The sequence below is a fragment of the Manis javanica genome, chromosome 5, assembly GCF_040802235.1.
Source record: "Manis javanica isolate MJ-LG chromosome 5, MJ_LKY, whole genome shotgun sequence".
In the NCBI taxonomy this organism is placed as follows: Eukaryota; Metazoa; Chordata; class Mammalia; order Pholidota; family Manidae; genus Manis; species Manis javanica.
Window position 1 is genome coordinate 26,281,357 of NC_133160.1, and position 121,896 is coordinate 26,403,252.

A 121,896-nucleotide genomic window follows, 5' to 3' on the forward strand; every position below is an offset into this window, starting at 1 on the left:
CTGCTACATGCATTTTGTCCAGGTTTTATTGCTGCATTCAGTGTGCCTACACAGAATTGGAAACAAAATTGCTTTTGAAACTAAACAAATTTAAGTATTTCCCAATTAATGCAAAATGAAAATACTAATTTCTTTAGAATTCTTTTGTTTTATGCTTTTGAAATTCTCATTTGCTGTAATCCACATTATAACTAAACATTGGCTGTCTTCTCAATAACATTCATAATGCTGAGAAGCGAATTCTTTACTAGCTAATATCATTCCAGTTGGAACTAATGTGTGGGTGGAGGGACTCTTTTGTTTTGGGGAAGTTCTTGTGGAGATTTCTGGGAAATGTAGTCCTCTAAGTGCCAAACAGAAAAACATGGAGGAAGGCCAAAAAAAAATTTTTTTAAATGAGAATCTCAGAAATTATCTCTTAATAAACAAATAATAATTACATGGTTTTCTTTGGTTTTGCTTTAAGTAAAGAAATCATTTATAAAATTTAAGTGGACCTTGGGCAGATAAAACATTTCATCCTTAAGTTGCTAATACAGTAGGGTTTTTTTAGACAGCAGGCTTTGTTTCACACAGCTTTTTCAACTATAATTTCCTATTCCTGCTACAATTGTTGGGCCATGTTTTTCCATAGAGCATAATATAATGATGACCATCTGACAGAAGAATTCAATTTAATTAATAGCAGGAAAATAAAACCAATGCCAAAGAAAATAGTAGGCGTGTGTTAAAAAATTATAGGCATTGTTATGGAGTGATGGATTTATCAGAATTAGAGCTAGAGAAAAAGATTTAACTTTGAAGAGTAACACTAAATGTAAGATAATTATCTTTTTATGTACATTATAAATATTAACAATTTCTCAATATTAACTATTTCACTGTACAAATTCTCCTTCAGCTTGACTGGAGAGTAGAGAGTACCATGTGCAGCCTTGCCAAGAGTAGACAGAAACTTAAGAGTCTTAAGGGACAAGGAATGATGTGACATCTGGCCTGGTGTTCTTATGGAAGACTAGGACCAGCACAATGCATGCTTGCTCTCTTAGTATTTATTGAGAACCTAATATGTGTTTGGCACTATTCTAGGCACTGGGAATACAGCAGGGGCCAAAGAAACTTCCTTCCCTTGCAGAGTGTACATTCTAGTGGGAGTGATAATGACAAATATTTAATATACAATATATTAGCTGGTGAAATAAACAAAACTAGGACAAAAGGAGTAGGGGAGGAGTGAATTCTGCTTTATGTAGGGTGGGGTCAAGGAAGTCTCCCTGAGACATTTGAGCAGAGAGAGAGAGATGGAGGAAGTGAGGGATGGTTTTGAGCAGAGGAATGAGTGAGCAGATAGTTAAGGCTGCTTCAGGAGGGAGCCCCTTCCACGCTCCCCACTTCTCACACACGGACTAGATTAGAAACCAGGCCCAAAGAGTGAGTTAACTTATCTAAAGTTGCATGGCTAGTAACAGAAGAGCTAGGCAGAGAATCCAGTTTTCTGGACCACAGTCCCCTTGTTTCAACTGTGATGGCAGATGGAACACAGAGGGAAATGGTGTATAATGAACACTTACTCTAGGTTGTGATTATTTATCTTTCCAAAGATTCACCTCCTTAATACTTCAAAGACAAACATTTTCGTTTTCAGATATTTAAGATTCTTCCCGTCATTTTTCTTAGTAGTCTAAGTACCATTTGCATTAAATAACTCGTCCTTAGCGGTACTTGGTTTAGGGAATGAAAAATATTCCTAAAGGAATTCAGATAAAATTACTATTTAACATAAGCTGACTATGTGGCAGGAAGTGAGATTGGTATCATCATTCCACTTTACAGATGAGAAAGTTGAGGCCCAGAGAGGTGAAGGAACTTGCCCAGGATCACACAGCCTGTTAGTGAACCAATGTGCTTTCTGCCATGCCTCATCACCCAGCTTAGAGTACAGGCTGGTGTGGGTGCTCAGGTCTCTGCTCCCGCTCCCGCAGGAGCAAGATGCCAACTATCTCTTTAAGAAGGAAAAAGAAGACGGGCCGCTTACGCAGCTGCCGGCGAGCCGCCGACTGGCTGGTATCCTCCATCTACCTCGCCCTCCTTCCCCGCCCTCCCGGCAGCCTGCTAGCCGCCTCCAGCAGAGGCTCCGGAGAGCAGTTCGGCGGCCTGGGCAGGGCAGCCGAAGCCATGGAAGCCTCGGCAGGTGATGACAGGCACCCTGGAGACCTCCGGGTCCCCCCACGAGCTGCGTCCACCGCAGCCCAGAGTGCCCAGTGCGGGCTCGGGGGAGGAAAGGCGCGGGCTGGGAGGAGGATCTGACCCGGTGCCCGGCAGGCGGCCCGCCCTCCAGGCTTTTTGGCTGCGGCGGCCCAGCTGTCAGTGACTGGGGGCTCGGCTGCCCGGCTGTCTCCACCCGTGTTCACCGCCCCTGTCTGTTTTCCCCGCCGCCGCAGGTTGCTGATCAGGGCCAGCTGCAGCGGCGACTGCAGAGGCGCTGCGCCAAGCGGGGCCGGAGTGGTGTGACCGGCAGGGCTGCGGAGCAAGTGGACTCAGGTGAGGAGGCCGCGGGGAGCCGGGCGAGAGCCCTGCGCTACAGGGCGGCGGGCGGGGGTAGCTGGAGACGGTCTCTGCGGCAGAATCCCTCAGAGGGCACAGGCCGAGGGTTGGCTGTGACTCATTCTTATCCCCCCCCTTCATTCCCCAACATCCTTCTAAGCACCCCCCCAACACACACGCGCGCGCGCGCGCACACACACACACTGTGAAATTCACTAATTACAGGATGCTGATTGAAGCGGGGAGGATGCCCAAGGTAGGCGATTAAGAGGGTTTTAGGGACCACCCTATTCCTATTTGTCTTCGTCTTCTGGCATTTAGCAAACATTTAAGCCTCTTTACTTCTTGGGGGAGGAGTGGGGTATACCTGGGGTTGGGAGAAAGATGGAACCCCACACCCAACCCAAGGTCAAGTGCCAACTACTGCTTCCTTCCCATATTCCCCTGAGAAGCAGCAAAGCCCTGCAGTAGATCTGGAAAATATGCCCATGACCCTGAGAGTGGGAGATCTGAGCCTCAGTCTCTCTGTAGCTTCCATGGATATAATGTTTTCTCCTTCTGCTCCTCAGCAGGGAGCTGGGCTGTCTGGAACCCCTGCTAGCCTGGGAGGCCCCAATTCCCCTTTCTCATTCCTGTGGACTGAGGAAAGCCCTGGTCAAACGCTGCCTGTTTCCTCTGCCTTCTCTGCCCATCTGGTGGTATGGGATGAGCTAGAGAAGCTTACCAGAAAAAGGTGATCTCTGCAGGCAGGGTAGTATAGGGGAGGTGCCAGAGACTGGGGTTCTAGTCCCTGAGCTTGCTAGTGGGCCACAAGTAGCCATCTTAAAATTCTCCAGGCGTGGGTGTCTGTCTGTTCATCTGTTAAATGCAGGAGTTGGATTAGATGGTCTGTACAATTTTAGTATGCCACTCAAGTAGCTCTTACATGTCAGAGTCACCCCTCTACTAAAATAAAACAACCTGGAATTTAAACCTGATTCTGTGAAATAACCAGGGTTTCCTCAGTTGATCTCTCTCAACTCTGGACTTCTCAAGTGAAACATTGACCTTGTGAATCTCACAGCACTGGCACATTAGACAGTCCTATACTGGCATTCCTGTGCCATCACGGGGGTGACCTCTGTCAAGCTAATTCCCATCCCAAGCTCCAGTTTCCTCATCTGTAAATCTGGGAAGAGGGGTTCATGACTCGGAGAGTTGATATGAGGATTAAATGAGATGTATATGGAAGCTCTGAAAATAGTGCCAGTGTCTGGTACATAGTAGGTTTTCAGGGATGCAGGACTTGGGAGATAGACTCCCGGGAGAAGGGAGGGCTGGCTGCCTGCCAGCCCCTTTCACATCCCTGCGGATGGTGTCCCTGCCAGGGAATAATGAATGCTGGAGTGTGTTGGGCTTCTGGGCTGAGGGCCTAAGAAGCAACAAGGAGGTACAAACACTTCCACTGAGAGGCTGTGACATCATTCTAGCAAATGATGGTCCCAAGGAGGCATATATAGCCCAACACTGGGTTTGGAAAATCTTATAGCCGAAGGCAGAGTCCCTAAGGGAACAGCAGAAGCACCAGAATCCTGCGTGCAGGCGGGGTGCTTTCCTGGTCCCACTGCTGCTCCCTTGCCCTCCCTGGAGCCTCTCACTAGAATCGTCCTGAGATAATGCAGTCATGTTTTGGGTGTCTGCATTTTCTATTATTTACCTCCCCTCCTGCTGTCATTTTCAGCCTTGCATTCAGCCCTTCTTGCTCCAATTTGTTGCACAGATACATTCCGACTCTTGACAGCAAAGAAGCCTCCTGATCGGGTGGGCCAGGGCACTTGGCTGATGCACCATCTGGGCCAAAAGAAGTTATGTTCCCACCTACCCTAAATCCCCATGAGATTGTGGGCTTCTCCCAACAGAGGCCCTGTCTCTTCTTTCTGTGTCTCCAACTGCTAGCCTGTGATTTGGCACAAAATAGCTACTCAGTAAGTGTTAAATTGAGTAAATTTGAGGATATTATGCCCCTAACTAGGTTAGAAACTAGAGACCGTGTTGACAGTACGTAAAAGCACTAAATACAGGGCACTGTGCAGGCTGCTGGTTGCCATTATTATTATTATTGCTATTACTAATACTGTTATTACTGCTATTGTCAGTGACCAAAAGTTGTTTTGCCTTCCCCTCGAGTCAGGCTTGAAGGGGTTAGATGTACCTGGGAGAGTGGTGATGTTGGCAGACAGATGGTGCTGACTAGTGGAAGATGATCTTGAAGGGAAGAGATTGGGGAGATAGCGACTCTGACCACTTGCTGTGTTTGCGGGCTGGGACAGATAAGGAGAATCTAGTGGGTGCAAAGTAGAAAATCTTGTTCCACCACCACCTCATTGTGTGACCTTTGGCCAATCACACCTTCTCGGAAGACCTCTGGGTCCCCCACTATAAAACAAGAGGACTGGGCTACATGATCCCTAAGGCTCCTTCTGGTTCTGACATTCTGTCAAGTGGATTTTGTTAAAAATGGGGCCATTATTATTACTCTCAGTATCATTTATGGAGTACCAGATCATTACTCTCTCAGGTAATCCTCAAACAAATTACACCTATTTGAAAGATGAGAAGACTGAGGCTTAGAGAGATTGACTGGCCTAAGACTGCACAACTAGAAGTAGCAGAACTTCTATCTGACACCTGTCTGTCTGACTCAAAAGCTGATCTAAAAGCTTTGCTGCCTCCCCATACATGCCTTGCTGTCATCACAGTGAGTTGTGTGTGTACTTGAACACATGCATTGGGGTTTGGAGAAGGGAAAGCTGCCATGGATTCATGGCAAGAGACCAGATGTTCCCCCAAGTGATTGCTGCAGGGACTTGCTGGGTCCAGGAGTGTGTCAGTTAGGGTTGGAGAGTCTTCCTTTCTCTGTGAGTGCTGCTTTGCTGATGGGAGATGGGTGCCCCTTTGCCAAGTAGAATGGCTGGGCCTGAATGACAATCACAATAAACACACTTTTTGAGTGCTCCCTATGTTCTTGCTCTGTCTTACCCAGGTTGACTTATTTACTCCTCAGACAATCCCATTATGTAGGCTCCTATAATTTTAACCATTTTACAAGTGAGAAAGTCAGGGCAGAGAGACAAAGGGTCTTGCCCAGAGTTGCATAGCTAATGTGTTGTAGAACCTGAGAAAGGTTAGCTGGAAGTAAACTGTACTGGGAGTCAAAAGGGTTGCTTTTAGTCTCAGCCCTTTCATTGACTGAGTAACCTGGGTAAGCCAGTTTCCCTGCAAAGGGAGTGGATGCGTCCATTGGCTCTAAAAGGCCTGCGTGCTTCCACCTTGTCCCAGAAGTGGTAGAAGGGATTCCTTGTCTAGCTGAACATTGATAATTGATCGGCATTTCTTTGTTAACCAGACCCTTCATTAGCCATCCCTAAGCGCACAAGATATAGCGAAGAGTAAGAAGTGATCCCTAGTTTCAAGAGGCTCCGATCTAAGAGGGAGACAAATATCTAAACATGTAGTCATGATAAGCCATCTAGGAGCTGTGACACGTACTGATGTGACTAATTTGGGGTACAATGGGAGACAGAGGGAGGTGGATGGTCTTCCTACTTAGTGGGTCAGGAAGGCTTTAGAGATGCAGTGCCATTGTCACCTTCTGACTTTCTGCATTGAGTCTGTGACTGGTCATCTTCATTATCATCATCACATCAGTATCATCTACCCAGTTGAGGAAGTTTCTTAACAGTTCTCAAGACTTGTTGGCTCTTTCCCCCAGCAACCCAGAAAGCGGCCGCAGAGTCTGAGGGACCATTCAAGCTCAGGCTGTGGCACAGTTCCAGTTGGACTATTCATTTGTCCTGGAACGTTTCCTGTCCTTGGAGGCTTCTAGAGGCAGGACTCTGAAACTCCTCTTGGAAATACAGCCTATGGAGCACTAAATAACCATCCAGTAGGCCTGGGAATTCTTCCTCATATCTATTCTCTCAGCATTCTACCTGTTTGGAGCATCTAACACTTAGGGAGGTGAAGGCATTTGCCCAAGATTACTCAGCAAGTCTGGACTCATAACTCTAGTCTAATTGGGATTGCATTTCTGAGCCATATGGGGTCTTTTCATATCCAGGTCATCAGAGGCCTTAGGGGTCATTGCTTCATTTGATGGGAAGCTCACACTGCTTAAAGTTTTGATATGGTGACAAGAAGCTAGGCTGAGGGCCCTTAGACAAGGGGAGGCCTATGTTCCGGGACTGCTTTGCACCTCTTAATGGACAGATATTTATGAAGTGTTGGTCACATGCTTGGCACTGTCCTCTGAATTGAGATGCTGAGCCAACCGACAGGGAGTGTCTGGGAAGCAGCCTGGCACAGTGGAAAGAGCCAGCACAGAGGGGGTCAGGAGACTTGGGTCCTCATTAGGCTCTGCCATCAACTCATTGGGTGGCCTGAGGCAAAGCCCCTCACTTTTCCATACCTGCAAAATGAGAGCCAGAGGTGGTAATGTCCAAGGGCTCTTCAAGCTCCGACTGCCTAATAATTCAGCAACTCTTTCTTCTGTTCTGTAACCACTTTAGGGGGTACATGAATGGATCAGATACAGATAACTGTAACTTGAGGAAGAATGAGATAAATATAACAAGAGGCATGAACAAATGCTCTGTGGGTTTGCTGGAGGGAGAGGGCTTGGGAAAGGCTCAGTTCAAAAGCCACCTCTTCAAAGATAGGATGAGGTACAGATAAAGGGGTTTTTTGGAACCAGGATGAGTAGCAGAAGCATGCCATCATTCTGTCACGCTGGGACAAGAAGGCTGTGTCTCAGAGCAGTGGTTCTCAGACTTTGATTTCAAAGATCTGTGCATTTGGGATTCTATCCTAGGTTGGCCAACTTTTTATTTTGCCAGGTAAGGACATTCAAATGATGCTTAAATGTATTTCTGTTTACTATCACTCTCATATAAGTGAGAGAAGGAACATTTTAGCACTTCTATCCCCAAAGCAAGAAGACTATATATCAGGACAAAAAAAAAATAGGTGCTCCTTCAAATTGAATATATTTTGCTTTATTAAAACTAACTTGTCCATATTTTCCTCATTTGACCACAGGCCAGTGTCCTTGTGTTTGGCTCTGGAGCTGAGCTGCTTGCGTTCGCGTCCTAGCCAAGTTACTTCTCTCAGAATCTGTTTTCTCATCTGTCAAATGGGGACATGATTCTGTCTACCTCAGAAAGTCATTGGGAGGTTCATATGCCAGAATAAAACATAAAGCAAGAGACCTCAAACTCAGTTGTGTACAGAGGCAAACCAGGTTGGTTGGGCTGTTTAGGGATTATAGTAAACTGAAAAGTGTTTGCTTGAAAGAGGCAGCCGCTAGCCCCCTCCCATCATTCTTGCCCTGCGGGAATGTGGGCCCAATATTGTCAGTGTTGTCAGATCTTCTGATTTATGAGACAGAAACATGGATGTTTGTCTGTGACATTTCTTGATTTTTTTAATGTGGTCAACTAGGCAGCATTTTTAAATGCACATATTAAAGTATTTCTGCAGCAGGCCAGTATCAGTCTGTGTTCTCTGAAGTAAAGTGCCAGATGCCAGGCCCGCAGTGGTCAGTAGTTGCTGCCTGAGGTTGAGGACACAGAAGGGAGACAAGGCTGGAAGGGTGGGCCTGGGCCAGGGTAGGCCTTGCCTGTGAGGCCAGGTAACACACTGCTCTGGCAGCTTTGGCCCTCTGCTGCTGGGCCCCCCCTTCAAAGGCTCTAACTGTGCCCTGAGCCTTTCAGCTACATCGTCAGGACTGAGTCACTAGGGCCTGATGCCTCCAGATACCTCTGTGTTCCCTTAGAGCTGGTGCTAACCAGCCTCCTACCAGAGGGGTCTCTGGAAGCTTGGGGGGCAGCTCAGAAGAGGGAACTTGGCAGATGGCCTGTGATGCCTGGCACAGAATCCACCCTTCCAAGACAGGCATGAGCAGCTCCTCTGTGGGAGGGGCAGTTCCTGTTCTTTGGAAGCCATGCTGGCCACGCAGCCTTCTGTTTGGGTTGTGCTGCCCAAGCCAGGCACACAGGGAGAACCCTGGAAAGATAAGGAGCAGATCACAAGTAGTATCCTTGTAGTATCCCTTTCAGATGGAAACCTGGGTTTAGAGACTCTTAGAGCTTCCCTAGAGGCCAAGTGGCAATTTCACCCAACACGTGTATATGTGTCTGTCTTTCTGAGTGTCTGTCTACATGCATGTGCCTGACTTCCTAACAAAGGCCCCTCCTGCTTTCTGCTGCTGCCCCTCCTTCCAACTCCCTGAAGTATAGTCAACACCAGAGATTTGAATACACTTGGAATGTACAGTTTGCTCCATTTTGACATAGGGTAACCCATGAAGCCAACCCGTCATCGGTGTGCCAGCATTCCAGTTCCCCCACATCCTTACCAGCACTGGGTATTGCAGCCTTCTTAATTTTAACCATTCCAGTAGGTGTGGGGTGGTATCTCTATGGCTTTAGTTTGCATTTTCATAATGACAAATGTTGAACATCTTTTTGTGTGCTTATTTGCCGTCTGTACATCTTCTTTAGTGAATATCTGTTCAAATATTTTGCCTACTGTAAAATATTTCATCACTTGGTTGTTGGTCTTCTTATTGAGTTGTAGGAGTTCATCATACATTCTGAATAGAAGTTGTCAAATATATAGTTTGCAAATATTTTTTCCCGATCTGTGTCTTGCCCTCAAGGGCCCTGTGGGAGTTGCAGGCTCAGTGTGGTTGTGTATGTGTGTGAGTATGAGAGAGAGAGTCCAAGAGCGGGAGACTCGGAAAGACTGGCTTCCTGAGAGACTCCTGAATTCTTTCCTCCTCTGCTACCATCTAGATCACAGGAAGCACCTAGAGACACTTGAAGTCCACACATCTCCACAGCTCCATTTTGTAAATAGGGAGCTTGAGTCCCTGAGATCCCATAGGGTATATCATCAGAGCCCACACTGACCTCTGGAGGAAAAGGGCTCATGTCTGGCTACCTTGACATCCTTTATTTCTGTGACCCCAGACGAGTCAGATAATCTTTCTGAGGCTCCCTCCCCAGTCTGTAAGAGGCGCATAGCAAGGCCTATGTATGGGTGAGAGGATGGTACAGAGCACTCCAGCCGACCGGCCTAGCTCCAGGGGCGAGGATTGTGTGCTGGCGCTATCTGTTGCCATCAGAAGGCCTTTAGGGGGCAGAGGAGGAGGAGCCATACAGTCATTAAGGAGGGTTTGTTGAGCTGTACACTGGGCCAGGTTTGGGGATGTGCCAGGTGAAGCAATGCTCTGCTGGGAAGCCTGCTGAGGACACCATCACCTCTTCTGCCAGAGCCCTTTCACAGCCCACCAGCAGGCTGCTTCAGCCAGATACCTGTGTGTGTGTGAGCGTGTGTGTGCATAGAAACCCCCAGAAGATGGAAGACTGGGGTCCACAGGTGGAGGTGTGTATAAAAACCTGTGTCCTATTGGTTTAAGAAATGCTCCAAAAGGAACATGTACAATGGGGTCACCACCAAGGGAGCCATGACCTCTGTCTCCTGGGAGGCTGCACACAGGCATCTGTGCTGGAACTGAGCCTGGAAGAAAAGTAGGTAAAAGCTTGGAAGGGCTTTCTAGGCAGAGGGCAAAGCAAGGTGAATGTGCAGGTGAGCTCAGTGAAGGTGTTTGACAAGAGGGGATGGGAGATGAGGCTGATAAGGAAGACAGGGGCTGGGTTGTCAAGACAGCTCCATAGGAGGTGTGGTTATCTTGATCTTAGAGACTGGGAAACAGAGGTGCAAAGAGGTCAAGAGAGGTGTGCCCTTAGGCCTGTGACCCAGTAGCAGAGCTGGGTGTCCTGGCCCCTAGCACTGCACTCTCTGCTGTGCCAGACCATGCCCCGGGAGAGAGGGCCAGTGGGGGTCTTTCAGGGCCACTTTTCCTGGAACCTGCTGTCTGCCTGGGGTTCTCAGGACTCCTAGCTCATCTGTTTGGCTGCCTGACCTCCTCAGCAAGTGTTTGCTAGGCTTTGGCTCTGAATGCAGCCCTGTCCCTGGCACCTGGAAAGACTTCAAGCCACTAACGGCATGATGCCCATTTCTCTTTTCGCCTTTGCAGCCTAGACAACAGCCAGCCATGTTCTCAAGTCCAGGCAGGGTGTTGCTGCTCACAGCACACAGGCCAGATCTGCCACTGCCACTCTGGACATTTGTATGTTTTAAGCTGGGTATATTGCCACACCTCAGCAAAAATAAGCTTCTGTTGTTAAGGGGAAAGGGACAACTGAACATCAAGCAGGCAGCGATGAATATCCACTCCCCCCCAACCCAGCCTACCAGGGGCCTGGGCATCACCGCCATTCTTCCCTCTCCCTCATTTCCAGCTCCTGAAGAGTCTGCCTCCTAGACTTCTCTTGAAGCCATCTTTGCTTCTCTCACTTCCTTTCCTTACCTCTTTCCATTCCATTTTCAGCAAAGCCAGTGCAGGGGTATCTTCTGTAGCAGAAGCCTGACCTTGCCATTCCTCTGCTCAGAAGTTTTTCTCTGCAGGCTTAAAAGGTGATCCCCCAATGCCCAGTCCTCCTCTCTACATCCCAGCAACCCCTATCCCGTATACCTAGTGGTACCCAGCCCCCTGTAGCTCTCCTACTCCTCCTTCTCTCCATGACTACCTGCCCCTTGAGTTGGATCTGAAATCTCCTTCACAGACAGCACTGCATCCATCCCTCAGAACCCTGCTCAAGGGTGCTTCCTCCCGAGTTCTGCAGATCAACCCCTCCCTCCTCTACCCAACCTCTCCCAACGCGCGCTTTGACGACTGGGACATCAGAGAAGCCAGCATGCAATAGACATTTGGTAAATAGTGGCTGAAAGGGCCCTGCCAGAGCCGCCCCACAGATAGGAAATGCTGTGGTTAGGAGAGGGGAGAAGCTTTGGGAGATGTGCTTTCAGTCTTGGAGCTAGGCCACTTTTGAGCAAGGTCTCACCAGGAGCCCTCAGTTTCCTCCCTTGCCACATGGGAGTGAAGATGACTTGCCACAAGGCTGAAGAGACAATGAAAAGTCATTTGGGATGATTCTTGTGTTTGAACTTGGACTCTGCCTTTTGGGAAGCAAAGGTAAGTGCCAGTTGTTTTGTCTAGTGGAAAACAGTTGGTGTGCATGTTATGGAGGGAGAATTAACTGGCTACTCAACTCTTTAGGAAAGCAGGTTGGCAGCATATTCATTGACCTTATAAATCCACCACTGGGGATCTATCCTGAGGAAATAATTCTAAATACAGAAATGTAATTAGGGGCAAAGGTATTGATGGTAGCATTCTTTTTGATAGTGAAAAAGTCTTAAATGATCAGCAGAGGGGGAAGTTAACCATGATGGATCCATGAAATGGAGTATTTTGTAGCTCCCCAAAATAATTTTTATAAAGAATATGCCATATTATGGGCAATTCTTAAGCCATGTTAAATTTTTTGAAGAAATATAAAGATGCACATATACCATAGTTATAACTATATAAAAATAACACCCTTCCCCCAAAAAACAGGATTTTTCTGTGCTAAAAAAAAAAAACTAAAAGGAGCAGCATATTAATCAATGGTTTGTCTTTGAGTAGCAAAACTGGAAGGTTTTCTTTTAAAAAAGGCATGTGCTACTTTCATAACTATAATAACTACTTTCACAAATATATTTAACATTTAAAAATTCCCTAGTTGAAGCTAAGGGGTGCCCTTTTTAATCCTATGACCAATTTGGGATGAATTATTCACTTGCCTCAGGCTTTGGTTTATAAAATAAGGGGCAGAAACTAGTGTTCCCAGGCAGTGTGTGCCAGGCCAAGCACATGCATTATCTAATTACATCTTCACTGTTGAAACCCCATTTTACAGATGAGAAAGCTAAACCCCCCTGGTCAACCCTCTGCTAAGAACTAGGTTTCCAGCTGGATTCTGCCCTAGGAAAAATCCCCTGCCCTGCACACTGCCCCAAGAGGCCCTATGATTATGAAGATCTCTGCCTGCTCCAGGGAAAAGGCAGGCAAGAGGGACACCCGAGAGCCTGTGTCAACATGGCCGGTGCCGGGGTTTATCTTACACCGTGGGGGAGGCCAGTGTTTGCCAGCAGACGGAAAGAAGAGAGATTTTGGCTAACTACAGCCAGAGCCAGTGTTCTCTGTTTTACCTGTCAGGCTCCAGTATGTTTTTCCTGAACAGGATTTCCCCCTTGGCCCAAGTCCCCTGTTCTGTGTTCCCAATCTCCTTGTGCATCCCAGTGCCCCAGATTCAGAGCTGGACTGGTCTAGGGTTCGAATCCCAGCACCACCACTGATTTACCTGGGGCCTTGGACAAGTGCCAAATACCTACTGACCTTAAATCCTCTACCCTCTACCTATAAAATGAGATTGAACCAGTCCAGAGGTTCCAAACTCCAGTGCTAGGCAGCCGACAAACAATACAGCCCAGGTGTAAGAGCAAGAACACTAGTAAGAACACTGGCAAAAAGGGGCCATTTCTCAGCCTCAGCCCATCATTGCCACACAGGAATGCAGACACAGAGCTGCAAGATCTTTGGGTTTAAGAAAAGCCAGAAATCTGGATTTTTAAAATGTGGAATCTCTCAATTTATAAATGTTGACTTAAAAAAATATATATATATATGCAGGTTAAAGGAAAGTAGTCCTCAGGCATGATATGGCCTATTGATCACTAGTTTGGGACCTGTGGAGTCCCAAAGGACCTGCCTCTGAGCACCTTCTGGATTTGACCCACTGGGTCCCTAACTCCTGGTCTACAAATACTGCCGGGGATGGCACTGAGCCGGAGGCCCAGGCCTACAGAGCAGGAAGCAGGAAGGTCAGTCTGCTAAGGAGGAGGCAGCCCTAAATTTGGCTGTCCCATACATGCCCTACACAAACACATAGGCCTTAAAAGGCTGTCCTACTGTCTGCCAGGAACTATCCCAGCTGTGGCTTGTCATGTGCTAGGTACTGCACTTGGCAGCTTGACCTGCACAGCCTCACTTTCTTGTTATAACAGCAATAAACCTCACATATGTAAAGGAAATTGGTCCTGAGTGTGACTAGCCTGAGGACACACAACTCCCAGCTGAACTGGGATTTGAATCCAGGGGTGTCTGACTCTACCCCTGGTGCTCTTGCATATTGTCATCTCGCCTCCAGGAGGGGCCCTGCTGGTGCTGGTGGCAGTGTTTACTATGTGGAGCCAAGCACACATAGATGAATGCAATTACGTGTGCACGCTTGTGTGTAAACACAGCTACACCTATTGTGTGCAAGTCTGTGTACTGGATAGCTGTGCTTAGTACCATTGATACTTATTATTTGCAATAGTTGCATTTGATAAAGCCTCTGCAAAGCCTGAATTAGCAGATACTGCACTTGTTCCAAGGGGAAATACAGGGTGAGGCTCCTGAGAACTTTGGGTCACAACATTTTCATCAACTGATCGATAGATAACCTTGTTTTATGTGTGTTTCTGTTTACAGTTCCCTTCTTTGATGTGTATTGTTGATTCATTCATACTGAACTCATGTCAATAGCACTGTAACTCACACCTCATCCGACATACATGTTTTTGTCCATAAGGCACATCACAGCCTCCCCATGCACAGAAACACTAGACAGTGCTTTAGCACTGTGCTTGGGGCCATTTTAAGTAGTAAAATAGCCAGAAAACACAAACTTATTAAAATTTTGAATAGGCTGAAGAAAGGACACTTGCTCACACTATGAGAAGTGAAATCAGGCCTCTGTGTTCAACGTCAGCTGGGAACGTGCATATCAGAGAATTCAAATTCATCACTGTTCCATGCATGTCCATGGAAGAACTGAGAATATTGATTTGTAGATTACAAATAAATTTTAGTGAGTAAGTGAATTTACAAATACAGAATCTGCAAATAATGAGAAACAACTGTAGCTGTGTATCTTCATCTTTCTCTGGAGGCAGCTGTCAGGATTTGGAGCTGTTGAGCCAACTAACTGGATTTTCTGAGCATGGAGATGTAATTCGGAGGCAGCTGGGGTCGGTTCTGAGTTCTACTCCCAGTGTTCCCATCTACTTGCCACCAGTTGGCCTCTGGAGCCTAAGCTTCCTTAGTGGCAAAGTGGAAGGAACACTCCCTAGCCTACGGGGGATGTAGGGTGAATTAAGAGAATAGATGTGGGGCACCCAGGACAGTGCCTGGCAAGATACCGATTGAACAGCAGCTTTAAAACTGCTGTTTTCATCCTTCCCCTTAAGACACAGTAGAGTTTTATTCCAGTCCCTGCTAGATACTGAGGATTCAGAAAGGACTAAAACCCTTCCAGCTCATAATCTATTAGGGTGACAAGCCCACCTAGACACCTTGTGTAAAAAGAACTATAAACTATAAACAGCTACAGAGCTTTTTTGGCCCCTTTTTTGATTTGTTAAGAGCACATGTTTACTTGGGTAGTAACATCAACCCAAGTGAGTGCAGACCCACTTATCCAGTCAGCAAATATTTAATGAGGGCCAGTGGTATACTTGGCACCAGTCTAGGCTCTAGAAATTAAATAAAGAACAAAATGAACAAATATCCTTAACCTTCTGGAGTTTATATTCTAGAAAAAATAAACAAAATAGATAAATACATAAATATATTAGCTGTTGCTAAGGACTGTGGAGAAAATAAAGCATGAAGAGTGAGGGAGGGAGTGCTGGGGGAGGGAAAGGTGCATTTTAGACAAAGTGGTCGAGGAGGGTTCACTGAAAAAGTGACGTTTGAGCAAAGACCAGAAGAGGGACAGAGAACACACAGGGCAGAGATCTGGGAGAATATTCCAGGCACAGGGAACAGCATATGCAAAGGCCCTGCATGGGACTGTGCAAGGAGGCAATGTGGCCAGATTAGCATGAATGTGGAGGAGTGGCAGGTGAGGTCAGAGAGAGAAGGGGTTGGGGACAGGATGCAGGGCTCTGCATCAGCTGAAGGGTGGGCTTTGGCTTCTATTCCAAGATGGGCCCATTGGAAAAGGTTTTGAGCAGAATCACTACATGGTCTGATTCATATTCTAAAGGGATCAGGAGTTCATATTTCAGACATGCTCATTTTAAAACATTAGACCAAAGTGACAATGTCCTGACATTTTGTTGTTGGTAGACAATGATTGGTTTGTAATTTTTTTTCTTTTTCTTTTTCTTTTTCTTTTTTTTTTTTTTTTGCCCACAGACCTCAGTAGTTATAAATGATTCTGAAGTCAGGGATTCCTGAGATATAAATTATTACAAGATTTTGGGCTGGGATAAGTGTAATATATATGAATAACTTTAAATGTAAGAATGCATTTAGGTAAATAAATAATTCCTACTGTTCATCAAGTGCTTTCCTCATGCCAGCGTCTTGCTAGGCATTTAATATGCATTATTGTTGATTATGACCATATTCGTGCACAGAAACTATCATTAGCCCCATTTTATAGAGCAGGAGACCAAGGCTTAGAGAAGTAAAGTGGTGTTCCTATTGTCATAAAAACAGTGGGTGATGGAATTTGGAATGAAAATCCAGGTATATTTGAGCCCAAAGCTATGGTTTCTTTCTGTTGAGTTGGTTGGCTTCTCGACAGAGGGGAAAAGCTCATTCTGAGGCAAAGGACTTTCGAAATAGGGCATAAATGTTTGCAGAGCCTCCCTTTTAAAGCCTTTTAAAATCACATTAATTAAGTTACAGGGTGGGGCAGCTTCTGCAGAGAGAAGATTCAAGAAGCCCCAGAGGAGAGGGGCTTATAATTACTTATCCTCCTCCAGGAAGTGTAAGCCATGTTGGGCCCTATCAAAGGCCCTGGGTCTTAGCGAAGGTGAAAGAATTCCACTTGACACAGGAAATGCCTTTGGAGATCAGCTGGACAGGGATCAGCTGCTGAGGATGGCAGGGAAGCTGGCAGTTGGAGAAAAATGGGGATCTGGGAGGACAGATGCAGGATGCTGATGTGCATGGCTCCTGGGCTGAAATGGGAACGGTTGGGTGAGCTGGGCTAGTACCTCCATGCGGAGCGCCCAGGAACTTCAAAGAGATAGATGACACTTGGCTTCCAACAGGAGCAGCATGCCCAGAAGGGTTAGGGGGTTGCAATCAGCCGGCTCACCTTCAGCCTCACGTCCCCTGCTCCTGTAGCTCATGTAGTGGCCTTCAGCATGTCCTCGGTTTTCTGCTTATAGAATGTGGCAGTTGGACTAGACTGGCATGAAATGCCAAGCAAGGGAAGAGAGAGAGGGAGAGGGAGTTTATTGGTTCCTTATTTGGATTCCCAGGAAGATGGAAGCGCTCTGATCTCAGATTGGGTAGAGAGCTCTCTCCATGGAAAGGGGCTGTTGTCCCAGGCAAATCAGACAACATAACATCTCCACATGCCTTTTGCCCTGTGGTCCTTGTGTTCCTCGGGTCCTTCACTCTCATGTCAGCGAAGCACAGCCCATACAGGGCGAAGGTGAGCCCTGCGGGCACTGCCTTTTCCCTCTTAGGTGCTCCTTCCAAGTTCCAGTGGACAGTCCTCTTCCCCTACAGCAAATCCCAAGTAAAAACGTTTCTTTTAACATTCACTTGAGGAGATCTTTATTTTTCCTAAAGAACTAGTCTGCTTCCTGCTCTCCCTTAACCATGAGAACAAGAAGACTAGGCATAAGTCATTTTACACTGGTGGCCAGAGGAAGCTTGGAGTTGGATCTGAACCTTGTTGCTGCTGCCATGTGTGTGTTTGTGGTCAGGCTGTGGCATTCCCTTCTTCTCTGGGCCTTGATTTCAATGTATATTTTATCACGTGTCATTTGAGAGCTGCCTTAAAGTTGGTGGGACTCCTCCTATCTTACCCCTAGACTTTCCTCCATGACTCCTTTACTCAAAAAGCTAACCTTTGTTCTTATTTCATTGGCCTTTTCTCTGGATTCAAACAGAGGCAGGAGGCAAGCACTGCAGCGCAGAAGCCTCATCACTAGAGTCAGGAGTTGAGCTCCCAGCCCAGGCTCTGTCCCCCACTTGATGAGCAACCTCAGATGAATCACAAACTCTCTGGGTTTGTTTCTCTCTATAAAATGACAGGTTATGACAAAGTCTACTGAAGATCCTCTCTATTCTAGAATTAAGAGAGTGTTACTCCTCTTGCTACTTGGGGGTAAATGCAGGGATGGTGGTGGGGCCCTGACTCAAGGGTCCTAAGAACCAAGGCAGGGATCTAGAAAAAAGAAAGAAGCCATAGAGACAGAGGCCTCCATCTGCCAGGAGCCACTTGCCAGGCAGCCCTGAGCTGGGGCTGGTACCACAGCCCCTTGGCTTCCCACACCCACCATGGGTGTCTGTAGAGGGGAAACCCTGGAGCAGCTGGGGTGGTGGAGGGATGGAAACCGTGTTCCTCCCGTGGCCCCCTCACCAGAGAGGAAGCCTACAGGCATTGCCCTGGAGAGACGCCCCAGGGCACTTGGCCTGGCAGAGGGTACGGGGAATTTTAGAGTCACCCTCTGGGAGTGCTCTGACTTGCCCTGAGGTAGTGATAAAGCAGGGACAATCTCTGATGAAAGGGAAAGAGAGATTCCCTTCAAGAGGTTCTGACAGTAATCCCCTTCTTATGGCAGTAATAGCAAGAAATGTTTAGTCCTCCAATTGTCTTAAGAACTTCCTCATGCTTCCATTCATCACTGTGGCAGGAGCCCGAAGAGACAGGCAGGTCAGGAGGGTGATTCCCACTGAAAGCACAAGGCAGATGAGACTCAAAGAGTTCAAGGGCCCAAGGCTCCAGGAGGCAGAGGGTCTCCCGTGGTGGGTGGATAGCAACAACTGTTGGAAGAGTTGTTGCCCTCAGGGTGAGGGCTTCTCCTCTGCCCACACGGCTGATTCTTGGAGGAACAGGGAGAGACTTCTGCTGGTTAGGGAGATGGCACATGAAGAATTTCTTTTTAAGCAACCTTTCTTACCCTACTTGCCTCCTGTTTCTGTGGTGTCCTGCTTCTATGGAAGCATGAGAAGCCCAGGATGCAGGGCTGTAACCCCTGGCTCTCCCCTGTGGTCTTAGAGTCTCCTGAGAAAGTGGATTTTTCCTCTCATGGGCAACCTAATGATCCCAGTCCTACTGTATCACAAGACCTTCAGGTGCAGTGGAAACACAGGCACCCATGACCTGGAAGTCCAAGGTGTGACCTTGGGCAATCTCACAACCTCTGCAAGCTTTCGGTTTCCCATAGTGTCAGATGCACTGGTCCCTACCTGGCCTCCCTCCACAGGGAACTTGTGAGGATCAGATGCGGTTGTGGATTTGCAAATGCTTGCAAAGGGGCAGCCTCAGTCTGCTGTCTCCTCCAGGCTGGCTCAGAGTCAGGAGCACCAGGATGTGCCCCGGGCCCAGCCCTGGGCCTGGCCACCTGAAGTCGGGTGGAGGGAGGAGGGCTGCTTTCAGTTCCCGTCCTGAGGCAGCTTGCTGAGCCATCCTGGACAATCCCCTGTGCCTTTCTGGACCATGCCTGTCCTTTTATGACTGTTCACTTAAAAGATACATTATATAGATTTTTTAAATTTGCTTTTCACCACAATATAATTCACATACCATAAAATTTACCCTTTTAAAATGTACAATCAGGATGGTGTGATACATTTACAAAGTTGTGTATCCATCACCACTATCTAATTCCAAGCATTTCCCTCATCCATGTCCCTTAACAGCCTTTCCCTAGTCCTCCTGCCCCAGCCCTTGGCAGCCACTGATCTGCTTTTTGTCTCCATGGATCTGCCTACTCTGGACATATCATATAAATGGAATCATACAATCTACGTTTTTTGTGTGTCTGGCTTCTTTCATTTAGCATAGTGTTTTCAAGGCTCATCCATGTTGTAGCATGTATCTGTACTATGTTCTTTCTTATGACTAAATGATATTCCATTGTGTGTGTGTATATTTTGTTTATCCATTCATTGGACATTGGTGAACATTTAGGTTGTTTCTCCTTTTGGCTACTGTGAATAGTGCTGCTATAGGCCTTCCTGTACAAGTTTTTGTTTGAACACCTATTTTCTATTCTTTGGAGTATATAACTACTGGTGAAATTATGGTAATTTTATGTTTAACATTTTTTAAATTGTAGTTGTTATACAATCTTATATTGGTTTCAAGTATACAACACATTGTTACCCACATTACATCCTTACCACCACTTGTGCAGTTACTATCTGTCAACATAGGAAGATGTTACAGAATGGCTGGCTATATTCTCCATGCTGTACTACCCTCCTTGTGACCAGTTTATATTGTGATTGAGAATTTTTGTGCCCCTTTATCTCCTCATCCACTCACCCCAACCCCTGTCCCATGGTAACCACCAGTCAGTTCTCAGTGTCTATGGTCTCTGCTGTTTTGGTCATTTTTTTTAGATTCCACAAGTGAAATCATGTGCTATTTTTCTTTCTCCACCTGGCTTATTTCATTGAACATAATACCCTTTAGGTCCATCCATGTTGTCGCAAATGGCAGGATTTCTTTTCTTTTTGTGGCTGTATAAGATTCCCTCATATATATGTACCACTTCTTTGTCATCCATTCATCTGTTGATGGGCACCTTGTTTGCTTTCATATCTTGGCTATTGTAAATAATGTGGCAGTAAACATAGGGGTACATACATTTTTTTGAATCAGGGATTTGTCTTCTTTGGGTAAATTCCTAACAGTGGAGTTACTGGATCATATGGCATTTCTGTTTTTAGTTTTTTGAGGAACCTCCATACTGCTGTCCACAGTGACTGCACCAGTTTACATTCCCACCAACAGTGTAGAGGGTTCCCATTTCTCCACATCCTCACCAACAATTGTTATTTCTTGTCTTTTGGATAGTGGCCATTCTGACTGAGATGATATCTCATTGTGGTTTTGATTTGCATTTCCCTGATAATTAGCTATGGGGATCATCTTCTCATATGCTTATTGGCTATCTGTATTTCTTCTTTGGAGAAATGTCTGTTCAGGTCCTCCACCCATTTTTTAATCAAGTTATTTGGGTTTTTTTATGCTGAGGTATATATGAGTTCTTCATATAATTTGGATGTTAAAACCCCTTATTGGGTAAATCTCTTAGGAATATATTATCCCATAATCTAGGATGCCTTTTGTTCTGTTGCTATGTTTAACTTTTTGAGGAACTGCCACACTGTTTCTACAGCGGCTATGCCATTTTATGTCCCTGCCAGCAACCATGACAGTTCCAAAGTCTCCACCCCTCACCTATACTCATTGTCTGTCCTTGTGACTGTAAACCATCCTAGTGAATGTGAGGGAGGGTCTCATTGTAGAATATATATAGTACATAGATTTTAAACTGCAAAACTCTCTTGAGAAAGCAGCCTTGTTCAGACCTTCAATATGTAGAATAGATACCAAGAAGCCTCTCCAGATGAAAGGGGGAAGTCCACCTGCTCAGCAGCCCCAGAGGCGGATTCTCAAGGAGGTCTGAAGACCACTGGGTTCAATGCGCTCCAAGCTCTGGTATTTTCTAGTCACTGAAGACGTCCTGTGTGGTGACTGCCTCAGCCTTCAATCCCTTCCCAATTGCCTCGGAAAGCCCTTGCAGCCTTTGGCCAGGTCATGGGTCTGCCCTGTCACTGTCCTGGGGTTGCCACAGTGTGGAGTCCTGTGGCTCCTGTCTGTGGTTCCAGCTCTGAGGGCAGCTTGTGCAGGACACGGAAATGGAGCTAGAGAATTCTTCCCCTCCCAAGTCCAAGAAGAAATGTCCCAGGTTTCACTGACAGTGAAGAGGATGGCAGTGGCTAACGAGATAGTGAAGCCAGTGGAACATTTACTGGACTCGTCAACCGTGAACAGCCCTGGTAACACTAATCCTTGGAAATCCAGAGTGTGGCTGCTGGAAGCTTCCCGGACCAGACTCCCATCTCCTGATTCTGTCTGCCTTGGCTTTCTAGGAGCACCAGGCACTCTGTGGTTTGCCTGGTGGAATGTTCTGTATTCTAGTGTTGCCTTGGCAGAGAAAGTGCTCCTCCCAAGTTCTGTCCTATTGGTTGCAGGACTCTCTTTCTACAGCTGTCAGAGGCTTGAGTCACCAGACACAGATTGTTCTGTTCCCTTGGGTTTTAAGATATCTTTCTTCTTTTGTTGATGGCCAAGTGTTTTCAAAAAAGGTAATTTATAGTGCATACAAGGATGTTCACTTAGCCAGAATACTAGATTGACCCAAGTACCTGGTTTCTCCCTCACAACTTGCTAATTGAATAAAATGCCATCATGTCTCTTTGAAGCATGCAGCTTCTTCATTTTACAGAGATGGAAACTGAAACTCGGGAGCCCAAGGTTTTAAAGGGGAAGAAAGCATCAATTGGAAACCCATCATCTTGTTCACAGCCCTAGAATCAGAGCACATTGTGCCCAGAAGTGTCTGAGAGTCCATCTAATCCAATCCCTTAGACTATCAAATGTGCCTGTTCAAACCATTGTGATACTAACAGTTGTATGTTGGTTGTGTTTGTTTTTATTAAATCCCCCAGAGGGTGGTGGTCCCTGCGTTTCAACCCAAGGCACGGCATGCTAAATGGTCAAGGCAGTAAGTGACAGGAGAAGTCCCAGGAGGAAAGACCTGCAGGGGCAGAAAGCACATGATGATGGGGCAGGGAGGTGCCGCAGGCTGGGCAGACAGCCCACGCGGAGACATGGGCATGACTGACAGGGCTCTCCTGGGGGTCAGCAGGCTGCTGAGGCAGGTTGGAAAGGGTATAGATGAGCAGGCCTGGAATGACAACATCAAGGTTTACCCAGTTTTCACTTATCTGGGGCCTCTGTAAATTTTGTGGAGGTTCCAGTCCCCCTCCTCCCTTGCTCCTGCTGTGACCCTGGAACATGCCCTTCTAATTTCATACCTGGAGTTTTTGATAACCTCCTAACTGGTCTCCCTACCTCTCTTCTTGTCCCTTGAAGGTTATAGGCCACAAAGGCCTCCTACCCAGGGGCTTTCTAAACTGCATGTTGGATTGTGTCCTTCCCCATTTTAAAGCCCTTCCCTGCAGGCTGAGATCCTGGCTCTGTGGCTCTATGCAGCCCAGCCCTGCCTCATTCTGCAGCCCACCCACACTGTCCTCTGCCCTCCCCAGCCCCCTGGTTTCCTGAGCAGCCATGCTGTTGAATTATTCACTGCTTTTGCCCAAGCTTCTTTTTCCTTCCCATTTGCTGTCTCTGCCTGGTAAACTCCTATTCATCCTTCAAAACCCAGTTTAAATTTCTTTTTGGAGTTTTCCCTGATCCTTCTGAGGCTACCATTATACCTTGAATATGTTCGTTTTGAAGCTCACATTGCATTACAATTACCTACTTCCAAAATACTGTCAATTCCTATTTTTGAGTGTGTGTTGTATGACGGGCACTGGATTGAGTTGTGTGTGTGTTACCCCATCATAGTCACCCCCTGAGTTCATTCTGTTATAGCCCCACTTACAGATGAGGAAGCTATGAGGAGTGGTATGACCTGCCTGGGGCACCAGAGGGTGGCAAAGCGGGGAGCTGAGCCCACATGTTTGACTCTCTGCATCCTTCCGTCCCCCATCGCCTGGATCCTGCTGTATCTCCTGGCCCCCCACTGTAGGCCCTGAGGAAATGGGCATATGAGGGACTGATCAAAGGGGCAGGTATGGCAGGGTGTCCACAGTGTGGGTGGCCTGGGGAAATGGAGGAAGGCTGGAGGCGGGGGTGCTGGGCTCACTCTGGGGTTGAGGTGATAAGACTCGCAGCCTAGCTCTCCATGGCGAAGGGTTTCCTTTCCACCTTCCATTCCAAGTGGTGGCCTCTGGCCACCTGGGGACCGGCTGTGAGACTCCAGGCCAAGCAGGTGGCATGGTGACAGATGCCATGGCAACCTGCCTCCTCTCTGGGGCCTGGAGGGGAAGGAGGACCTGAGAGGGCGTGTACACCAAGGCCTCCGAGTAACATCCTAGAGAGGTGGCTCCCTTTGGGTGGCTTCTGCCCTCCCATAGGGGACCCCGTCTGCAAGGCCCTGTCCCAGCAGGGGAAATGCCATTTCCACCTCTGGACCAGATGAATGGCTGGCTCTGGTCTCCCAGGAGACTGTCGGCTCCATCTGAGTACAAATGCAGTCTCCTTCCTACCCCCGGGGCCAGAGAGGAAGGAAGGGGGAGCCCAAGAGGAGGGGGGTGTGGGGTTGCCAAGCAAGGTAGGAGAAGAGACAGTGGGGACAAAGCCCTCATTCTGCCAAGGCCACATGCAGCTCCAAGGCAAACCGGGCATCTTGCCTGCCTCCCACCACCTAGGCCTCGACCTCGAACTGGACTTTCCTAGCTCCTTAGCAACACTCACCCAGCTGGCTTGCCCTGTCCTGGGGTCTGAGTCCTGCCTTTGCTCAGAAGTCCTCCCAAAGTCACAGCCTCCTCTTTGCATCCTCCCAAAAGCAAGAAAGGAGGGAGTGAGGCTGGGTGTAGTGGGGTGGGGAGGTGGCCAGTGAAGCCCCACTGACTGGGGCTAGAAGCCAGGATCTGGTCAGACCTGTAGCTGTGCAACCTTGGGCCTAAATGTGGTAACAAATCCTATCTTGAAGGATTGCTATTTGAAGTAAAGGGCCAAGGCACACAAAAGCATTCAGCTCGGTTGCCTGGCCACAGAAGGGTTCAATGACAGGATCCTGGAAGTTCCGCCCACCCATAGGGAGTACCGTCACCCCCACAGCTGCTCCTGGTCAAGGCCCTCCCATGCCTGGGAGGTGGTAAGCCACTGGGGGCCTCCCTGGCAAGTGTGAGGGAGCGCCACTGTCCGCCCAGCCCTGCATGTGGTTCCTCCCCCAGGGCCAGCGCTACAGTTCCAGGAGGCCCTGCCTGGGTGAGTGGGGCGTGATGGGCCAGACATGTCACCAAGCTGGGGTGAGCAGCTCAGGTGACAGGCATGGTGTTGGCAGCTCCTGCACCTGGCACCCGACACCTCCGGACAGAGACAATGCTGGCTGTGTCCAGGCCCTCCAGGGGGAACAGGCCGCATTCTGTGTTACAGCCAGGAAACAGGCCACCTGAGCAGTGCCTTTGTCCACTCAGGAGGCAGCCCCACACTGGTCAGGACGACCAGGCTCCCCCGGGACCCTGGTATAGGAAGGGTGGTACCCTCAGACAGGGACTCCAGGCTGTGTAACCCAGCCCCTCAGCATCTGGGGTTGTCCCTGGTTCAGAGGGTGGCCCTGCCACACATTGAGGGTGTGACTTGGGCAAGTCCCTTCCCTCTAGGAGGCTCAGTTTCCTCATCTGTAAGGAGACTAATCCCAGCACTTCCTCACAGGGTGGTTGGGAGGAGTCGATGGTGGAATGTATGTAACGTGCAGGGTCTGGCACAGAATGGGGCTTGGTCAAGTATCATGTACCCCAGGCTACTGTCCTTAGTCCCTGCTCTGAACATGGGAGGAGAGAACTGGGGTCCTGGTGTGGGCAGGTGACTAGCATGTTGGCTGCAAAGAGCCCTGGCCCCTCCACCCCAGACTCAGGGCGCTCTGGACTGATGCCAGTCCCCACAACAGCTAACACCCAGCCCCACTTGGAGTCTCTCCCTTCCTTAAACTCCTGAAGAGCTGCCCTTGGAGCCCAAGCTCCTACCCAGGAAAGGGGCCTAGGGACTTCCTGGCAGAAACCGGAGAGCCTGAGTCCCCCTACCCACTTGTCAAGAGGACCAAGGAGACATCTCTGCAGGCACAGTCCCTTCCTACCAGGGCCAGCCCACTGAGACATCCCCAGGGGAGGGGTTCTGCTCGCATTGTCCCCTTCCTTTCTGCTTTGGGTACCGTGAGCTCCTGGTGCATACCAAAATCAGCACTCACAATTGCATGTAGGGGTGTGGGCGTGCCTGCGTGCAGCATGTGTGTGGGAGGGCCCAGCTGCATGTCCTGTGTCATGGGCAGGCCCCCTGAGCATGTTCACTGAGACCTGTGTGGCATGTCTTGGAATAGCAGGGACATGGTACCTTTTGTGTTCATATGTATCCATATGTCTTTCTACACGTGTGCTGGTATGTTGGTCTGTCTTGTCTCCCCTATAGACAGAAGCCATGTGCCAACGGGCGCTCTGGGAAGGTGATGTCAAGACTAGCCCAGCCTAATTCGGGGTTCTTGGTCCTGCTCCAGGAGTCCTCCAGCCTGCATCCCCACCGAGGAGGGAGGATTGGCCAGCACGGGGGTGGGGACCTAGGGGTCAGGAGTCAGGAGACCTGGCTCATAGCATAGAGGACTCAGTGCTGCTCTGGGGTCAGGAGGCTCCACCCTGAAGCTTGCGTGGCCTTGGGCAAGGCCTTGGCTCTCTCCACACTCACGCATCTGGAGAACACAGGGGTGGGCCCCTGATACCCGGCCACCCCTGAGGCTCTGACGGTCGTGACTTTAAGTCAGGTGGCAAGAGCCTGCTAAATTCACTGGAGGCAGCTGCAGCCAGAGCCTACCCACCAGGCCCTTGCTCAGTCCAGGGGTGTCCTGTCGAAGGGTGAGAGGAGAAGCCATGCCAGGCGGCGGCCCCAACGAGAGGATGACGTGGCCCGGCCCAGCCCTCCCCACGGCCTCCCCAACGCGCCCTCTCTCCTCAGCCCCGGGGACACCAACCATCCCGCCCCTCACCCGGACCCGCAGCCTCATGGCCATGTCCCTGCCGGGCAGTAGACGGGCCTCTGCTGGATCCCGCAGGTGAGTCTCCCTTGCCCAGAACCTTGGCCCCTGGGGGCAGGAGTGGGGAGGGCCTCTGTCCTCACTCAGCCACCAACTTGCAGGATGTCTGAGCAAGTCATTTCCCCCATTTGCCCAACTTTAAAATGGGCTTGCTAACCCTGGCCTCCTCCTGGGACCATTCAAGGGCTCAAATGACACGAGGTATGAAAGTGTCCTGAAGAACTGACCACTGGGTTTGCACCCTCAGTGAGACTGTTGGTTGATCGTCACAGTTACTGGAGCGCGGTCTCCACGCAGGCCCACCTGGCCTCCCGGGACTTTCCCGTCCCTGCGCCCTCCACCTGCCCCATCCTTTCCCACTTCTGTCTCAGTCCGGGCACACAGGGACCTCCTCCCTGGACATAGGGGACCCTGGAAGTTGTGGACCCTTGATACGGGCAGATGAGACCCCAGCCTTAGACCCCAGCCCTGCCCAGCCTCTGTTCTTGTCCTGGGGAGCCGGGAGGACTGGCCTCCTGGTTTTCCATCTTGATTTGCACTGTCTGTTCTGTCACCCCTGTCTCTGTGTCCCCCTCTCCCCTCTGCTTCTTTCCCTGGTGGTGACCCCAAAGTGGGGGCCCTTTGGGCCGCAGCGGCCTGGCGGTGTTTGCCCAGTGTCCGCAGCTGCCCACCAGCCAGAACGAGCCCCTGCCCCTTCTCCCTGCCTCCAGGCGCACCTCTCCCCCTGTGAGCATGCGGGATGCCTACGGCACCTCTTCTCTCAGCAGCAGCAGCAACTCGGGCTCCTGCAAGGGCAGTGACAGCAGCCCCACCCCCAGGTAACGGGCCTCCTCTGCTGCCTGTTCTGCCCAGCTGGCTAGAGCCTGGGTGCCCTGGGGCTGGCGGGAGGGGGTGTTCCCACTATCCTGACCAGCACACTCACTGGCTGTGTGACCTAGAGCAGCTCACTCCTCTCTGAGCCTCAATTCCTGTCTGTAAGCAGCTATGGAAACACCCTACTGCGCAGAAGCAAAGAGAGCAGCTTACACAAGCTCGGGGTGATGCTTCAGAGCCAGGCCCAGAGGCAGGCATCTCCCCAGAGTACCAGGGGCCTGATTCCCATCTTCCTGCTCTAGCACCCATGAGGTGTAGCTTTTGTCCTCATCATTAGAGGATGGCTCCTACACCTCCAGCCTTCAGGCTGCTTCCGGTCCAGGAAGGAAGAGGCAGAAAGGCCAAAATCCCCTCCCCCAGCCAGAGGTTCATGTTTTCTGAGAAACTTCCCCAGGAAATTCTGTCCACCCTGTGCTGGCTGGAAATGGGTGATGTGACTGAGTCTGGCCACAAGGCCAGGTGGCACAGTGGAATTAGTGTTTCTCCCGGTACAGCACCACCCCAAACAAAGATGGAGTTCTGTTGGGAGAAAGGCAAGAATGAGCATTAGAAGGCTACTTGCAGTGTCTGTTACCTTGCTCCTCCAAGGGAATCCTTGGACAGTGGCAAAGGGGGAGCTGGCTTGGAAAGTGAAGGGTGTTAAAATGCAGTATATGCCAGTCTGTACTCTCAGGGAAGGCAGAAAGAAACTTGAAAAGTAGGATCAGTTAGGGAGGCAGGTTAAGGGAAGCTGTGGGTCCTCAAAGACCAGGAAGTAAGAGCTGTAATGGGCACATGTCCTGCCTCTCAGCATCGAAATACAGGTGCAGTCAGGGAAGCACAGGCTTGGGATTCTGTCATTTCCCACCTCTGAGTCTCCGTTCCCTTATCTATGGGATGGAGCTAACAACTGGACACTTCAGTGAGCTGGTATGTGCAGGTGGCCGGTAACTGGTAACTGCCATTGCTAGGACTTTGGTCCAACTTAAAAGTTCTGGGCAAGGGAGTGCCCAGAGACTTTGACCAGCAGCTCCCATGGCCAGAGCACCTCCCGGGAAGGCTACCCTTGTCCCTTCCTGCAGAGGTGTCACTTGTGTGAAGTAACGTCCAGATCACGCTAAGGCATCAGTTCTCAGAGTTCTCTACCATGATGTGCATGACAGGTGACACAGGTGTGCAGGACTCATGGCCCAGCATCCTGGCAGAAACCCCACCCTAGAATACAGAGGCATCCATGAGATTAATATATTCCTTACATTTTAAAAAGTATTCAATTGGCAACTTTCATACTTTTTCATTAGTAGCAGATTTTTGCAACATGTATCATAACTGCACCCACAGGGGTTGTCCCGACCCCGAGACTGGCAGCTGCTTCCCTGGAAGGGTCTTGTTGTCCACCGTGAGTGTTTGGCCTCAGCTCTGGCCTTCCGGCAAATAGCCAGGCATTCCAAGGCACAAATAGCTGAGAGACATGAAGTATAGTATATTTTTCTTCTCAGTTAAATATGTTTTTTCTGCAAAGATGGAGCTAGTGACTAAAAATATATGAGTGTTAAATGTTATATTGGGAAAAACACTCAGGAAAGCAAATGAAAAACGTGGAAATAGATACTTCCTCACCCCTCCTCAATTCTTACTAGTTTAATCCTCGTTCTTCCACCCCTGGGCATGGGGGAAAGACCACTTTTTACTCACCACATATCTGTGTCCATCTAGCCTTGTGGAGCACCAGGTTGTCTACAGGACTAATGTGGGGGCCTCAGGGCCATCTGAGGTCCATAGCCCTGGCTGGCTGGCTTCTCTTTTGGAGGGAGATTTCTCAGAGCCCACCAGTGGGGGAATCCACCAGCTCCCAGCCCATGCCACTCCTCTGCCCCTTGCCGTGCAGAAAACAGGCCAGGGTATGCTTTGAATTGAGTTAAACCTAGGGACCATGAGTTGAGTAGATAGAAGAGAATCATTTCTTCTTCTTTCCACTTCTGTTGACACCTGCTCTTCAACAGTGCACAATTTACAAATACTTTTCCCTCAGTAAACATTAGACAGCTTCCACAAAGCTTTTAAAACTGCTGCTAACTTGGCTGCTTCAGCAAATGGGCCTCACCAGGGTCTGTCTTTTCCAGGCCCTAAAATATCATTGTCCTCTCCTAAACCTGCAAGTCCCCATCCCCTAAAGGGCAGAGTTGGATGGCAGCATGGCCTCACCAAGTTGCACAAGAACATGCCCAGGTTAAGCCAAGATCCAAGCAGGTTTCCCTATGAATAGAACAACTAGCAGGCAGGAAGCTGTGAATGGATGTCTGTTGGTGGAACTGGGGTGCTGTCCTTCCCTGGGTGAAAACTGCTTCTACTGGTTGGGAATTTCTCCACCTTTGTGATGGCAGCACCAGGGTGTGCTTGCCACACACACACATCTCTGCCTCCTGGCGCTGGGAGCACTGCATGCCCAGCCTGGTACCACCTCTGGTGAGGCTGTTAACCGGTCAATGCCCAGAACCAAGGGTGCTCACACATGTGACTGGAAAGGGTCTGCATGCATTTGCATGAACACATGCATGGGCTAATGTGCTAGTACCTGTGGGTGCCCGTGAGGGCAGCAGCAAGATGGTGGGGATGCACAGGTGTAGGCTGGGTACACATACGCAGGCATGCAGGCACATGGACTGGGAATCGCTGTACTGAGATGTGCATTCCAGGAAGTAAGCATGTGGGTGGGTCCTACAAGCCCATGTATATGTTAGGATGGGCGAGGAGGGTGTCAGAGTGTCAGCCGTGCCTGCATACACATGTCTGCTCCCCCTGGTCCCCCTCCTGGTCCTATAGACCAGGCTCTGAGAGCTCTAGCTGTGTCTGAGTTCCTCCTGCACAGAGGTGAGTCCTTACCACCTCAGAGACCCACCATGCAGGCCCCGGGAGAATTACAAGGAGGGGGAGCGCCCACGTACCCTCCAGCCCCCAAACTCATTTCCTAGGTTGGGAAGTGGACACCAGAGTTCTGAGATACACCACTGGACTGGACTGATGGAGATGGTGTCAGTAGAGTGTCCCTCCTGGGGCCAGCCTTTTGCACATGCTCTGCAATATGCCTAACTAGAGAAGCCTTGAGTGCCCCACTGTGGTCATCACTCAGAAGAGCTTTAATAAAACCGCTTTCCAGAGTGTTCTCATGCCCACACAGGCCCTGTGAGGGTAGCTGGCAGGGAGCCACCAGTGGCCATGGGACTGGTATGGTTAAGCTGGTGTCCCTTGTGCCCTGGAAGCGTAGTGCTGTGCTTGCCCAGCCTCTTCCTCCCTCCCTCCCTCCTTGATGGCCAACGTCCCCTACAGGCGCTCCATGAAGTACACACTGTGCAGTGACAACCATGGCATCAAGCCCCCAACTCCTGAGCAGTACCTGACCCCACTGCAGCAGAAGGAGGTGTGCATCCGTCACTTGAAGGCCCGGCTGAAGGACACACAGGACCGGCTCCAGGACCGGTGAGCGGATGGCCAGGGACATACATCCCTGGGCAGCCCTGGGGACACCCCACCCACTTCATACTGACAAACTAGGACCCTGGGGCACTCTGGGAGGAAGAAATGACTGAGGGCTTCCCAGCACCCAGCCCACCCTCTCCTCTCCAGCAATCCCCATTAGAGCCCCTTTCCAGAACCCCCACCCTTCCCTTCTCCCCTCAGCTTGGGGCCAGGCAGGGAGCAGTTTCGCCTGAGGGCCTGTCAGGCCCCCACCCCCATGGCAGTGATCACCCCATCTTAGCCCGGCAGCCCCTTTTGGCCACTTCTTATACCCTGACACCTTTCTACCTGGGAAGTGGGAGCACACGGCAGTCTTCCTGGCTTACCTTCTCTGTGGGGAAGGTTGGCCTCCTTGGCTTCTGCCTAGGGAGTCACCAGAGAGCTCTGGGCCCACCAGCTCCTTCCTCAGCTATTCATAGATGACATAGGAGCATGAGAAACCTTTTGCAGAGCTCCTCCCCAGCCCAGGGTCTCCTAGGAGCCCCTACAGGCCTGTCTGAGATCATTCTGCAAACTTGAGAACCAGTCCTGACCCTCTGAGCCTCCACCTGTCCAGGCCGGTGATGTCACCTTCATGACCACAGCTTCAGGGCTGCCCTCTGACCTCTTCATCACCTTAACCATCTCCCCTAGACTGTGTCAATTCAAAGCCACCTGTGAGGTAGACAAGGTGCGGTGCGGGGCACTGCAGGGCAGGGCAGGCCACCAGACGTTGTCTTCCTTTATCTTTTCTTTTCTTAACTATAACAGCCTTATTGAGATGTAATACTCATACCATACAATTCACCTATCTGGAGCATATAATTCAACAATTTTTAGGCTATTCACAGAATTGTGCAACTATCGCCACTACCTAATCCCAGAATGTTGTCATCACCCCAAAAAGAAGCCCCATTCCTAGGGGCCATCGTGCTCCAAACTCCCCAGTCCCTGGCAACCACTAATCTTCCTGTCTCTGTAGATTTGTCTTTCTGGAAATTGCAAATAAATGGAAGCATAAATATGCTTCATACTCCTTGCTGAGAGCTCTGCCAAGTAGCCCATCCAGTTTGCATTTGTTGTGGTTTTGAATTGCGGGAAGTTACAGGTGGCATTCTGTGGGCCTCCGAGACTTGGAGCTAGGGTATCTATTTTCATTTCCCCGTATCTCCTGAGTGATGCCCTGGCTCTGCTCGGCCATGCGCAGCAGACAGCCCATCTCTCTTCCTCTCTCAGAGTTGCTGTCTGCCCTGTGTGGTTTGGACAGGATGCCCTGTGGTGGCCGTGCCTACCCCTCAATCCCCGGCGTCTCTGCCTGTTACTCTTGCAGGAAGCAGAGGCTGTTCCTCCCCTGCTACCTTGTCCCACGCTGCACTCCCCATGTGTTGACTGAGGCCTGCTTTCCCACGGTAGCCTACCTCCTGCTCCTCAGAGAAGCTTTTATCCCTGGTACTTTTGTCCACTGTGTCCCCACTTCCTGAGATGCCCCTCCCCGCCCCCCGCCATCTGCTTGCCTGGCAAACTCTTGCTTCAAGACTCATTCGGGTGTAATGTCCTGGCCAAGGTGAGAAGCCATAGCTCCTTGGGGTTCTGCCCACTCCAAGGAGAGAGGGGCAAGGACCAGCTAAATGGAGGGGTCCACCTCCTTCCTGCAGACTCACTCTCCCTCCCAGGGCTTGGCATTGGCGAGGGAGACCCCCTTGAGTGAGCCTCCCACCCGGAGGCAGGTAGAACAGGCGTCCCACACCTGTTGGTACGTGTGTTAGTGCCACTCTGAGCAGCTCCGGCTCCCCGCTGTCATCCCACTGCCTGTGCTGAGGGGTGTTCTGTTGGACGGTTGTCCCTTTCCAGATGATACTATTGCTGACCTTCATGGCCACGGCAGCCCCTCAGCCCAGTCCCTTCAGCATTTTGGGGAGATTCTTGGCCTCCCTACTTCCTGAACTGAATTTCCAATCTAACTGAAAAGTACATGGTGCTTGACCTGAGACAGGCCCTCTGCGGGACTCATAAACCGAACATGACGGGCAAGCTATTTGGATTTATCTCCACGAATGCTGGGCTGAGTGGCTGCATGCGGCCGCATCCCTGAGAAGCGTGCTGGCAGAGGAAGGCCCGAGGCACAGTCTGGTGAATGATTTTCCTCCTTTCTCACTGCTTTTACCCCATCCCATCCAGGCTCGCCCTGGTTTCACCTCCGGACTTGATAGAAGATTTTTCTAGCTTGTCTCCCTGCCCTAGAGCCCCCAGATTCAGGTATTTTTAAAAGCCTGAGAGTTTCTGGATGAGAGTCTTCCATTGGTTTACTCTCCTTTTGGGGGTGTCCTTTCCTCGGGGAACACCTTCTGTTTCCACCATTTTCCTTGGATCCCCCATTTGAGGGAAGGAATAACATTATCAGCACCCCTCCAACATTGAAGGTGGTAATTTCATAAAAATAAAACCATCCACCGCCCTCTCCCCAGGTATCTCTGGCCAAATATCCCTCCACTGAAATTTTTCACAACCAGGTTTAGTAAAGGAGGCCAAGTCCCTTTCTGTGGGGCAGAGGTTTTAGGCTTGGTTTCTATTGTTTATGTTAGGCTTCTCCAACGGACGTGTTAAGTTCTTATAGCAGTGGCATGTATCAATTGAGAATTTCTATTGTCTAATCTCTTCTCTAGGTAATGGATTTAAATATGGCTGGTCAACTGCATTTTGGCCTCTAGGGGTGAGGGTGCCGTGGTGTGGGGACATTTTCCACCCCAGGAGGAGGCCTCTCCTGCCATGGCCCCTCTGTCCCAAGTCACTCCCCCTGTGGAGTAAAGAGAAGAAGGAAAGGCACTGAGTCATGCCCTTTGTTTTATTCTGAGCCACAGCAGCACAGGCCCTCTGTCCTTGGTGACAGCCCCCGCCTTGCCTGTCCTTGGTGGCTGTGACAGGCCAGGCAGTGAGCATGTGTGTCTCCTCTGCTCACAGGGACACAGAGATCGATGACCTGAAGACGCAGCTGTCACGCATGCAGGAGGACTGGATTGAGGAGGAGTGCCACCGTGTGGAGGCCCAGCTGGCCTTGAAAGAGGCCCGCAAGGAGATCAAGCAGCTCAAGCAGGTCATCGACACCGTCAAGAACAACCTGATTGACAAGGACAAGGGGCTGCAGAAGTACTTTGTGGACATCAACATTCAGAACAAGAAGCTGGAGACGCTGCTGCACAGCATGGAGGTGGCCCAGAACGGCACAGCCAAGGAGGACGGCGCCGGGGAGTCGGCTGGCGGGTCCCCCGCCCGCTCCCTCACTCGCAGCTCCACCTACACCAAGCTGAGTGACCCAGCTGTCTGCGGTGACCACCCAACTGGCGATCACCCTGGTGCCTCTGCTGAGGACAGGGCTGACAGTGGCTTTGCGGCCACCGACGACACACTGAGCCGGACGGATGCCCTGGAGGCCAGCAGCCTGCTGTCTTCGGGGGTGGACTGTGGCCCCGAGGAGGCTTCACTGCATGGCTCCTTCAGCCTGGGCCCCCGCTTCCCTGCCAGCAACACCTATGAGAAGCTGCTGTGTGGCATGGAGGCTGGCGTGCAGGCCAGCTGCATGCGGGAGTGTGCCATCCAGACAGACTCTGTGCAGTACCAGCCTGACCTGGACACAATCCTGGAGAAAGTGACCAAGGGCCAGGTCTGCGGGACAGTCCTCGAGTCAGGGGACAGGCATCCAGAGCTGGATCCCCACCCCCCAGGGCCCAGAGACCCCAACTCAGCAGTGGTGGTGATGGTGGGTGATGAGCTTGAGGCACCGGAGCCCATCGTCCGAGGGCCGACCCCACTCCGGCCTGCGGCCACCCCCAACCCCAGCCTGTCGGTGAGTGTGGCATGCCCGGGGGAAGAGGAGGAGGAGGCAGCCGTGGCTGAGAAGGAGCCCAAGAGCTACTGGAGCCGCCACTACATCGTGGATCTGCTGGCCGTGGTGGTGCCGGCTGTGCCCACGGTGGCCTGGCTCTGCCGCTCGCAGCGGCGCCAGGGCCAACCCATTTACAACATCAGCTCCCTGCTGCGGGGCTGCTGCACTGTGGCCTTGCACTCCATCCGCAGGATCAGCTGCCGCTCGCTGAGCCAGCAGGGCCGGAGCGAGGCTGGCAGCAGCACCCAGCTCTGAGGGGCCCTGCCTAGCCCAGCCCGCGGCTCTGGCAGCCTGACCACTGATTGTAGGGGTGCCATTCTCTCTCTTGCACATTCCTGTGGGGCATCATCTTATTTATTTAGTTTTGGGTTTGGAAGTGGTTTTTTTCAGGATATTAACAGTGTCTGGGGGCTGGAAGTAGGGGCTGGGGGAAGGGATCCCAAAACATCTGCAGGAGAGAAGGGAAGAGAGACCAAGGGGTGGGGAGGCGTGCTGCCTGGACAGACCAGAGAGAGTGCAGTGAGGCCCCACAACCCAGCCCCGTCCACCTGCCCCTCATAAGGGGCAGCCCCTACTCAGGAAGTCCCTGTGTGCTGGTCTGGGAAGCCACCCCACCCACCCCCCACGGCCTACCCAGTCCCTTGCTCTCTGCCTGCTTTCTCTCCCAAGCTACCCCTTGCCCTCAGCCCCGGCTTCTGAGCCAGCATTAGCTCCTCAGACGGAGCTAATCCCTGCTGCTTAGACTTGTAGCCCAAAGTACAAACACCTGGCCCAGGGTCCTGTGCCGGGCTGGGACCACTGGCCTGGGCTGGAGCTCTTTGGGCTGCTGCCTGCTTTGGGAATCAGAAGCACAGTCAAGGCCACGGGCTGTGGGAGAGACAGTGATGGGCAAGAGGCGGCAGAGGGCAGTGTGGGTTCCGTGTCTGCTCATCCCAGATCTTCCCCGTGATCCATTTTTCTCCCGGCACTTCTGGGCCTGTCAGGTCCTTCTTCCTGGGAGACCTGAGCTAGGCAGGCTCGGTGCTGGGGGACGCAGTGCTCACCTGGGCCCTAGCACCTGTCTGGAGACTGCCAGCACAAGAAGAGGAGGCAGGGGCTGGCAGCTCAAGGGGGTCCTGCAGCCTTCTGAGATGAGGCCCTGTAGTCTGGGAGCCAGGGCTGGACTCAGCAATCCTCAGCTGGCTTGAAAAGTCAGAGGCCATGGCTGCCCCTAGAGCCTGACCCAAGCTTCTCTGGGGGCGAGTCTCAGGCCCAACTTCCACTTTGCACTATGTTCACTTTGGGGCTTGGTTCTTGTGCATCCCAGGATCTCTAGTGAGATAGATGGCTGCTTGATTTTAGAGTGAGAATTCCTAAATCTTAGACCTATCTGCCCCTGGCCAGAGAATTCCAGCAGGAAGAATGGCAAGATGAATGTGAAGCCATGAAGTTCAATCAGGCCAAAACAGGGTGCCCTGGGAGGTTTCCCAGGCAGGTGCGGGTGGGGCAGGATGGGTAGGAGCCCTGCAGCCTCCCTGCTCCAGCCTGAGCCCAGTCCACTTGGAAGATTTCCTGCCTCCCTCCTTGCCTGGGACCACATCCAGATCCCCCTGCAAAGCTGCTGACATTTCATTAGCATTATTAATTTACAAAGTAAACCTACTCCTACCTCCCCCTGCAGAACTTGCACCCATTTGGTCATTCCACCCTCTTCAGGGGTTAGGCCCCACATTTGGGGGGCACTGGTGGGACCCTGTGTCTTACCCTTCTGGCCTAGGGGGCCAGGGGGCACTCGATTCTCTGCCAAGGTTGCTTGCCCATCCCTGCTGCTCTGACAGCCATTGCCTGACTCGTGGGCTCTGCCCTTCCTCTCTGTGCCCTCCACTCAGGGGAGCACCTGCATGCACTTGAGTGGGTGGCCAGCCCCGCCACTGGGGCAAGAGCCCCCTCTGCCACACGCTTTGTGCCTCCAAAGCTCCCCCCACCTCGGTTGGGGCCTCAGACTAGCCAACTTTTGTGGACCAACCCCCGCCTCAGTCAAAGCAAACCTGATCTTCTGGGGCCTGGCTGGGGCTGCCCCACAGGACACTGGGGTCGTGACATTGAGGGGCAGTGGACAAGCCCAGTCCAAAGCCAAGACAGGAGTGGCCAGGACCCAGCCTTCTGTGCCATGTACTCACGGAGCCGCATAGTGTCTCTTTAGAAATAGTCGAAGCTTTGCCACGAAAATAAATGTACAACTATATTTGACAACATAAAATCTATATATTTTTCACCATTGGAATTTAGGCGAGCTGCATAGCCCCACTGCTCCTGTGTCCTGCTCTCTGTGGCCTTCCTAGTGTGTCTTGTGTTTTGGTGGATGTGGTCAGGGTTGGGGCTCTAGTCCACACTGTCCCTGGTACTGAAGAAGCCACTTATGAAGGGCTGGCCTGGGCTTCGACCTGGGGTCTGTGGATGAGGTGAGTGGGGCCAGCAGCTGCCCTCTATTGCTGCTGTGACCCGAGACCTGCCTGTCTGGGTCACAGAGGCCCTAGCCCACAGCGTTGAGGGTCCTCTCCTTGGGGGTCTGGTGGGGCCTTCAACCAGCTTTTCTTCTTCATGTTAGTGGTGGCAGTGGCTCACCACCCCAGCCCGGGACAAAACCTGGGAGCACGCTGGCCAGTGGCTGCAGCCAGGCTCTTGTACACGTGCATGTGCCCTCAGCATCCACATCTATGCAAAAGGTACAAGGTGGCCTATGCAGCACCAGGCAGTGGAGGTGCAGGGGTCTGCTGGCTCAGGCTCCAAACCAGGCCTCTGCGGGGCACAGGATGGGGGGCTAGAGGGTGAGGCCAGCGAGCAGGGCCCCCTGTTCAGTGTCAACTTCCAAAGCTCCCCTTTTCCCTCCTGTTTAATACTGCCTCCTGTCAGGCTGTGACCTTTCCCTCCTGTCCTCAGCTTCTGCAGCAGAAATCTTTGGGGCCGCACCTCTCCCCTGGAGATCAGTAGATTCCAAAGGACATGTTTCCAGGAATCATCTTCTGGAACTGCTGGTCCCCTGGAGCCCAGAAGCAGGAAGCAGCTTCTCCTTCGTTGGAGGGCCTGGGCCAGAGTGGCCCTCCGCTCCTCCTGTCCAGGCTCGGGCAGGAACCAGAGGCGAGGGCTGGGGCTCCGCAACGAGAGCTGGCCCCGAGTGGCGTTTATCCCACATTATCTCCCAAGGGGATAACTTAGCTTTTCACCGAACACCTTCCCAACTATCTGGCGGCACCCTCGGGAGGTGTGGGCAATGACAGGGTTCTGGGGCTAAGGCCTGTTGAGGAGCCTCAGCCCCATGAACTCATGGCCCCTCTCTGACCTCAGGGGACAGTGTACTCTTCTATTTGGCCATCCCCTTGATGAGAACTCAGGGGATACAGGAACGCAGGGGGAAGGGGTCTTCACTTCTGTCACTTGTCCTTTTGTTAAGACAGAGCTGTACTCGCAGCAGATAGCTCTGAATTAAAGCATGAAAACACAGCCAGCCCCTCGGCCTGTTCTCTGACAGTGTGTCTTTTTTCTGAGGGGGAGTGAAGAGTGCTCAGCGGGTCCCCCCCAGCTGGGAAGCCATCATGCGCACGCGGGAAGGAGCTGCGCACTCAGGGGTCACCGCTGAGGCCTGGCAGCCACGCGCCGGTCGAGCCCTCCCACGCACCTGTATGGCAGCTGGGGGTGACTCCCCTCCTGGACCTAGAAGTACCTCCCCGGGGCCCCCAGAGCGTGAGGCCCTGTGAGTACACCACATCGCACCTCTGCAGCCCTCCCGGGGTGGTTCTCACCCACCTTCTGCAGCTGCAGAAGCAGCCCACAGCCACGGAGCAAGGCTGCCCCAAAGCCAGGGCCCCTCATGCAGAGTCCACCCTGTCCCCAGCCCCAGTCACCCCTGCCTGGGCCTGGCTGGCGGCATGCGACAGTGGCAGAGCCAAGCCACTGCTCTCAGAAGCAATGGGTAGAAAAAAGGCCTCTGTCTCACCACTGCTTAGGAGAGAACAAGCTCTCCCTTGCTTGTCAGGGGGCTAAGAATTTTGGAATGTTCAACTACCTTTGAGGAAGGGATTTTATTTAAAATCAAATCGCTATTCAAAAGAAGGGTCATAGCTATATACAGTTGGTGACAAGGAGCAAGTGATGGGGAAAACAAGTCCTCACAAAGAATGTATTACTGCTCTCTCAAAATGTGAAACTTTGGTAGTGTCAAAAATCTTGAAAAGGACCCAATGGCAGCTTTGAGCAGTATTTAGCCAGCCTGCCTACATGCCAGCATGGAAACCAGCACAGAGAACGGCTCCCTGGGGGCCTTTGCCCTGTTAGGAGTCTGAGCCTCCAGGGAGGCCTGTGTTAGTAATGACAGACGCCCGGGATCCGGTGTCGCCCCACCTAGAACACTCCCCGACTCAAGACAGCCCTGCCCCAGGCAGCAGGCTTCTGCAACCTGCCTCGGGAGACCTCTGCCCTTTGCTGCAGGAGTGGGGAGGGGAGAGCTGCCTTCCTGTGGCTTCAGACATCTGGGATGGAGTGGTCCATGGTGTGGTGGAGCAGCGCTGGGGACAACCTAGATGCAGGAACAACGGTCATCAAAACTGGCAGCAGCTTCTCCCCACCCGCCCACCAGCTTGTGCACCACACGGGGGCCTGCACTTCCACTTCTAAGACTTTCACATGTCCAGAGCCGCCGGCCACCCTGAAGGGACAGGAGGGAAGGGCAGGCTGGGCTGTGCCCTGAGGCTGGCTGGCTGGGTAGGGCAAGGCGAGGCAGCAGGGGAGCAGCCTTACTTTTTAACCATGTGCTCGTAGATGACTGTGGAGATGACAGTCAGGGTGACGACATTCCCAGCTGTAGCCAGAATCCCTGTGACCTCTTTGTCCTGGAAAGGAGGTGAGTGATCAATCATCCTCGGGGGCGGAGGGCAACCTCTGTGGGGGTGGGGGTCAGCACAGCTTCTACTGGAGATGCTACGAGCCCCATGACTGTAGGGCAGGACTGCCTCTTAGGGGAGGGTCCCAGGCAGATGCACAGTGGAGGCCTTACTCCAGCAAGAACGAGGGCCGCCACCTGAGGACCTCCTCTATAAATGAGCCAACACTCGCCAACCTCGCCCTGCAGGCCAGTCGTGCTGGGCTGACCCAGAACAGGGCCTCCCAAGCGCTCCTCCCCTTCTCCTCCTCCCAAGACCTCCCAGAGGCTGCCCGAGCCCACGTTTTCTATCCCATCTTCCTGGCCCTGGTCACATGCAGGTTCTGCCCTTAAGCACACGGTGGGGGACATTAGGAGCCCACCCACTGGGCTCCTGTCAGCCACCCTGAGCCAAGCCCGCATGGGACCTCTTCCTCTTATATCTTGTGGAGAAGTAAAAAGACCTGCAGACACCATCCAGATCACAGCGAGAACAAGAAACTAAAAGTCTCTATGCCAAGTGCACCAAACAGTCCAAATGCTAAAAGCTGGGAAGAGCCTCTGGCCTCCGATCAGAGAAGGGTGGCCTTTATTCCACACATCTTTCTAACTTGATTATGTGCTTTCTTAGTTGTTGCAGGATAAGTGGGAGATGTGCCAGGCAGGGTGAGTGATGGCCACAGAGAGGAAATAGGTAAGCTTTGAAGAGATAAATGATCTCAAGAAGCATGGCTCTCCAGGGCCATTCAGTGAAGGGACAAACCCAGGCTCAGAGCCTCACAAGGCCATGGTTTGGCAGGACAACTGACAAGTTGATGCCTGGAGCCGTCAGGGAGCAGGAGAGACTCTGCAGCACGTTTTAGAACAACTGTTCTCCAGGAGGGTTAAGATCAACAACCTGCACTTCTTTGGCAGGAATGAACTCAGAGGGCCCATTCCTCAGGAGGGGTACTAATGTGGTCAGCTATTTGGTCCAATGGGTTCCCTCTGGGTTGTCATGCCTGACCCCCCAGGAGGGGCAAACCTTACAGAAGGGATCACTGACAGATATTAGGAAGAGCTTCCTGCTCACAATATTCATGAGCCACCAGAGCAAGCCTCCAGGGAGGGTGGGGAGACTGTCAGGCACAGGCACGCAGATTTGTGACACGAATGGCTTGGTGATGGCCCTTGGGAGGGGTGGGAAACTGGCTTAAAAGACTGCATCAGCTATGACATGAGATGCCACTGCTGCTGGGGGGACCCTGCCACATGCGCTCTGAAGCCCTGGCTGCAGGAGGAGACGGGATCCTGACCGTAAGTCCCAAGGGGACTGAGAACCACTCAGGCTCCAAGGGGGCATTGAGTCAGGACAAAGGCACTTTCACTTGTGCAGGGACCAGAAGCCACACGACTCAGCATGTTCTGTGGCCCGTTCCCTGAAGACAGCCACCTCTCGGCCGACGACCACAGCACTACCCCCCGACCACTTGCTCCTTTTTGTCTTTACAAGACAAAACTTTGCACACACCCCTTGAAAACTGAACAGAGGTCAGAAATGAGTTTCTGAAGAGCAATTTTCTAAAATTTTCCTATGGCTGAATGTGGTCCAGGATGCAAATAAGTCTTACAGAGCAGGGAGGTGTCCCTGTAGCCAGCAGCCACCTGGGTGCCACATCCTGGCACACTCCCTCTTTCTGCCACATCTCTGGCCTCTATGTGTTGGTGACATTAGCTAGTATTTATTGAGCATTACTGTGTGCTTGGAGCTCTACGCACCTTGTCTTTTTGAATCTGCGGAGCAGCCTGAGGATGAGGACGCTGAGGCCCAGATGGCAGCAGCAGCCCGCACACAGATGTGAACCTTCCCACCACCCAGTAGTCCCCCAGCCCCTGAAGTTTCCAGGGCACAGCAGGGTCACCGGCCTACCTTCAGCCCGATGACATTCTGCCCGTTCACGTCGCACACGGAGTGGTTGGAGAGCAGCCCATTGTGGGCGGCAGAACTCCCTTTGACCACAGAGGTGACCTTGCCCTTCTTGATGACGAAGCCCACGTGGCCCATGCTGTCCTTGTGCATGGTGACGGTCCGCTGGAACGGCCTGGCAGGGAGAGGCAGTGAGCTGGGCTGGGATGCTGCCGGGGGTACACGGAGAGGCTCCTGAGGCCCAGCCACTCACCTGTCCTTAACAACCATGACGATCTTCTCAGCTGAAGCCTTCTTCACCGCCCGGTGGGCCTTGGCTGTGCTCCACCCGGCACAGTCTCGCCCGTGAATCTGCAGGATCTGGTCCCCAAAGCGCAGCTCCACAAGGGATGCAGGGGTGTTGGCCTGGACCAACTGCACAAAGAGCCCCTGGAGGAGGCAGGACCCCACAGTGAGCCCCCGGCCCACCAAGCCCAGGTCCTCCTCGAAGCTGTCACTTTCCTGCTGATCCTCTGGGAGCCTACAGGGCACCAGGATACAGCTCCACATGGCAGGCACAATGGTTACCCCATTTTCCTGGGGAGGAAACACTCCAGGCCACACAACTGGACCGCCACTGAGGCAGGGTTTCAACCCTGGGCTGCATCAGAAGCTCTGGCCTGTACAGGCCTCTCACAGAGGCATCAGTGTCCCTGGTTTCTGGCTACAGACAGCCATCTGGAAGCCAGATCCCTGTCAGTTGTTGGGTAGGGAGGAAGGGAGGTTCTGAGCCACAGGAGCCCCCAGAGGGGCAACCCATCCCTGCTGCTGCAACCCAGGCCAGCCCCAGGCCTTGGGGGAGGCAACTGAGAGGAACAGCCAGCGCCTGGGAGTTAGGCGGCACGCGGCTCTGCACCTGCCCTACTGGGGACGGTGCCCCCTCACCCCACCTCCACCTCGCTGCCGGCCCTGAGGCTGATGCGGGTGCGCTGCTCAGGGCAAAGCCCAGGACGTAATGGGAGCACGGAGCGCCAGCAGCTGGGGCCTGCGGGGCGGAGGGGGCGCTGTCCAGACGCACTCTTGCCCTCGGCGGGGCGTCCCCTCCGGCCGGCCTCTGGCCCTACCTGGTCAATGGCCCGCAGCCGCAGCCCGGTCTTCCCACGCTCATCCTTGCACAGGTGGATCTCTGCGAACCCCAGGCTTGATCTCCGCACGCTGTTCCCAGGCTGTTCCCAGACACCGGCGCCACCACCATGCCCGGCAAGGGGCCTGAGACCACTGTCTGCAGACACCAGGGGAACTGGGAGTCACGTTGGGGGGGGAGGAGTTGGGGTGGGAAAAGGCGGATGGAGTGATCCCTGGACCCTATACCACCCCCGCACCACACACTTCTTCTCAGGGGCAGAGAGGGAACAGGGTTCCACGAAGCCAGGAGGGGGCGCCAAAGGCCCCCTAAAAAACAACGAGGAAAATGGGGAGAGGGTGGGTATGCACAGAAAGGGGACACTCATTTTCTAAGATAAACTGGTATTAGGAGAACACCCCATGAAAATCCACTTAAAGATGAAAAATATTTCACAGCAAGTAGCAATGAGGAAAAGAGGACTTGATTTGATTTTTGTCTTGAAAAACTTAAAGTAAAATTGTAAAAATAAATGAATGTTTTTCCCCTAAGACCCAGAACAAGGCAAGGATGTCCACTCTCACCAGTGCTGTCAAACATGGTACTCAAAGTACTAGCCAGAGCAACAAGGCAGGAAAAGGAAATAAAAGGCATACAGACCAGAAATAAAATGGTCTCTATTTGCAGATGACATGGTGGTGTAGTAGAAAATTCCAAGGAATCTATAAGTAAACGCCTAGAACTAATAACTGAGTTCAGGCACGTAACAGGATAAACGACTGTCATACAAAATCAACTTTTCCTCTATCTACTAACAAAGAACATGTGGAAACTGAAATTTAAAATACAATGCCCCTTACAATCACTCAAACAAAAAACTACTTCGGTATAAATTTCACAAACTGTGTAGGAATTGTATGCTGAAAACAACAACAGACGGATGAAAGATAAAAAGATGGTAACAGAGAGATAGTTTCTATTCAAGGATTGGAAGAACACAGTAAAGCTGTCAATTGTCCCCAAACTGATACACAGAGTGAATGCAATTTCTATTAAACCTCTACAAGATGTTTTGTCAATATAGGCAAGGTTAATGTAAACTTTATATGAAAAGACAAAGAAACTAGGCTAATGAAAACTATTCTGACATAAAGAGTAAAGTGGGAGGAATCATTTTACCAAATTTCAAGACTTACTTTATAGCTACAGTAATCAAGACAGTGTGGTGATGGTGAAAGACAGACACACAGTCAGCGAGACAGAACAGAGGATCCAGAAGCAGCCTCACACGTTAGGCCAACTGCTTTTTAACCGAGGTGCAAGAGCAGCTCAATGGAGAAAGAACAGTCTTTTCAGCAAGTGGTGGGGAGCAATTAAACATCCATTGGCAAAAATATGAACCTTGACCTAAACCTCACACACCTTGTACAAAAATTAAATGAAATTATAAACTTAATGTAAAACATTAAACAATAACTGTTTTAAAGAAAGGTTTTAGAGGAAAACAAAGGAGAAAATCTTCAGGTCCTAGGTCTTGTATAAATTTCTCAAACAGGACACTGAAGCATGACCCACAAAAGAAAAAGAACAAATTGAATCTCAGCAAAATTTAAACTTTTTGCTCTGCAAGAAACCCTTTTGATAGGTTGAAAAGAGAAGCTACAACCCCAGGAGAAAGTATTTACAAACTGCATTTCTGATAAAGGACTCTAGAAAAAAGAACTGCCACAACTTGACTTAAAAAAGCAAACATTCCATTTAGAAAATAAGCAAAAGATAGGAAGAAACATTTTTATGGTAAGAGTTTGCAGCTGGTAAGTTAAGCACATGAAAAGATGTTCGACACCACTAGCCATTAGGGAAATGCAAATTAAGATGGGGCAACTATAATGACAGGAATTATTATGGCAAACTAATTTGTAGTTTTGACAAAATTATAATGGCAAAAATTAAAAACAGTGACAACACCAAATGCTGGCGAGGAACAGGAACACTCATGCACTGCTGGCAGGAATATAAAATGGGACAGCCACTCTGGAAAGAGTTTGGCAGTTTCTTAAAAAAAAAATTAAGTATACATTTATGACATGACCCAGCAATTGCTAGCAAATGCACTCCTGGGTATATATCCCAGAGAAATGAAAACATATGCCCATATAAACAGCTGCACACAAACATCCCTCCCCGATAGCTTGGTCTGTAATAGCCAAAAACTGGGAACAACCAAGATGTCCCACAACACGTTGAAAATACAGCAGGGCCCACGGCAGAATCCTACACCACAGCGAAAAGGGAAAACCACGATGCCCACCGCGCCTGGGAGGCATCCCACGGGCATGGTGCTGTGAGTGAAAAGGCCAATCTGAAAAGGTCAAACATATATGACTTCATTTACATAACATTCTGAAACAACAAAATTATAGAGACAAAAAACAGCCCTGGTGGCCAGGGCTCAGGGAATGTGAGGGGGCCAGGGTGGCCTGATTATGAAGGGCCAGTGTGAGGAGACATCTGTGGAGATGAAATAGTTCTGTTCTTGATTATACCTGTGGTTACATGGGTCTGTTCAGGTGCTAAAGTAACCCACAGAGCTACAGACACAGGCTGTGCCAATGGAAAATGCCTGCTTTTAATATTGTGATATATTGAGCTACGTGAAATGCAGCCACTGGGAAAATTTGGTGAAGGTACTATCTTCTATACCCTTCTCTGTACTATCTTTGTGACTTCTTGTGAATCCATGATTATTTAAAAATTAAGCTAAATTTTTAATTAAAATGTTTTATAAATATATCTGTCATAGTTTCATCAAAATTTAGGTGAAATGCACTTATGTCCTAATGTAACTACAGACAACACAACGTTCTTTTCTCTGTATTTGCACTTCACAGAATAACTATTAAGGGGATCATTTTGGAGAAATATACCAGGGTGTCACCAGTTTTTCTCAGGGTCCCACAGGTCCCTGTCCCTGTCTGTTTCCTCCCGTGAGATCCTCCGTCAGCTTTGTTATGTGACTGTGGCAGTTCTCATCGTCACTTCCGTCAACTTCATGAAACCCTCCCACCTTAGCGAGATTTGCAGTTACACTTTGCCACCCATTTTCATGGGCTCAGGGAGAAGTGGCAGAACAGGACACTGACAAATGGCCCACAAGGACGCTGGGGTTGCAGGGGGCGCTGTTGAGTGGGGATGGAGTCCATAAGTAAGTGAGCACATTTTGCAGAGTGAATATTTCTGCATCACCCATTCTTTGGCTCCCTGAAGCCACAGAGAGCAAGAATCGAGCATCACTGTTTAATTTGGGGGACCAGAGCTGGGTGACAAGGTCCTTCTGCTTGGCTCTGCCATCCACACTGCTGCTCTCAAGGCATAAGCAGCCCTTCCTGATAAGCCACCGTGTTCAGGCTGGATTTAATGTCCTCCCTTCTTGTCCAGCAGGCTCAGGCCCACAGCCTGAAGCCAGAGGTCAGAGGGCAGCTAGTGGCCCCGCAACCCTAAGGCCCTCGGGAAACCACAAAGTCCCACAGTACTTGTGCTGAAGGTTCAGAATGAGAAATGCCACCAGAAACAGGGGCAGGCATGCTGGAGAAAGAGGAGATTGAGGTTTGTTTAAATGTCAAAACCAAGGAACACTCTGTGCCCACACTAGGCAGGAGATGAATACCTACCCGGCAGCCTTCTGGAGTCTGAAGCAGGCTCTGCTGGACTTCTTGGCTGGAGAGGGAAAGACCCATATAATTTTCCAGTTCTGCCAGGTTTGGGTATAAAACTGATGGGAAGGAAAAGAGGAAGGAGAAAGGTGATACAGGGTGTGAGCGGAGCCATGCCTGCCTGGCTCCCAGGTGGCCGCTCGTTTTCACTGAGAGCCTGGGCCCGGAATCTCCACAGCTGCGGTACATCCCCGAGAGTGCATGTACCCCAGGGACATGGGACCTGCGGGAGGGGGGCAGGGATGCTTGCTGGGGACGTGGGCCTGCCTTCCTCCAGGAGCATGTGAGACACCAAGTCCATCGTGTGCCACTTTGGTGGTCAGCTCCACTGACCTTACTTGGCACTGGCAAGACATCCGACACAGAGAGCGGGACTAGTGCTGAGACCATGAGGGCCCCGCTCTTAAAAAATCCACAGTCTGCGAGAGGCGGGCATCTGACCTGAGGGCTCACTGGCCTGAATCGAGACTGCCGCGAACATCTCTAAGGGCCAGACATCCTAGCTGCCTCATGTGACCCCAAATCAGGGACATTAGAGTCCCACTGAGCCGCAGCTTTCTCAGTGTCCCCCTCAAAGGGCTCTATTGAGGCTTACATGTGCATACAATGCTCAGCACAGTGGCACGCAAGGTACAAGTGCTGGGAAATGGCCAGAGAGGCCACTCTCGGTCAGGAGCACCCCCACCACAGCTCACTCACCTGAAGGCTGGGAGACAGCCGTGCCCTGGACCAGCAGGGCGAGCATCCTGGGTGTGGCTCTGGCCTGGGCCTGGGGAGGGGTGGGGAATGCTGGTCAGCTGTGACCAGGACCCCGGAACACTTGGAGCCAGGGGCTCCCTGAGGCTGGCGTTCAGGGCATCAGTATGCTGGGGAGGTAAGTCTGGGGAGGTGAGTCCATGCATCTTCAAGGTGGTGTGCAAATGTAACCTCTGTAGGTGTCTATGCTTCTGCAGGCAGGTTCTTCCTGGGCCCATGACCTACCCCATGGCATGACCCTTTTATGTCCCGAAGCAGCCAGAACACTGAGGCCCAGCTCACAACTAAATGCTCAGTTGAAGAGCCTCAAATTCTCAAAACCCATGGGTCCACAGGTGGGATGAAAGGAGAAGGGGTCTTCTAGGGGCTGAGCAAAAGTACCAGGCCATGGGCTGCCATGGGGTGTGCTCTGGAAGCCAGCCTTATGGTGTGGGGTCCACCCAAACCCACATGGAGGAAGCTCGGGGCAGAGCAGGCCCAAGAGACGCCTGTCTGCAGCTGCTGGGTCTGTTCTGTTCCTGCTGCAACTCCACTGCCTGGGCCCCTGAGCACCAGCTCCACCCAGTGGACTCTGCACTGGACCCAACTCCCAGCAACCTGCAAGACAAGCCTCCATGGGTTACCCTGAGGTAATCACGAAGGCTGCCGTGGCTGCTTACCTGAATGGCCTGGTCCACCTTCAGGTCCTCCAGAGATGGGTACAGGGTGGACATGGCTGCTCCTTAACACCCTGCAGGGCACACAGCGTGAGGAGGGATGAGGGCTGAGAAGGCACGTACATCCACCCACTCAACACTCTCAGGATGAGAAAGACATTCAGGAGGCATTGCTGCCCCTGATCTGGAGATGGGGGGCTGGATCTGAACCTAAGTGTGGTTCCAAGTCCATGGTGTCCACCCTCATTCCATCCCACCATGTTTAACTGACTTGGGGCTTTAGAACCTGGACCCAGCGTTCCACCCAGGCGGACATGCTGGCCAGGAGAGGCAGGACAAGGAGCCATGTCCTTCCCTGATGTGTTTGAAAGGTTGGAAGGGCTTACAAGATCTGATCACTGGAGATCTAACTTCAACCAGCAGGTGTATAGCAGCACTTGCTCTATACCCAGCCAATGTCTGAGGTTTGCACAGCATCATCCCACAATTACACAAAATTCAGTCCAGTGTCAAGAGGGTAGGGGCTTAATATTACAACAGAAAGGCAGTGAGGCACGTTGGAATTCCTCCCTGCCTCCCACCCCACTTCACCTCTGGGTACTTGCACTCGTACCATATACCACTTACATGCAGCCTTGATCTTCACCCCAGTGAAGTAAGACCAATGGAAATCCTTTAAACAGGCACACAGTCTGTAGCAGAATTTAAACACTCATCAGAGCATCGCTCCAGAGGGCAGAGGGGAGGGGTCTGGAGGAGCATCAGGAACATTTATTGAATACCTTCTGTCCCAGGGGAGAATCAGTGGGACCTCAGAGCAAGGTACCTGAAGAAATGCAAAGGAAGCACCTTGGCAGAAAGGCTGAATCTCCCTCGTAGGTGAAATGTGGAGGGGCAGTTTGTCTTTCTGGGTTCTTTTTGGGTCACCCACTAACTCACTGGCCCTGTCACATCTCAAGGCCTTTGCGGGGCCAGTCCACTCCAGCCAGATGCCCTGCCCTGCCCCACGCCTCATCACCTTTGGTTCCTGCTGGACAGGCCTCCCCGGCTCCCCAGGTGACAAGGTCCCTGCAGCTCCCCCCAGGGCCCTGCTCTCCGGGAGATGCTGGGCAGCTTCCCGCCCCGGACTCATCGGTTATCCTTAGTCTGTCTTCCTAGCTGGACTGCAGTTCCTTCAGGTCAAGGGGTGTCCTATTCACCCCATTGGGCCTACATGTGACAGGTGAACACAGTAAAGGGATGCCTGGGTGCCACAAAGAACCAAGTGGGCTGTGGCAGGTGTTGTGACTCCAGCCCCAGGTCCAGGTTACTCTGAGTGACCCAGAGGGGCCGAGGTCATCTTCATCCATCACTGCTCCTGCTCCTTGCTCTGTAGCTGCTGCTTTGACCCTTGCGTTAACCTTGACACCCCCCACCAACACACACACACCCCATTCCTTCTAATCTGCCATCAAATCCCATCTGTCCCACATCCCAGCCCTAATCCCCATGCTGTGTTCAGGCTTCCATCATCGCCCTGTCCCTCCCCAGGAGCCACAACATCCCCCCACGGGCCCTGCCTCCTCTCTTGCTGTTCTCCAGATGGCAGCCAACAGGCCCTTCTGCAAAAGCCTGGGATTCTGTGCCCTTGCTTAAAGCCCTCCATGGCTCCCCACTCTCAGAATCTCCCCACATTCCTTAAAGTGGCCCTCAAGTCCTACATGATTCCTCCAGAGACTGGAAGGAATGGTGACTCACAGGCCAGATGCAAACAGATTTTATCTGACCTAGCACAGTACGTTATACATTCAAATTAGCAGCCTAAATGCAAAACTCAAGACGCTGCCTTAATAATCTCGTTTTATTAGGAGTACTGCTCCTAAAACACAGGAGGCTTTGGCAACCCTGGATGCAGCTGAGTCGCTGCAGTTCAGTTGCAGCAAACTCTCTATTAAGTCTCTTACACAGAGACACTTTACTCACTGGAGCTGAGTCCCAACTGGCACTGAGTCGCAACATTTGTTTGCAACCCCTCCCTAACTCTCCAGCTTCATTTTTTGCCTTGGGTCCTTTTCCAACCTCCACTCTCAGCTCCAGCCACAAAGAGCTGCTTTCAGGTCATTAAATTAACTGAATTTTCTCATGTGTCCAGGCCTTTGCATGTGCTGTTCCATCTGGACTTCCCCTCCGCTATCTCTACTCCCTGCCTGGCTAACTCCTAATCATTTTCAAGCCCCAAACCAAAAGACACTTCTTTCAGGAAGCTTGCCTTGATTTTTGCTTTCTACCTCCCCTTAACTCTGGCCCCATGTCCTAAATGCTAATGTTATTCACTGCTCCAGTATTTGTCTCTTTACTTGTCCATTTACCTTGGTAGATTGAGAGGTCACAGGAAGTACTGAGCCTTCTCATTTAATGCAGAACCTGGAGTCCCTTGCATGGATACTAACTCAACAATATTGCTGGAAGCCAGGCATTCCACCTGGGCTTCCACTCTGCTCTTTGTAAAGCAAATGCTCTTTGACGTCTTAAGGATGCCTACCTTCCTAGGATGGAAACCAGGACCAGATGGCTGGGACCCTTTCATTACTGTCACCTTCTCTGGGTCCCAACTCAGTTCTGGGCAGAATAGGAAAGCAGATGTTCCCCTGCCTTTCAGCGGCTCATCACATAGCGGGAAGGGCTCCCAGCCAGCAAATATGCTCTGAGTCTCATTCAATAATCCATTTATATCCGTTCACTTTTGAGTGTCTCCTGAGTGCCAGGGCCCCTGGGCCTGTTTTTGTCATACTGGCCCTTCTGCCTGGCACACTAGCCTTCTCCGTGTGGGTGTGGATAAAGTGAAGGTTCCTATGGCCAGGATTCTCACCTGGCGCTGGTTGGCTAGCTCACTACACACATGTGGGCAATACATTGTTATTGACTCTATATAAAGAGCTCCGCCCAGTGCTTTGAGCAACATAGTGGCACAGCTGCAAGGCTGCAGGAGAGCAAAGGCGAAGACAGAGACTGCGATGGCTGAGTGGGTAGAGAGGCCCAGAGGCCGAGACCGGCTTGCTGCACGCAGACTCGCTCTGAGTGGACAGGATTCCTGTGACTGACCTGCCACCATGGAAATAAAGTTGGGTATAATCCTTTCACCCCAAGAATGTTCTACTGTCATTTCTTTGGACTCACTGAATCCATAGTGAACTTGCCCGGGCAACACAGTGGGGCTCTTTTCAAGTCTCAGCTCAAATGCTACCTCTCGGGCTGGCTTTGTCAGGCAATGGGAACCCTGCTAGTTGGCTGGTTCTTCTTGTGCTTCCCTAACCCTGATTTGTGCTGCCTCTTTTGTCAAGCTATTTATCATATTATTTGATTAATATCTGGGTTTTTCTCGTACTGGACCCCACCTCACAAGGGCAGAGGCTATGTTCTGTTCACCACACTATGCTTCCCCATCAAAAGTGGTGTAAATTGTTATTTGGCTGAATAAATCAGAACAGATTGGAAATTTGTGTGGACATTTTTGGGTGCCACAGACTGAGGGGACACAACTAGCCTTTATGAAGCAGGGCGTGGAGAACTGGACATCTTGGAATGCACACAACAGTTCACCACAACAAACTGTCCTCATGACTTGTACGGCCCACATGACTTTCCAGTACCTTCCCAAAATGTATGCAAAAACCTCATCATAACCTGTTCTACATACAAATACAATGAGATTTCCCCCGGTTTTAATATACAATATATTATCCAGAAATGCACATATCGGGCTAATCGGCGGGAGGTTCACCCTTTTGGAAAATCAGTCTAATCTCACCAGGTGAGGATAGGTCACTGGTGAGTCACCAGAAACACACCCACGTACATCTGCACTTGTAGCTGTCACAGCGAATCCATGCGTGTATGCAAACAAACACATCAGCGTTCGACCCAAGATGTCGAATATAAACTCGGCAAAATTCAGTTGAATATTGTCTTGTATTAAACCTAAACTGCTCGTTTTATTATGTACAAGCATGACTGAGTGTAATCCGGTCTGATGTTTACATAATGAAATGCACTGTCTTTCCTTACAAATTACTTTTATTGCCCTCATTTCTCCTCTATAATAAAGACTGGGGCGTCATATTGACTTTTTTGCAATGGACGAACCCGCCCGCTCCCTCAGCCTCAACTTCCCGCTTTGTGAAATGGGAGCACTCCACGCGCTGGGGCAGCAGAGAGAGCCGCAGTGGTCCAGGGGTCTGTAATGTTCTGCAGCCCCAGGCCTCAGTTTCCAATCTGTCACACCGCCCGACAACCCCACCCCCACCCCAGCACCCCCACCCCCCTCCCGGCGCTGCGGGCCACGGCGCCGGTGCGGGGGGCCCGCCAGGGCGGTAGGGGGCGCCGCGGCGTCCAGGGCGGCTGCGACGGGGGCCCCAGGAAGCCTTGCGGCTGCCGGGTGGGAAATGGCGGTCCGCTCTTCAAGCCGATGGTCGGCCGGGTGGGTGACTGGAGCCCACCCAGCCTCTCGCGCTCGGCAGTCGCCTGCGGCTGGCGCCGGTATCCACAAAAGGAGATCAGGTAAAGCAGCAGAGCAGAGGATGGGGGCTCGGTCGGGGTCCGCGTCCCCTCTTTGCCGGACTGGAGGTTGCACGGATCAAATCGAGGTTTAAAGGGAGCGAGTGTCCCTTCGCCTGCCCACTGCCCTGACCGCTGAGGGCCATTTACGGCCTCGGAAGGAAGGAGGATGAGGTTGACCGCCCCCTGTTTGCCTGATAAGATTATGCGCTGAGACAGCTGTTGGGGGTCGAGGAGGCAAAGTCGACGCGGCTGCGCTCTGCGCTGCCTGTTGCTCGGACTGAAAAGGAAGCCCCCTCGCTCTCGGGGCGGTGCGGAAACGCCTTCAGGCCCTGAGTATGTCCTGCCCGTCGTGACGTCACCCTCCCTCCCACTTTTTGGCTCCCGCTCACCGGTTTCTTGCTGTGCACTGACACCTGACACGGTGCTGAGCTGCAAGGGCCCCCGCCCCGCTCCACGCAGACTGGCCCTGGGATCTCACCCAAGAGTACCCGAGTGAGAGAGCCTGCTGCTCAGGGTGGGGCTGTTGTGCTTGGCCAGGCACATCACTGGCCACAGCAAAATTGGACCCACTGCTGGTTGTAAGAGTTGTTAGGCAGTTGGGTCTCTGGGGTGCTGGACAAATGGCTAGGGCAGCTTGGAGGAAGGAAGGACTGTGAAGCATGGAGGGCTGGAAGGGTGGGGGTGGAGTGTCCTACTTCAGGGATAGGGAGGCCCAGGTCTGAGTCCATCAGCTTTCCAGGTCTCTACCACCTCTTGCAGGTTATTCAAACTGAACTCATTTTCACGCAGCTTTACTGCCTCTCTGCCGTGGCCCCACCAAACCTACCCCAAGGTCTGAGCCAGAAATCGGGGGGTTATCCTCAACTCCTGCTCCTGAAGCCACACGCAGCTCTTGTGCTCAGGATAAATCTCAAACCTCAACTTGGCATTCAGATCTCCGTGTCCTGTCTCCTGGTACCATCTTCAGTCTCACCTCTTCACTCTTGCACCTGTATTTCATTAATTCCAGACTCTTTGCTTCTTCTAGTTCTCACCTGCTAGTTCCTGATTCCTTCCTTTTGCAGGTGCTGTTCCCAGTCTGTAATACCATTCATGCCTTCTCCCCCTTGCTCATCTGGTGAACCATTCTTCCTTCACTACTAAGCTCTCCCCAAAATCTCCGCACCCACACACTCACAGAATTAGGCAAGCCTCCCTTCTCTAGACCACACAACATGACACTCACCTATTCGTCGTTCATTCCACTAATGTTTATTAAGCACCTCTTGTGAGCAATTTCCTGGGTTAGATTTCCACTGTGCTGTATTCGTTTGCTTATCTCCCTCTCTGGTTGCGAATGTTATTTTCTGAGTCCTCAGTGCTGGGCGCAATGCCTGGCATACAACAGGGGTCTGGTTACTATTTCTTAAAAGCGTGGAGAAGCAGAGACACAGGGAAGAGAGAATCCAAAAAAATCCCTTGAAGAAAAACCTAGGCCTGAAGTAAAGAAACATAATCCTGAGGAGGCAGATTGAAAGGCGGCTCCTGAATCTGACAGTGGAGGAGGGCTCAGGTCAGTGCTCATGGCTCCCACAGCCCACCGGCTCCTCTGGCAGGAAAAGAAACACCTAACCGATCCCTTCTAGAGGAGTTTTTCTCTCTCACTGCACTTTCCAGAATTTCCATCCCTGAGCCAATGTAGTTTTTGATGTTATAAGTAGTAACAACACCCACAGCAAACCGGCAGCGAGGCCTCAGAGATGAGTGGGGCTGAGAAGAGGTTGTCAGCCCCCATCTTTGGACTTTGTAATGAGGTCACTTCTTTGTTCCAAAGAGCTGAAACTCCGGGACTCCTACTTGTTTCTGGGGACAACTCATCCATCCTTCAGAAGACAGCACGTGGGAGGGAAGCGTGGGTTAGAATGTCAGAGGAAGAACTGGAAGGCCAGATTAGCCCAGGGATGTGATAAGTGGGGAAGGAGGAAGCTGTTGCTAGGCCGCCAGCATGTGCCTCTCCTCTCAGGGCTGTACTGCCTGCTGGAGAAGAACTGTGAGTTGCTTCAGGGAATGCAGATGCCCCCGGATCCAGGCCCAGGAGGGGCAGAGCAGGAGCAAAGACCCTGGGAGCAGGCAGGGCTGGATTCAGACTGCTGCCTCTGCCTTGTGAGAGCAAGCACGGACAAGTCCCTTTTGAGTGTCATTTCTTCCTCTGTATTGTGGGTAACCATACTTGTATCACAGAGTTATGATGGAGATGAAAAGGGTCTTAGAAGGAAGTGTGTGGAAAGCAGGTGGCACAGTACCTACTCACAGAGGGTGTGCAGGATCGTTAGCTTGGTTCCTTCCTTCAGTGCATCTACTGAGCACTAAGTCCCCCTACTGTTCTGGGGACGGTGAGAAGGGGGTGAGCAGACCAGTCTGTTCTGGAGGAGTGGTACTTCTAGCTGGATGGAGAGGAGCAAATGCTGTGTCCACTGGTGGGAATTGATGGGAGAAGGAAAGTGGGATGGAGGGTAGCAGGTGTCAGAAGGTCCAGAAGAGCCTCACTGTGGGCTGACAGGTGCCTTGAGTAAAAGCCTTAAGGACTAGGGAAGTGCCTTGAGGCTGAGGGCATAGCGCTGCAGCAGCCCTGAGATGGGAGGGACCGTTGCGTGTACAGAACGTCTGCCCAGTGAGACTGAAGTCAGTCATTCAGGGGGCGCGTAACAGGAGAGGAGCTTGGAGAGGCAGTGAGGTCCAGATCCTCCCAGGCCTGTGGGCCATGGGAAGGACGTGGCATTTCCTCCAGTGAGATGGGGTCCCCTGGAGAAGTGTGAGCAGCAGAGTGACATGGCCCAACTTTGATTTTAACAAGCTCCCTCTGGCTGATGTTTGGAGAGTGAACTAGAGGGCAAGGGCATGAGCCCAGGAGAGAAGGCTGGGGAGGTAGGGTCATTACTTTGGGCTGCCACATGTAACACCCCTGCCTGCTGCCCAGCCCCCAGCAGCCCCATTTCAGCACCATCTTCTGGGGCTGCTGCGCACACTGGCCCCCTGTGTCCGTAACCTCACTCAGTTCTGACTGGGGGGATGTGTCCAGTCTCCACATGAAGAAACCAGTTCTAAGAGTGGCTAAGCCCCTGGCCCAGCTTCCTTGCCTGGTAGAGAACTTGTTGGTAGAAATAGCTTCAGGCAGAGAAGTAACAGAAACTGAGGCCTGCCCTCAGTTTCTTAGGACAATCAGTTCTTTGCCTGGCCTTCCATGGGCCCACTTCAGGAAGCAGGGTACGGGTCCCATCTCCGTGAACACTGTCACCAGCAGTCAGGAGCCTGGCGCCCTCATGATACTGGAAGAAGGTCACTAGACCCTCAGGCCTGGCCCAGGGCTGGGGTCGTAGGAGAAACCCCAGTTCACACTTGACTCCCAGAGTGAGGTGCCTTGAAAGGAAACTGCCAGGAAGTCCCAGAGGGTCAGGACAGTGAGGGAAGGAGGCAGGGCTCTTACCTGCGCCAGGTGCTGCTGCCCATCCTTCTCTAGCCACTGCCGAGTCTGTTTCTCTCCTTGGAAGGTGGTGGCTCTTGTCTCGGCTGGGTTCCTGCTTGGGGAAGGGTGGTGCCGTGGTCAGCTGACTCACCTGGGACTGGGATGAGCCCAGTTGAGGCCCTTTGCCTGAGTAAACAAATCAGGTCACCTGCCCCAGCCCTAGTCTAGATGTGGTGTTGGGGTTAGGGGCACACACACCTGCTGTTGAGTGATATATGAACCAGGACCTTGTGGCCTTGAGGAAATCAGATTTGGGTTAGACCCCAAGGCCTGCTGAGCAAAGTGAGGACAGTTTGGTGGGTATCCAGGGTGTTTAAAAATGGCCACGCCTGTGACCCAGCATTTTCTCTCCTAGGACTTTGTTACAACAAACAAGTGGGCATTGGGGTCTGAGGGCCCATCACCACACTGGAAATCCCAAATGCCCTTCACTAGGGTCTAGTTAAATAAGCAGTATTTCTGGAAGATCACAAAGCTATCAAAGTCATTCAACGAAGAAGCCATGAGGAAATGTTCCTGAGACACTGGCAAGGTAGTGAAAAATCGATATTGTGGTTCTGCTCTTGAGTTTGTGTTTTGCGTTTTGGAAAGTGGATGTGCACTGGCAGCAGGGAGGGCATGTACTGAAATGCTGGCGGTCCCTTGGGGGGTTGTGGGTGGGCTTTTGTTTGTACTTTTGTGTGTGCTCCAGGTGGTACGATTTGTTTTGCTTTGAAGTCAGTTTTTGCTTCAAATGCTTATGATTTTTATAAGACAGGAGCCGACTAAGTTTGTTTTAAGAAGGGATTTAGATTGGTTGTCCCCAGGAAGGGGAACTAAGGGTGTGGGTGCTGGGTGGGAGGGGACTTTCTTTACAGCACACTTTGTGGTGCCTTTTAAATTTTGAAAAACTTGAATGTATAACCCATTACCAAAGTAACCAGATACAATTGAACAGAATTGGAAGAGAAATTTAGTTTAGGTCCTGGTGGGTTTGGTTGGACAGAGGTGCCTGTCACACTTGGTGTCTGGGGAGAGACTGGGGACCTGTGTGCTGGCAGCCCTGTGAGGAATGACAGGGCCCCCACCCAGGGAGGGGTGAGGGTTGGGACTGCTCACCAGGTCAGGCAGCCCTACGTCACAGTCTGGGGGAGGAGCCTGGCCAGAGCTGCACTGGCTTCTGGTGTCAGATCCTGACCAGGAGCCCGAGACACTGATAGCTTGTGAGGAACTTAAAGCCAAGATTCCTACACAGGAAACAATGGAACAAAAGCAGGAAAGGCAGTTGTCACTGATTGAGCACTTACTGCCTGAAGAACAGTAAGACCTGCCCCATGTGCTTTAAAGGTATCGTCACAATGGCTCATATCCTGCTGCTAAGGAGCTGTGACCGGCAAAGTACATCTCTCAAGTTACACAGCTGGAACAGGGTTCCAAGGTCATGTTTTATCTTCTGTTAGACAAATGCAACTTGAAGCTGAGGCATGGACATACCTGAGGATGGAGCTATATGGGCCTGAAGCATGAGGTGAACCATGGGTGATGGACCTTAGGCCAGGACTTCTAGGCCAAATAAAAAGTAGGAAATTGAAATTTGGACTGAACCAAGTGACCCCACAAACACACACATTTTACTCAGTCATGGTCTGAAAGGGCCTTTAAGAGAAAATGGTGCAGCATGGATAGGAAGAATTAATATTGTCAAAATGGCCATCCTGCCTAAAGCAAGCTACAGATTCATTGCAATCCCTATCAAAATACCAACAGCATTCTTCAACAAAATAGAGAAAATAGTTCTAAAATTCATATGGAGCCACTAAAGACCCCAAACAGCCAAGGCAATCCTAAGAAGGAAGAATAAAGCTGGGGGGATTATGCTCCCTGACATCAAGCTCTACTACAAAGCCACAGTAATCAAGACAATTTGGTACTGGCACAAGAACAGATCCACAGACCAATGGAACAGACTAAAGAGCCCTGATAAAAACCCAAGCATATATGGTCAATTAATAGATGATAAAGGAGCCATGGATATACAATGGGGAAATGACAGCCTCTTCAACAGCTGGTGTTGGCAAAACTGGACAGCTACATGCAAGAAAATGAAACTAAATTATTGTCTAGTCCCATACACAAATGTAAACTTGAAATGGATCAAAGCCCTGAATGTAAGTCATGAAACCATAAAACTCTCAGAAGACAATATGGGCAAAAATCTCCTGAATATAAACATGAACAACTTTTTCCTTAAGGCATCTCCTCGAGCAAAGGAAAAAAGTGCAAAAATGAACACATGGGACTACATGAAACTAAAAAGCTTCTGTATGGCAAAGGACACCATCAACAGAACAAAAAGGCAGCCTACAGTATGGGAGAATATATTTGTAAATGACATATCTGACAAGGGGTTAACATCCAAAATATACAAAGAACTCACATGCCTGAACAACCAAAGAGCAAATAACCTGATTAAAAAATGGGCAGAGGACATAAAGAGACAATTCTCCAAAGAAGAAATTCAGATGGCCAACAGGCACAAGAAAAGATGATCTACATCACTAATTATCAGGGAAATCCAAATAAAAACCACAATGAGATATCACCTTACACCAGTTAGGATGGCTAGCATCAAAAAGACTAAGAAGAACAAATGCTGGTGAGGATGTGGAGAAAGGGGAACCCTCCTACACTGCTGGTGGGAATGTAAACTAGTTCAACCATTGTGGAAAGCAACATGGTGGTTCCTCAAAAAACTGAAAATAGAAATACCATTTGATCCAGGGATCCCACTTCGAGGAATTTACCCAAGGAATACAAGTTCTCAGATTCAAAAAGACAGATGCACCCCTATGTTTATCACAGCACTATTTACAATAGCCAAGATATGGAAGCAACCTGAGTGTCCATCAGTAGATGAATGGGTAAAGAAGATGTGGTACATATACACAATGGAATACTATTCAGCCACAAGAAAGAAAGAAATCCTACCACTTTCAACAACATGGATGGAGCTGGAGGATATTATGCTCAGTGAAATAAGCCAGGCGGAGAAAGACAATTACCAAATGATTTCCCTCATTTGTGGAGTATAACAATGAAGCAAAACTGAAGAACAAAATAGCAACAGACTCACAGACTCCAAGAAGGGACTAGCAGTTACCAAAGGGGAGGGGTAGGGGAGGAAGGGTGGGAAGGGAGGAAGAAAGGGATTGAGGGGTATTATGTTTAGTACACATGGTGTGTGTGGGGTCACGGGAAAGACAGAGTAGCTCGGAGAAGGCAAATAGGGACTCTGTGGCATCTTACTATACTGATGGGCAGTGACTGCAGTGGGGTATGGGGGGGATACGATCATATGGGTGAATGTAGTAACCACATTGTTTTTCATGTGAAACCTTCATAAGAGTGTATATCAATAATACCTTAATAAAAAAAAAAGAAGATGGAGCAGCAGGAAAGCAGCGCAGAAGGGTAAAGGACTTGCCTGTGGTCATGCAGCACGTCAGCATAGATCTGGGACTAGAACCTAGGCCCCTAACTCCCACATACATGCAGGAGCGTCTTCCATTCCATGGTGTAATAACTAACTCCAACCTCTGGCTTCTCCCCTTATTCCAGCCACCAAGAAGTATCTTTCACTGGGCATGCCCTTGCTCCAAGTCGTCATTGGCTCCCTACTGAAGGGTCAAGATCAGGCCTGACATTGAGGTTTCCATGGCTCATCCCATTATTACCTTTTCAACCTTGTTCCCCCTACTCTTCCACTCCAGCAGGGCAGGAGTCCTCTCCATGCCCACCCACCTCACACCCACTGCACACTCCCATGCCTGTGCCGCTGCTGGGAAGCCCCCCTACCCACTCCACCTAGCCAAGTCCTGGAGCTCTACTGCCAGGAAGCCTCCCTGATCATCCCCGTCCACATGGCCTCCTTGCCTTCTGAGCTCTGGTTCAGACTTCCTGTTCTATGTACTGTATGCCTTAGGCTGCCTTGAGGACAGGGCCTAGTTAGGTCTACAGTGGCCATTTTCAAATAAAAGTTGGAACCTGTGCTCCAAGCAGGATGTTTCTGCTTTGTTACACATTTATACAAACGAACTTCAGAAGCCTAAACTGGGTATCCAATAGGCAGCAAACACTCAGAAACTCCCTAACATTGCCCTTGGCAGACCTGGGTAGTCAGCCACTACACCCCTCCTGCTGGGAAGCTCAGAGTCCTCTCAGCAATGTCACAGGCAGTGACTGCCACCTGGATTTGGCCTATGAGGTGAAACCTCTGTGCCATCTGGAATGGTGCTCCCTGAGGGCAGGGGCTTGGATATGGGCCTCTTACCCCTGGGGCCTAGTATCATGCCTGGCACAGAGGATGCTCTTAGTAAGTATTGAATAAATGAATGATTGCCCCTGCTAGAAAAATTGATTGCTGTTATGAACTGAAGACCTCACTCTTATTTAAAAGATGGGCTGCACTAGGGCATCTGAGCTGTGACGTTGCACAGGTTCCTAAACCTCTCTTGAGCTTCTGTTTCCACATCTACAAGTGGGAGGAGTGACACTTGCCTTGCAGGCTCGTCCCGAGGATTGTGAATTAATCATAGGTGCCTCGGACACAGCTGGCTCTCAATCAGTGTGAGTCTCCAACTTCCTCTTGGAATCAGTCCAGCTACAAGTTACAGAGATACCAATCCCCTGGTTCAAGTGAAAATGGAGGTGCTCTTCCTAGAAGAAGGGGGAATGGCTTCTGGGCAGAGAGAAGCACCAGCTGTGCACTACTTTCTCAGCAAGGAATCCAGATGGTGTGGCAAGACCCAGGTTATGTCACCACAGCTGCACCTGTACCACTGAGTGACGGCAGGAAGATCTGTGATGAGCTCCTGCACTCGGGGCACTCTGCTGGGCATAGCACAACCCATCTAATAGTGTTCACAGTGGTCCCAGATTCACAGAGAGAAGCACCTTGCCCAACACCACACAGCCTGCGTGGTAAGGAGCCGCCCAGGCTCCAGGTCTGTCCCATCCCTGCGCAGCTGAGTCATAGATTTCCCAGGTGTTAGCTGAGGGAGGGCCAGTGAGTCAGAGGCCCAGGGGCCTGCCTAACATTCTCATACTCCTCACACTTCTACCCTACTTAGTCTTATGCCTGGAGGCGCAGGCACTTTGCAGAGACCCGTGCGTGTCCTCACAGTACCCCAAAGTGATATGCTGGAGGGGGCAGAGCTTACTGCATAGGCTGTGGGATCCCTGCCTGCCTGGATTCTAATCCCTACTCTTGGACAAGTGACTTTATCTGTCTGGGCCTCAATTATATCACCTGTGAGAAGGGGAAAATGATTTTATTGGTATTTATTAGCACAAACACTCACATAATGCCTGGCCCATGGGAAGTGCTAACTAAATTTGAACTACTATATCCATGTTACTGGATTATTACAGTATCCAAGTGAGGAAAATGTGTCCCTTACTGCTCTAAATGTGAGCTAAGATCAAACACAAATTACCTGCATCGTTTCTGGAACATAAGTCCAGGTTGGACTCTCACAGAGATGGTTGCTCTAGAAGTTTCCAGCAAGAGAGAAGCTACCGTTTCGAAAGGTTCCTCTGCTGTGGTGGTTCAGCCATCTGGGCCCTCACCTTTCTCCTCAGATCCTTTCCTTCTCCAAATGCAGTGGCCCCAGCTACCTGCAGCAGAGACCTCTAGGCAGGGGATGCTTTTGAAAAATAGAGGTCCCAGGGGCCCACACAGCCTCACGTCACCCAACTCTGGGTATGTGTCCAGGAATCTGCATCTGACTTATCCTTTCCCGTGATTCTGATGCAAACCACACCGTGAGGACTGGTGTTCTGCGTCTTCCTGACCCAGTGTCTTCTCAAATCCAGTGCCTACAATGTGCTAAGTATGAGGTAAGGGGCTTTCCATCCCTTACCTCCTTTAAACCCCAAAACACAAAAAATGACCATTGGGAGTCTTGTGACAGATGAGGAAACAGGTTCAGAAGTCTGCTGTGGGCAGTGATTGGACATATGGTAAGTTGGGGAGCTGGGATTCTTACCCAGAGCCTTCTTGCTTTCCCTTTGCAATGTGTACACATCCCATAAACACAGCTTGTGCCTCCCTGGATCTGGGCCTGGGTCTAATTTTCTATATCCCTGGCAAAAGCTGGTCACTCCCGCCAGCCTTCTTGGCCAGATGCACGGGAGGGGCATCTAAACACATACAGGCAACTTGGAGTGGAGGGTGGTCAGCCGTTTGGAGGAGAGCCTTGAAAGGGAGTGTCATCTGTCCCTTTGTCAGTCCCTGCAGAAACTGTCCCTGGTGGCTGCAGACCCTGGACGCGGGCCCCACTGGAATGGGGCTCTGTGCTCCTGCCTCGCTGGGTGGTGGGTTCACCCATAGGTCTGTGCTGGGGGCACGTGGTAGGTGGGGCCTGGGTCATGTGCTTTCTCTTTTTCATGGCCGTCTTTACTGGAAGCCTCATTAGGTGGGGACTCACCAGACATAGGAAGGAGGTGTGAAAACAGGACAGCCAGTAAGAACAACAAATGTCCCCAGAGCCCAGGAGTGGGTGGGGGAAGGCCCGCCAGTTACTGAGGGCTGCTATGAGCCAGGCATGGTGCCAGGTGGCTCACATTCATTAGCCACAGGAATAATGCCCAGTTGATGGGCGAGAGCTCAGGCCCAGCTTGACAAGGCACGATAGCGGTGGGACACACTGTTGAACTCAGGTCCATCAGACACCTGAGCCAGGGCTCCAGACCAAACAGGACGTACGTCATTGCTTTCAGCCTCTTGTGATGGGGACTAGCCCACACAGCCAGACTGCACACTCGTCTTTCCTGTGCCTCCTGTGTGACCCCCAAGCACCCTGAGAGGGAGGCAGTATTATTGCCCCATTTTATAAATGGGGAACCTGAGTGCCGGTTGCGGGGCTTGTCTGGCTCATGGAACAGTCAGTGTAGGGCTGGGGTGTCTCCCCACTGGTCTTCTCTCCCTCTGTGGCCCTCAGCTTGGGGAGTCGTGGCTGTCCCTTGGAAGGCTGCAAGGGGAGCCAGGTGGGGGAACTCCCTCTTCCTACCGTTGCTTGGCAGAGAGCCAGCATCTGGGGCTGGGGGTCAGGGGGTGTGGGCTCTGGCAGTACCTGCGCAGGAAAAGAAACACAATGGAAGCTCTAGAAGGTATATGTTCAAGGCCCCACTTCTCCAGTTAGTCACTTTGACCACTTTGGCCCTCCTCTGTGGCTGAGAAATGTCCCTAGACCCCAAAGCTCACCCAAAAAGATCACTTCCAGGACCTTCTGTGACTTACTTGATACAGCAGGGCTTCTCTCTAGCTGAGCACAAAACCATGTGAGACTCGTGGCACACCTCCCTGGGGAGTCTGTTTTTACAGGAGGCTACAAAGCATTCATGACGTACTAAAGCATGTTCCAAGGCTTGACAGTTTTCACATTCGTTGTACCACCTGTACCACCCCAGACGGCTGCTGGTGCTGTGGACACGACAACTACATTCTGGGCAGCAGGAAGGAGGAAGCGAGATCACAAAGTAAACCCCCAGCTGAGTCAGTATCCTATAGGAAGCCCACTGGTAAGTCCAGGTAGACTTCAACTCACAGGTGGCAAGATATCCTCACATGGCCACACACCGCATGGGAGGCTGAGAAATGGAGTCTGTTGGCTGGGCATTTTGCCATATAATATGGGGGTTCTGTTATAAAGGAAAAATGGGAGCGTGGATATTGGGGTAACAAGCAGTCTCAGCCACTCATGCCAAGATGTGCTAACATCCAACAAAGGGCAAATTCAGGGTCCCCCCAGTCCCTGCTGGGCCTGAGATGCCACAGATACCCAGCTTGGGCATTCAATACTGTATATCCAGGGCCAGACTGCCTCCCTGCTGTGCACCCCGGGAGGCAATACTCTGCTCCATAATCATCCCAGGGCCAGATACCAGGCAACGAACGACCACCCCTGTAGCCCAGGGCCCACTGAAATTATTCAAACTAGCCCCTCCTGAACTGTTCACCCTGCCCTGCCCTGCCCTTACCATGGAAACCCGAACAAAAGTGCGCAAGCATTTCCTGACCCCCACTCCTGTCTTCCGCCCACCGCCACCACGCCACCAATGCCCCTGTCTCAGCCCTGTGAGTGTAAGACACCGTAGCCCAGAGCCTCTCCTGTGTCTCCTGTGGGACCGCACCTGGCTGGCCATCGTGAAAAAATACAAAACAGGTTTCCAGACACAACATCCTCCACACCACTTCTCAGCTCCACCTTCGTTTTGCTTTCTGGAGATTTGTATTAGTCAAGGCCGGTTAGGCCCTGCTGCGGTAACAACCCCAAATCCCATGGCTCCTGACAGTATTTCTCGCACAAGGGATGTCCATGAAGGGCTGCAGGCTCTCTGTGTCCCCACTCCAGAGCTCAGGGCAGTGGGTCAGCCACCATGTGAAAGGCTGTCAGTAGCCATGGCAGAGGGAGAGAGTCTCCATCTGGCAATTAAGTGCTCCAGCTGAAGGTGACAACTGTCCCTTCTCATACTTCAGTGGCCAGGGCTAGTCAGTGTCCTCACCCAATCACAAGGGGACAGGGAGGTGCCATCGTACCACAGGCCTGGAGGGCAGAGTATTGGAAATAATATGGAGAATGACATTAACAAGAACCCCAGGCCTCGGGGGTGTCTGCCAGGAGGTGGTGGTCACCTGTGTAGGAGCAGGGGAAGCAGCTGTGTCCTGGGAGGCTGCTGCCTTGGGCCAGCTGGGACCTGCCTGGGGCCCAAGGTGGCTGGAGAGGTAGAAAGACAGCTGACAGTCCAGAGCCTGTGCTGTGATGCCAGAAGCCTCAGGTTCCGCTTCTGTAAAATCAGAGCAGTATTTTCTCACCTGCAGAACTTCAATGAAGATTAACTGAAATAGATGAATGGAAACGTGCCTTTACTCCCAGCAGCCTTCCACAGAAGGTGATACTTTTTGATGGAAGAGGCTTTGTCCTGCTGAGAGCCCTTTGATGAATCTGGGTAGGCAAATTGAGAGTAGGAGCTTGACAAGAAGGGGCAGGTTGGAGAGGTTTGTTTTAAGACTGTTTAGAAAAGAACGACATATTCCCTAAGATTTCTTTGGAGGTAACTCTATTTGGGATGACTTTGGGAGTTGATGGAGATTATGGGGGCATCCAAGCCCCCTACACCCAACCCGCAGAAACTGGGAGCAGATCCACTGTTCTGTGTAACAGAAAATTTGGGGGTTCCTGTGGCAGTTCACAAGATTGGGGAGCAAAAAGGGAGGGAAGGAGCAGGGAGGCAGCATGATGGGTAGAGGCTGGCAGGTAGAGTCATCTCGGGCGGAGGGAAGGTGACAGGAGGGCACTCCAAGAATAGGCTCTGGAGCACTGATATGAAAAAGGCCCCAGCTCCTCACTCCTCAGATACTGCGTAAGCTCCCTCTGCTGACAGGAGGTTCACTCCTGCACCATGGGCACCGGACATGCTGCCCTGGGTCATCCATGTCAACGCCAAGTTGTGAACACTCAGGCCCTCTGTGCTTCCTTAGTGTTGGGGTGGGAAGGGAGAGTAGCAGAAGTCACGTGCTGGTAGCTGCCCAGCGAAGAAAGACATGCTGCTGAGGCTTGGATTTACTCTGCAGAGCCCCAGTTGGTGGCACTGTTCCTCTTCTGAGCAGAGAAATGGGGGAAAGGGTGGCAGAGGGATAAACATCCGGAATTATCTAATTAATCTGCCTGGCCATGCCATTTTGCAGATAAGACAAACTGAGCCCTGGAGAGGTGGGACAACTTTCCCATAGTGACCCAGACAACCAGTGGTACAGCCAGGGTGAGGAGCCACACCCACCTTCCAAACCATCTGAGGGAAACCAGGACACAGACTGGGAAGGCCTTGCCCAAGGTCACACAGCAATTGGGCAGTAGAGCCAGGATGCAAGGCCTCCAGACCGAGGTCTGTGGCTGCCGGCCTGGGAAAGCTGCCCAGCCCTTTCACCTGCTGCTGGCCGCCTGCTGGAGGAAAGCATGAGGCTGCTAGGGACAGGCAGCATGAGTGAAGAATCCCTCGGGCCCAGACATTCGGTGTTGAACGGGTCTCCCTCGCACCCTGTTCTGAAAGCCCACCCCAGCGGGACAACAGCTCTGGGGACACAAGTGCCCAAGGCAGGAAACCAGGAACCGTACTGGACTTAGTGCACGTGTGACCTCACTTAACCCTCAGGCCGCAGGGAGATGTGGGCTCCTTCCTGTTCCTATTTTTCCAGAGAGGACCCCGAGGCGACTGAGGCCCCAGGGCTCGCACCCCCGGGTGGGGGGGCGCCTGGACAAGCGCCCACTTCTGCGTTGGGGAGGTGGCCTGGAGCCCGGATGCTTTCACCGCCTGGGCTGGAGCTGCTCCCGCTGAATCCCGAGCAGCCTGAGAGGAAGGCCGGAACAATGGGCAGCCGCAGCGGCCGGTCCTGGGTTCCGCAGCCAGGGTGGGGCCGGCTCGCTGCCAGAGAGCCAGTGGGAAAGAGGTCCCTGCGCAGGAGACAAACAAGATTAACGACTAACATCGTTTGAGCGCTTACTGTGTGCCAGGACCTGCAGTAAACGCCTTAGATGGATTATCTCATGGATCCTCACCTTACCCTCGATGATTAGCCCCATTTTACAGATGAAGAGACTGAGTGAGGCACAGAGAGTTTAAGTAAAATGTCCAAGGTGAGTAAGCGGTGGAAGCGTTATCTGAACCTGGGCATTCGGGCTCCAGATCCTGTGCTCTTAACCACCATATATTTATATACACGTTCATGCTATATATGCCTTCTCATAATTTTCTTTTTTCACTTATATCATTGACTGTCTATGTCATAGCATAGTCCTCAGTTAACATCCTTGTTTAAAGTCCTACGATGCTGGGAAGATCTCGTCCATGTGCTCTGCCCTCACCCCATACGTCTTCCCACCAGCTGAGAGGCCTGGATTTCAAACCCTACTGGTACTATCATTAAGATATGTTCCTCTAATTTAAATTGGTGATGACATTAGTGACACCAAGGGGTGCTGGAGGGTGCTTAAGCCCCTTCTAATATCCATCTGCAGCCTCTCTTCCACCTAAATTACACACTATCTAGATCAAATAATGTGCTTATTACACAAACGAAACTTTTATAAAGACAGGCTTCCTCTCACATCCAATCAGATTGCAGCACCCAAGCCCCTCCCCCAGAGACTTCAGAGACAGCCCCGCTGGTGGGTTCACGCCTGCGCTGTTCTGGGCTTTGAACACAAGGTGTAAAAACACTGTGGGTTTCTTAGCATCTGGTTGAGTGAAGATCCAGCGTCACGGAAGACAGGAAAGCCCAGCCTGGCCAGGTGGTGACAGCTCCAGCATCTCCAAAAGGTATGGATGGGGCAGCTGGAGCAGGTTAGAAGCGCTGGCCAGTAAATTACGTAAAATTTACTGCGTTTTACGTAAGATTAAGGCCTTAGACTGGGGCCCCCAGTGACTGGGTAGGCCTGTAGGAATCTAGGACACTTATTACTTGTCTCCCACCTGAGACAGACTGGGAGACCCCAGTGCAGTGGGGGCAGGTGTGGGCTAGAGACTTGCTAAAGACACCACTACAGCTCTTGGGAAGAAATCCCTTTCCTTTGGGGGTTGCTGATGGGCTTCTCCTCCAAGAGTGACTAACCAGCTGGCGTCCCCCTTCTGAGGGCCTCTTTGGCCCTTACAAGGCCAGCTGGGAGTGCTGGATGGGAGCTAAATATCTGAGATTTGTGTTCCGGTTTCATTCCCACCAGCGGGCTACTGCAAAGGCGTCACTCTCCCTCTCTGCGCCTCTAGTTTCCCACTCCTGCCACACCAGGGATCATCCAGGACTCTTCTCGCTGTCGGGTGCTCTTAACAATGATGCTTCCCTTGTGGGCTCACCTGAGCTGCCTGGTGGATGATCCAGTAGAGTTCCCTTCCTCTAAATCGTCCTTGTGCCCCCCATTATTATCTTAACGGATGGCTGTTACTTGGGGGCCACCCAGCATGCATTCCACCTTCTTAGGGTAGCAGCCACAAGTTTTCTCAGGGGATGCCTCCCTTCTCCACCTCAGCCAGGTACAGTGGATGAAGTTGACTATACCGTGGATTCCAAGGGGAGGAGGGTGACCTGGGGACAAAGGCCTGCATTCCATTCCCTGAGCCTCCATGGAGCTGTCCAAGTGGTAGTCATGTGACCCAATTCCAGCCAACAGCAGGCCAGTGTAGGAGTGTGGAAGCATAAAACCTGGGAGGGCTTGCAGCTGGAGCTGCTGACAGCCATCCTGCCCCTACTGGGAGTGGGGCTGTCGGAAACACGATGGAGCTATGGGCCGAGAGCTGAGGGCCTGCTGCCGTAGCTTAATCTCTCCAACTCTGCTGAGCCTGAAGCCAATGCCTCCCTTTAGGCATGTTCCTTGGGCATCAATTGTGGGGCACATCCTCATTCCAGAAACATCAAGATGTGGCGGGCGGGACCAGTGTGTCAGAACTAGTTACCCTCGAGTTACTATTTCCTATGGGACAGTTAATGAGCTGATAGCAGAGGTATGACCTTGGGCAAATCACACCTTTTCACTTAAGGCAGTTTGACTTGTGTTTTCTGTTGCTCACAACCAAACTAATGTTCTGTTGGGTTTACTTGCTTCTTGACGCCATCGATTAAGATGATTTTTTTAAAGGAAAATATATTTTATAACTGCTTTTGGTGAAAAAGGATCTCCAGTGTGTCTTTAGGAAGCTGACAATAGTTTGTTTTCATTTATAAAATTGCATATCATGGTCTCCTTTGGTGATTTTTATTAACATTCTTCACATTCAGAGTTTAAACTTTCTTCGGATGAATTTGGCAATTTTTACTTGTAATTGCATTGGCTGACTGGTGACAGCTTTCTGTACACTCCAACCTATTTCCATGTGCCATCATTTTAGAAGTCACTTTAAGTGGTAGTTAGGGTTCCAATCTGAAAAAGCAATGTAAACCCTTAGAACAGTGTTGGTACATAAGAAGTGCCCAGTTCATGAGCTAGTATTGTTTTGTTTATTCTAACTACCACCCTTTGAGGTAAATATCATGATACTATTTTATGGTTTAGCACATTGAGATCAGTTGCAAGGGGCATGTCCAAGGTCATTCATCTAGGAAGGAGGTAGTAGACCCCATCTGGATTCCAGCCAGAGGCTGGGCTCCTAACCGCCCCCTGTGGGATTTGGGGGTTAAGTTCTTAGACATGGGGAAGGGGAAGGTTATGCTCGCTCACCAGCCATACCCGCTGGTGAGTGGGTATTTCTTTACTTGATTTCTTTACTTGACATTTCTTTACTTGATTGTGGAATCCTGAGCCTTTGAAAACCCCCGTGAAGGAACATAAGTCCCCAGGAGGGAAAGGATTTGTCTAAAGCTGTATAGCCAGCGAGTGACAGGGCTCAGGCTGGACCCCCATTCCCTGACTCCTCACATGGTGCTCAGGCCTCACTTCCCTCTGCCGTGGGCAGTCCCTTGCAGCACTGCATACTCCAGGAAGCCCTGAGCAGCCCAGCCCACATTCCTGTGCCTTGCTCTGGCAGGGTCTCCACACTTGCTGGCATTTCAGAAATGCACTTTGCATTCAGGCCAGCCCTGAGTTTGAGTCCCTTCTGCCACTTATTAACTGTAATCCTGGGTTCATTTTCCCTTCACTGAGTCTCAGTTTCTGCACCTGTAAAATGAGCTACCAAAGCTCTTATCACAGGGTCAGTGTGAAGTTTCCAGTGAGGTCAGGGCTGAACACAGTCCGGCACCTGGCACGGAGTTCACCTTCATGCAGCAGCCATTTTTCCCTCCCCCGCCTCACCAATGCAACATACTTATTGACATTAATAATCACAAAATAAAATGAATAATAAGAATGGCCAGAAAAGAAATGCAGATAGTGGCAATTTTCTTTTATTGAACTTTGCATATAAATAATTGTGGCAGGGAAAAATAACGAACTAAACCAATGCAATATTACAGTATTAAGAAACAGTAATGAACTAATACTTTAAAGTCACATTTTTCCCCCAAAAGGAAAACACCTCATTAGAAAACACTTGCAAAAGAGTGAATCTGGGAGACTCAGAGTGGGAGTTGCACATGGAAGGACAGGGCAGTCACTCACATGCTGTTCCTGCCCTTCACACTCCATGCAGTCACCGCTTATCTCACATTTGCTGTTTAAATGCAGGCCTGTGGGGCATGGGGTGAAGTACCAACCGTGTCTGAGGCTGAGTTGAACCATTCCAAGTTGTTGACAGACTTGAAACAGATGCCTGTACTTGAGTCTGGGTGTGTTGGGAGCCAAGTGTATAATGAAATTCCCTGAATTAGGTTCTATGTAGAACATAGTGTTTATTACAGGACAGTTTTAAAATGTGCTCATGTCATATTAAAGGGTAACAGTAACGACAGTGATTCTGTAGAATATAGACCAACAAAGGAGTTTTCTGGGGGTGGAGGGGTGGGGGAAGGCAATGTAATCGTTGACTTTGGTTAGCAAATATAAAAAGCAGGCCAACTTTTAGTAGGTTCCTTATTGCTTTTGCACTCTACCCAGTCTGGAGAAGCGGCTTACCTTTTCAATCTCCTAACATTCTTTCACAGACCACAAGTTTTTACTTTTAATGAAGTTCAAAGGAATTCATTTTTTCTTCTATGGATTGTGCTTTTAGTGTTGAATTAAAAAATTCATCACCAAACTCAAGGTCACTTAAATTTACCGTTATGTTATCTTCCGTAAGTTTTATGTCCAATTGCCCTAGCACCATTTGTTAAAAAGATTTTCTCCATTGAATTGCCTTTGCTCCTTGTCAAAAATCAGTTGTCTGTATTTGTGTGGGTCTGTTTCTGGGCTCTGTATTCTGTTCCATCAGTGAATCTGTCTATTCTTTCATGAATACCATGCTGCCTTGATTACTATAGTTTTCTATGGCAAGTCAGGTGGTGCCACTTTTCTCACTTTATTCTTTTTCTTCAGTATTATGTTGACCATTCTGGGTCTTTTGCCTTCTTATACACACTTAGAATCAGTTTGTCAATACCCATGAAGAAAGTCTTACTGGGGTTTTGATTGGGATTGTGTTAAATTTATAGATCGAACTGGATAGAACTGATATCTTGAAAATATTGAGTCTTCCTATCCTGTACATGGACTGTCTCTCCACTTATTTATATCTTCTTTGATATTTTTCATCAGTTTTATAATTTTCCTTATGTAGATCCCATACATACTTTGTTACCTTGTGCCTAAGTATTTCATTGTTTTTGGTGCTAATGTAAACACTATTGTGTCTCTAATTTCAAATTCCAACTGTTCATTGCTGGCATACAGGAAAGCAATTAACTTTTACATATTAACTATATCCTATGACCTTGGTATAATCATGTATTAGTTCCAGGAGTTTTCAAGTGTTTGGGATTTTATACATAGGAAATCATATCATCTGTGCATAAAGATAGTTTTATTTCTTTTTTCCTAATCTGTATATCTTTCCTGTTCTTACTGCATCACCTAGGACTTCAGTACAGTGTTGAATATGAGTGAGGAGAGGGGGCATCCTTTACTTGTTTCTGGTCTTAGGGGAAAAGCATCCAGTTTCTCACCATGAAGTGTGATGCTAACTGTAGGTTTATTGTAAATGCCCTTTATCAATAAATTTGAGAATATCCCCTATTATTCCTAGGTCACTGAGAATTTTATCATGGTTGTTGGGTTGTGTCAAATGCTTTTTCTGCATCTATTGATATGATCATATATTTTTCTCCTTTAGCCTGTTGATGTGATGAATTACATCAATTGATTTTGAGCATTGAACCAGATTTTCATACCTAGAATAAATCTTACTTGGTCGTGGCACATAATTCTTTTTATACATTGCTGGATTTGATTTGCAGATATTTTTTAGGATTTTTGCATCTACACTTATGAATGGTCTGTAATATACTTTCTTATAAATGACTTAATCTGATGTTTTAGTATTAGGGTAACACTGGCCTCAGAATGACTTAGGAAGTGACCGCTCTGCTTCTGTTTTCTGGAAGAGATTGGTATCATTTATTCCTTAAATGTTTGTTAGAATTAGTCATTGAAACGATCAATGACTAATACAAGATTATTAATTATTGATTTGATTTAATAGATATAGGCCTATTTAGATGATTTATTTTTCCTTTTGTGAGTTTTGGTAGTTTGTGTCTTCGAAAGAATTGGTCCATTTCATCTGTTATCAAATTTGTGAACATAAAGCTGATCACAAAATTCCTTTATTATCCTTTCAATGTCCATTCTTCAGTAAAAATGATCCCTCCTTCATTTCTAAAACTTGTCATTTGTGTTCTCTTTTTGTCTTGGTTAACTTAGCTAGAGATTTATCAGTTTGAATAATTTTTTTTTCAAAGAACCAGTTTTGGTTTTTTTTTTTTATCTCTATTATGATTAGTGAAGTGGAGCATCTTTTCATGTGCCTGTTGGCCATTTTTATTTCTTCTTTGGGGAAATGTCTGTTTAGGTCCTCCACTCATTTTTTGTTTTGAGAAGCTATCTCTCATATTTACTGATCAAATGGTTGTTAACAACAATAAAATTCTGTATAGGGGACTCAATGCACAATCATTAATCAACCCCAAGCCTAATTCACAACAGTCTCCAATCTTCTGAAGCATAACGAACATGTTGTTACATGGTGAACAAGTTCTTACATAGTGAATAAGTTCTTACATGGTGAACAATGCAAGGGCAGTTATATCACAGAAATGTTCAGTTTTGATCACGTATCATGAACTATAAACAATCAAGTCAGATATGATTATTCATTTGATTTTTATACTTGATTTATATGGGAATCCCACATTTCTCCCTTAGTTTTTTGTTTTAATAAAATGCTGAAGTGGTAGGTAGATGCAAGATAAAGGTACAAAACATAATTTTGTGCTGTAAGAGGGAAAATGTAGATGGTCAGGTCTGTGCCTATAGACTAAGTATTAATCCAAGCTAGACAAGGGCAACAAAACATCCACGGATGCAGAAGATCTCTCTCAAAATGGGGGTGAGGTTCTAAGCGTCACCTCTGTTGATCCCCAATTTCTCACCTGATGGTTCCCCTGCGACTGTGCCTATCTTAGGTTGTTCCTCCCCTGAGCAATCTTACCCATCTATGGCTAACCAGCCATCTTCTGGGGCCATACAGGGAAATGTAAAGTTGGTAAGTGAGAGAGAAGCAATATTCTTTGAAAAGGTTAGCTTTTTACTTCTTTGCAGATTGATGCCCAGCTTCGCCCATTTTTTAATTGGGTTATTGTTTTTTGGGTGTTGAGGTGTGTGAGCTCTTTATATATTTTGGATGTTAACCCCTTATGGGATAAGGCGTTTACAGATATATTCTCCCATACTGTAGGATGCCTTATTGTTCTACTGATGGTGTCCTTTGCCGTACAGAAATTTTTTAGTTTGATGCAGTCCCGTTTGTTCATTTTTGCTTTTGTTTCCCTTGCCTGAGAAGATGTGTTCAGGAAAAAAGCTGCTCATGTTTATAGAGAATAGAATGAATTTTATGTAGTAGTATATTAACTAGATTTATAAACATTTAAAATAAGCAGACTTACTGATGTGGACCTATATTTGTTCTCTTGCCCTCAGCCCATAATTATTAAAGGTAGTCCTATTTGCAAATGTGTGTATATATACATACACACGTGTTCTTATATGTATGAACACGTACCTGTCACTTCTGTAAAAACTGGCATCGTTGTGTGTACCCTTTGCTGTATCTTTCCTTAATTATTAGTACTTCATGGAAATCTCTCCTAATTACTGAAGTCAGATTCCCCCCCTTGAGTGCTTTGGTGGATGTTTGAGTGCAGGTGTATTAATTCAGCCATTCCTATTCTGATAGCCATTCATTTTTGCCTCTATGAACAATGCTATCGCAATGATTCTTCTAGTCTTCATAGATGGTCTTCATAGATGAGCAGTTTAAGTCACTACCCACCACTCTACCCATTCCACTGAAATAAATCCTAATGAATGCCATGAATCTTTTTTGAATGAAAAATAGAGAAATGCATGATTTAGACTATGGAAACACCTCCATAATCTTGCCTGCCAAAGATAACTTCCATTACATTTGGAGTATATTTTTCCAAGCTCTCTTTCTATGCATGTGCCAACATACACATGCACATATTAACAGAGATGGACTTTCGCATTCATTTCAGCTTCTTTCAGTGGTGGTCTTTAACTGCTGACCTTAGTGGCCCTCTTCTTACCATCGGGGCCCACCCCGACACAGCCAGCCCTCCTCAGTGACTCCTGTCTTGTATGTACCTCCTCCTCTTCTATCCCCTAAACTGTAGCCAGTCCTCAAGTTTCACTCCCCATATTTCCAGGTATTTGCACTTTGTTTCTAATTGGACAGCCCTGCATCGCAGGCATCAGGCCGCTTTCCCTCTCTGCTCCCTTCTCTGGGAATGTTTCCAGCGTTTCCCAGGGTTGCCCTGGTTCTTGCTCCCGAATCTCCTTTCCTGTGGCCCCGCTCTCTCCTTTGGCCCTCGCACCGGAACTGCGCCGGGGCACTGCTAGGTTGGACGCTCTTGGCCCTCGTCAGCCCTCCTCCTCCTCCTGTCTGCATCTTGCACTGAGGCATTTCATGAGGCCCTTCAGGCTGCTCAGACTCCCTGGTGAAAGATAAGATTCTCCATTCTGCTTCCACTTCTCTTTTCCCTCTTCTCTTTCACTAGGCCTTCCCCCGCTGCCGGGAGCTCTGTGTCAAGCCCAGCTGGCTCATTCGCTCTGTCCCCTGAGCGCGTCTGGGCTTGACTCTTTCCTGGCCGTCCCCTGCCATCCTAGAGTGCCCTCTCCATGCTTGCTGGTGGGACTCGCTGAGGAGGTGCATGGACACTCCAGTAATACTAACCAGATCCTGACTTCCTTCTCATATGGAGGTGCCACTGTCCTAGGAGCATGCCCTCCCTAGAGCAGAGCTCTACAGCATGGACCTCTCCCGCTGCTGTGAGCAGGGTTCTGCCAGCTCTCCCAAAGCACTCCTGTCCCCAGGGGTATTGGAGGGCAGGTGAGGGTGTTTGTACTGCCCTGCCCCATCGTACAGCATGTGTTTAAAACCTTTGGATACGTGCCTGCCCCAGGACCTTGTTTTCCTAATCTGAATATAGTTGGACTACCACATGGCCTCGAAACTGCTTCTAATTCTGTAAAACCTGTGGTCTTTTAGGAAGCCTCTGGCATTAAGCCAGGAGTATAGTAACTGGGGAAGCCTCAGGGCTTCAGCAGGACACCTTCACTCCATCAGGGGAAAGGAGTCTCACAGGTGTGAGGTTGGAAAAAGCTCCCTGCTGGTGAAGCCCCTGGGGAAAGGGGATGCTCATCAAATGCATTCTGGGTGTCCATGGGTATGTGGCGGCACTCCCCACCCCCACCATGACCCTGACTTCTTTTCCACCCGCTTGTGACCGGGCTAGGTAAGCCTCCCACATGATCCTTACAAAACTGGAGTTAAAACAACTATGATTCCCTATTCTAGGTCAAAACCAGTGTCTTCTGAGGACTTGAGAGAGAGCCCTCAACCTCAAAAGGTAAGAAAATTGTCTGAGTTGATGACAGGAGGAAACATTCTAGAGCTACCCAATCGCTCATCAGCATAGAAGTCTATTGGCTCTCAGTCTCTGTGCCAGGGGTTGCATATTGCCATGTTTACAAGACCATGTAGGTAACTTAAGTGTGCCATGCAGCAGGCTGGTTTTTCCTTTTAAAACACTGCATTGGCCAAATGCAATGAGTCTGAGGCTACCAATTTGCAGTCTCTACATGGACTATACTTAATTCATCCAGCCAAGTTGTGATAATGGTGGGGTGGGCTGTACAAATTACCATCCAGCCAGATAAGTATCTAGTGTCTATGACATGCTTGGGGCTGCTGAATATAGAGATAATTAGTATAAATTAAATTAGGATTTAAATTAAGATAAACATGCCATTGCCTTCAGAGAGTTCTCTCTGAGGCTGGGAGCTTCCCAGGAGGTATCATTTATGGTGCAACTCCAGTTTGCTGGGGCTTCACCTGTGTTCGGGTGTCATCTAGGGCTCACCACAACCCTGCAAGGTGAGTACTGTGGATTTTGTTTTGCAGATGAGCAAACTTGTGGCTCAGACAAGTGATGTGATATGCTCAAGATGAATTAGCTAGGAAGTTGAGAGCCAGGCTGAATTCTAACCCGGAGCTCTGGGACTCAGCAGCATGGGTTTCCCATCACATCTTGCTGTCTACACGTATGGACAGACATGCACAAGTATGTACGTGTGGCAGATAGAAACAAAGAGTTTGGGAGCATGGAGGTGATAGTGAGGACTCTCACCTGAAACTTAATGGAAAAGCTCCTTGAAGGATGTGCCGTATGAGCTAGACTTTGAAGAATGGGTAGGAGTTCACCTCTGGGGGAGATGGTCTGTATTAGGGGGAACAACGTGAGTAAAGTGGAATGTTTGCTGTGTCCAGGATGGTGGGGAGCAGCTGTTGTCCATGGGCCGTGGTGTGTGCATTGCAACTAGAAAGACATGCCAGGGCTGTGTAGCAAAGGGCTTTGCATGCCTAGCTCAGGAGGTGGGGTGCAGGGATCACCTGGAATGTGTCAGAGCCAGGATAATCAGATTTGCCTTTCAGAAAGAGGGCTGGTGCCAGTGTTGGGAGGTGGATGGAAGGGAAGGCCAAACTCTTGTCCCAGTTAGGGAGGTCATTATGCTTGTCCCAGCAACAGGCCAGGGTTTGGAGTAGGGCAGGGATTTGGGAGAGGAGGTTTTAGACATGAGAGATGGATCACAGAATCAATAGGAGTGGCAGTAGGAATGCGTAGGGGGAAGAGGGAAGAGAAACAGATGGTGCTGAGATTTCTAAGCCCAGGGGCCCACATGGATGATGAGACCACTAATTAGCTCATCTGTCGGGCTCCATGAAGGCAGGTCTCTGCTCTGTTCACTCCTGTGTCCACAGTGCCTGGTGCTCAGCAAGTGTGTATAGACCATGAGGGAATGAATGACAGTTCATGGGAAGCTGAGAACCTTTTCCCTTGTGGTGGAGTTGGGGTGGAGGAGTGAGAAATACTCAGTGGTTATCCCATCGTCCACCCCTGGAGTCTTTTGAGGGAGGCAGCCTTTGAAGACCTGAGCTTTTAGTGACTTAAAGCATTGTGCTAAGTCAGGTGTCGGGGCTGTGGAGACATTGCTGAGGGCTGGAGGGGTGGGAAGGCTACATGGGGGATGCGGGGCAGTGAGCAGGAGGAGGAAGCAGAGAGCCCCTGACGGGGGTGCTGGGGGGGGGGGTCTGTGTGAGCTTTGCTGGGTGCACAGATGATCAGATCTGACCCAGGGGTATCTGGGCTGGTCAGGATGAAATCAACCTGGCTGGGAAGATGAAGCTGGATTCCTTGGGGTCTTGAATTCTGAGCACTGGAGATCTGAAAAAATATAGTTACTGAACTGAAGCACCTTATAAATTAGAGTCCTTTTAAGTGTGAGGTGGGACTTTAGCCGTGTCCACTAACCTGGCTGAGCCTCAGTTGTGACTTCTGTTAAATGGGAACAGTAGTTAACTCTCCAAAGGAAGGAGAAGCAGTTTAGATCTTCCTTCGTCTTTCCAGGTCTAAAAGTGATAAAGACTTACGTGTTTGCATCAGTAAGCAACGCTCTATAATACAACATGCTCTGACCTTCCCCAAAGAGTCTCTCTTTTAGTAAGATGTGCTTTAAAATGTTCAGTTCAGGAAACCAACCCTCTCAGTCCCTGGTTCTTGTAGTCATATTTGTTCTAGATGTCCACCACAGGTGGATCTCAGGAGTGCAAGGAGGTTCTCAGCTCCCGGACACCATCCGTCTTTCTTAGCCAGAAGTCTGACTTCCAAGAAGAGTCCCAGCTGTTTACCCATCTGCACCTGGCTGAGATGGAGAAGGTGTTTGAGGATGACATTCACTCTCCTGCAGGTAAAGCTGCACTGGAGGTTTAGTCTCTGTGGCTTCTGTGTAGCGGGTGACCCAGTACCCTGGTTGTGTGGGCGGTTTAGATGTGGCAATAATTTTTTCTCCTGGTGACTCTTTTAAAACTTTCTATTGTTATCTAAGTATTATAAGCGTATTGGAGGCTATATCCTCCTTAGGAGGATACCCCTAATCCCAATACCCACATGTAACCACTACCATCATTTCAGTATATTTTCTTCCAAATGATTTCATATGTCTGATTTATTATCTATTGCTGCCTAACAATATTCCCACAAACTTAGTGGCTTAAACCAACACACATTTATTATATGACAGTTCCAGTGGGTGAGGAGTCTGGGCTCAGCTTCTCTGGCTCCTCTGCTTAGGGTCTCACTAGGCTGTAGTCACTGTGTCATTTGGGGCTTGCCTGGGGAAGGATCCACTTGTGAGTGCACTCAGGTTGTTGGAAGAATTCAGTTCCTGGCAGCTGCGGGCTGATGGCTGCTGTTTGTTCTTGGCTATTGGCTGGAGACTGCTTTCAGCTCCTAGAGCTGCCCACAGTTCTTGGTCACACGGGACTCAGCAACATAGCTAATTTCAAGGCTCAAACTAGCTAGGGAAATGGAAACTCCAGCAAGATGTGGTGTGCTTCAATCTTATAATGTGATCATGTACACATAATTCCATATATCCTGTCACCTTTCCCATATTCAGTTGGTTAGAGGCAAGTCAGAATTTCTGCCACATTCAAGGGGAGGGGATCACGGAGGCGCTGAACACCACGAGATAGACACCACTGGGTTACCTTAAGTCACTGCCACAGTGTGGCCATCTTGCTGCACTGATTGGACAGTGACTGCATTGGGGTATGTATGGGTGGGGACTTGATAATATGGCTAAAATGTAGTAATCACATTGCTTTTTCATGTGAAACCTTCACAAGAGTGTATATCAATAATACATTAATAAAAAAAGTAATTAAAAATAAAGATGCCAGAGGTCACTACTTGTCTTCACTGTGCTACACTGTCTTTCCCGTGATGCCCCAACCAGACCGTGTACTAATCCTAATACCCCTCAATCCCCTTCCTCCCCTCCCTCCGCACCACCCACCCTCTCGCATCCCTCCGCTATCCCTCCCCTTTGGTAACCACTAGTCCCTTTTTGGAGTCTGTGAGTCTGCGGCTCTTTTGTTCCTCCTTTGTTTCACTTCATTGTTATTCTCCACAAAAGGAGGGAAATTATTTGTTACCTTGTCTTTCTCTGCCTGGCTTATTTCACTGAGCATAATACCCTCTACCTCCCATCCATGGTGTTACAAATGGTAGGATCTGTTTGTCTTTTTATGGCTGAACAGTATTCCCATTGTGTATATGTACCAAATTTTTTATCCATTCATCTACTGATGGACACTTAGGATGCTTCCATACTCTTGACTATCATAAATAGTGGCTGCAATAAAACAAAGGGGTGCATCTGTCCTTTTTAATCTGAGAACTTGGTTTCTTTGGGGTAAACTCCTAGGAGTGGAATTCCTGGATCAAATGGTATTTTCTACTTTCAGGTTTTTGAGGAACCCTGCATATTGCTTTCCACAATGGTTGAACTAGTTTAAATTCCCACTAGCAGTGTAGGAGGGTTCCCCCTTTCCTAGCATCTTCACCAGCATTTGTTGTTCCTTGTCTTTTTGATGTTGGCCATCCTAACTGGTGTTGAGATGTTATCTCATTGTGGTTTTAATTTGCATTTCCCTGATAATTAGCAGTGTGGAGCATCTTCTCATATGCCTGTTGGCCATCTGAATTTCTTCTTTGGAAACAGTGTCTGTTCAGATCTTCTGCCCATTTTTTTAATCAGTCTGTTTGCTTTTTGGGTGTTGAGGCATGTGAGTTCTTTATATATTTTTGATGTTAACCCCTTGTCAGACATGTCATTTCTGAATCATATTCTCCCATCACTATAGAATGCCTTTTTTGTTCTACTGATGGTGTTCTCTGCTGTACAGAAGCTTTTTAGTTTGATGTAGTCCCATTTGTTCATTTTTGCTTTGTGTTTCCCTTGCCCAAGGAGGATACATTCAGGAAAAAGTTGACTCATGTTTATATTGAAGACATTTTGGCTATGTTTTCTTCTAAGGGTTTTAATGGTTTCATGAGCTTACATTCAGGTCTGTTGATCCATTTTTGAATTTGCTTTTGTGTATGTGGGTTGACAATAATCCAGTTTTATTCTCGTACATGTAGCTGTCCAGTTTCGCCAACACCAGTTGTTGAAGAGCCTGCCATTTCCCCATTGTATGTCCATGGCTCCTATATCATATATTAATTGGACCATATATGTTTGGGTTTATACCTGGACTCTCTAGTCTGTTCGATTGATCTATGGGGTTTCTTCTTGTGCCAGTACCAAATTGTCTTGATAACTGTGTGTTTGTAAGTAGAGCTTATAGTTGGGGAGCATAATCCCCCCAGCCTTTATTCTTCCTTCTTAGGACTGCTTTGGCTATTTGGGGTCTTTTGTGGTTCCATATGAATTTTGTAACTGTTTGCTTTAGTTCACTGAAAAATGCCATTGGTATTTTGGTAGGGGATTGCATTGAATCTGTAGATTGCTTTAGGCATGATGGCCATTTTTGACAATATTAATTCTTCCTATCGATGAGCATGGGATGCATTTCCATTTATTGATATCTTCTTTAATGGCTCTCATGAGTGTCTTGTAGTTTTCAGGGTATAGGTCTTTCACTTCCTTGGTTAGGCATTATTCTTAGGTATTTTTTTTATGTAATTGTGAATGGAATTATTTTCTTGATTTGTCTTTCTGCAAGTTCATCATTAGTAAATAGGAATGCAACAGAGTTCTGTTTATTAATTTTGTATCCTGCAACTTTGCTGAATTCAGTTATTCTAGTAGTTATTTTGGGTGGATTCTTTAGAGTTTCCTACATACAATATCATGTCATCTGCCAAACAGTGACAGTTGAACTTCTTCCCCTGTCAATCTATGATGCTTTTTATTTCTTTGTATTGTCTGATTGCCCATGGCTAGGACCTCCGGAGCTATGATGAATAAAAGTGGGGAGAGAGTGGGCTGTGCTTGCCGTTGTACACAGTCTCAATGGAAAAGCTTGCGGCTTCTTGTTGTTAAGTGTCATGTTGGGCTGTGGGTTTGTCATATATGGCCTATATATATGTTGAGGGTAGTTGCCCTCCTATACCCATTTTGTTGAGAGTTATTTATCATGAATGAATGTTGAATTTTGTTGAATGCTTTTTCTGCATTTATAGAAATGATCATGTGGTTTTTGTTCCTTCTTTTTGTTGATGTGGTGGGTGATGTTGATGGACTTTTCAAATATTATATCATCCTTGAATTCCTGGGAGTAAGTCCGACTTGATCATGAAGGATGATCTTTTTGATGTATTTTTGAATTTGATTTGGTAGTATTTTGTTGAGCATTTTTGCATGTATGTTCATCAGGGATATTGGTCTGCAATTTTTTGTGTGTGTGATGTCTTTGCTTGGTTTTCGTATTAGTGTTGTTGGCCTCACAGAATGAGTTTGGAAGCATTCCCCCTCCTCTTCTCCTTTTTTGGAAAACTTTAAGGAGGATAGGTATTAGGTCTTCACTAAATGTTTGATAAAATTCAGCGATGAAGCCATCTGGTCCAGGGATTTTGTTCTTAGGTAGTTCTTTGATTGCTAGTTGAATTTTGTTGCTGTTAATTGGTCTGTTCAGATTTTCTATTTCTTCCTGGGTCAGCCTTGGAAGGTTGTATTTTTCTAGAAAGTTTTCCATTTCTCCTAGGTTATCCAGTTTGTTAGCATATAATTTTTCATAGTATTCTCTAATAATTCTTTGTATTTTTGTGGAGTGTGTAGTGATTTTCCATTCCTATTTCTGATTCTGTTTATGTGTGTAGACTCTCTTTTTTTCTTGATAAGTCTGGCGAGGGGTTTATCTATTTTGTTTATTTTTTTGTGAAGAACCAGCTGCTGCTTTCATTGAGTCTTTCTATTGTTTTATTCTTCTCAATTTTATTTATTTCTGCTCTAATCTTTATTATGTCCCTCCTTCTACTGACTTTGGGCCTCATTTATTCTTCTTTTTCTAGTTGCATTAATTGTGAGTTTAGACTGTTCTTCTTTCCTGAGGTAAGCCTGTATTGCAATATCCTTCCCTCTTAGCACAGTCTTCACTGTGTCCCACAGATTTTTGTGGTGTTGATTTATTGTTGTCGTTTGTCTCCACATATTGCTTGATCTCTGTTTTTATTTGGTCATCGATCCATTCATTATTTAGGAGCATGCTGTTAAGCCTTCTTGTGTTTGTGGGCTTTTTTGTTTTCTATTTGTAATTTATTTCTAGTTTCATAACTTTGTGGTCTGAGAAGCTGTTTGGTACAATTTCAATCTCTTTGAATTTACTGAGGGTCTTTTTGTGGCCTACTATATGATCTATTCTTGAAAATGTTCCATGTGCATTTGAGAAGAATGTGTATTCTGCTGCTATTGGATGGGATGTTCTGTAGATGTGTGTTAGGTGCATCTGTTCTGATGTGTTTTTCACTGCCTCTGTCTCTTATTTCCTGTCTGGTTGATCTGTCCTTTGGAGTGAATGGTGTGTTGAAGTCTCCTAAAGTGATTGTATTGCATTCTATTTCCCCCTTTAATTCTGTTAGTATTTGTTTCACATATGTAGGTTACTCTTGTGTTTGGTGCATAGGTATTTATAATGGTTATATCCTCTTGTTGGACTGACCCCTTTATCATTATGTAATGTCCTTCTTTGTCTCTTGTTACTTTCTTTGTTTTGAAGTCTATTTGTCTGATACAAGTACTGCAACTCCTGATTTTTTCTCCCTATTAGTTGCATGAAATATCTTTTCCCATCCCTTCACTTTTAATCTGTGTATGTCTTTGGGTTTGAAGTGAGTCTCTTGTAGGCAGCATATAGACAGGTCCTGTATCTTTATCCATTCATTGACTCTATGTCTTTTGATTGGTGCATTCAGACCACTTACATTTAGGGTGATTATCAAGAGGTATGCGCTTACTGCCATTGTAGGCTTTAGATCTGTGGTTACCAAAGGTTCAAGGGTGACTTCCTTACTGTTTAACAGTCCAAGTTAAATCACTTAGTATGCTATTACAAACACAATCTAAAGGTTCTTTTTTTTTTCCTCCTTTTTCTTCCTCCTCCATTCTCTATATATTAGGTATCATATTCTGTATTCTTTGTCTATCCATTGACCATCTTTGGGGGTAGTTGATTTGATTTTGCATCGGCTTAGTAATTAATTGGCCTACTTTCTTTACAGTGGTTTTATTTACTCTGGTTTTATTTTCTTTACTCTGTTGACAGCTATTTAGCCATAGGAATACTTCCATCTATAGCAGTCCCTCCAAAATACACTGTAGAGATGGTTTATGGGAGGTAAATTCTCTCAGCTTTTGCTATCTGGAAATTGTTTAACCCCTCCTTCAAATTTAAATGATAATCTTTCCAGGTAGAGTATTCTTGTTTTGAGGCCCTTCTGCTTCATTGCATTAAATACATCATGTCGCTCCCTTCTGGCCAGTAAGGTTTCTGTTGAGAAGTCTGATGATAGCCTGATGGGTTTTCCTTTGTATGTGATCTTTTTTCTCTCTTTGGCTGGTTTTAATCCTCTGTCTTTACCATTTATCTTTGCCATTTTAATTATAATATGTCTTCTTGTTGTGTTTCTTGGGTCCCTTGTTTTGGGAGATCTGTGCACCTCCATGGCCTGAGAGACTGTCTCCTTCCCCAGATTGGGGAAGTTTTCAGCAATTACCTCCTCAAAGACACTTTCTATCCCCTTTCTCTCTTCTTCTTCTGGAACCCCTATAATACAAATAGTATTCCGTTTGGATTGGTCACACAGTTCTCTCAATATTCTTTTACTCTTAGAGATCCTTTTTTCTTTCTGTGCCTCAGCTTGTTTGTATTCCTCTCCTCTAATTTCTAATTCATTTATCATCTCCTCCACCATATCTAATCTGCTCTTAAAACTTTGCATTGTATGTTTCATGTCTAATACTGTGTTCCATAATGATTGGATCTCCAACCAGAATTCCTCCCTGAGTTCTTGAATATTTTTCTGTACCTCCATGAGCATGTTAATGATTTTTATTTTGAAATCCCTTTCAGGCAGATTCATGAGGCTGATTTCATTTTAATCTTTCTCAGGGGTTGTATTCATATTCATAATTTTACTTTGAACCAGGTTCCTGGTTGCTTTGGCATTTCATATTTGTATTTGGCGCCCTCTAGTGCTCAGAAGCTGTACTCTCTATAGCTGCTCAGCCCCTGAAGCAATGTTGGGGGTTATAGGGGAGTGTTATTGATGCCTGCAGGGAGGAAAGAGATGTTTCCTGCTTCCTGGCTGCTGTGCCTGTCTCCACTGCCCGAACACTGGGCCGAGCACACAGGTATAAGCCTCTATGCTTTGCATTTGTAGTTGCTGTAGACAGGGCTTTCCTCTGGTCGGCCTAATGCCAGGGTACGGTTTGTCGGTTTGGGAGCCAGGTGGTGCTGGCCGGGAGAAAGGTGCAGTAGGCTGCTTATCGCGCGGAGCTGTGGGTTCATGGAGCTGTGCAGCCAGCCAGGGAGCTGGAGTTCCTGAAGATCGTGAAAGTTCCCAACCTGCTGATCAGAGTGATCCTGGAAAATTTTGTCTACCTGTCCTTTCTCCTGAGCAGTAAGCTCTGTGTCATCCTTGACCCTTTAGCAGCCCTCTTGCTGTTAGGAAGTCTCTCAGAGTGCCCACCTTTCTTTTGTCCCAGAGCTGCCAGATATGGATCCCTGCTTTCCACAAGTGGCTGGAATCTCAGTGTCTCCAGGAATTCTGCCTGTCTTAGCTTTCCAACCCCCTAATCACGAGAGCACCATGAAAACACCATGAAATGTAGGTTTGTGCTCCCAGAGCAGATGTCCAGAGTTAGGTGTTCAGCAGTCCCAGGCCTCCACTCCCTCCCTGCTCCATTTCTCTTCCTCCCTGCCTGAGAGCTGGGGTGGGGGAAGGGCCTGGGTCCTGCCAGGCCACAGCTTTGGTATGTTACCCAGTTCTGTGAGATTCATTCTTTTCTCCAGGTGTTTGTAGTTTGGCGCAGTCCTCTTTCCTGTTGCTTTTTCAGGATTAGTTGTATTAGTTATATTTTCGTATTATATGCGGTTTTAGGAGGAAGCCTCTGTCTCGCCTCGCACGCCACCATTTTTTCAGCTGGTGGTCCAGATGTTTCTTGATTCTGTCCAGCCTCACCAGTGGAACCGTTCAAGTAAACAAAGGTATCAATCAGGCTGTGCTCTGCCACATCCTGCCTCCCCTCCTGCAAAAAGCCTGAGCCCTCCAAATGAGGGCAGTGGCCTCCAGGGCTGCCCCTCCCTCCCTGCAAGATGAAGCCAGAGATGTGCTGTAGTCAATTTGCTTTATACAACAGGTCAGAGGCTCTTCCCAGGAGGAGCCGAAGTCTCCATCTGCGTAAGGTGTCAGGGGTAGGGGCAAGGGACGTAGGCTAGTTCCTGCCGATGTCGATGTTGTTTTCTAAACACCTGTGTTTTCTCTCAGGCTCCTCAGGGCTTTGATCCTGTACCAATGGAAAAAGACCTCATCAGCGCATGGCTTCTACCAGAAAGTGCTTCTCTGTGAGCCCTAAGCTGTGGAGGGCCAGGCCAACAGAACACTGGGTGCTTCAACAGGACTTCCCAGGCTGAGTTCCTTGGGAGGCAGGAGGCCCAGGAAGGTATTTTTACCTGGCTTTCCTGTGGTTTGGGAAAAGTTCTGCCAGAAATGGCTAGTCGCTGAGCTCTGCTGCCTACCTGCAAATCTTGGTCTTGTGTGACTGCCAGTGAGGTCAGATCTTTCTCCTGCTTCTGATCCTGTTCTTTCTCAGAGGGGAAGGGATCGCACCCTGTTAGGCAGGAAAATAGATGTGAGTGGGATGGAAAAAGAATAAGGCCAGGAAAAAGCCCATTAAAAGAGACCCAGAGTTAACTAGTGGAAGCTCAGAAAAGCCGTGGAGCAGCTTGGCCTGGAATGTTTGAATATTCCCCAGAGAAAGGAGGGTACCTCAGCAGAGCCCATGGCTTTATTGTGTTAATCATACAGGCCCAGCTTATATTTTTAACTTTACCTATATACTCTTTTTCCCTAATGAAGTAGTTTGCAATCTGCCCAATTAATAATGACAAGCAAGCCCAGCATAAACAACACAGTAACAGGCAGGAAGGATTCCATCTTAAAAATAAGATTGGGTTTTAATACCCAGGACATTAAGAAGATTCTTAACTTACACTTTAGCAAACAGACAATAACTCAGCCCACCTTGGGGGCCGGGCAGGCAGTCTTGATATGCTCCCAGCCAAGAAATGCCGGGCTCCCAGGGAGAAATCAGAGCAGGAAGTTCCTCGTGCTACATTAGTTCTAAGTATTCAAAGACCACCTAACAGGTCTGCACCCCCAGCCCTTAGTCACATTCCTGAAGAATCCTTAAAAGGGGGAACCCCAAACTTTCAGGGCACTCCTCTCCCTGAGGTCGCCCGCACTTTCTAAGTGCGTAACCTTTTCACTGTAAACTCTCTCTTTTGAACCTTGCAGGGTGCTGCTCTCTCTCTCTGAGTCACCTGCTCTTTTTGTCTAAGTAACTTTAAATAAATCTTTTCCTCTGCTTCACTACTGTGTCTCTGCCTTTCAATTGCTTGTCACGGTGGGGACAAGGATGAGGAAAATACACAATGCCTCCCCCCCAACATTGCCACTGCAGCAGATTCTAGGAAGAACAGAAAACGTGAATTTTGGTATCTCAAATGTGATGGTATTGGTGCTCTAGAAGACTTATGTGCCAGGGATTCAGGTGTCAGCAAATATGACTCATCTCTACCACAGGTTCTTAAAGTATTCATTGCTCAAAATCAGGGAAAGGCTCTTTATTTCTACCCTTCACAGATCATAAGACAGACAACAGGGGATAAAACTTGGCCTAGCAGGGGTTAAATGTGTGGACACTAAAGAAAATCCAATCATCTAAACCCAAGCACAGCTGAGAGCAGCTAAGGAATGGGCTGCAAGCCAGCAGCCCTCTGACTACCAAAACGAGGCGGCCTTCTCCAGCTTTAAGGATGGCAGGCCCTTCCCTACAATTCCCTCCTGATGAGAGGGTTCTGAAGCCGTCAGGCCTGCACCAGCTCAGGTGTGCTAAGCCAGAGCAGGTTCAACCATTTCAGTGACTGGCTGGCATGCTGCTTTCCCCTAAGCAGAGGCTGATGGCACTGTGTGCTCCCCAGAAAGCTGTCCCACTCGCCTGGAAAAGAAGGTAGGCCCAGGGAGTTTGCCAACTTCCCCAAGCTCCCCAGCAGCAGGTTAGTGCTTGGGGCTGGGAGGGAGGCTGAGGAAGCAGCAGTCCCCGCAGCAGGCAGGATGAGATTAGACGGTGGAGGGCCAGGAGGGTTCGCACTCTCAGAGTTTGAGGCAGTTTCGAAGGAAGAAAGAAAGGCTTGTCCTCCCTGGTGGGAGAATTCTTTCCAGGGGCCTCGCAGGGCACGGGGAGGCTCAGGGACTCAGGGGAACTCGTGTAGAAATGCTTCCTCTCAATGTCAGTGCTCACTGTGCTCGGAGTCCACTGAGAACCCAAGAGCTGGATTTCTCAGAGGAGAAAGACCAAAATATAACCAAAGGGAACCGTCTCTGGAGTGTGAAATTAACCCTTATTCCTTACCAGTCTTATCCTTGAAGACGGTCTTCAGCCACTCTGTCTGAACTTGCTCATACTCTTCGACTGTGATGGTATAGCCGAGCATGGGAGCTTCAGGCTACCAAGAGGAAAAGGAGAAGCCGAGCCAGTCAGAAGGCAGTGAAAGAAACCTGCACTGACCCTTCCATTCCTGGGACTCAGGGGAGCCAGGCTGGGGTGGGCAGGGGCGGGTGGACAGACCATACCATGATAAGTGGGATCCCTCGCCTGGACGGCACCAGTTGGAATTTGCGTCTACGTGGCCGCGAGCTGCTGGGTGGAGAATCCCTGGAGTTGGCCTTCCCAGATGTGGTTGTAGCTGCAAATAAAATATCAGACTTACTTTCTTCTCTTCTCTTTGTCTTTCCAGCCTAGTTTTTAATACTGAACTTTCACTAGGTGTCTCTGAGATTCTATCTTCCATGGTTTGGGCTCTTGGATGGTGTTGGCAAGATTATTTCTAACAGTCAAGAAGCCATGAGGTGGTAATCGCTCCAAATGTGTGCACATGGTTGCTTACTGGACAGAAATTGCCTGGACTGCACAGATTACCCCACCTAGGCTTACCTTACCCTGAACCCCCCATGTGGCCTGGGTTATGCTATATGAGTCTAGGCCACCTTTCTCCCTTACCAGACCGTAAAGCCCGAAGGAGAGGAACATCTGTCTCTGTAATTACCATGCCCCACACAAATCAAGGCTTAGTACATGTTTCTGGTGGGTTGTAGTCCATGCGCCCTCCATACACACTACCGCCAACACATGCCATGCGTTCGTCAACTTACCCTGTTCTCCCTGGGACCCCTTCTCACTTCCCAAGGGATCTGAGGAGCCAGAGTTAGGAGGAAGCTCCTGTTTTCTGTAGGAGGAAGAGGCACAATTAAGTTTAGAAAAGTGCTGGATAATGTCTTATACCCTCCTAACTACCCACTGGCCAAAGTCTAGAACAACCATGACTAAGATCTCAGTGTGTCAAGACAACAAATAAAATAAATCAAAGAGAATTCCTAAAGAAATGAAGGGAGGCAGTTGAGAGAAGCCACAGAGACACCTTTGTCTTAAAACAAGCACAAAACAATCTCCAGGACCTTCCATACAACCTGCCAAATGTCTGAGAGTTGTAGTCACAGCTCTCTCTCTAAGAAAGCGGCATTCTAGTCGGGCACCTAGAGGGTCAGCTGGGGTCTAGAATGTGAAGCCTGCTGCCCACCCCCATCAGTCACTCTGTTCACTGCGTCCCATGCGGCCCTTCCCCTTACACCCCAGCCCTTCATGCTGAAGATGAGGGGGAGCAGAGGCAGGTGTGGTAGGTATGTGATGACTGCAAGAGACGAGAGCGATTCAGGGCGGCAATGTCACTGCCCTTTGGATGTGAAGTGCTTTGATTCTCCAAATTGGAGTCTCAGAAAGCCTGAGAGCCAAGTGAATTCCCCTCCTTTCCTACCCTCTCATTAATCCACAGAGCAAATCAGCGATTACCTCATTTTCTTTGCTGGCCTCTCTATTGTCTTCATGTAGCACGAGTTGGGGATGGAGAAGGGTGAGGCACTGGAACCTCTTCTCTTACAGAGCTAAAAGCCAAACACAAGTCACGTGACTGACCCTATGTAATAACTTAGGAGCTGACCTTCAACATAATTCTGTGGCTCTAACCCATCACTGTATATAAAGTCTCCTCTCCAAGTGACTAAAAAACATTTCTTTGTGAAGAGGGGCTTCTGGAAAGTGAGTCAATTGCCAGTATTAACTATGGGTTATAAAGTCAGAGAAAGTAATGGAATGCTAATAAATGGCGGAGGAATGAGCGTGCTTTCTGCATATCCTGGAGAGTGGAACGTCATACTCAGTGGCGGCTGAGAGCGAGCTCTGATGCATACAAGGTCATGCCGTATTAGTCCATGGACATGATAAAGGGAAACTCAGAAACTCTTCCAGTGAAAATAAACCAGTAAGCTAGTTTGGTCTTGCTTTCATTAAATTTTCAGTTTTATTTTATTAAATTTTAAAAATATGCTATTGTGACACTTGTGACTTTTGCAATATCTATGGTATTTACTGTCATATGATAATTATCCATACAGCCATCCATCCGTGACTAGCCAGCGTTCAGGATAATCCAGTTCAACAATTATGGGAAAAGTGTTTTCTCTCTACCTCATAGACTGTGCATACACGTACAACACAGACGTGATAAAAGATTTACATTTGGAAGTGTAACAAAGAAAAGGACTGTAACAAAACAGACAAGCTGTTAGATAAGGTTGGGTAGGGAGAGACTGTACCAGAGAGAAGACAGAAAGCTGACAGGCGGTTACATAAAACTAGGAACCTTTCTGTATAAAAATATTGTCACATGTGAAAGAGACTTTACTATACACCTTTTGTGCCATTTGAATTTTCAACCATACTAATGTTTCCATAAACTATGAAGAAAATAGGAAACCAAAACACCCCAAAACAAAAACAAAACCATAAGCAACATTAAAAGGCAGGTCTTTTCCATTAAACTGATGAATTAATATCCGTACCATGTAAAAATGGAGTCTCAAAGTTCCATATGAATATAATGAAGGTGTCAAATGAGAAGTGGACAAGGAATACACAACAAGGCAACTCATAAAAACAATCTATGTCTCTGGCAGTTAGCTCTGCATTGGAATTCCATTTTTATTTGCCTAGTTCCTGCTTCATAAGGATTCAAACTATACCTTCAAACTCTACAAAGAATCTGAAGATAAGTATCGCGGTTCCATCATCAAGAAATTTACAATCTGGAAAAGAGACAGGACAGGACACAAAATGATGACAGCAACCAAAGATAAAGAAGGTCTCTGGCCAGGAGCCTAAGAAAAGATTATGCAGAGTTCAGTTAGAAGAATCAGTGGATGAAGGTGGTATCTGAGATGGTCCTTTATGATTTGACTTAAAAAAAAAAAAAACACTTGGAGACAGACAAACTTTATAGGCTTGCAGTGGGATGGGTAGTCATTCTGGACAGAGAACAGAACATGGAAAGGTCAGGAAGCAGGGAAGTATCAGTATTAGGTGCTCTTAGGAACCATTTTGATTTGCCTTAATTATGGGGTATATATAAAGGGATAAGAAGTTAGAAATGCAAGCTTGAGGTTAGACAATTTAAGGCCATTGTAAATATTTCTGCCTTGGACAACAGTATGTCCTTTAAGACAAATGGAGACACCAATGCCACACACAGAGAAGTCAGAGGACTGTTCACTTTCTCTGTTACATAATTAGTACCAGTTTGATGCTGGTACTAATTTACATAATCAGTACCAGTTTAATGCTGGTAATGATTTACAATGGCAAAGCTAGAACTTCTAATTTGCACAGCTTAGATTTGGGTGTTTACCAGTGTTCCTCTGAAAAATCAAATTAAGTCAAGTAGCTATGCTACCAGTCCAAATATGAGGGCTGCCATCTGGGCTGATCGCACTGTGTTCACTATTCACCGCCCGTTCTTCCCATGAGGCATCGTGTAAAGAAGGTTCATATATAGTCTCTGCTTCCTGACACCTGCTTCTGAGAACTTACATTTTCAAACATCACACATCTGTAGGGGGCTGCTAACTACTCACAACAGAATATCCAAAAGCTGTCAGTGTCAGTGAGTGTACATCTTGCAGTAGGCCACAGGCTCCACTGGTAATGGGAACTTTACAACAAAATGTGGCAAAGGCCTAGTACAGTGTTCTAGACCAACCGCCTGCTGAGGGCAAGCAGCAAATGCTGAAGAAGATGAGGAGCACATCTGTTTGGAGGCATGGCAGTGTGAAAGAGCTGCTAAAGCACTGAGACGCTGTGGAGGCAAGACAGAGAAGAGAAGCCCGGAGACGAGCCTACATTTGGGTCTGCATTTTCCCCCAGGTGACCGCCATTTCCAATTAATTCAAATTAAGATAAACTAATGAACATTTCTAGAATAAGAAAAAACAAAACCTATATTTAAAACCCAAGTTTAAAGGCATCTATACAATAAATACCTCATGATTTTCAATGAATAACCTTTTAAATAAAATGATAATGTACATTATGCTGATTAAAGTGAAGATAATTTACAATTATGAGTCCTTCTTCATTTTCTCTATGACTGAAATTCAATCCTATGAGGACAATGTAATTTTGTTGTGATACAAAAGTACATCATAATAATTTAAACATAACTATTGCTCAAGACTGAAGTTACACTACGTGAAAACATGCATAATTTCAAAGCATTATAATTAGATTAAAAGCCAAGAAGGGCACATCTCAAAAATATAAAACAACCTGTTAAAAAGTTTAAGATTATTGTTACCTTGCCTGCTTGTTAGGCCACCATACATAGCATTGTATAATGTTAAGTCTGAAGCTCTGAGTGTGAATTAAGTTCCCTGAAATTAAAGGACTGTACTTATTTAAAATTATAGTAATAGGTGGCACTTCTTGAATGTTTACTATGGACAATGCAAACTCTTGAACACTTTATATGTACTACCTCACAACTACCTTATGAAGTAGGTCAGAATTATTATTTCCACAAGTGTACAGTTTTACATTCAGATTTTTTATTACATATATTAATTACATACCTTGAAAGAAAAAAAAAAAAAGAGAGGGTATAAGAGACATGTGAACCAAATGCAATGAGTTGATTTTTGGTCCCTGATTCAAAGTAACTATAATAAGATAGGGTAATAAGGGCAAATTGGAGTGATAATAACTAACATTAAGTCATAATTATTCAGAGGAATAAAGGTATTGTGGTTATTAATGTTCAAAAAATTAAAAAAATACACTGAAGTACCTACAGGTGAAACAACATGTTTGTACTTTAAAACACAAGAGCAAAACCAACCTGGGGTGGGGGTGTTGACGGAACAGGACTGACAAAACAGTTAACTGCTGGAGCTACATGGAGGTTCATTATGATATTTTCCCTTCCTTTTGTGTATGTGTGACATTTGATGTGAAATTGTAAGGAGGAGCAATGACTATGTATCTCATAGTTCTGTTGTGATCACTGATTGAGGAAATGGATGTACAGTGCTCAGCAGAGGGCCTAGTGCAGAATAAAGACTTCGTACTGTTGTCCTCTGCATTGCCATAACTGCCTGGCTGGGGCCTTCATCTCCTACATTTGTCACTTATCATTAACATGTCATTTATATTACTCTAAGAGCCTTCTGTATGGATGAAAACTTATGTCAAATTCTTTCTCCTCTCAAAAACCTCCTCCGCACATGCATTATTTTTTTCAAGCTTCTATATATTGGGTGCCCACTTACTGACAAGCACTGTAATGGGTGCTTTTCAAACATTACCTTCAGTCTTCACAACAGTCCTTTAGAGATGAGAAAAAGAGAGTTCAAGTCATTTACCTGCCCAAGAGTCTATAGCTACTAAGTGCCAAAGCCAAGATTTGAACCCAAGTCATTCTGGTAGCAAAACTTGATCTGTTCTCCAGTCTACACTACATCCTTTCTAAAAAGAATTATAACCACTTATTTTAAAAACTTTCATTAAATTCCCAGTGCCTATAGGATTAATTTATGACCCAATGCAATCCAGACTCAATCTACCTTTTTAATCAAATTAGTACCAGTTTTTGAATTATTCATCCTTTGTCCATCTGTCTATAATAATGGCTGTGTCTTGTATTCAGGTTTCCACATAAGCATTCTGGGCTTTCTAGTTTGTTCCACTGGTCTATAGCGATCATTCAGGGGTTGGTAACTGCTGTTGCCTTAGAGGTGATCTCAGCATCTGACAGAAGGCGGCTAGTAAACACTGCATAATCAACTAATAAATGCAAAGACCCCACTTCTTCCACACCACCAGGTGAATGTACCTGAGAGATCCCTCCAGTCGAGCTGTGGTCGCTGGGAATGGCATTGTGACTGCGACCAGACATAGGGATGCCACGTGTGTAGGGGTGGAATCTCTTATTTAGGCGGCCATCTGAGCTCTGGACATTGCGGCCACTCTTCAGAGGCCCAGGCCTAAAAGGGAAACGAAAGGGAAAATCACAGATGTGCTACTGAAGGGCAACAACATTGTTTTAAGGCTTTATCCCATGGTCACAAAATCGTTCTAATGTAATGAAAAAGGATAATGTTAATTTTACTGTTATTTCAGCTAAACCTGTCTCACAAAGTCAGAAAGGGAAAGCTAAGTATTTTAAAAATTAAACATATGATTCTACTTATGTGTAGTCTGGGAAATGCACACAAATCTATAGTGACAGAATGGGGACCAATGGATGCCTGGCAGCAGGGACAGGGTGAGAGGGAGGTTTTAAGGCTTCACCGAGGGGCACGGGGAAACTTCTGGCAGGAGTGGTGATGTTCATTATCTTGACTGTGCTGATGGTTTCACGGGTGTGAAATTAGACAAAATAGTTATTGTGGCAAGTTCCTCAAAATGTTCCTCTCTGATTTCAAAGAGGAAAATGTATAGGACAATAATTCTGATAAGGATACATATCAAAATTTATCAGATTGTACACTTTAAAGAGGCGCAGTATTTTATGTCCATTGTACCTCAATAAAGCTGTCAAAAAAAATTAGGAGGAACCAACCACTTTTTCTAAGATTCAAACTGAAACAGAAATTTCCTAAACATCTTTCCTGTGAACTAGCCATTCAACCTTTGTGACAGCGCAGACAGCTCACTATCTCTGGCTGATGAATGTCAACCAGAGACCAGTTTATTCCTACACTGGGTGAAAACATACTTCCTCCTTCACCTACTTCACCTATGGATCCCATCTGGAGCCAAACCAGGCCAATTGTCCTCCTTTCCTGTGACAGCCCTTCAGACTTTGGCAGACCATTGTCCTTCCCTCCCTCACTTCCTTACGCCCCTCAGGTTTTTCTCCTCTGGGCCAGTACTTATGTACCTTTAGAACCCCCTTGCCCACCACCACCACCCCGTGACATCTTGAGCTGCTTCCCTCTCTCCCAGTGAATTTCGGTCTGTGTCTGCCTCGTCTTGCAGGGCAGCACAGCCCACCAACAGTGCTCCACGGACCATGGGACTAAGGCATTCGAGCACTACCACTGACCTGCCTCTTCCCCATCTTTGTTCTCCTATCAGCACAGAGTAGGAGCATGTTAAGCTTTCTTGGCAGCCATGACATTGTGCTGACCCAAATTCAAGATGTAAGTCACCCCAAGTCTTTTCACAAACATTTGCAGCCTCTTTCTCTCCCAGCCAATTCTTCCTCAAGTATAATTAAGCTCAAATGCAGAAATCTAACATTTTTCTTAAATTTTGTACTGTTGCATGTTATCCATTGCACAAACCTTGTGATATTTTTGTTACATACTCGGTTATTCAATGTATCTACAAACCCTCTTAGCCTTAGCATATTTTATGCATATTAATGAAAAATAGTAAAAGGAATTAGACAAAGTAGTTATTGTGGCAAGTCACTCAAAACGTTCCTCTCTGATTTGAAGGAGGAAAATTTACAGGACAATAACTCTGATAATGACCTTTTTTCAAATAGGAAATCCCAACCAGATGGATTCTCACTTACTTAGGCACAAAAGGAGTACGGACTCCTTTGGTCAGCACGGGCGTAAAAGCTGACCTCACACTGCTGTCTTGGCACCTGTGACAAATCACAAACCCTCAGTTAGATGATACGACTTTCTCTTTAAAGCACACTCTCATATTCCTGAGATCTTACACTCTTTCTATGGAACATAGGTTCATGCTAGACAAGAAAAGATTGCTTCAAATCTCAAAGATTCAGGAAGGTAAATTTATTATAGGCCTGTCCTAATCTAATAAGAAAAGTATAAAAATGCTCCGAGACCTTTTGAACTATTCAGGTGTACTGATTATTTGCTAAGTTCTCCCGAAAGCACCTCAATCACAAATTTAATATCCTCCCACCCATAAATTAAAGACAAAAAAACACTTTAGTGACCCAACTACACCCATCCCCCAATGCTCTCATTTAGTTCAGTCTGTTAGAGAAAACTTCACACATCACACATAAGGGCCTGTGCATGGTGCACATAATCACTGCTTATTCCAATCATGGGAAAGCTAATACAGAGCCCTCAGTTATAGGCTCACTGGGGTCTAGAAAAATTACCAACCTGGAGAACATGAGAAACCTGTTTGGACCCTAATAATAGTAATTTTCTCTCTGACCTCCACAAGATTCCTTCAATCTTTTATGCTAAGTCATCAGAAATACACACCCAAAATCAAACATTTTAAAAACCTGAATGTTCACCTTTTCAAATAAATGTACTTCTCTAGGACATAGTGCTGCCACCCAAGCTTTGAATTTTGTTGTTATCACTCAGCCAGTGGGACCAAATGAAAAATCAAGTCTTTTAATCTAATCATCTTTATCAGCCAAGTTACATCCATCAAGGAGGTTTCCTGGGTACACCTCTTTGAGCTCCGCTGATACAATGCATTGGCCCAAAGAAATAAAGTAGCAAAACCTATTGTAGTACTATGCTTTAAAGACAGACAATATTTTCACCTGAATTAGGGATATTTTAAGTGATTTACCAAGTATTCTGCTAAACCCATACTGTATTAAAGCTCAGAGCTTTAAGAACTGAAGGAAGGGAACAGTTCTGGCAGCACATCTCATAGCAAAGGCTAAAGGAAGGCAGGACATGGCTGATACACACCAAGGTGCTTAAAGAGGTTAAACACCTTGTTTTTTGGGTGTTGAGAGGCTTGTGAGACACACAAACCCACTTAGGACTTAAGAAGAAAAAAGGATTTAAAAGCCAAGTCCTCCACCCCGAACAGCCAAAGCAATCCTGAGGAGGAAGAAGAAAGCAGGTGGGATTATGCTCCCCGGCTTCAAGCTCTACTACAAAGCCACAGTAATCAAGACAATTTGGTACTGGCACAAGAATAGACCCATAGATCAGTGGAAAAGACTAGAGAGCCCAGATATAAACCCAAGTATATATTGTCAATTAATATATGATAAAGGAGCCATGGACATACAATGGGCAAATAGCAGCTTCTTCAACAACTGGTGTTGGCAAAACTGGGCAGTTGCATGCAGTTGAATGAAACTGGATTATCGTCTATCCCCATACACAAAACTAAACTCAAAATGGATCAAAGACCTGAATGTAAGTCATGAAACCATAAAACTGCTAGAAAATAACATAGGCAAAAATATTCTGAATATAAACATGAGCAACTTTTTACTGAATGCATCTCCTCGAGCAAGGGAAACAAAAGAAAAAATGAACACATGGGAGTACATCAAACTTAAAAGCTTCTGTGCAGCAAAGGACACCATCAACAGAACAAAAAGGCATCCTATAGTATAGAATATATTCATAAATGGCATATCCGAGAAGGGGTTATGATCCAAAATATATAAAGAGCTCACATGCTTTAATACCCAAGAAGCAAATAACCTGATTAACAAATGGGCAGAGGATATGAACAGACCACTTTTCAAAGAAGAAATTCAGATGGTGAACAAGCCCATGAAAAGATGCTCCACATCACTAATCATGAGGGAAATGCAAGTAAAAACCACAATGAGATATCACCTCACGCCAGTAAGGATGGCCAGTATGAAAAGAGTAAGAAGAACAAATGCTGGTGAGTATGTGAAGAAAGGGGAACCCTCCTACACTGCTGATGGGAATGTAAGCTATTTCAACCATTGTGGAAAGCAATATGGAGGTTCCTCAAAGAATAGAAATAGCATTTGACCTGGGAATTCACTCCTAGGAATTTACCCAAAGAATATAATTCTCAGATTCCAAAAGACATATGCACCCCTATGTTTATTTCAGCACTATTTGCAATAGCTAGAATACAGAAGCAACCTAAGTGTCCATCAGGAGATGCATGGATAAAGAAGAGGTGGTACATATACACAACGGAATACTACTCAGCCATAAGAAACAAACAGATTCTACAATTGGCAGCAACATGGGAGGAGCTGAAGGATATTATGCTCAGTGAAATAAGCCAGGCGGAGAAAGACAAGTACCAAATGATTTCCCTCCTTTGTGGAGTATAACACGAAGCAAAACTGAAGGAACAAAACAACACAGACTCTCAGACTCCCAAGAAGGGACTAGCAGTCACCAAAGGGGAGGGGTGTGGGAGGGTGGGAGAAGGGGATTCAGGGGTATTATGATGGGCACACATGGTGTGGGGGGGATCAGGGGGAAGACAGTTTAGTACAAAGAAGGCAAATAGTGACTCTGGCATCTTACTACGCTGATGGGCAGTGACTGCAATGGGGTGTGGCGGGGACACGATAACAGGGGTGAATGTAGTAACCACATTGTTTTTTCATGTGAAACCTTCATAAGAGTGTTTATATCAATAATACCTTAATAAAATAGAATTTTTAAAAAACCCAAAGAAACAAAGTCAACTCCTCGGTCTGGGGAGGGTCAGCGTATCTTACCGGCAGCAAGGCCTCCAAGGGGATCGGAGGAAAGGAGTGGGGACTGAGGGGTGAATGGGGTAGCGACGGGCCGCGGGAGCCGGCGGGGCGGGGCGGGCGGGTGGGCGGCTCCTGGCCTCCGGGGCGGGGCCGAGCTGCGGGGGGCGTAGCTTGCTGAGAAAATTTCCCATGCGGAGGGATCACCGAGATCTGGCAGGCGAGCAGGGCCCAAGGCTCTCTGCCACACGAACTCCCTTCGCTAGCGCGCCGGGGCCAGAGGCGAGGCGAGCTTTGTGCGTTGGCAGCGCGTGTTCCGAAGTTGCCGGGAGACGGCGCGCGAAGGCCGTCTCGGGGCTCGCGGCTCAGTGCCCACCCCTCCTGCGGGAGTCAGGGGGACAAATCACACCCACTCTTATGCTGCCTTGAGCACCTTGACCATGTTTTTATGAACGTTAACGTCTCTCCCCATTGTTTCCTCCTTTTGCGCCCCTTCCAGGAGGGAAGTAGAGGGTTAGGGACGTGATTAGTCTTCACTGCCACATGGTACTTGTTGGGGGGAGGGGTCTTCACTGGCCAGCTCCTGGTCCCACTGGCTGGGAATGTCCTGTGAGACCCTCCCCTTCCTCCCTCCCCATCCATTGCCTTGATGGGCTTCGTCATGGCCAGAAACCGGGGACTTCTTGGGCACATTCTGCCCCAAATGTGGCCAGGCATGGGGACAGCGTGTCCACGCCTGCCTTCTCCCCAGGCTGGGAAGTCAGGGACCGCAGACCCAGGTCTCTCTAGCCCAGGGGCTCTTAAATATGGTGGTAGGAGGGGCCAGCCTGAAGGACATGGGGTTCTGTGTCAGCCCTAGGGTCAGGCTGTTAAGATACCGTGGGTCAGGGCATGGGTCATAGGCCAGGGAAGCTCTGCTTGGGGGTGAGGTCCTGCTAAGCCAGGGCCTGGTTCTGAGTCCAGTGTCTGGGCCCAGCTGACCTCTTCATGTGCCAGGGCAGGCCCCCTATGCAGGCACGTACATCCAAACAGCTGGCCAGCCCTGCCCAGCACATAGCCCAGCTGTAGTTGTCTCGGCAAAGCAGCCAAACAGCCTGCCAACAGTGATTGGGAAAAACCACCACAAGCAGCATGTGGCTGGGAGGTGGGCAACAGTCAGTTTCTGTAGGTCATCCTAAGCCCACGGGTGAATGGTGTATGCGCTGGCAACTGGGTCCCTTTGCGCGCACAGGCCATTGCTGGGTGACAGGGTGTGTCATGCAGTAGACACGCGTGCGCATGAAGGCTGCTTGCAGAAACTGACCGAGTGGCGGTAAGCAGGTGTTAGTCCTCCACACGGGCATGTTGGGCTAGGGTTCAACCTGATTATAAAAACAAAAACAGGTTTACTGAAGTCTAAAGATCACTTTCAGAAACAAAATTTTTTAAGCTGGTAAAAGATTTAAAAGTTTTGAATACGTTGCTTCCAAATTGATGGCCAGTGACAAGGTCAGGATGGAGTTTTAGAGGATGAAGCTTCTCATCTCAGGGTTTTCCATCAGAAGGTGGGTCTGGGAGCACGAATTTTGTTTTGCTTTAGGCATTAAACCCTTCCTTGGCCACGCCCTCCGGACGGCCCCTGTGATTCAACCCCAACTGTCTGGGGACCTTCCAAGAGCAGGACAATGCAAAATTCCCTGTCATCTCTGCTCTTTAAAAAGATAATGAACATCGAGAAAGCCGTAACTGCTGCTTTGTCCAAGCCACCTTGGGCAGCAGGGACAGTTGACTCCTTGAATCACTGGGGTACAAGCCAGGGAAGTCTTCCTGGAGGCTGTGGCAGGCAGGGCCACAGACAGCCGGCACTCAGGTGAAGGTGGGCGCCCTTCCCTTCCTGTGGCCCACCCCCACTGGGGCTGGGGCCCTTGAGTGGGGAGGCCCCGCCTTGCCCTTGTGGAGTCCTCAGACAGCCCATTGACCCCAGCCTTCCTCTCTCCCTGCACAGTGGCCCAGAAGTGGCGGGTGCCGCAGCTGGAGGAGGAGCTGACCCTGCGGCGCTGCAAGATTGAGGAGCTGCAGCAGTGCTTACTGCACTCGGGCGGGCCGCCCGCCGCCCACCCGGAGGCTGCCGAGACACTGCAGCCACGGGAGCGGCTTCTGTTGGCCAGCAAGGAGCCCCAGAGGGAGAACAGAGAGCGGTGCTGCGGAACAACTACGAGAAGGCCCTAAGGGCCTACCAGGCGGAGGTGGAAAAGCTCCGGGTGGCCAACGAGAAGTACACGCAGGAGTGGCGGAAGGTCCAGCAGGCCACCAGCGAGAAATGGGGCTCATGGACAACTGGAAGTCCTAGCTGGACTCACTGGCCTTGGACCACCAGAAGTCCCTGGAGGACCTCAAGGCCACCCTGAACTCAGGCCCTGGGGCCCAGCAGAAGGAGAACGGAGAGCTGAAGGTAGGGATGGAGGGCATCAAGATGGAGCACCAGCTGGAGCCGGGCAACCTGCGGGCCAAGTGCAGCATCAAGACGGCCATGCACATGAAGGAGAAGGAGGGCCTGCGGCAGAAGCCGCAGGAGGCCCAGGATGAGGTGGCTGGGCTACAGCAGCACTGGTGGGCCCAGCTGGAGGTGCAGGCTGGCCAGCCCCGGCTGAAGCTGCAGGAGGCCCAGGACGAGTGCTGCAATGCCGAGCTGCGGGTGCACGAGCTGGAGAAGCTGGCTGTGGAGTACCGGGGGCAGGCACAGGCCATCGAGTCTCTCAAGGAGCCGATCTCCCTGGCCAAGAGGAAGATGCTGGATTACCAGGTGCTGCAGTGGGCAGAAGCCCAGAGCAAGCAGGAGGCTGAGAGGCTGCAGGAGAAGCTTCTGGTTGATGAAAACAGACTCCAGGCTCTCGAGTCCCTGTGCTTTCCCAGCACACCAATGTAGGCAGCCACCCCTGCTGCCAGGGGGGACCCATGGGCTGCGTGTGAGGGTCCAGCTGTGGAGGGCCTGGGTGTTTACTAGCCACTTTGTCCCAGCCTGGGGAGGCATTCTCCTTGTCCCCAGGTGCATGCCAGGGGAAGATCCTTGTCCCTCCATCAGTCAGAAGGGCAGCTGGGCCTGGTGACTGGGGCCCCAAGGTGGTCTGATCAGATGTGGCTGGGACCCTACAGGCCAGGCAACAGAGAAGAACCCCTCAGCACTGAGAACGGGTTTCTCCGACTCCCCGCATCCCCGATTCACCCAGATGTCTTCCTGTGGAGGGCAAGCCCTGTGCATTCCCAGAGGGCCCATCTCCAGCACAAGCACCTGGAGGTGGCCCCCTTTCTGTCAGTCCTAATGAGACTGAGCAACAGTCCAGCAGCCACTTCCTGAGAATGTGGGCACCCCCAGAGTGGGCTCTGGAAGGCTAGAGGTGGATGGCCAGAGAGGCTGCTCCCACTAGTACCAGTTTTGCCCCAAATTCGGAAGTCCCTTGGTAGTGTAGGCTATGTCCACTCCAGCATGACCAGGAAAGACCTTCGCGTGGCTCCTGCCAGGCCGCACACTGTCCCGTCTCCCCCGAACTCCCACGAAGTTGGTATTGGCTCCATAGATGAGCAAACCCAGCCTCTGAGATGAGTAACTTTTCCAAGTTTCTTGCTCATCAATGACAAAGGGCATATCCAGCCTACTGCCGAGGGGCCCACAGGGCGTCCAGGATGACGGTGATCAGATCTTGCCTGAAGGGACACCCAGCAGCATAATCGTGGCTTTCATTCAAGCCCTGGGGCTTGTTGAGCCTGTGGTTCTCCTTGTTCATTTAAACCAGAACTTGGCATCTGAGCAGTAAGTGTTCAGGAGTTCCAAGGGCTGGGTACCTTTCTTGTGAAAGGAGCTCTGCCTGCATCATACCTCGAGGTCCCCCTGCAGGGGCCTTCTCGCCCGCTCCTCCCTGTTCTTAGCAATTGCTCTGCCAGGACCCTGGGCAGAGGGAAGAGGAAGAGTCCCAGGTGAGCTTGTGCGCACGTGGCCTGACTGGCTGCCCAGCGCAGGGGTTTAGGCCTGGACCCCTGGTCTCCCTGGACCCCCCTAGTCAGGGAGGTTTTGGACGGCTGTGGTTCCACAGGACAGCACCCCATTCAGTCAGAGACCTTGGGCTGAAGATTGGGTGGTGACCTCAAGGATCCCATCTCTTGACTTCCATACATATGGGCCTCCACCCAGATCCACATGCCTCCCAAATTCAGAATTTTAAGTCCAGGGACAGCTAGATTTTGGTCTCATGCAGAAAGTGTGGAAATTTTAAAGAAATGTTTTAGTGTGTGTCTCATTTTGGGTGCTTAATCACAGCTAGCTGAGACTAAAATGGGGCTTGGGATGTATGAGCAGAAGCATGAGGGGCAGGCTGGTGGAGGTGACTGCCTGTTCAGTGCTGTGCTGCCGTGACTGGATTCTGCAGTGTTCGATTCTGGGAAACTGCATGCTCAGCGGACAGCCAGCTCGGATGGTGCCCCCTACCTGCCACATCCTGGAGGGAGGTCTCCGGGTGGAATTCGCTAGAGGTGGGGGGCTCTAACAGCCCCCGCTACAGGCCTGAGGCCAGCTCTGAGCAGTCGCTGGAGCTGTGTTCCCAGGAAGCCCAGCCTGGCTTCTTCCTCTGTGGTGCTGCGCAAGGCCTTTTCTGCGTCTCAGTCTTCTCCGTAGAACAGGGAGTTGAGTAGTTTAGAGGAGACTGCTGGTAAAAGAACAGTGTCCTGTCTGGCACACAGTAGGTGCGCACTATAACACATGGGAGCTAGTCCCCTGCCCTACCCCTCCCCCTCAACCCAAGTGGACCTCTCACGTCTGCGGCGACCCTTTCCGGCAGCCCTGGCCCTCACGGCCTGACAGGACCTTTCTCAAATGCCTGGCTCCTGGCTCCTGGCTCAGGGCCTGGCACCTTGCTTCTCTGCAGCTCTTGGCTCAGGGAACCACCCCATCTGCTGGGCTGCTTGGGCATTCTGGCCAGTGTGGGAATGCGGGCCCATGGTTCCAGGTGCCCCCTTCAGGGGACAGTATTCTGTCTTCTGGGACTCAATAGATTGAGAATTGGCAGGACCCTTGGAGTCACCCAGCCATCCTACCCACATACCTCACACCTGCTGTTGTCGAATTCTCCCAGCAGCTGTCAGCCCTGGGAGCTGGACATCATCACCTCGGCCGTAGGCCCAGAGGCTGGAGTGGGCACAGGGACGGGCTTGCTGAGATCCTTATGGTCATAGCTGCCCGGCCCTGCTTGAGCAGGGGAGAGGCCCTGGGGAAGGCTCTGTGACTGAGCGTCGATCTCCACAACTGAGCATGGGGACATCCCTGCTGTAGGGGTACGGCGGGTGGCAGACATGTAGTGTGGTGGGTGTGTTGGAAGTGCTGGTGCCATGGACCCCTGACCCTGCTGCCATGAGCACCCCACAGCCTCACGTGCCAGCTGCATCCCTGAGGACCCACTTGTGGCCTCTGCCTGTTTCCTCCCCGGCAGAATATCCATGTGTGGGACTTGCAGGACCACGTACGCCTCCAGTTCTTCTGTGGAAGGTTGTTTGCCCCGGGAAGCTGCCCTGCAACCAATGCCTACTTCCACCCGAACGACAGCACCCTGGTCTTCAGCACCTTTTCAGTGAGTGCTGTGCAGCAGGGGCATGGCTACACATAGAGGGTGGCCACTGTGGCCAGGGTCTGTGTCCCCCAGGACACCCAAGGGATGGTCATGTCCTGTCCCTCCCGAGACGGTGCTTTATTTACACCATGAGGACGAAGCTGAGAGTGTGGCTTGCCCATGAGGATCCCATCTTTTGGGATTTCCTGGAAGACTGTTTCTAGGCCCCCAGCCTGTCACCCTCTCAGATGCTGCTCTTTTCCTGATCTGTGCATCCTCCAGACTCTCCTCCTGGAAGCCCGCCCTGATCCCCATGCTGGGTCAGGAGCCTCCCCACTAAGCTCCCTTGGTCCCATGCCTTCCCCTCAGTATTGGCCCTCATAGGTGTCCTGTCCATCTCTTGGGACTTGCCTGCTAAATCATGACTTCCCTCTAGGAAGGCAGGGCCCACACCTGAGCAGTCCCTCTGGAGAGGACTTGGAGAGAACTGATGTGAAGACCGTCTGTGAGCTGTGACTTAGCTGGTGCCCATGTGCCCTGTGTCCTGCCCCTGCCCCCAGAGGATAAGATATATGGGAGAAGCACAAGGGGCTGACTGTCCAGGGTGGTGTGGGGCCTAACGACAAGATGGGGATTTAGGAGAGGCCTAGACAATGGGCAGCCAGTGAATGGGAGCTTCTAGAAAGGCTGATGAAGTGTCATTTGTGGTTGGGAGGAAGGGGTAGCTCCACAGAGGCCTATACTCCCTGTTGGCCAGCCACCCTGGCACACATGCCAGCCTTGTGCCCCTGACTGGCTCTCCCCAGATAGTGAGTTTCATAGGTTCCTCCATCTCTGCTGAGTGCCAGAGTGGCTGCAAGCATTTGTTGAATTAAGTAGACTTTTGAAGCTCATTTCAGGTCATCACACATTATCAAATCCCTGCTCTTTGTCAGGAGCAGAAAATACATTAATTAGACACTGTCCCATCCCTCAAGGAATCTTCAGAGTAGAAGGAGAACAGAGAATTTCAGTACAAAATGCCATGTGTTGTCATGAAGATGTGTTAGGTGGCTCGTGGAGCACAGAGACATTGATCTGTAGACAGGCCCAGGGCAGAGGGTAGTCAGGGAAGGCTTCCCAGAGGAGGGACATCAGATCGAGGCTATAAACTCCTCTGAAGTCATGAGGGACCTTGGGCTTGGACTTTGGGGGTTATGAGAACACTAGGGTTTGGGAGTCCTGATCTCAGGGAGTAGAGGCCACGGAGTAGGGGTGAGAGGCATGCTGGGGAGCTGAGGGGCCTGGCTGGCTCAGGCGTGTGCACAGTCTGGATGTCTTAATGTCTGAAAAGTCTCTCCCTGGGTACAGTCACTGAGGGCAGAGCCCTCTGACTGCCCAGCTGTCTGCCCCTCTCCTTGCTTACAGATTGGAATCCTAAAAGGGTACTTGGAGACCCAGGGGCGTGGGAATGGACGGGAGAAGACCACACTTACAGCTCACCCCTGTGCGCCATCCTCTACAACACGAATTTGAAGCAGGTGAGTGGGCCACGCTCGTCTCTGGGGCAGGCGTTCCTGGTGACACAGGCAGGACCCAGACCTCCGATGTGTCTGAATCAGCAGCCAAGGGACAGTCAGTGCCCGTGGTGGGGTGGGGCAAACTCTCACGGCCGGCAGCTCGATGGAGCCTTGGCCGGTGTTGAGGTGGGAGGTCCGCCACTTGGCCAGTGGATCTCCTGCCTCCTCTGACCTGCAGCCTGGCCACCGCCTCAGGTCGGTTCCCACAGGCAGCATCTCTACATGAGTGGGAAATGGTGTGCTAGGTACGGGCTGCTCTGCTAGGTTCCCATGGGGGTTCTGATCCTGGGCACCAGTTTCTAGGGGAGCTGTTCTTGGACTTTGTCCACTGTGGGAAGAAAGAGAGGCCCAGGCTGTGGGTAGCACCCTGATCCCGAGAAGAGATCTCTGCATTGGGCAGGGCAACTGGGCACATGGTGTGGGGACATGGTTTCTGAAGTGTGGGGACAGAGAGGGTTCTTGGGACCGCTCGCTGCCTCCTTCCCCTGGGATGCCTTTCCTGGCCTGGGGTCTGGGCAGGGCAGGCTGCATCTGCTGTAGCTTCGGCCGCCCGAGGCCAGAGCTCCCGTCTCTGCACTCCCCTCTCATCCGGGCTCCTGGCACCACCGGACTGCACACTTTAGTTCTCCCGCACGCCTTCAGCTGGTTTTAGCCCCCCCCTACCTCTCAGGCTTTTTCAGATGTTTTCAGGAGGAGCGGTGGTCAGAAAGAGAACTCACCTACCACTACTATACAAGGGCTGTAATGGCAGCAAAATGTTGTGTTGTATGAGGTGACCATCCTTTACTCTCAACATGTCCCTACTTAGGGGAAAGTTAGCCTCTTTCCTGTAGGTTTCCCTGCCTTTCATCCCACCACCCCATGATTAATGCTTCAGTAAATGTCTTTTCTGAATTAGAGATGATTTTCTCTGCATAGATTCTGATACATTCTATTTCCAAGTTAAAGGGGATTTCTCCTATCCAGTTCCTTCCAAAAGAGCTGTGCCTGTTGGTACTGCCCTATGCACAGAGCAGAGGAAGGCCAGTTTACAAGAGTGTCTTATCTGGCATCAGGAGAGCCCTGAATGCCTGTCTTCTCAATGTATAGAGGGGTGTTGAGCTAGTCCCAGCCATGACAGGCAGAAGCCACCTGTGGGAGTGGGGACTCTCTCCTCTCCAGGATCCCCAGTTGTGTGCTTCCCCACAGGTGGTAAGCGGCTGCCTGAATGGCATGGTGAATGTGTGGGAGACTGCGACAGGCAGGAGTATGGTCGAGTTTTCTGTGACTCGTGACCAGCACGTGGAGCTGACCGCGATGTCCTTGGATGAGTCAGAGTGGGACCTGCTCACGCGTTTGCGTGATTGCACCGTAAAGATGTGGAATTACAGCACTGGTGAATGCCTGCTCACCTTCCCCAACCCAGACCAGCTGGAGGTCAGTGTGATTCAGGGGGCCTCTTAAGAAGCAAAGCACAGCCCCCATGACCCTGGGATGCACTATGTTTTATGCTGCCCTTAACAGCTGTGCACATGCACTGCCAGGCTTCATACTTCCCTCCCTGAGCCTTTGTGCCCTTGTGCATGAAGTAAAGGTAGGTAACAGTGCCTGTCCCTAATAAGTGTCCTACGAATGGTAACTACCCTGCTTTTCTAGTTTGTTAGCATTTCCTACCCCATGTATGAGAACTTTGGGTTGCATTCTAGCAGTGGGGTCAGGTGATTCAGAGCCACCCTGTTTACCCCTATTGGGAATTGCCTGAAGGGTTATAGGGACAGTCTGTGGGTATGGCATAAACCAAAGCCAGTCCACAGAGCAGTCCCACTTTGGGACTTGAGCATTCCTAACCCTATGCAGTCCTTTAACCAACTCAGATGAAGCGCTCGGCCAAGAAGCTAGGGATCTGAGTACTGGTCCAGATACTATCACTCAGTTGTTTGACCTTAACCAAGTCACTTGTCTGTTTCCCACTTATTGCCCTATAAAACAGACATGGAGATCTACGTTTTCTACCTCCTCCAAGTTCATCTAATGAGTTAATGGGATGTGAAGGCACTCTAGGGAATTCTCACCCTCCTGGGGAGTTTTGACTTCTTGCTTAGCACAGTTAGGAAGGCATTTGGGGCCCAGAACCATTTTCTCTGAGTTGCCTTAGACTTTGGCTTTCTTTCATTTTCAACAGATTAGTGGGATTATCCATATGAACAAAGTATTCTGCGTGACTCGGTGGAGTAGGAGAATCACGTACTTCATGTGAGTAGCAAGGGTGCATGCGGGTAGTAAGGGCGACTGTTCCCTCTCTCATTTAGACAGCTTCCTCCATTCCAGCTTTGCTTGTGGTTGGAACACTAGGCAGGAAATAAGTGGTGGGCAGCGTCCAATGCTTCATCTGCCCATCCATCCATTCATCCTCACCCTTTGAGGTCAATATATTCTAGACTTTGTGCAAGGTGCTGCAGATGGGTATAAACAAGAGTCGAGTCTCCATCCTCCTGGAGTCTCTAAGGGGAGGCAGACACTAATCAAATAACGGCATTCATAATGAGTGCTGTGCAAAACAAGTACAGGTCTCTGAATTAGTCTCAGGAGTGATCAGAAAAGGCTCATCTGAAGAGGTCAGGGGTGAGGTGGGACCTGAAGAGTGGGCAGGAGGAGTCTCAGTGAAGCAGTGAGCACCTGAGGTAAGAGGAGCATTCCAGGCAGAGGGAACAGCCTGGGCCAGGCCCCTTCCTCGTCGGAGGGCCTTTCTAGGGCCATGGCTTTCCCTGCTCTAACCCTCAATCCTTACTCAGGTCACTGAATGGGGCGAATGTGTCGGGTTTGTTTTTGTCCAACTCCCAGGACAGGGCCTTGTAGCAAGCACTTAGTAGGTGAGGTCAGAGGAACAGAGCTTCAGTTCTTCTCTGACACCCGAGGGTGTCTTCTGAGTCAGCTCCTGGGATCCCAAAGGCCTTGAGTTTCCCCCAGTGGACCGTGAAGGCTGAGCTCTTGCCCCCCTGCCTCTGGCCATGCGTGCAGGATCCACAAGACCGGGCCGGTGCTCTTGTCCCACCACTGGCAGACCTTCCACAGGGAGGACGTCCTGAGCATGGCCACGTACCAGAGCCAGTGTCTCGGGACCTCCTCCTGCAGTGGGGACATCCTCTTCTGGAACATCCACACGTTCAAGCCCATCTTCGGTTTCTATGCCTCTGTGAGCGCCTTGCCCCAGTCACCCAAGGAGGTCTGGTCAGCAGGGACACACTCTCCTTTCGCCTCTCTCAGCTGTGGGTGAATCTCGTAGGGCCTAGGCAGTAGTGAGCACCCCAGGAAGTAGAGAGGATGGTGGCCACTTGTTCTGGAGGAGGGTGAGAGCTAGGTAGGTAGGTGGTGGTTTCTATAATCATCCTCATTTGGTAGATGAGCAAACCAAGGCACAGAGAGGTTAAGCATCTTGCCTAAGGTCACACAGCTAGGAAGTGATAAATCCAAACCCGGGCAATCTGACTCTGCTGGAGCCAGCCGTGTTCCCTCTAGTAGATTACTCTTTCCTTGAAGCTGGCTCCCAACTAACCCATCACCATTACACATGACCTCTCCAGGCTCACTGGGCTCACGTAGGGACTTAGGAAACCCATACAGTCTCTGAATTAACCATATCTTTGCAGATTAAAACTGGAAGGGGACTCTGAGGTCACTTCATCTAGTAGTTTCCCAAACATTTTGGGGAGAGATGCTTGCAGGCTATTTCAGGAGCTGTTCCCAGAGCAGCACAGTTTTTAAAAACTGCTTTTATACTTTGGAGCTTTCCTTAAGATGAAAAACAACCTCAGAAATATTTGGAAACTACTGTCCATTTTACAGGTGGGGAAGTTTAGTCCTTGAGGGGAGCAGGCTCCTGCCTAGTTGTACTTAGTGCATCAATGACTGGCCAGGGGTCAAGGTAATATAAGCTCCTTGTCCAAGGCTTAATGCTTTTAAGGGCAGTTGGTTTCTGGGCATTAAGACCTGGTACCCAGAGGGTCCTCTGGTATTGGCATTGGGCATTAATTTTCCCTCTGGGACATTGTAGTGCTCCAGGGGCCACTCTCTTCCTGGCACAGGTGCAAGAAGTAGACGAATGTCTGGTTGAGAGTTCCAGGCCCAGCAAGCCCTGTGTGGGGCACAAGAGATGGGCATACAAAACCCCCATGCAGCCCCAGGTCCCCAGTGCCAAGACTGTGGCAAACGTCAGCCTGAGGCGGAACCTGATGTCAGCCACCCCAGTGATGTGATGCCCTAGAGACAAGGAGCCAGACGACCCCAGAGACAAAGAGCCAGATGGGCCTGTGCCCCTGCGGGTGGGAGCAAGAGCTGAGCCAGGTGGCCACCTTCACTGTCCAGCTCCCTGAGTCCACCTGTTGTGTGTTTCTTTTCCTATTCAGACACTTTCCAGAGCACATTTAGATCTATCAGCTCACGTGTCTTGAGCACTGAGGCCTGGGCTGGGCACCTCCTGATTAGCCCACCTTGTCTAGCCTGCCTAAACCTGGGCAGGTTCCCTTCCAGAGCATGGCCAGTACCAGACCCCAGTTTCTGGAAGCTTGGGGGCAGGGCCTGGAGAGAAGACAACCCAGAGAACTACAGCTAGAGGTTAGATCCTTTTTCAGCATGCTCCAGCTCATGGCAGAGGTGAGCCACAAGGCCTGCCTACCTCCTCCAAAAAGCATCACCAGCCTGGAGACCAGGTGCCGAGGGCCTGATACCCAGATGCAAGCAAACCACTTCCCGCCCATCTGAGCCCTTGTCTGTGCCCCAGGTCCTGGGAGGCAGGACCATTTCCAGAGTCCACTGTTAAAAATGCCCTTCTGTGCCCTGCGGGGGTGTTTGGTATGACACCTGTGTGGGATCGGTCACCTGTGCTCTCCCTTCCTCCTGTATCTTTCTGCTTCTGACCATGGACTCCCCTTACTGTGCTGTCACTGCTGGATGAGGTGACTCCTAAGGCCCCTTCCAGGTTTGACTGATGGTCCCATTTTGGGAGGAGTAGAGAGAAAGAACAGGGAGCTATCCTTCCCCTACTCACAGGGTGGTTTGAACCTAAGCAGATAATACAGGAATTTCTTGTGTGGGGCTTGGGGAGCCTTTCAGATTGTCTCAGGAATTGAAGTCTGATTCCCATTCCTGGTAGCTGAGGCCTGAAAGAGAAACCCCACCTTCCCCAAGCACACAATTCTTGTCATGCAGATGGCAGTCTAGTCTGTGGTCTACATGACCTAGAGGACGCAATTCTGCTGTAGGATGCACACGCTGTCCATTCTGTAAGACACTCATACCATCTTTGAAATATCAAGGTTGCCGCCTGCATTCAAATCTTCTAGAGCAATGGGTGTGCATCCCTTTATTCTCACCTTTGGCAAGGCAAGCGTGTCTCTTCTAGAACAACGGAGGGGGGCTTCCCCAAAGGCAAACTCAAACCTCTTCCCTGGGAGCAGAAGCTGCTGGTAACTTAACGTGGAGACTACTCAGCATCAGTGTGTCACGCCCAGCACCGTTAGCCCCGCTGTGCCTTCACAGGGTGGTGCACTGTCTACCGAGTGGGGCTGGGGCGGCCACCCTTTCAGCATCTGCCTCTGGTCTCTGATCCTCCGTAGGGTGGGAGAAGCCCTCATGATGACCTGGGAGGCCCGTTTTGCTTTCTAAAAACCTCTCAGCACTGGCAGCCCCAAGATGTTGCCAAATCCCCATGGCAGGTAGACAGTTATCCAAGAGAATGAAAGGAGCACAGGGGAATTCCAGAAGATGTTGCTGCAATCCCACCCATTTGTGGAGAAGGTTGGCTCTGCCCAGGCAGGGTGTGGGGTGTGAGCTGGGGGCAAGCTGTTGGAAAGGGGCTGGGACACGCTGTGCCGGGGAGCCTGGAGGGCCCAGCCTGGTTCTCCCTAGGGCATGGAAAGTCATGGTGGAGATGATGGAACCACTCAGGATTCCAACTTCAGGGCTGCTGTGCCTGGGGGAAGCTCCTGGGTGTGTGGGGCCTGTCTAGGGTGATGAGCAGTGTCCCTTCCTGGTTGGTGGGCTGGACCTGGGAGGCAGGACCATTTCCAGAGTCCACTGTTAAAAATGCCCTTCTGTGCCCTGCGGGGGTGTTTGGTATGACACCTGTGTGGGATCGGTCACCTGTGCTCTCCCTTCCTCCTGTATCTTTCTGCTTCTGACCATGGACTCCCCTTACTGTGCTGTCACTGCTGGATGAGGTGACTCCTAAGGCCCCTTGCAGCTTTAATCTGCAAAGATATAGTCATTCAGAGATTATGTGGATTTCCTAAGTCCCTACCATGAGACCAGTGAAAAAACAAATTATAGGTGTGTTAGGGCGTGGAAGGACTGTCCCCTTAGTCCCCTGTAGGGACCAGGGACTGGAGGACGTGGGGTTGGTACCCCACAGTGCAGGGTTGGTTTAGCCTCTGTCCTTTAACTTTTCAGACCACTGATGTAAAATTGTAGCTATGTCCTGCCATTTGCTTTTTGAAAAAATTTAACTGCATATCATAGTGTTTTCATATCAGTAATTTAGACTTGGCTTAATATTTGTTACCTTATTTTTTAAAATAATTGCATAATACCCAATTGTTTAGATGTGTTGTAATCTACTAAGTCATTTTTTTATTGATAGACATACAGGTTAGTTCCAGTTCTTAACTTTTGTGATGGCAATACATTGAACATCCTTGTACGTAAATTTCTGTGCACTTGTGTGAGTGTGTCAGAAGGATGGACTCCTAGAAGCAGAATTGCTCATGAGACCGCATCTCTTTCAGTCCGAGAATTGGACCAAGGTAGATGAATCAGAGCCCCACCTTTGACTGTGACTAGTCCTGTCAGGGCGCAGATAGTTATTATTATTTTTTTATTGAATAGTTAATATACAATAGTGTATTGGTCTCAAGTATACAACAGTGATTTGACAGTTATCTGCATTATTAGATGCTCACCCCAGCTAGTGCGGTTACTATCAGCATAGAAAGATGTTACAGGATTGTTGACTCTGGTCTCTAGGCTGTACTACCATGCCTGTGACTAGTTTATATATGATTGAGATTTTGAGGGTACACACAGTTATTCGTTGAGCATTTGCCCCTTGCCAGGCACTGGAGAGGCACAGGTGAATGAGACGAAAGCCTGTGCCCTCCTGGAGCTGACCTTCTAGTCAGGGTGAGACAGATAATGAACCAGCCAGTAAAATAAGTGGGAGGTCATAGGGTGAGCGAGTACAATGGAGAACAAGAAAACTAGGAAGAGGTAGGGAGAATGGCATGGGAGGGGGAGAGGGTACTGCTGTTTAAATAGGGTGGTCAGGGTGGGCTTTACAGAGGAAGTGGCATTTGCACAGAGCGTGAAGCCTGCAGCTATCTGGAGGGACAGGGACCCAGGCACAGGGACCTACAGGCACAAAGGCTCTCACAGGGAGCTTATTTGGGGTGTTCAAGAAATAGCCCTTCTCTCCTTCTCCCTCTAATTAAAAAGTGATATGTGTCCTTCATTCAAACTAAACAATTCCAGCCTCATAGGAATGTGTGAAGAGAAAGAATGGCTACCTCCCTCCTAAATCTCCAGAGGCAATTGCTGTTAAGACGTGTTCTCCTAGGCTTTTTTCTGGGCATGTGCAAGCACAGACATGTATGAATGCATATATGTACCTGTCGATATTTTTTCACTAAGTAATATCATATTATATATATATTATTTAGCCACTTGCTCTTTTTCATCCAACACCTGATGGCATTTTTTTGCGGTGGTGTTTATGGAACCACAGCTTTCCTTTCAGTAGTTGCATAGTGTTCTGGTGTTTGCTATGCATAGTCTATTAAATAAATTATATTATTTTGTGACCTAAAAATGAATTATTTTATTTATCTAGCCAGACTGCTGTTGCTGACGGGCGATTAGGTTTCTAGGTTTTGCCTTTGTAAGCAGTATTGCCATGAGCATCCTTGTACATAAATTCTGGATCTCTTGTCTGTTTCCCAGGTATAAAACTAGGATTAGAAATGCATTCTTGGGAAGTTTTTGATGTGTTGTGTCATATTTCAGTCTAATAATAATATAAACAACAGCTAATATTTATTGAGCTGTTCAGTTACATTATTTGTTATACATTCTATAATATATCTATTATTAATTATATCATTAAATCTGTTAAAATTTTACATGAATTATTTTTATTTTATCCTTAAAACAGTCCTGATAGGTATATACTATTATTATTCCCATTTTATGGATAAGAAAACCGAGGCTCCACAAGGTGGAGTGATCTGCCCAGAATTCTCACTGCCAGAAAATGGCTGAGCCAGGACCTGCTTTCAGAGCTGTTTGTTTTTAAAGTCTGAGTCCTTATCTCTTTGTCACTGTCACTGTTGGGAATACCTTGGGCTTTTTATCTGACCAGATGTGTGTCATATGGATTTGTAACATGAATCTTGATTGAATTTTTGATGGGCAAGTTATATGCAAAGGACTGAATGTCTGTTGGTGAGATTTCAGGCACTATGGTAGGGGGTGTGGTGTGTGTGTGTGTGTGAGTCACTGTGTAATGGTGGCCCACTCTGGCTTCTCAGTGTTCTGCCTCCCACCCTACTACTCCTCAAGCAGCAAAGTCCTTTTCCTCTGGGGAGCTGGACAGTGGACAGAGGGAAACTTCTCAGGATGGTGTCCTGGAGAGCGTCCCCAGCTCTTGGGTCACCCTTGGCCCCAGGCTTTCCTTAGTGGATGACGGTGTGAGGGTGGGCTGGGGAAAGGACACTTCAGGGGGTCTTACCTGTCAGGCCTCTCCTCCCACCATTTCTGTCTGGCCATGTCAGAAGAGCATGGGTAAGACAGAAAGGACGCTGGAAAGGAGGCAAGGATACTGATTCAGGCAAAGCTGTGTCCCTTACAGTGCGCAGGTGAAGCCCCTGTCCTCGGCTGCCTCCCTAGGGGTGAAGGACAAATCGGTGGAGAGTGGCAAATTGCTCTGAAAGCTATGAAGTCAAGCTCATGTGTATTCTCAGCTTCTGAACGTGCCTCTAGGGAGACCGTTAGTCCCCTGTGGCTGAGAACCATCTGGAACCACTGGGCTGAGTGAGGCTGGGATGCCCAACTTTGTTCAGGAGTTCTTTCCAAAATGGGCAGGGGGATATGTTTGAGGTGTTGGGGGCTGGGTGCAGAGTGCAGAAGGAATAGCGTTGGCTAGCTGCCTCCTGGCCGTGTGGGTCCTGCTCTGTCCTGTGCAGGGCCCAGCATCCTGTCGGTGCCCCTCTTCACTGTGCCCACTCCTGACCCTGGCTACACAGCCCTGACCATGTGGTGCCATGGCCCCTGGCCTTCTCCAGGCCTGCCACAGTCCCTACCGCTCATTCACCTTCATCCTGCTCTGGCTGCCCCAGGCTGGATCGGGAAGGGTTGTGAAGAAAGCCTTGGCTTTCCCCAGTTCAGAAATAGCACATGCCATCTGGAGATCTTCATGGCACATGCATCACTTAGGGGAATCCTGTACAGCTGTGAGGAATCACATTTTAGGAGAAATGATCTGGAGAATGCCGATGACAAAAATTTTCAAATTTCCTTAAAAAATGACAACTACTATAAAGAAGTAAATGTGTATCTCTGAGATTTATTGTTATTTTCCTATATGCTGTACACACAGGTATGGTTTTGATTTCAACCCAAACTGGGAGCATTTGAGACCATAGTCCAGCTGTTTGCTTTTTTCTTGTTTTAACCTAGTAATGTACCATGGACTTTTCCTCTCAGTACAGGTGAATCAGCTTCAGTTTTCTTTTTTCTTTTTTTTTTTTTTTTACATTATAAAAAATGACTTTAATTAGAGAACAAACTCCAAGGCAAAAGGTTTTACAAATTTTGGAACTGTAATGCTTTTACTACCAGAACATACGAAACACTGATCCTTTTAAAATTCTGCAGTACTGTCTCAGACTCCCAGAATTTTAGAACAACTCTTAGATTTCCATAACTTCTGTTAATAATAATAGATTTTGTTGCTATTCATAATAGAATTAAGTCTTTAGCTTTACTAGTTCAGACAGACCTAATTAAACACAAATGACTCATTTGAGCCTAAGGTAAATGTGGTATAGAAAGAGCACAGGGCTCTACCAATGCATGCAAACCATATTCTCTTCGAATAGTCCTGAACCTCGTTGAACAGACTTTCAAATAAGTAATTAAACCCCAAATTTAAAAATATTAAACATTTTGAACTGTATTGATTTACTCATAACATAAAGTGCAGTATCATCATTTATGTGCATTTTCGAAGATTCATTTTTAAATTCAGGTTATTATGTAACATACTATTTCAATTAAACTACTGCATTTGAAAAAAGTAATTTTAGGGAAAGATCACAACAAACATGCTTTTGGGGAGTATATGTTAGGAAAACTGTAATAATAATGTTGCCTTAACATCTCTAAAATCACATAAAAATGATCATCTTTGATTGCTATTTCAATAGTTTTGAAACAGGGTATGCTACTGTCTGCTTACTAGTCACCAAAACACACATACAACAGACTTGTAACAAATACTGAGATTCAATTATCTTCATGAGTTAAACATTTCTGAGACTTTAAGATTTGTATTTGAGCATACAGCATTGCAATGTTGGCTACATAAAATAAATAGAAAATCTTTAAGAGGAAGCTCAATTATCAGAGGCTATATTGCATTTAAGAAATTAGCACTGCTTATATACACAAGAGAAAGCATTTCAATTAGAAATAATTCACATTACCAGGTTCTCTTTTAATATGGCTACATTTAGCAGCTTACCATTCTGACATTTAAATATCAACAGGAATGGAGCTACTCTTTTATCCTTTGGTTCTCAGTGACAAATAATCCAGTAATAATGCCTCTGGTTGTCAGTTCCTCTTGGATGACATTTATTAGCAGAGAGAAACCTGATGTTTAGCTGAAATTTGGCAGCCCAAGAAGTGCACCAACTGCTCCAAAGTATCCGTTGTGCTCTAGAAACAATGCTTTCAGCTGACCTTTTGACCAGTAGTCCAGTGCATATGCCAAAAGTTTCATCAAGAGAATGTAGACATGTAAAAAGTTCCCAACAAAGACAACTCTGTTTATTTTCTCATTAACAGCACACATTCGTGCCACAGAACCAATGTTATTGGTGATAGTAACTAAAGTAGCTCTTGCTAGATCTTCTTTACTAATAGATTCTTGCTTCTCCTTATAAATCATATTCCCAAAACTAGATGCTACAGCCCAACCTGGCAGACCGAATCTTTCATAATCTCCTCCATAAATATCACGGACCAGCTTGTCAGCATGGGTGCTGTCACCTTTGGATGCCATTTCAAGAGCCTCTTCAAAACTTTCACAGTCCGTCAATAAACTGCATAAACCCAGAAAGGTACCACCTCGAAGGCTTGTCCCAGTTACTCGTTTATAGTTGTCTTTTGAATGGACTGCTAAAATACTGACTCCGGAACCAATGTTCACTACCAGCAGCGGATAAGGATCATCCAGTTTAAAAGGCATCTTTTGGCATCGCTCAGGTTCTGAGGCATTAGCAAAATAATAGCACTCTGCTTGTCCATTGAAACTGACAGAATCTATATACAGCAAGCCCTTTACAAGGCAGTCAAGTTCGTCCAGTTTGTGCAGGTGGAGGTTTCCAATTGTGCGAAAATCTTTTTCAAACTTGTAAGCACTACCTCCTGTAGCACATAGCACCGTGTGTAATGTGGAGAAGTTTTTCTCTCTCCCCATTTGGATAAAAGTAGGCAGGTCCTGGGATGGAAATCTGATAAAGTGCAAGTTCCCTCCTCGGCCAAAGAGTGCTAAATCCTTCAGTTCAAGGTGTACATCCCGAATACCAGTGGATCCATATGCTACATTAGAAGTCAAATATTTCCGGATACTTTTTAAGCTCTCAACTTCCTCTTGTTCTTCCTCTGCTGTGATATCAATTGGTTCAAAATATGACAGCTTCACTAGAGTTCCCCCAATGTCCATGCCAAACCATGGGAAAGTCAATAGCAAGGTTACATGTGTGTGTCTAAAGCGCTAATTGTAACAACAGTGACAACTCCCGGGAACCCCCGGATTTCAAGGACACCAGCAGGAAGCAGGGCTTCTTGACATCCTTGATCTTCATAGCGTCGGCCTGAGGGGCGAAGGGCAGTTTCCAGTTCGGCCCACGGAGGGTAGCGGCGGTAACTCCGCAGGTGGCTGGGCGGCGCGGGGAGGCCCAGCCAGTTCCTCCCCTCAGGCCGGGCGGGGCGGGCCTAGGGCGGGGCGGCGGCGCCTGAAGCGAGGCCCGGCCCAAGGGGCGGCCCCTCCACCCCAGCTAGGGGCGGCCAGGACCCAGCGAGCTGGGGAAGGCCGCCGGCCTCGCCGCTCCGGGCCCCCCCGCAGCCGCTCCGAACAAAAGGCCCCGGTCCCCAGGCCGCCGCCGCCGTACTAGCTTCATTCTTTTTAATAGCTTCATACAGAAGGCCAATCTATGTGTTTTGGAGCCCATTTGGGAGGCAACCTTTATGAAAAATAACACAAAATTATGAATAAGAAATGAGATGCAAACATGAAAACTTACTTAGATTGAGAAAAGAATGACAACGAATTTCAAAACCTACAAAGCTGACAGTTGTAACAATCACTGCGTGTTGCTATTCCTCCCAGGACCTTGGAAGGGCCTTGAACTTGACCTTGGCCTTGAACTTCACAGGAAAATCTGCCTATGTATTTCTGCAGTGTATTCCTTTGTGTTCACCGTAATTTAATTAATGAATGCCCAATTGATAGACATTTTAAGTCGTTCCTAGTTTTTGGCTACTATAATCAGTGGTGCAGTTGGGACCCTTACAGGTTTGTCTGCCCAGTAATGCAGGGTTTCTATTGTTGGGTCACCAAGTATGCACAGCGTACATTCTGGTTACCAAGCTGATTTGCTCTCCACGAAGACCATGGGGATCTACACACTCTCCAACAGTGTGTGCGTCTGCCTCTGTCCTCATACAAAGCAGGTAATAAGCATTAGCCTTTTCTTAATTTCTGCCTGTCTGGTAGATGGAAAATAGCATTGTTCTTTTTACAGTTCTCTAGTTATTTGTGATACTGAGATTTTTGTATATTTGTTAGTCATTTCTGTTTTTTCAGTGCATTAAATTTCTAGTCATATCCTTTGTCCTTTTTTTAAAATTAATTTCTTGGAGTTCTTTATATGCTTTGGAAATGAATCCTTTGCCTGTTGTATGTTATAGGTATTGTCATCTCATCTGCCTTTGTGTTACGACCTAAGATTTAATTTTTATCTAGCCATCTTTGTTTTTTTCTTTTGTGACAATAGAGAAAGGCGTTGTGTATCCCTAGATCTCAGAAAAGATTATGTTTTTTTATAACTGTTTCTAATATATATATTTAGTCAGCTTTTTGTCCCATCTAAGTAATTTTGTGTATGTTGTGATGTATGAATCTAATTTTTAAAATAAACTGGTGGCCAGTTGTTCAGATACCATTTCTTGAACAGTTTATCTTTTCCCCACTGGCTTACGATTCTATCATTTTTATATATTATAGTCTTCTATAATCTCTTTCTGGATCTTCTCTATTATTCCATTGGTTTGATCTTGCATGTATATTTCATAATTTAAAAATATATGCTTAAAGTCTACATAGACAATGAGATTAGAAAAAAGCTGGAGGGAAATGCATTTAAATCTTAATGGTGCTGGTTTCTGGGTATTTCTGGGATTCTGTGGTTTCAATTTCTTCCCATCAGTTTGTGCTGTCCACATTTAGTGCTATGCACAAGTATGTTTGCATAAAGCAGGAAAATGTTTGCCCTTTGTCTTTGTTCAGGGGCGCCTGGTTTTGTGACCCTGGCACCTGGATCAGTGGAAAGTGGGTTGAGTGTTTTGTTTTATCCTCTCTGACAATAAAGATGACTGAGATTTTGTTGGTGGTGGTGACATATTTTGGGGACACATATGCTACCACACCTGACTTAGCAGGAGTGAAGAAACCTCCGATTTCCCATCTGGCATGATTCTCTCTACTTCCACCCGACTGTGCTCTCTGCCTCATGCAGGGTGGCAGCCAGCAGAGGAGCTGAATCTTCTCATGTCCACTGTGCAGGGTCACTTTCCACCGTGGTCCCCACATGGGCAGAGAAGTGGCAAGTAAAGTGAAAGTGAGCAAAGGGGAGAATTAGCAAAGGGCATAATCAAAACAAGACCTGAGGAACTTGGCTAAAATGCTGTCTTGGTGAATGGCTGGAAATATGACATTTCACTGTAGATATACGTGAAAGGGAATGAGTTTGTTCTCCAAACCACTTTAAATTGAATTACAAGTCTTAGAAAATCTTGTTTGTTTTAGGATAAATCAGACTTGTATGTCTTCATTCAATAACCACTCATGGTCACATACTATGTGTGGGGCACCATTGGACTTGCTGGGGTAAAGTAGTGAACAAAAATGATACACATTCCTGCCCTTAAGGAGCTCATAGTGCAGAAAATGTTCCTCATCACTAGCTGGGTCAGAAGGGTAGTAGACCATCACCATTCTCATGGGGCATCTAGGAAATTTGGGGACCAGATGGGAGTGGTGACTTGCCTGGGCCCCCAGCACCATGCACCGTGTCCAGGGTGAGCCCGGCTCACAGCACCCCTGAGTGGGCGCACCTCTTGCACAGATAATCTTCCTGCAGACCAGGCCTCGCCTGCCACACATGGCTGCCCTGCTGAGTAGCTGCATGGATGGCTACATCTATGCCTGGTCCATACACGGGAATGGGGGCCTACTGGGGAAGTTCCCTGTGGACTTTGAAGACAACGGGGATGTGGTCGTGGGCTCCATGGCCACTGATGAAAATGACTGGATCCTTGTCACAGGGGACTGTAAAGGACACATCAAGGTGAGGAAGGACGGGCACTGAGGCTGAGGGCTGGTGTCAGCCAAGCTCTGACCCCTCTTTGCCACATGTGGCACTGGCCTAGGCCCTAGTTCCTCTGGGACTGGTTTCATTTGTAAAACAGTGGGCAGTAGGGTGGATTACCTCTGAAGTCCTTTCCTGCTCTGGTGTGCCTAGTGAAATGAATGTGGGCTTGGTTCAAAAGGCCCCTCCAAAGAAGCCATTCCCAGTGGGTCCCACACTCTATCGTTCTCTTCCTACAGCTCCCTCACCCCCGAGCTGTGCATCTCATCTGCGATCAGCTGTCTCAGGAGCTGGTTTTGTGCTTTGTGGTGAGACGTGAGGCAAGACTGTCTTGTCCTTCAGCCAGTCAAACCCTCTTTGCATGCTAGCTCAGATCTGGCCTGAGAGATCTCTTGGGCCCCTTCTGGCCCTGAGTGTCTGGGTATTTCATAGATGTGAGTAAGAACTGCCCCTCAGGCGAAGAGAAATGGTCTGGGAGGAGCCCACAGAATGAGCTGGTGTTGGGGGTCAGGGTGTGCCAGGCCACTAACTCACCCTTTGTGCCTAGATCTGGGACAGCAAGGATTACTGCACATTCACTGACAAGCGGCCGTTCCAATCCAGTAGAACAAACAAGTTCCGGTACCTAATTCCTAAACAGGGCCAGATCAGCCTCCCATACTACATCCCCTTGAAGGAGAAGGAGGTAGGCAGGCTACTGAGTGGCTGCGCAGAAAAGTGCCTTTGATCTCCACTAAGGAGCTGGGATCATAGTTCTTTTACTGAGATTCTGTCTTCTATGTTTTCTGTTCAAGGTTGTGGAAGAGTTTCTGTTAACCTGAGGTCACCATTAAATAGTAAAACACAAGTGTGTACACACCAAATATATGCACATACATACACATGTACATGTATAGACACACACACGCACACACACGCGCGCACACACACACACACACACACACACACACACTCACTCCATGAGCTTTGATCTTTGCAATGAGAGCCCTGGAGTCATAAATTCTTTTTAAAAATAATGAAAATATTTATGTATTTTCTCAGGTGAGTAATACCATTTATATAGTTTAAAAATCACTTGATATTTCCCTGATGACTAATGAAGGTGAGCACTGTTTCATTAGTTATTGGAAAAATACAAATTAAAGTGATATCACAATATGATACCACTACACCCCCCCCAGTATTGCTAAAACTAAAAAGACGGACAATACCAAATGTTGACAAGGATATAAATCAACTGTAATTTACACTGCTGGTAGGAATGCAACTTGGAATAGTCATTTTGGGGAACTGTTTGGCAGTAGCTACTAAAGCTGAATATGCCTACTCTGTGACCTAACAATTCCACTTCTAATACACAAGAGGAATATGCACTTTCAAAGATATAAATAAGAGGGTGGATAGAATTACTATGTGCAGTAACTCCACATTTGGAAAACCCCAAATGCCTAATTAATGTAGTCTGAAAAAATAAATTGTGATATATGCACTACATAGAACAATATCCGGCATTGGAAATGAATGATTTGCAACTACTCAACACAAAATGGGCAATTCTTTAAACAATTTAAGTGAAAGAAATAAGACACAAGGGAATATACATTATATGTTTTATAATTCCATTCATATAAAGTACAAAAACACAGAAACCTATCAGAAGTGATCCTCTTTGTTGGGGGAGTGGAGTGGCCAGGAGGAGTCACACAGGGGACTTCTGGGGCACTGGCAGTGCTCTGTCATTATCTGTCATGTTCAGTTTGTAAAAACGTATTCAGTGGTACATTTATGGTATATATACTTTTCCTATGTGTATATTATACATCAATGGAAGTTTATTAAATCAGTCAATGTAAAAAGTCTTAGTCCTCCTCCTGTCTCCTGCCAAAAACGGTTCTCCTTGTTCCCTGAAGTAACCACTTTCATTGACTCTTGGTTATTTTTCTAGGGTTTGTTTTTGCAAACACAAATGTGTAAAGTTAGGGTTATTATTTAACATTATAGTAGCATGTTATTTTTTACATGACAGTAGCACGTCTTACCTACTAGTACTCACCTTGCTTTTCTTACTCCGTAATGTGTCTTAATCTTTGCATAGCAGTACATTAATTTTTATAGCTGTGTAGTAAGCCATATAATATGTTACTGATCTAATTCCCTTTTAAGGAAAATTGAGCTTCTTTTCTATGTTTTGTTTTTAACCAGAAGGGAATAGTGACTATGTCATTTTACATGTGTGAAAAAATATCTGTTGGATAAATTCCTGGAAGTGAGATT

General features: G+C 48.7%; 4 protein-coding genes and 2 pseudogenes across 23 annotated transcripts; 3 read left to right on the forward strand and 3 right to left on the reverse strand.

The window, feature by feature from the left end:
- Window positions 1-2,074: 2,074 nt before the first annotated feature.
- On the forward strand, window positions 2,075-36,839 carry SNPH (syntaphilin). Of its 7 annotated transcripts, none has more exons than XM_073236770.1 (7): window positions 2,075-2,191; window positions 2,442-2,541; window positions 24,314-24,347; window positions 26,082-26,178; window positions 26,772-26,978; window positions 30,340-30,489; window positions 33,466-36,839. In XM_073236770.1, exons 4-7 carry the CDS (start codon window positions 26,129-26,131, stop codon window positions 34,640-34,642), a joined length of 1,584 nt encoding a protein of 527 aa, XP_073092871.1. In that variant the 5' UTR covers window positions 2,075-2,191; window positions 2,442-2,541; window positions 24,314-24,347; window positions 26,082-26,128; the 3' UTR covers window positions 34,643-36,839. The 7 variants fall into 7 exon arrangements, with proteins under 7 accessions (XP_073092871.1, XP_073092873.1, XP_073092869.1 ...); XM_073236772.1 differs by having other exon boundaries at window positions 26,871-26,978; XM_073236768.1 differs by lacking the exon at window positions 24,314-24,347 and having other exon boundaries at window positions 25,960-26,178; window positions 26,871-26,978.
- A 1,587-nt stretch (window positions 36,840-38,426) lies between these two features.
- On the reverse strand, window positions 38,427-55,507 carry LOC140849487 (syntenin-2-like; annotated as a pseudogene).
- On the forward strand, window positions 51,804-86,128 carry LOC140849488 (EF-hand calcium-binding domain-containing protein 8-like). 14 transcript variants are annotated; one of them, XR_012131405.1, is made up of 7 exons: window positions 51,804-51,950; window positions 65,180-66,125; window positions 66,607-66,807; window positions 74,989-75,040; window positions 77,270-77,438; window positions 84,638-84,744; window positions 85,025-86,128. XR_012131405.1 is itself a non-coding variant. In XM_073236775.1 (6 exons), exons 1-6 carry the CDS (start codon window positions 51,859-51,861, stop codon window positions 85,039-85,041), a joined length of 477 nt encoding a protein of 158 aa, XP_073092876.1. In that variant the 5' UTR covers window positions 51,804-51,858; the 3' UTR covers window positions 85,042-86,128. The 14 variants fall into 14 exon arrangements, 4 of the variants coding, with proteins under 4 accessions (XP_073092876.1, XP_073092877.1, XP_073092878.1 ...); XR_012131407.1 differs by having other exon boundaries at window positions 77,294-77,438; XR_012131410.1 differs by having other exon boundaries at window positions 77,341-77,438.
- A 1,031-nt stretch (window positions 86,129-87,159) lies between these two features.
- On the reverse strand, window positions 87,160-97,695 carry LOC140849489 (nuclear envelope pore membrane protein POM 121-like). The gene is made up of 7 exons (XM_073236779.1): window positions 97,615-97,695; window positions 94,726-94,800; window positions 93,034-93,184; window positions 88,665-88,756; window positions 87,971-88,044; window positions 87,392-87,504; window positions 87,160-87,264 (listed from the first exon to the last, which is right to left on the reverse strand). The coding sequence occupies exons 3-7, from the start codon at window positions 93,094-93,096 to the stop codon at window positions 87,160-87,162; spliced, it is 447 nt and encodes a 148-aa protein (XP_073092880.1). The 5' UTR covers window positions 93,097-93,184; window positions 94,726-94,800; window positions 97,615-97,695.
- A 1,026-nt stretch (window positions 97,696-98,721) lies between these two features.
- On the forward strand, window positions 98,722-120,443 carry LOC140849707 (WD repeat-containing protein on Y chromosome-like). The gene is given in 15 exon segments (XM_073238051.1): window positions 98,722-98,734; window positions 99,575-99,693; window positions 99,738-99,866; window positions 99,947-100,491; window positions 102,696-102,750; window positions 103,047-103,184; window positions 104,571-104,615; window positions 104,618-104,683; window positions 105,911-106,138; window positions 106,884-106,954; window positions 107,720-107,924; window positions 110,417-110,494; window positions 119,380-119,601; window positions 120,170-120,307; window positions 120,417-120,443. Coding segments are annotated over 15 exon segments (2,079 nt in total).
- LOC140849762 (pantothenate kinase 3 pseudogene) lies at window positions 115,275-117,269 on the reverse strand (annotated as a pseudogene).
- Window positions 120,444-121,896: the final 1,453 nt, after the last annotated feature.

Bases quoted from the DNA above. Each gene is read 5' to 3' on its own strand.
- SNPH (XM_073236768.1), top strand. From the start codon at position 25,997: ATGCCAGGCGGCGGCCCCAACGAGAGGATGACGTGGCCCGGCCCAGCC. The intron at 26,979-30,339 runs GTAACGGGCCTC...CGTCCCCTACAG, and splicing joins GACAGCAGCCCCACCCCCAG to GCGCTCCATGAAGTACACAC. The intron at 30,490-33,465 runs GTGAGCGGATGG...CTCTGCTCACAG, and splicing joins CAGGACCGGCTCCAGGACCG to GGACACAGAGATCGATGACC.
- LOC140849488 (XM_073236775.1), top strand. From the start codon at position 51,859: ATGGTCGGCCGGGTGGGTGACTGGAGCCCACCCAGCCTCTCGCGCTCG. The intron at 77,439-81,550 runs GTAAAGCTGCAC...TTCTTTTTCTAG, and splicing joins TGACATTCACTCTCCTGCAG to TTGCATTAATTGTGAGTTTA. The intron at 81,591-84,637 runs GTAAGCCTGTAT...ATGCGGTTTTAG, and splicing joins GACTGTTCTTCTTTCCTGAG to GAGGAAGCCTCTGTCTCGCC.
- LOC140849489 (XM_073236779.1), bottom strand. From the start codon at position 93,096: ATGTCTGGTCGCAGTCACAATGCCATTCCCAGCGACCACAGCTCGACT. The intron at 88,757-93,033 runs GTACATTCACCT...TTTGGCTTTTAG, and splicing joins CGACTGGAGGGATCTCTCAG to CTCTGTAAGAGAAGAGGTTC. The intron at 87,265-87,391 runs GTATGGTCTGTC...TCCTCTTGGTAG, and splicing joins GAGGGATCCCACTTATCATG to CCTGAAGCTCCCATGCTCGG.